General features: G+C 54.5%; 1 protein-coding gene across 1 annotated transcript; it reads left to right on the top strand.

The window, feature by feature from the left end:
• Positions 1 to 35,002: 35,002 nt before the first annotated feature.
• Positions 35,003 to 95,528, top strand: CACNG4 (calcium voltage-gated channel auxiliary subunit gamma 4). The gene is made up of 4 exons (XM_045983924.1): positions 35,003 to 35,246; positions 83,117 to 83,200; positions 88,554 to 88,694; positions 92,596 to 95,528. Exons 1-4 carry the CDS (start codon positions 35,027 to 35,029, stop codon positions 93,132 to 93,134), a joined length of 984 nt encoding a protein of 327 aa, XP_045839880.1. The 5' UTR covers positions 35,003 to 35,026; the 3' UTR covers positions 93,135 to 95,528.
• The last annotated feature ends 8,424 nt before the right edge of the window (positions 95,529 to 103,952 follow it).

Genomic DNA, 103,952 nt, shown 5'->3' with positions numbered 1-103,952 from the left:
AAGATCAGGTCCTGGTGAGAGTTCTCTTCTTGCTTTCCTCATGTGAAGGATGGAGAGAGAGAGAGAGAGACTTCGGTTCTCTTCATCCCCTTGTAAGGACACCAAGCCCATCACCGAGTCTCTACCCCATGACCTCATCCAACTCTAATCAATTCTCCCAGGCCCCAGTTCCCAATGCTATCACACTGGGGGTTAAGGCCTCAGCAGATGAGCGAGGGGGACACAAACATGCGGTTCCTAACATTGCTGTTTATTGAGCAATTACTGTATGCTAAACAGTATTAATTGCTCAATTATTATATGCCAGGATTTTTATAAGCTTAATAGGCATAATTATTACCCCCATTTCACAGAGGAGGCAATTCAGGCTGGCAAGGTTTAGTAATTTGCCCAAAGTTTGCCCAGCCAGTAAGTGGCAGAACTGCCCAAAGTCCATGTAGATGACCCCTCGACCACAGCCCTACCTGGAGGGTTTGACGGGCCTGTATTCCCCCTGCCTTCCTCCAGACCAGCCTCGTCCTCTCTGTCTTGCAGGAAACCCAATGTGTTCTGCACTCACTGGCTACAAAGGAACCAGGCCGGAACGTGTCCTCCCTGGGCATTTCTCTCTATATTCTAGGAGCTGCTGCGAGCCGTTGAGAGCGAGGCAGAGTCTGGTTTCCGGATGGCACAGAGTCTGTGGTCCCGCCGCAACGAGTGGCTGCTTCAGAAGGTGCAGGGCTAGCGAGGGAGACCCAGCAGCAGACCCGGCAGCAGCGGCTCCAAGCACCTTTTCCACCGGGAGAAACCGTAATTTTTTTTTTTTAAATAAACCAAAAACCCAAAGCAAACCAACATTTTTAGAGGCATTCTGTGTTCTGTTCTCAGAGATGTGACGCTCTCTACCTTTCTCAATCCCTCTCTCTCCTCTCCTTTCTTCTCTTTGTGTGTCTCTCTCTGTGTTACTTTGTCTCTGTCTCTCTGTCTCTCTCTCTCTCTCTCTCTCTCTCACACACACACACACACACACACACACACACACACACACACACGCTCTTCCCAGCCTCCTCCACCGCTGGCCTACCCCTTCCTCCGAAGCTTGTTTGTGAAGATCAGCCTAGCGAGTCTGTCTTCTGGAATGCCCAGACCCAGAATCGGTGGCAACATCAAAGAAATGTATTCTTTTCATACGCTTGTCTGCTTGTGTCTAAACCGAAAATCAGGCTGTTCTCCTAAATGAAGAGGCCTTTGCTTTCTCCTCCACTTCCCTATAAAGGGGTGCCACCGGCAGTTTGCTTCTACAGGACCGGGCTGCCCCCCCCACAACAACCCAGCAGATCATTTGTGCGTCCCAGAACAAACCCTACTTTGCTTTCATGTGAATTTGTGCCAGAAGGATTTGGGGGAGCCACGCGGTGTACCCCACTGAGGGAATGCGAGTGAAGCTCATCAGCGGAGTCAGGAGGAGGGCTGAGATTGTGAGAGCCCCATCCCCCTCCCACAAGTGTTCCCTGGGCAGCTACTATGCACGTGGCTGAAATTGTAATCAGGTGAGACATACGCGTCTCTCCCCTGAGAGCAAAGACGCGGTCACAGTGCGTGACACAGAGAAAGCATTTGTCAAATGAAGGAGCCTTCGCTCTTACTACATGTAGATTGCGTAAAGCATTATGATAATCTGCAGCTTCGTTCCTCAGAAACGGAAGGCGCTGGGGGCACCTGGGTGGTGTGGTTGGCCGGTGGAGCGTCTGACTCTTGATTTCGGCTCCGGTCATGATCTCGGGGTCGTGAGATGGAGCCAAGCATCGGGCTCCAAGCTCAGCGTGACGTCTGTTGGAGGTTCTCCCTCTCTCCCTCTGCTCCTCCCACTCGTGCTCTCTCTCTCTCTCAAATAACTAAATAGATCTTAAGAATGAAGAAAGGAAGGAAGATTGAAGTCATTGATTTATTTTTTAAAGATTTTATTTATTTATCTGACAGAGAGACAGCAAAAGAGGGAACAGAAGCAGGGTGTAGAAGAGGGAGAAGCAGGCTCTCCGCCGAGCAGGGAGCCCAACTCAGGGCTCGATCCCAGGACCCTGAGATCATGACCTGAGCTGAAGGCAGATGCTTAAAGACTGAGCCACCCAGGTACCTCAGAGTCATTGATTTTCCTCACCCTTTGGATCTTGTTGTACTTTAAGCAATGGCATACAATGAAAATGACGTGTGATTTCCAAGCTTAAACCTCCCACTCCTTCCACTTTTCTGCTCTTGGCACCCTGAGCTGCCACCATATGAAGGAGTCCAGACTGGCCTTTAAGATGGGGAGTGACAGGTGTCACCCACATGACCTCAGCCCACTGACTTCCAGAATCCACAACACCTGGCCGACGGCAGCTGAGTGTAGACATACATGTAAGCCCAAGCAACATCTGACCCAGAACCAGCCAAGATCAGCTGAGTCTGACCCCGCTTACCTAAGAACTGTTTAGATAAGCCTGGTCCAAAATGCTAACTCACAAAATCAGGACCTAAAGAGATCATTATTACATGTTTGTTTGTTTCTTTAATAGAGTACTTTGGAAATGCGTAACGTTACTGTGAACATTCTAAATTCTCTGTTTCATGCATGTGTGGTTAAACTACTTTCTTAAGAATGGGATCCCACTCTATACCCTGAATCACCTCCTATTTTTACCTTAGTGAACTGTTAACATTCTTTGTTACAGTAAGATGCTATTTTGTGATACTATTTTTTGTTAACTCTATATACTGCATTGCATTGTTATTACCTATTGAATGATCCCCTGTGGATAGACAGTCCTCTTGTTTTTACGTTTTGCTCTCTTAAATAATATTGTGATGAGTATACTCAAAGGAATACCTTGGCATATATTTCTGATGACTTCCTTAGGACCAGTGATTTTAAAATGGAAATGCTGGGTTAAAGAAAAACTCCATTTTCAAGGCTTTGGATCATTATGTCACATTGCTTCACAAAAACGTTTTTCAAACTTTCTAGTCTCAGGGTCCATATTCTTAAAAATTATTAAGGATTCCAAAGAGCTTTTGTTTATGCAGATTATTTCTATCAATATTAACCATTTTAGCAGTTAAAAGAGGTTCTTAAAATATCAATTCATTTGGGGTGTCTGGGTGGCTTAGTCGGTGAAGCGACTGCCTTTGGCTCAAGTCATGATCCCAGGGTCCTGGGATCAAGCCCTGAGTGGGGCTCCCTGCTCGGTGAGGAGTCTGCTTTCCTCTTGGCCCCCACCTCCTCACTTGTGCTCTCTCTCTTTCTCTCTCTCTAATAAATAAATAAAATCTTCAAAAATATATCAATTCACTTAAAATAACAATATACTCATGAAATGTTAACCTAAATAATATATTCAGTGAAAAATTACTATTTTACACAATTAAAAATGTCTATCGAGAAAAGTGGCTTTGTTTTACATTTTTGCAAATCTCATTAATATCTGACTTACTAAAAGATGCTGGATTCTCATGCCCGCTTCTGCGTCAATATGTTGCAATACCACAGATCACAGAGCTTCTGGAAAACTCAATGGTACACCAGTGAGAGAATAAGCATGAGAAAGGAGAACAAATCTAGTAGTATTCTGAAAATAGTTTTAATCTCCTGGACATTCTGAAAGTGTCTCAGAAAGAGACACTAGGGATCTGTGAAACATTACCTTTAAATAAAGGAAAACAATTATCTTTGTCGATGTGTTAAGCAAAAAGCAGGATCTCTTTGTTGCTTAAAAAAGAACAAACACTTTTGATGAGCTACAAATTGCATACTATCAAGTTTACTCATTTGAAGTATATAAATCATCATTGCTGTAAACCACTAAGTTTCAGGGTTGTTTGTTACACAGCCAAACTAACCGATATAAATCATATACAAATATTGACAGTGAAAGGGAAACATTGAATAATATATGAAATAAATAGCTGCCATACACTCAAGACCGCTAAATCAATAAGGGGCGTTATTATCGTTATTCTTACTATTTGTAATAGTCAAATATTTGTCGAATTCCTGTTATGAGTGTTCATTGTTCTCTATCTTGTTCAGCTTGCTCAATAACCAATGCCTGAAGGAGGCTTTATAAGCTCAGTTTCTGTCCCCACAGATTTTAAGAAATTATTGTCTGGTGCTGAGAAATTACCACACTGGTGCTGAGAAGGACCCAAAAGAATTAGATGACACCATCTCTGTCCACAATTGACAAGAGGTAAAAATGTGAAATGTCTGGGGGCACCTGGGTGGCTCAGTGGGTTAAGCCTCTGCCTTTGGCTCAGGTCATGTTCCCGCATCGGGCTTTCTGCTCAGGGGGTCCCTGCTTCCTCCTCTCTCTCTCTCTGCCTGCCTCTCTGCCTACTTGTGATCTCAGTCTGTCAATTAAATAAGTGAAATCTTTAAAAAAAAATGTGAAATGTCTGAAGAACACCATTTGTTCATTCTTTTAAAAAAAGTTTCTATTTATTTGAGGGAAAGAGGCAGAGAGAGAGAGCAAGTGCACAAGAGTGGGGTTGGGGCAGAGGAGGAGGGAGAAGAAGACCCCCCACTAAGCAGGGAGCCTGACCTGGGGCTCCATCCCAGGACCCTGGGATCATAACCTGAGCCAAAGTCAGACGCTTAACTGACTGAGACACCCAGGCGCCCCCATCACTCATTCATTCTTAAGCATTTGTGGCACAAGGCTCTGTGCTAGACTCTGACCAAGGCAAGACTAGGCATGGGTTCTCCCATCCCCAAACCACCTGCTCCCACCTTAACTGTTCTGCCGGGTGGTGGTCTGCAAACATGAGGGCTCGATCTCACAAAAGAGAGAATCCAAGAAAATAAAGATCTGAGAGGTCAGGGTGACTGTAGGCAATTTCACATGGGAGGTAGGAGAGCTGGCCGCAGTTGACTTCTGAGAGGGGAGATGGTATTGTTAGGGAGCACAGGGAAGCAGATGAGAGGAGCATGAATTCTGGAGAGGAGGAGACTAAGGGGCGCCTCTGGGGGTGGCTCAGTCAGTTAAGCATCTGACTCTGGTCTCAGCAGAGATCATGATCTCAGGGTTCGGAGACTGAGCTCCACGCCCCCTTAGCACTCCACCTGGAGTCAGCTTGAGATTCTTTCCCTCTGCTCCCCCCCCCCCCCATGCTCTCTTGCTCTCTCTTTCTTGCTCTCAAAAATAAATAAATAAATAAAATCTTAAAAAAAAAAAAAAAAAAAAGGAGCCGGGGTGTTAATGTTAGGGCAGAGAGAGAGCACGAGCAGGCAGGCAGCTAAGGGGGACCTGATTGGATAACCCGAGATCAAAACATTTCAAGAGACTAGCCCAGAGACAGCCAATGCAAAGGCATACCTGCTGCTACTTCCTTGTTCTGAATGGCAGACATTATTAATCAACCACCTCCTGCCGAGCCTGGATCTCTTCCAGGCTGGTGCTCCAGACAGCCACAACCAAGCAATCAGAGTCTGCATGCATGATGAACCCTATTTGCCATTGCTAGAAGAGTCGTTCTTTCTCCTGAGGACAAAAGAGAAAAATATTCGGCTGGCTGGGAATAAGGCGAATCATACAGTATAAAAGAGAGTCAGCTCTTGGGCCAGATTTCCTGATGTTGCGTCCTGGTTTCTTTCCATACTAGCTGTGGGAACTTGGGCAAGTTATTTGATCTCTCCATTCCTCGGTTTCCGTGTCTGTAACAAATAGGAGCAATAGTGTTGCTAAGAGGATTGAATGGGATGAGACCGTCAAAGCACTAAGATCAGTGGCCAACACATCTCTATTTCATTCTAACGTGCATATTCCTGTTGTGTTTTGTTTTTAATCTTTCTCCATTGTAACAGTCAGCCAGTCTCCCAGTGGATCAAGATGAGAAAACAGACAGTAGACGGGGGGAAAGCATGTGACTGTGATAAGCTCTATGCTTTAGACAAGGCCAGAGCCCATGACTCCAAGCAGTGTCTGGGAAGACAAATCAGCACAAATCACACCCACCGCTGGAAGAACATCCCCAAGGACACACCCAGCAAAGAGAGGGGCATCTTAGCTCTACCCAGGGGTGGCACATGGGTGTGTTCTCTCCTCTAGGATTTTCAGAAGTTCTCGTGATTACTCAAGTCTACTTACTCTTTGATCTGGTTGGTTCAGTTGATGTCCTCACGCTGGGAGAACAACCTGGCAACAAACACAGAGGCAATGGAAAAGCTAGTCTGAAGTCGACAGATGCCGTGATTCCCAGCTCCAGAACGGGAAGTCAGAGAGGACCAAGAAGCAGGAGGGCAAGCTCCTCATTGTATACAGAAGCCTTCCACATCCGTAAGAAAATAGACTGCGAGCCAGTAGAAAACGAGGCAAGAGCTTAACCAGGAAGTTCACTGGAGGAATACTAGGAGCTCTCCAGTAAACGAAACTGTTCTCATAATACGAGAAAAACTATCTTGAGATACATTGATTACCCATGAGATGAGCAAAGAAATAAAAATTTGATTGTACTGTATTGGAGAAAGCAAGAGGAAACAGGGGCTCCCATGTATTGATGATGGGGAGGGAAATAATAGAACCTTGTATAGATCAACTTGGCAATGTCTATCAAAATTACAAACACATTGTCCATTATCAGCAATACCAGAATTGCACTTGTGTGAAGTGACGTGTATACACAATTACGTGGTATTATTTGTGTTGGCTAAACATTAGAAACAACCAATCAACAGGGACTTGATAAATAAATTATGATATATCTACATAATGGAATCATACGCAGCCATAAAAATGAATTAAGCAAGATCTTATATACAGAAAGGGGATCATCTCCAAGATATAAAGATAAGTATCATTTAAGATTTATTTATTTAATAAATATGGGAGGGACAGAGGGAGAGAGAGAAGGAAAAAAAACTCTAAGCAGATTCTGCACTCAGCGTGCAGCCTGACTTGGGGCTCTATCTCATGACTCTGAGATCACGACCAGAACCAAAATCAAGAGTTGGACACTTAACTGACTATGCCACCCAGGTGCCCCGTACGGATAAGTTTTTTTAAAAGCAAGATATACAATATTGTTTAGAGTATGCTGTTACTTTTCCTTAAAAAGGGAAGAGAAAATATATTTGCTTGCTCTTAGAGGCTAGCTCTGAAGGATAATACTCAAGAACCTGCTAACGACCGTCAGTATAGGCATTACTGTCCCGATTTGTAGATAGGGAAACTGAGGCCCAAAGAGTTTAAGTGACATGGCCAGGGTCACACAACTGGTATGCGGCTGAGCTGGGGTTGGAACTCAGGGCTGTCAAATTCCAAAGCCTTTGCCTTTGGCCACCCTGCTCAGCACCATAGCTCTGATACCTGTTTGTGCAAAAAGCGAGGTTTCCAAGAGGAGGGTGTGTGTTCTCTGGTCCTGTGTGAAGTTGAATGCATTTGGCAGAAAAGTAAGTCACATTGGCCCTGGCCCTTGGTGAGATGAGAAGGTCAAAATCACGACCTCAGACATTTTCTCCAAATTGCTGCTTTGAAAGGGTGAGGCCTCTCTCTCCAAGCTTTTGGAAAGGACCAGGAAGGATCAGCTAATGGGGAACAAGACTCGGATAAACAGGTCTGCAAACCAATAACTGTGGAGTGGTTACTCTGTATCTCTACTTTAAATCTGAGAACACTAGCTGCATCCATCCCAGTTCTTAAGGGCAAACGCCAGGACCCCCTTTAGCTGGTCTCGGGGGAAAGAGAAATTGACGAGGACTATTATACAAATCACAAAACTGCAGGTCAGGGAGTCAGACTTGGAAGGTGGTGACCTTAGTGGTGACCTTCGTGGTGACCAGTAGAGACCCTTCTGCCACCAACGTAAGCCCCTCAGCTCACACCAGAAGTGGGCCCCTCTGTGGGCATCACCACCAGGACCTGTACCACGGCTGCCCCTGAGACCTCTGCCTCCAGCACCGAATGGTGAGCTGTGAGCAGTGTCTGTCCCCTAAGACTCTAGCAGGTTTATGATTGAAGAGTCCAGGTCACATGACACCGCCATAGCTGCAAGGGAGCCTGGGAAAGTGAGTTCTGGCTTCTACGTGTGGGTGGCGAGAGGGAACCTCATCATGTGAGCAGCTCTCCAAATGTAGAAAGGGCGGTCTTCAACACGACAAACAGAAGGAATCCTAAAGACCACGCTTAGCCTGACACTTCCCATCAACAGATGAGGTGACGAGACCCAGAAAGGGACAGGGATTGGCCCGTATCACACAGAAACTGATCACAGAGATCATAAATCTTCACCATGGATGACCTCTTGGCTAGTGTCTCTGCTTATTCACCATGTCTTGCTCATCCTTTGAGCAAGTGTTTCGTGGAGCTTATGCCAAGGAGGTCTCTCAAAAGATCAGCTACCCAAGTAGCAGCAATGCTAAGTAAGACCGGGATGCAGGGTCAAATGGGACCTCAGTCCTGCCATCAAGAAGCCTCCATACAGCAGGGAAGGCCCTGGGTATGTGCATCAGCCAGTGCTATGTGCTAAGCAGCCACACACACACCCCCGCCCCTGCGACCTGGCCAGATCCTGTAGTCACTGAACACCCAGCTCCAAGTCCCCACCTCTGTGGAACCTTCCTTCGCCAGCTCAGCCTGAAGCCATCACTCCACGCGAGCCATCCCACCTTCAACTAGCATTGACCAAATGCCAGGCATGCTCGTCACAAGATGTGTCTGGAAGCCACTGAGATGCTTCATGTATTTACAGGGGCTATGGTGGCCCAGAACAGGGATCAGAAAGGGACCTTACCCCTCAGGGTCTGAAAACTTTCCCCAAAGGAGATGCTGCTTGACTTGGCACGGGAGAGATGGAGGAACATTTTCTAGGCAGACAAGACGAAAAAGAGCTTTCGAAGCAGTGAGACCAGCACATAGAAGGTCATGGGCAAAGGGAACAGCCTTTAGTCAACACCAGCCACATGACCCTTAGGTGGACATTGTCCTGGTTGCAGGTGTGTCTTTTGAGACCCTGGAGAGAAAGAGCCCCATCATATACATGCTCTAACCCCAGTCACTCCCCTGCAATCCCAGATTCCTGCTCGTTATCGCCATGGGACATGATTTAAACCTCATAACGCATGGCATTTTCCTTGCCTTTCCTTTTTGTGTAAAACATGTCACCACATTTCCGTAGCCCCAATTGCTCTCTGGTGAAAATAAATAGATAAATAAATAATTTTTCACGAAACTAATTAGCAGAGAGGAAGATGCTAATGTGTTTTGCCAACTGTATCTGTCCCCAGCCCACTCCCTGCCAGCCTGTTTGGAGCCGGTGCTGTCAGACGCGGTAGGTAGCTTCAAGTCCCGGGGGGCATGGGGACTTCACATCACCTGCTGGCCAAGTACACTCTGCTTTCAGGATGAATGAGTCCTTGTGTCGGTGGAAAGGCCTGTGCGGGGACAGACCCAGGTTCTGGAACGAGGTGGATTTCTGCATCCGTTTTCTAGCCCCAGGATTTTCTTAGCCTCAGTGTTCCCATCTGCAAAATGGAGCTATTGAAGACGCCAATCTCTCAGGGTTGTCGTGAGGATGCATCCAGGTGATGCATGGGAAGCCCCAGGGGGCCAGGTACTATGATCTCTACCTTACAGCCAAGGACCCTGAAGCTCACAGAAGTGAAATGACTTTGCCCAAGGTCACGTGATCTGTGAGCAGGACTACATCTCCAGGTCTGCCTGGTCCAATCTCTGTGATGTTACACCATACCATCCGCGTGCTTGGCAGAAACCAGAATGTCCTCTGAAACAGCTCTGGGTCTGGGACCTATGACAGCGAACTGCAGAGGGAAAGCCAACCCTCCTCCCTCTGGGGCTGACTAAAGCACCCTGCCCTGAGCCAGCTTGGAACGCAGTCACCAGATTTTCCATCCAGCACTGGGAAGTGGGGCCCACCTTTGGAATCAGGCACTCTCAGGAAACCGAGGGCGTGGGTGACGCAGGCAGGGAGAGCAGGGTGGGCTGGAACCCGGAGAGCCACCAGCAGAGGGCTGCCTCTCTGCTCTCCCACCCTGGTGTGTTAGTACCCCGCTGGATGGGAGGGTACCAGCATGACAAAGCGAGTTCTTAGAGGTCTCCTTTGAAAATGGGCGCGCATGCTTTCATCACTTCAGTGACGCTAGGGGAGACTGAGGCGGGAAGGCTCAGTCGCCTGTTCAGGCTGATAGCCACAAATGCGCAGCAGCCCTGCACTGAACGCGGACACGTAACTCTAGGAGGCAGGTCCTCAGCCATTCCCACAGTCAGAAGAGGAAACCAAGGCCCAGAGAGGTGAAGGACCTCGCCCAGGGTCACACAGCTGGTAAGCAGCAGAGCCAGGGAAAGCCAGGTCCTTCTCACTGCAAAGCTAGCCTTCCCAAGTATGACCCCTTGGTTACCAGAGAAGCCTGCAGAAGACCCAGTGATTACGTGTCTGGGAAGGCGAGGCTGGCGTGCGTATAAGGTTACTCACTGCAGTGCTTTTTGGAACAGCAAAAATGATGCTCGAGATGTCCACCCCAAAGCTGGTTGAGTCAATCACGGTGCCCGTCAATCACCCGTACCATGGGATTCTTGAATAACTGGGAAACTCTCTGTGTGTTTAAATGGAAGGTTTCTATGGGGCCCCGGTGGCACAGTTGGCTAAGTAGCTGACTCTTCAGCTCAGGTGATGATCTCAGGGTCGTGAGATCAAGTCCCACTCTGGGCTCCGAGCTCAGCAAGGACTCTGCTCAAGTCTCTCTCTCCCTCAGCCTCTGCCCCTCCCTGTGCTCACACTCTCCCTCTCTCTCTCTCTTTCAAATAAATAAATAAATCTTTAAATGGAAGGATTTCTAGGATTTACTATTCAATGGGAAAAAAAAAAAAGCAAAGCGCAGAACAGTGTGTTAACATACTAATTCAGCTGACAGAGAGGGAAAACTGTCGTCGCTGTTCGCCTTGGTTTGTACGCGCCAAAACAAACTCTGGAAGGGAGTGAGGAGCTCAGGTGGCTTCCTGCGGGGCCGAGGAACAGGACTAAGTCGGTAGGTAGGACGGGAAACAGAGAAATTTTCCTTTTTTCACCATTCTGTAGTTTTCTCCCTTTTTCCTTAGATTCTTATTTTGGAAATGATTATAGACTCACAAGGAGTCGCAAAAGCAGTGCTGAGACAGCCCATGCACCCGCCCTCTGATGGTCTCTTTTTTTTCCTTTTATGCTTGATTTTTTTTAATTGTGATGAAATACGCATAACATAAAACTTACCGTCTTAACCATTGTTAAGAGTGCAGTTTAGTGACGTTCAGTCCGTTTCCACCTTCCTCGCCACCTACCACCAGCATTCTGCCCCAGGACCCTTATTTGTGTCTGAAAACTGAAGCTCCGGGGGTGCCTGGGTGGCTCAGTCAGTTGAGCGAGGGACTCTTGATTTCAGCTCAGGTCGTGAGATCGAGCCCCGCACCAGGCTCCGTGCTCATCGCAGGGTCTGCTGGAGATTCTCACTCTCCATCTCCCTCTGCCCCCACCCCTCCAGCTTGTGCTTGCTGTCTCGTTCTCTCTCTCTAAAATAAACAAATGAATAAAATCTTAAAAAAAAAAAGAAAGAAACTCTTTCCCCATGAAACATTAGCTCTTCGTTCCACCACTGTCTGAAACCACTGCTCCGCTTCCTGTCTCTATGAACTTGACGTAAAAGGGAGGTCATGCACTTTGTGCCTTATCTCACTAAGCATCATGTCCTCGGGTTCCATCCCTTCTGTAGCCTGTGTCAGAATCCCCGTCCTTTTCAAAGCCGAGTCATTTTCCTTTGCATACATTTTGTCCCTCCCTCCCCTGATGGACACTTGTGTGGTTTTCACCTTTCAGCTCTTGTGATTAATGCCGCTGTGAACGCGGGCGTACAAATACTTTTCCACCGAGGTCTCTTGAGGCTGGACCGGAGGGCTGATGTGAGGACAGCGCTGAGAGGACACACCAGTCCATCGGGACAGAGGAGGGCGCTGGTGGGGAGGAGGCATGGAGAGGGTTTGGGTTCTTAAGGGAAGGACTTGCCAGCTCTCGGGGACCCTGGGATCCGTTGTGGGGAGGGGTGCTGTGGCTCCTTTGGCTGCTGATCCCCAGTGCAGTTTAGCAGCTACAGCCCTGCGTTAGAAAGGGACACTCATTATCTCATCACCCAACTAACCACGCGAAACCAAGAAAGGAGGGGCCGAGCAGAAGGCCATGTTTTATTAAATCTTCTCCCTCTCCTCTTTGCCACTTACAGATTCTACTTCCTAAATGGTCCCAGGACCAACCTGTCCTGCTCCATCCTCTTGCCAACACGGTAGCCCAAGCCACCTGCAACTCATCTCGGTATGACAATGACCTCCTGATACAGCCTCCCTGCCCCCGCCCCCAGCCCTGCCCATCCCAAGTCCACACGTTACCCTGCATGTGCCTCGTACTCATTTGCTTAAAATTAGACATAAATGGCTCCCATTGTCCTCAGCATAATACTCGAATCCCTCAACCTGATTTATGGGTTAACCACCCCCACCCCCAATTCAGCCAGCCTTCCAGAACCTTCTCGTCCAGCACTTGGACCTCTCAGGTGCCCGATTAACTGTCCTGGCCCTTCTTCCCCTTCAGCTCTGGTTCTGGCTGTTCTGATCTTCCTTCAGCTCATCAGGAGACCTACGCTCTGCCTCGGCCATTCTCTCTCCCCCCGAAACAATTCTGTCCTGCTAAGCCACACCCCGTCTCCCCAGATGTCCGCTGAAATGTCCCCTCCCAAGGAGGCCACCGGACCCTCCCGGCTCTCCGCTGTGTTGCACCATGATGCGCAGGGCTCCGGCCTGTCACTGCGCGTTTCCTGCCTGTCTGCCCTGCTTGGTGCTCACAGTGATCGCTGCCTCGTGCATTAGCACGCATCCTGTCATCTCTCCCTGACTGTCTGTGGGGGGTGTGGGGAGATAACCAGAAAGATGCCATCCTCCAGAGAATAGAGCCTAGTCCCCCTTGGCTCTGCTCCCCCGTCTTGGAAAGCACTGAACCGGCCACGTGCAGACACACAAAAACATTTGGAAAACAAGGCAATGTCCCCGGATGCAGAATCACGGGGCTCGTTCTACACAAGGGGCACACCGAGCCCTGTTAACAGAGGGACAGTCCCTCCCCATGCGAGGCTGGCCCGGCCGTCCCCAGAAAGACTGGCTGGCTGTTGAGGGGCTGCTGCTCGGGTAGAATAGGAAGGAGGCTCAGCGCTCTCTCCGCTGGACTGGGGGCTCTTTCCTCCCCTTCTGGGAACAGCAAAGAGGAGAAGCGGACCTGTCATCAGACCCCTGGGCAGCACCCGGGAGCCCTGGGCAAGCCTCGGGAGGAAACGGGAGGAACAGCTCAGGCTCCAGAACCCAATGGCTGGCCTCGAACCCGGCCCGCCCTGGGGAAGCTGTGTGACCTGGGGGAAATGGCTCAGCTCTCCTGGGCTTTAGCCTCCTGTGTCTAAAAGGGGGATTCTAGCCCTCAAAGGGAGTTGTAGGGTGGCCCAGGATGCTGAGAAAAAGACAGCAGACTCCCAGAAAGCCCTCAGCGCCGCCCGCCCTCTCGCCCGCTCTCCAAATGCGGATTGAGTCTTGGGCCTCAATTTGTTCAGCTGTAGGATAAAAGGTTGGATCAAATGGTCTCTGAGTTGCCCTCCAGCTCCGGAATTAACAAGCCTGTGTGCTTCAGTCGGGTTATTGGGGTTGCACGCTGCCAACTTGCAATTCTGGCTGATCTCAGCAGGAAGGGATGAGGGGACAGAGAGGGCGCGGGGTGCTCCCAGAACTGAGCACCGGGACTGGAACCAGGGAGGGAGCCGAGGGCAGGGCAATTCACAAGGCCTTCTCCAAAAACCAGCCCCAGGAGGGGTTCATGTGCTCGCATCAACCCCTGGAGATCCCCACTCCTTGACCCGCAGAGGGCAGGGCCCCGGATCGGCAGGCCCGCCTGGCTGCCTCCAGGGGTGACCGTGTCCTCAGGGGGAGATGGGGTGCTGCGGCCCACAGGAAAGGGAGCAAAGTCCACAGGGGTGAAACCAGCTGACACCTGTCCCGCCCCAGCCTGGGCGATCTGACAAAGGACTAGAAGCACTGACTTCTGCCCCTACTGAAGGCGATGAACACACCTAGAGAAACCAGGTGCTGCTCCTCCTGGAGCTATGAGATGCTGTCTTTCCCAGCTGTCATGATCCCTGAGCGTGGGTTTCCCTCATCTCCGGAAAGCCTGTCTCCGAGGATCCCACTTGCTCGGGAGTTCCCTGAGGACCGAGGCCAGCACCTGCACAGTTAGCACAGAGATCTTTGGTAGAAGCCAACCGGCCAGGTCATTACCCTGCAGGTGACATTCCCAGACTGGCAAAGGGAGATGACAACACCTTGCCACAAAGAAAAGACGCGTGCGCGAGGAAGAGGTGAGGAAGTCTCCAGATCTACGGGGATGCCGCTGCTGATTTCTGGGTCACGGTGGTCAGCTCCGCCATGTCCTAACTTTGGTGACCGTCAGCTTCCTCCCCTGGAAAATGTAGATAATTATAACACCAGCTTCCTCGGGGCTGCCGTGAGGACTAATGAGTTAATAATTCACTCCACAAATATTTACTGAGCACCTAGTATGTGTTGGTCACTCTTCTGGAGGCTTGAGATACAACCGTGATCAAAATAGACAGACACTTGCCTCCACGGAGCTTCAAATTATTACTAAAGTGTGAATGACTTTCACCGCCTCAAGCAACACCTACAGTTTTCCATGCTTCCTCCCCACAGCCGTGGCACTTGCGGATGCATGTGACCAGAGAGGGTCTTGGAGGACTAAAGGGAGCAGAGCCCCCTGTGGACTTTTCCAGTGCCCTCCACAGGGGCGTTTCCAGTGGGCACGTAGCGTGAATGAGAAACAGACTTCTGTGGCATTAAACCACTGGGACCGGAAGGCGGCTTGTGGCCACAGCATTGTGGAGCCTTGACTGTAGGGTAAAACCAGCCTTCCCTTCTGAGCCTCGTCAGAGACATCCAGAGTCTGATCTCCGTAGCTATGTCTTAGCAGACCCACAGGAAGCGAAAACGTAGGTCATGAAGCAGAGAGTGCAAAGGTGGGAACACTGCCTTGTCTCTTCCCTCCGTCAGTGGACATAGGCTGGACACTTGCCTCAATGGCGGCTCCGGCCCCATCAGCACCAGCTCCAGGACATCCAGTGCACGGCCTGGTATTCCCCCTCCCCAGCCCACCGCCATCACCAGTGGAGGAGCTCCTCTACCCTCTCATCTCTGTATGGCTGGAGGGACATCAAGGAGGGCCCAGGGTCCACCAGGGGACGTTGGAGCCATGGCAGGTGGGAGCCAAGCCTGCAAAAAGAAGCAGCCCCTGGAGACAGAGCGGGAGGTGGAGGAGTGACCCCCCGACTTCTCCCTCCTTCAACCCTCCCATCTCCCCCAGTGCCTCCCGTTGGCAGAATGAGCAGGGAGCCAGGGAAACAGCCACACAGGGCCAGGGAAGGGCAAGGAGTGGGTGTAAGGCAAACCAGCTGCCTCCTTAAGACACTCACTTCCCTGTAGCTCCCTGGGCCAGAGGCTGCCTTTTCTCCACACCTCACTCGCCCAGGGCATGGGGCTATGCTGCCCCTTCCCGTTTTACTTGTCCCTCTTGGTTGGCAACACTGTTGGCTCAATACCCAATCCCTCTCTTCCTTACTTGCCTCCACTCTTGGTGCTAAAAAACTTTAGAACTCACTTTCCCAGCTTCCTTCCAACTACGGATGGTCATTGACTTATAGGTAGAAGTTTCTGGAAAAGACTTTTTTTTTTTTAAATTAAAGGGAATAGAGACATGGTTATGGCCACCTCTTTCTCCTTCTTCTTGCCTTGGATGCCATGAAAATGTCTGGAGCTGAAGCAGCCATTTTGCAGTCATGAGGGGGGCGGCGGAAGGTACTGCACACCGACGGTGGGTGAGCAGGAAGATCCTAGATCTTTAACGACACTACTGAGATGTTCAACCAGCTTGCGACAGCTCACTCCCAGCCTTCTCAGTGTGTGGACCATTAGTGCCTTTACTGCATCAGTCACTGGCCGTCTTCCATCCCTCGCCTGATGAAAGCATTCCTAAAACAGATAGGGGCAACCTCACCATCCAGCTCCTCCACAGGATCCCAGGAGTGAAATTCACTCCCCGATTCCTCACCCTTCATGTCTCAGAAGTCACCGAGTCCTGGAGGTTTCATCTCCTCGGCGTCATCCTGCCCTCTCCTTGCCATGCCCCCTGCCTGTATGGTAAGTCGGATTCCCCCGCTCCCCATCTCCCTCTCCAAAACCAGAAGGATCTTTCTAAAACGCAGGCAGACGCTCTCTGTGGCTTAAAGACATGGACTGCCTCCCCGTTGCCTGCTCCATGAGACTAAACTACTGAACAAGGCAGGCGCAGCCCTCGTGATCTGGCTCCCCAAACCTCAGCCGTTCCCCTCCTCGAGCTTTGGCGAAGAGCTGCCCACAGTCACGTCTGGTGTCACGCCACGAGCCTCCGCATTCCCTCCCCCACCCACCGTGTCCCTGCCCCAGCGCAGGGGCGGCCCTGATCCTGGGTTCACCAGGCCCTCCTCTGTCTCCGCGTTTTTCGATGTTTGTCCCCACCGCTCCATGGCTCTCTCTTCCTCCCTCACCAGAAGCCGATCCTTGACAACAGGGCCACGTGCGTTATTCATCTCCATATCCCCGGTGCCCGACACACGGCAGGGGCTTGATGAATGTGTGCGGAGAGAGAGGGAGCCAGAGAGTGAGTGAATGAGGCCGTGCGCTCAGGAACCTGTGAAGTCAGCCGCGGGGAGGAGAGCACGGCAATGACCTAAGTCTTTGAAACCGGCCTGATAACCTGGCTTCCTGGAACTTCGCCCGGGCCAGGCGCTGGGGAAGAGCACACCCTGCCCGGGTGTAGACAGAGCTGAGTCCTCTCTTCCGGAGTGAATGAATTCTGTCTCCGGGCACCTGCCACCAGGGAAGCGTCTTGAAGCACGATGTCGCCCCAACGTGTTACCATTTGTCCAGGGGCGGGCTCAGGAAAGGTCCCCTTCCTTCTTCCCAGAGAGGGAAGATGGCTCACGTGGCTCTGGGATGGACACGGCCATCTAGGAGGGGAGAAGAAGAGTGACAGACAGGAGGAGCACCCGGGCGTGCTCATGGTGACACAGAGCGTCGTTTGTCCTGCTGGTGAATAAATGATCATCACGCGGATTACACAGGCCTCCTGTTACACAGCGAGTCAGCGCCAAGTCTCCCAAGGCACAGAAGAAGGCATAATCAAGAATTATGGAACCCAGTAAAATGAATATTGGAATCAATTAGCTCCCTTCAGATGAGAGCGGCTCATAGAACATTCATTATCTCAGCCCCGCTGTGTGTGTGTGTGTGTGTCGGGGGGCGGGGGGAGGCTTGGAGAGGGGAGACCTGCTTTCTTACAAGTGGCCATTGTCACCCTCTGAAGAGCCTCCCACGCAGCCCACTGCTTTCTCCCACAGCCCGGCCCCCCTCCCCGGGGGAGGACACAGAAGACAACAGATCAAAGGCGCAGTCATTAACTTGGGGGACAGTCCCTGCCATGCCTGTACCACCTCCGTGCGGGCATTTGGACGGCCGGAGTAAGTCCTTCTCCGCTGCAGCTGTGGCGTCAATGCAATTTTAGGTTTCGTTCAGGAAACAGCAGTTCCTTAGCTGATGTATTAAATCAATTAGATCCGGTGGCCTCAGAGGCCACGGCAACTTCCCCGAGCGCCGGTCGCAGGGCCGTGAATCACACAAGTGTCAGGACGGTATTGCTCAGTCAGTTCCGAGTGACGCATCCTGAAAGCTCAAGACGGGGCATGCAAGGAGAAAAAAGCAAACAGACACTGGCTAGCGCGTCCCGGGGACCAGAAGGGATCGAGGAAGAGTCTGGAACATCTGGAACACCAGCAGCTGCTTTCCCTCTCCGGCTGCCCTCTTAGCTGAGGTCTGTGGCAATCTCTGTCTGAGAAGAACTCCAGTCACCGCCTCTGAAGAAGCCCCAAGCTCACCCGTTCCTCCATCCTCACGGCCTCCAAGCCAGCCCCCTCACACCCCGGGGCCTCCCTTCCCTGGCCCTCTGCCTGGGGCTCTGTGCTCACACCGGCATCATCTCTCTGCAGGGAGGCTTGCCATGCTGCCTGTCCCCTGCTTTTAACTCCTTCAGTGACGTCCCACTGCTTTCAAGAAAAGAGGCAAGCCCAGCTCTTGGTTCATTCCAGCTTCAGCTGCCTCCCCTGCTGATGTCCCCCCAGCGTCCACCCCCCATCCCTGCATCCCCCAGCCTCAGACCTGTGCACCTGGGCCGTGCTTTTCCCCCAGAAGGCTCTTCTCTGCTCTTTCCTTCATTGTGGGAGTCGGTGTAAATGTCCCCTCCTCGGGGGAAGTGCCCCCTGCTTCCCCACTCCTCCAGCCGGCTGGGGAATCCATCAACACCCCCCACCTTGCCCCACCTCAGCACCTACCAGGGACATCTGTCATCCCCTGTTTCCTTGTCTGTTTCCCCTCCTAGTCTGGGAGCTTCCCGAAGGCAGATTCTCCGTCTTTAGCTCAGCACCCAGTATGGCAAATGCTCAATCAGTGTTCATGGCAAGGACGAATGAAGGAATGGGGCTTCTGACAAAGGAAAATCTGGGTTTTCTGGCCCCAGGGCTAGAGGGGACAGGTGAGGAAGGTGTGGGGCTGATGGAGATGGGAGAGACCCAGGGACGGGAGGGACCCAGCATCGGGCCCGGGGCTGGTGTCTTCGTCGGTGTGTTACCGTTCAGTCTAGCACCTGTGTGAGGTTGGGGAAAGCTGGTCTGGGCAAGAGACAGCCCAGCTCTGAAGGCAGATGGGAAACCCCAGCTACACCCCTCCCAGTTAGAGCAGTCCCACCCACTCAGGCTGGTTCCTGGGGACCTTTAGGGACAGTGGGCTAGAGGTTGGGACAGTGGCCAGTGGCACAGAGGGGAGAGAGTGGCCTGATGGGCCAGAGACCTCGTGCGAATTGGGACCATGCCATTAACCCCACGTTCCTGTGAAACTGCTCAGCCCTTTGGACCTCAAGCTTCTCCTGTAAAATGGGAACAGCATGCACCTTATGGGTTCGTCCAACATGGGCCGCGGGACATGGGGGAGCAGGTGGCTTTTAGGTCAAATGGCGTTATCATGATGACCAGGAACCCGGGGACAAGACAAGATCCAGTGAGTAGAGCTGGAGAGGACGGTGGGGACTTGCTTCTAATGACTGGAGCTGAAGCAGGGGTCGCTGAGCTCAGCCACAGGAGGCAGGACTCCAGGGCTCCTCCCTCGAAGCCCACATGCAGCTCCTGAAGCTTGAGCTCAGGACGCTTAGCTGAGTATCTGCACTTGGCCTCCACCTCCCAGAGCCCAGATTCTGGTCCTCCACTGACCTCCCACGAGCCGACAAGCCTGAGCGCAACCTGAGAGCCCAGCCCCTGCCCCCAGGCAGCAAACCTGCGGCTCCTTCCCTCTCCCACCCTGCCCAGGCCTCAGCAGCCCCCCAACCCAGGGGCAGGGCTCCCGAGCACACCGCAGGCTGGGGGATTCTGCCCCGAGGGGCCAGCTGCAGCCCCACGTGGCCAGAGGAGTCCCCGCTTCACAGGGTTAGCCCTTCAGGAGTCTCGGGAAATTAATTCCATGCCTCTTTCCAGTCTGGCTTACGATCCATCACCGCGCTCATTCCTGCTTTCTTAGATCAGAAAATAATGGCAATTATGCCTTAAATAATCCATTTTTACAGTTTATATTTAATTTATGAAGGGACGGCAGGCCCAGGCCTCCGCCTGTGACCACGGCTTTGTTTTCCATTTGCCTTTTTCCCTTGGAGCCCTTGCTGGTTGGGAAGGGGGAAATGTCTGCTTGGGGAAGCAGACCCGGTCCGCAGAGTTCGGACCACTTCTCTGAAGCAGGTCAAGGAATACCGGGGGATCCAGTCTCAGCTGGGATGGGAACGGAGGGGTTTGAGTGGAGCGGAGGGCAGGTCCCTGGCAGAAAGGCCTCGCTCTCTTCCCAAGAGGGAGACCCTTCTCAGGCCACTGATGGGATAAGCTTTGATTTTGATCAGCTTGGTTCTGGTTTTGACATGCTCTGCTGTGTCTGGTCAGGTTGAACAAAACCTTGTCAGCCCCCTCTCAGGACCCTTCAGAGACTCCCTGTAGCTCTCCAGATAAAAGGTCAGGCTGCTTGATTTTGCTCCATAGAGCTTGGCTTAGTTTCACAGTGCTTAGCTTAGTTCACAGTACCTACCCTAGTTCTACCCTACTTAGCTCATAGTGCCTAGCTTAGCTCTACAGTTCTTAGCTTAGCTCACAGTGCTTAGTTCTACAGTACCTAGCTTAGTTCTATAGTACTTGGCTTAATTCTATAGTACTTGACTTAGTTCTATAGTACTTAGCTTAGTTCTACAGTACCTGGCTTAGTTCTACAGTACTTAGCTTAGTTCTACAGTACTTGGCTTACTTCTACAGTACTTAGCTTAGTTCTATAGTACTTGGCTTAGTTCTGTAGTACTTGGCCTAGTTCTATAGTACTTAGCTTAGTTCTGTAGTACCTAGCTTAGTTCTATGCTACTTAGCTTAGTTCTATAGTACTTGGCTTAGTTCTATAGTACTTAGCTTAGTTCTATAGTACCTAGCTTAGTTCTATAGTACTTAACTCAGTTCTACAGTACTTGGCTTAGTTCTACAGTACTTAGCTTAGTTCATGCTGCCTTGCTTAGCTCTGTCATGCCTAGCTTAGCTCACCATGCTGCTTCTCTCAGCAGTGCATTCCAAGCCCCCCCACCCCCACGGGCCATGTCCTCCCTCCATCTTGGACATCGTCTCCAGCCAATCTTCCACTAGTCAATCCTTTGAGTCCATTTTTCAAAAGTTATCCTGGGACACTTTCCCTACCCTCTGCCACCCCCACTGCACTCTACCCCTTACGGTACTGGGCCTCCACTGTTGATTTTCCTGGCTGCCCCCTTCCCTGGACTATAAAACCTCATGGGGTGGCAGCCTTGCCTCCGTGGACCCTGTGCCCCCAGAACCTGGTGCGGGGCCTGGTGCTTCGAGGCAGATCGGTGCCCTAGGGCTACTGTAACAAATTACCACACGCTCTGAGGCCTGAAACAACACGAAATGATTATCCTATCTTTGTGTCATTCAAACGTCCAAAATGGGTCTCCGGGATTAAAGTTAAGGGTCAGCAGGGCAGTGTTCCTTTACAGAGGCTCTATGGGGAAATCCATCTCCTGGCCTTTCCAGCTTCTAGAAGCCACCTGCGTTCTGTGGCTCGGGCCCTTTCCTCCATCCTCAAGGCCAACACGGTTCTCTCATGTGATATCACGCTGAGCTTCTCTTGTGCCTTCTTCTTCCACTTTTAAGCTCGTGATGCTGTTGGGCCCACCCGGATAAGCCAGGATAAGCCCCCATCCTAAAGTCCGCTGATTAGCGACCTTTATTCCACCTTCTCCCGTAATGAAATATCTCCTCAGGTTCCCAGGACCAGGACACTGGCTTCTTTGGGGAGACATTATCCCGCCTCCCAAAGACAGGATCCAAAGACTGAGGGAAAAGGAGTGAGTGCGATGACCTATGAACTTCATAGACTCACCCCTCCCACCTCTGCCAACAGCCTTCCACGTGAACATTCTTTGGGCCTTTTCACCACTAACACACCCCGGACAAGTGCTTCTCTAGACTCACACCCTCAATGGATAATCTGCTCAGAGAAAACCAGCTAAGGCTGGGCTGCCCGTGCACCAGGACCACCACATTTCATAAAAAACGTGCCTGCACCCACCCTACCACACCCCTGCGCTTGACGTCCCGCTGCTGCCCCCCTCCCCCGTAAGTGGGCTGTCATTCCCCCACGAACCCCAAATGCACCATCAAGAGGCACCTCTGAGTGCTCACTCCCTGCTCAGATGCCTTTGGTGAACTCTCCTGGCACAGGTGGGCGGATTCCACGCTGGAAAACCATAGATAGATAAAAATCTGAATTTACAATGAGAGTCTATTGGAAGTTGATTACTCGTGATCGAAGGACCCAGAACAGGGTCTCTTTAAAGAGCATTTTAATACAGGAGCTGGCGTACAACTTTGAGAGGGGCCAAGAGGCATTGTCTGGAGGGGGGTCAGATGCTCTGCTGCCCACGGGAGCCAGCCAGGAAGGCAATGCAGGAGGTGAATGCGGCTGGGGGGAGGGACTCCACTGCCCAGACGGGGGCAAGCGTGCCAGCATCCTTCTAGGCTAGTAACGTGAGACAGGTCACCTTTGCGTCCCACAGTTCTAGCTGGACAGCTCCTTCTCCAAAGCTCAGACCAGAGTTAGCTGACATCCCCCCCTCTCCCCTTCTCTTTCTATGTTTTTCTTCTGGGGGAGAACCAGAAGAAATTGGTTGCTAGGGCAACCAATTTATTTCTGCAAGAGCATTTTAACTTTCATCAGATGTTCCGTTTGACAGGAAGTTTTCCTTCTGGGGGTCTGACTTTGAGCAAGTATGCTCTTTCCTGAGCCTACCCTTCCCTTTCTGCCGCCCTAGGGGTTAATGCACATATTTACTCCACAAGTGGGAAAAAAAAAAAAGCCTGAACTTTAAAAACAAGGCTTTTGGAGGAGAGAGAAAAACAAAGTAATTACATTTCCAAGCCTGCTGTCATGAGATAATAAACTTGTAGGGTCTCAGGAGAAGTTTGCCACGCAAGTGTGGGTTTTTTTTTTAAGCATGTTTTTGTTTTCTTTTTAATTTTTTTAAAGATTTTATTTATTTTAAAAGAGAGAGAGAGAGCAGAGGAAGAGGAACAAGCAGACTCCATGCTGAGCACAGAGCCTGATGCAGGGCTCGATCCCATGACCCTGAGATCATGACCTAAGCCGAAACCAAGAGTCAGGTGCTTAATCGACTGAGCCACCAAGGCGTCCTGAGTGTGGGTCCTTCTTTACCACCTCCTCCCCATATGGCTCAGGGAAGCTATTCATTTATCTTTTCATTCAACAAATATGTACATATTGGGCATTTCTCCATGCCGGGCCCTACATTACAGGGTGGAGGGTCAGAATTGAATAAAACAGAGATGGCCTCCACCCTCTTGGGGTTTGCTGTGTGTGGAAAAGTCAGACACTAAACCTATCAGCCTTCAAATGACCACAGAAGAGCTAAGAAGAAAGGTTCCGACAAAGAAGGAGAGGTTCTCGAGGCACACGGGGCCGTCTGGAAAAGCCTGTCTGTGGATGTGCCATTTCAGGAGAGACAACTTCTCTGTGTATCGCTACGATGTGGAATCCGTTGCCTTTGACCTGGGAGCTCTCACCTGTTCCTCGCCTTTGGGTCCTAGGGCCACCATCACAAACGACCACGAACAGGGTAGTTTAAAACAATACATTTTTTTTTTTCACGTTCTAGAGGACAAAATTCTAACCTCAAGGTGGTGACTGGGTTGGTTCCTTCTGGAAGCTCTGAGGAAGGCTCCATTCCACGCTTCTCCCCTACCTTCTGGTGGCTGCCGGAAATCCTTGGCATTCCTTGACTTTCTGTCTGCGTCTGTCCATTCTCTGCCTGTGTGTCTCCTCCCATTCTCTTATAAGGACACTTGTCCCTGGACTTAGGACCCGCTCTAACTCAGGGTGGCCTCAAGAACCGCCACTTGATCATGTCTGCAAAGAACCTTTTTCCCAAATAAGGTCACGTTCAAGAGTCCGGGTACTAGGACAAGGACATCCCCTTTGGGGGGCCTCCGAAGCAACCCGCTACGTGTACCTACTGAGTAAATGAATGAGCGATTCTGCTTCCCCCTTCATAATCCCTCGTCAAAGAGAATTCGAGCAACCCAAGGCCAGACCCTGGTGAGAAGCCGGTGAGCACGGCCGTGGCCTGCACACGTGCAACGTGCAACTGGGAGGCTCTGCGAGAAGCAGACCCTGTTTCTCAGCCGGCTTACTTCTCGGGGAGGCTTGTGTGCACCATCGGCTTCTCTGAGGGGGCTGGAACTGCGGCCAGAGACAGCATTCCGGGTAGAACTGACTCAGAGTCCGAATGCCACAGAGAATTTGAGTCACCGTGGCACGGTGCAGCCTCCGCGCCCTCCTGCTCCCAGCCTCCTCCTGAAATCAGTTAATATTCAGTTAATATACCTGTGCGTGCAGAGGACGTGGGCCGGGACGGTTCATTCTGTGTGTTAACCGGGTTGGGCTGAAGGATGCCCGGAGGCTGGTCAAAGATGATTTCTGAGCGCGTCTGTGAGGGTGTTTCTGGAAGAGATTCGTGTTTGAGCCAGTGGACTGAGTGGAGATGGCCTTCTCCAGCTCAGGGGAAGCATTCTCCATCCAGGCCTAACCGCACCAGAAAGGCAGAGGAAGGGAGAAATCTCTTTCTCGCTTTCTCTGTTCCAGAGCTGGGACATCCATCTTTTTCTGGCCTTGGACCTCAGAGCTCATGGTTCTCGTGTTTTTGGACTATGAGACTGAATTGGGCTGAATTCGGACTAAGACTGAATTGTGCCACCGGCCTTCCCGTATCTCCAGCCTGCAGACGGTGCGTGGTGGAACATCTTAGCCTCCATAATTTCGGGAATGGATTCCCATAATAAATCTCCTCTTAGAGATCTGTTTCTCTGGAGAATCCTGAAACACATGTCGATGAGAAATGCGGCTCCAAATGCCTCGGTCAAGGTCTCTGTGACCTCGCATCCCAGGCCTGGGGACAGACACCTCGTCACACACACCCAGGTCACAGGTGGCCTCCTCCTTACACTCCAGCCTGGGCTGAAGCCCCCTGCTGTTGCGATGACAACAGCTCCGGAAACTGGGGTGTCCGCTGCTGAAAGGTGGGAGGGTGGCCCGTGCGTCCAGCTCTCAGCGCCCGGCTCTCCACAGGGTGCACAGGCCTTCAGGGGCCTCGAACACATCTGTCTTTCTAAGTTCACCTGAGGTACCCATGCTTAGATTGTCCACTCCAGGCTTTTGTCCTCTAGAGACCCTGCCCTGCTCCGATGGGCCGTCCTCCTCCCTCCGGGTTGAAGAGTCCATTTGCTGGGATCACAAGACGGGCAGGAACCACGCCCCCGAGGCAGGCAAGTGAGCTGGCAGAAGCAGGCAGGAAGGCATGTGTAGCACCCATACATAGGACACCCGTGTTGCTGGGAGCCCCGGTTTCTGATCCCGGGGGCGCACAGGGCTGATGTGGCCAGACCCGGAATCTCAGGGTTGAGGCCAAGATGCTGTCCCTGGGTGGTGAGTTTCTTTGATGATCAAACCTGAGCAGCGCCCCCTTTTACTGGGGAGTCCCGGTCTCAAAATGCCCCATCTCCCCTTAACCAAACACTCCCGAGGGGGTGTGAGTTGGGAGGGGACCCCCACCCTTGGACTCGCGGGCCTGGAGCGTGCCATTCTCTTCCTGCTTGTGGGCACCGGCCTCCAGGGCCTCTTCACTCTCCTCCCAGGGGCCCCCCATAAGCCACTTTAGCCTGTGCTCTCCTTGTAATAAAGTCCCATGGCAGTTGAGTTTAAAGACACAATTATGCATTATGGATAAAGGGCAGCTTGGCATCTGCGCGTGCTCTGTGGCTTCCGTAAGCAGGCCGGACAGGTCTGTCCTCTCCTCTGAGCCATAGGACAAGCCAGGGGGCCCTCAAACTAAGCCCGGGGTTCCTGGGAGCTTTCCCTGGGATCATACTACAAGCTGATGGATGTTAATGACCTGCATCCCGTCTGTTAGCAGCAATCACTAAGATGCTCCCAAACGCGGGGAGTTCGGGGTTCTTTTTTTTTTCTTCTTTTCCTTTTTGCCTTTCTCAAATATTTATGAAGAGATTTTCCATTTATCCTGACACATCTTCTCCACCGTGGGTGTCAGCTGGGAGGGCTCAGACAACAAACTCCAGAAGGTGTTTTCCCTAAAGCAGCATCTGGCTCCGTTGGCAAGTGCAGCGGGCGGCTTGCTGGGAATTGGCCGAGGCAGAGGGAGGAGGAGCTTGGGGCCCAGACAAAGGGAGGAGTGTTTGGGGCTGGGGCATCCTGAGAGACCAGGTATGTCTGCCACTTGACATCCCACAGCCCCAAACCCCCACATGAGCCAGGCACGGGACCCCCATTAGCACCACCGTCCACGTCTCATCCTTCCTGCCCTCTGGTCTGATGCCAAAGCTCCCTGACTTTCCCGGCTAAACCAGAGGGGTGGGGAGGGGGGTGACCAGCTTCCCACAGCAGACTCCGGTTATTAGTGGGATAAGGTGCTGGAGAAGACGGTGCTAGCTTGGCCCCTGTGTCACCAGGCTCTCCCACCCCAGGAGGCCTTCTGTAGAGCCACAGCCCTGGCCGGTGCTCTCTGCTGGGCATTTCCCACCTGCTGGGTGGGAAGGCAGACAAACGCGGACAGCATGACCCACACTAGAGACAGGGCAAGTCAGCATGCTTGCAGGGCTAGAAGTGGTAACGAGAGCTTTGTAGAATCTCCCAGATGTTAACCAGCAGAACAGCTGCTTTCCCCACTCACCCTGGGCACGGCCAGCCCAGACGATACCAGGGGCCCCCAGCCCACCATTCCCTGTCAGTTACCGCAGGGACTGAGTTAGGCTGTGTTTACTGGTGATGAATTTAGTCAAAAGCCAAACTCTTTTCGGGAGAACTTGGGTCCAAAGGTATCATGACTTTGTGTCCTGATTCTTTCCTGGGCGATATGTTAGGAATCACTTGGGAGCTTTAAAAAAATACTGATATTCAAGCCCCATTCCAGAGTGGTCAGAATCTCTAGGAGTGGGATGTATATCCCCAAAGTCCCCCTAGGCCATTGTCAAGGGCATCCGGGGTAGAAAACTATTGAGTTATGGCAAGAACGTGTTCCCTAGAGACAGCCAATCCTAGCTCTTCCGTGGATTAGCCTTGACCGTGAATAAGTTGCTTATCCCCGTAAAGCCTCCGTTTCATCATCTGTAAAATGGGGATAACAACATTTGGGTTGATATAAAGTGCTACTGCATACATGATGTTCCAGTACATGAAGCTGCTGTGAATGCCATCACATCACAAATCCAGCATGTGGGACAAGAGATGGTTGGACTTGGGTGTGCAGAGGAGCCCAGTGGGTCAGGGAAGGGGCACCTGGTTCCCAGATGCTCAGAACCATTACCTGCAGGTAACGGCAGAGCTGCCTCAGGGCCTCCCCCTCTGGGTAGGGGTCGCCAGAGGACAGGTGCCATCCTCCAGGGGACAATACCCTCCACAGACACAGCACCAGCTAAAGAATCCTCCCTGAATTTAAAAGGATCTAAAGCACTTAACATCTTTCCTCTAGGAAGTCAATTCATTTTCCATCCCCTGTTTACCTGGAAATGGTCTGTTATCAGACCCAGCCAAGTGTGGAGCTGGATGTGAGAGTCTAAGCACTCGCTCTGCTCAGTGGTGCTTTGGTCTGGCGGGGAGGAGAAGGCCCTGAGGCCGTGCCAGGGAGCAGGCATTTCCCAGCAGACACGTCAGAGAAGAACTCGGTGATTCTGCAGACCGCTTGAAAAGGACCCCCAGATCTTGGCTGCACCCATCATTCATACGATAAGTATTATTTCTGATTTCGTGTGATGCTCATCTACCAGGGACACCTGCTGATGTCAGACCACCTTGGCTGGGTCAGCTGGGGCCAGACCCGTCACCCGTCCTCTGCAGTTCTTCCGGTGGCTCTCCCAGGGCGGGTGCTGCTGGACCACGTGGTGGCTGGGGAGGACTGAGGAGCTGGTCTTGGCTCTGAATCCTACACCACTGGGCGCCTCAGGGCCTGCTCTCCTCTGGCCACAGAGTTTTGACAGTCGACGGCCATGATTTTAATAATGTCTTTGTTGGGGCGTCTGGTTGGTGCAGTCGGTTAAGCATCCGACTCTTGATTTTGGCTTGATCGTGAGATTGAGCCCCGCATGGCCCAGCCTAGAGCCTGCTTAAGATTCTCCCTCTCCCTATGCCCCTCTCCTGCACTCCCTAATAATAATAATAATAATAATAATAATAATAATGTCTTTGTCACCCAGAAGACCCACATTGATAGGTTCCCAGAAGACAAATTGAACGGACGGAGAGGGGCCCAGTGAAAAAAATTCCGTATTTCTGGACTGGAGAAGATAATGGAGGCTGGTCTATCTTACAAAGGAAACTTGAGTCTCGTAAAGTCAGTGAATATTTGTAGAGGAGGATACTGAGTAACTTAAACTTAACTGTTAGGGGGCATTAATGAGTGAGATAATGAAAGCTACCATTCATTTGTATTTTTTTTAAAGATTTTATTTATTTGACAGACAGAAATCACAAGTAGGCAGAGAGGCAGGCAGAGAGAGAAGAGGAAGCAGGCTCCCTGCTGAGCAGAGAGCCCGATGCGGGGCTTGATCCCAGGACCCTGGGATCATGACCTGAGCTGAAGGCAAAGGCTTTAACCCACTGAGCCACCCAGGTGCCCCTGAAAGCTACCATTTATTAAGTACATGTTAAATCAAAATTATAAGCATGGCTTCTGGAGCCTGACTGCTAAGGTTCACAGCTGGGTACATCCCCTGGCGAGGGATTTACCAGCCCTGTGCCCTGTTTACCTCTTGGACGAGGATTCATAATATGGCTACCTCAAAGAGTTTGGGGGTAAACCAAGTGAGTCCCATACAACACAGTAAAGCATTTAGAATGGAGCCTGGTGCTTGTGGAATGTTCCGGAAACTCCAGCTCTCACTCTTGCGACAGTGTCTTGCCCAGGCTCTTTAATCTGCAAAAAACCCCAGCAGACAGGTGTTTGGGTCCCCACTGTTCTGAAGCCCAGAGAGCTTGAGCCACTAGTCCAAAGCCACACAGCTGCAAGTGACAGAGCACGACTAGAAACCTGGGTCACCCTGAACCCAGTGACCTTTCATTTCCTGTTCACAAGAAAAGGCCCCGGAGAGAAAAGCAGCAAACACCTGGCAGCCCTTCAATAAGGACATGAGTGGGGATAGTCAACGGAGGAGGCAGAGTGCAAATATTACATTGATATCCATGATTCAGAAAGAAATCTCTGGATAAAGCAAACTCCCCCAGTCGGTAGCAAACACAGCTCCACGAGGGCTGAGGGTAGCCAGTCCCATCCCCGCCGCAGGCCACTGAGAGAGCGGGGGAGGCAGGAGATGCAAGGGAAAGGGCCACTCAGGAGCCGAAAGTAGCCAGATGGACCATGAACCCGACCTTGCCCTCCACAGCCGGGCACTTGGCAGCAAAGTTCTGCATGAACCGCTGCCGGTTCTTGCAAGCTCCTGCCTGGGGCTGTTATATTTTAGGAATTAAAAGCTCCGCTCCGGCGAAAGCACAAATGATACCCGTTCGTTGCAGGACAGGGCTGCCGCTGGTCGTCCTCTCCTCCCAGCCCGCGGTTTCAAATGCTTCCACTCCCTGTGCCGCCGATTTCTTCCTTGGAGTGTTCTTCTCAGTCCTTTGAGAGTCGGCTCAGTTTCAGAGGCCGTCTGTGGACAAAGGAACCTCTCGGCCTGTTTGTCCTGTTGAGTGTTTTGAAAAGAATGTTCTCAGAATAACCAGCTAACTATCAGGCGTGCTGTGCCGGAAGCTTTGGCCAAGTCAGGCCATTAATATCAATATGCTCATCAGCGGGGCTGGTTCTGGAACAAATTCTAGTGGGGGAGACCGCCCAGCCGGCAACTGCGTGCAGCCCCTAGTGGGATCTGGTGTGAAAACACACAGGTCTTCAAAAAGCCCACACGGACTTCACTCACAGTTGGTCGCTTTGTTCACTGTGCAACACTGACAGCAGGCCACTGCCTTCCCCTCCCATTGACAGTAAACAGAAAAACCTGGGGTGGTGGGGGGTGGCAGCCAGAGACCCCCAGATCAGGGGTGGCCTTCTGCCTTCCACTCTGGCCAGCATCAGGACAGGCACTGGGAATAGGAACCAGGAAGGAGGAGGAGGAGGAAGGTAGGCTCCTAAGGCTGGTTCCAGCCCCTGACAGCAAGCAGCCCCGCTCAACCTACCTGCCCAAGAAATGGGGAATGTGCTTCAACCTCACTCCCTTGTCCACTCACCGCCCCGCCCCTGAGGTTGCAAGGTGCAGCCCCTCCTCAACCTCTCCACCCTCCTGTGACCTTGATGGTCATTTGAACCTGATTTCATCTGGATGAAGACATGAAAGAAGAGAAGAGGAGGAAGCAGATGTGGGCAGAGGGACTTGGAGGACCCTGAGCTTCGGTACCCTCTGGTAGCTGGCTGACCCTGGCTGGGCTCGGGCAGAACTGGGTTCAAATCCCAGTTCAGTCACTGATTCTGTTTGGCTGCAGGTGCGTCTCCTACAGAATGGGGTAAAGGCGCCCACCTTATGTGCTTGTTGCCATGATGAGCTGGAACGATGCCCACATAGGAAGTAGCACAGAGAGGGCACTCAGGAAACACCGCTTCTCTTCCCTCTGCACTTCCAGGCGCTGGCCTGGCAGTGGAGATGGTGAGCACCCGGCTGCTTCATTGTGGCGGGGCTGAGAAAGAAGGCTGCATATCCGGCCCCAGCCACCTTGAATGGGATATAAGTGATAAGCAAATGAAATGGAACAAACTTGAATACATAAAGCCAAGAAGCATTTTCGGAGCTGCGCTCCTCCTCAAAGGAACCTACTGAAATATGAAGAAAAAGAAAAAAAAGCTATTCTTGCGGTGTGCATAATCTGATGGGGGAGGCTGTCCGTACCAGGATCTGGAGGCATTCTTCTTGGATTCTGAGCAGCTTGGATGGGCTACAGATAAGCCTCCATACTGAGCCAAGCCCCGGAACCTTCTAAGTCTCATCCTCAACCCTGTGCTATAGAAAATCAAAATCACTCTTTCTGTCAATTCACCGGAAATATCTCCCTGGCTCTCCACATACCCCCTCCCCCCACCCCCGCCCCATTAAGTCTTCTAAAATCAGCAGAACCATCTGCTTTGGGCATGGAAATGAGATAGTACAAAAAGTTGCCACCCGAAGGTCATTATTTCTGGAGGACAAAGGGGGAAAGCAAAGCTTTTAATAAGGGCTCTCGGAACCGCGTTCTCTCGCTGGCGGAGGGCCTCTCCCTTCCTTCTCGCCCTGACTACAGATGCCGGGCGGCTTTGACATGCCCGTTACACAGTGTGCACAGTCTAATGCGTACTGCCCTCCCACGGCCACTGCCCCGCCGCCTCACCCCGGAGCTGGGTTGGTCAGAGGATTCGGAGCTCATTCATTTGTCCTCACAGCCAGAGTAAAGTGAAGAATTGTGGTCATTACCCAAATGAGTCGGTGAAAGGGAAAGAAACCTGTTTGTGTGGAAAAAGATGGCTTCAAAGGACTGGTCTAAACACCTCCACCTGCTCAACCATCCACAGAGGTACTAATAAGTGCAGTGAGTCGTCCCCTCCCCCCACTGTGGATCTGACCCGAGCAGCTCCCCAGAGGGAAGATGCCAAGTGTCCAGTGTCTCCAGAACAAGACCAGCTCAGAGCCTCCTCCTGAGCAAGCAAAAGACACATCCCTCCCTCGGATCTGGAAATGTCACATGGGAGAAACTCCGGGGACCTCAGGCAGCCGTTAAATACTGCCATTTAGAGTTCTCTAATCCGGCTGAGCAGAAATTTCCAGATTTAAATTGTGCTCACCCAGGCATGATGAACGGTCTCAGACAGTCTTGAGTTTGCTCCAGCTCCCTTCCCTGGCGGTCAAGTCCTTATTTGACTCCATGGTCTACACACTGGCCATCTCAGGACTAAGCATGGCTGCCGGTTGGGCGTCCACAGATAGAAAGGCAAGCTGCTAAGTCCCATTGGGGTCCCTTTCTCCCACATCCAACACGTCATATGTAACACAGTCAAGCAGCACTCGATAAGGACCAAGAGGCAGTTTGGTGCCCTTGACATATTCTGGTTATCGGGATCTGAGCTGAGACTTTCCAGGTGTGAGATCTTGAGCGAGTTAGTCAACTTCTCTGAGCCTTGGATTCCCCAGGTATTGTAAGGGGGACAACAGTGAGAATAACAGACAATGTAGTAACATATGTCCGCTAGACAGGGTCTGGCTCACTGTCTCAGTAGAAAACGGAATATTTACTACTGATTCCTAAGTTGCTAAGTGTATGCAATGTGCAAGGCTACTTTATTTGATCCTCAAAAGCATCTGAAAGGCGGGGGGGCCGGAGAGGTGTCTTTCTCTTAGGTGGTTCTGGCTCGTCCAAGGTCACCCGCAGTTACTGATGGAGCCAGCCTGAGATGCTGACATCATGGCTCCCGGTCCAGGGCTGTCTCCACTCTCCCACATGCTCCTGGGAATGCTGGTGGGAGCCGGTCCATTCTGATGAGTGAAGATTTCCGTTCTGTTTCTGTGGGATTAACATGAGGATCGCTGGCTTGGAAGAGGACTCCACCACCCATGCGTCACTTCCCAGAGCTAAGAGCAGACGGAGGGAAGCTACTCACTCCTGTTCCACCCCACAGATAAGTAAGATCTGTTTATCTTGGTTCCATTTATTTCTCTCAAAGTCCCCGAGAAAGACTGCAAGCAGGACGGAGTGGAAAGGATGTCCCCAAGGGACCCAGAAGCTGGCTTAGGATGCTGGTTTTCATACCGTATTTCTTGGAACCCTAGGTCCACAGGGGTGTTTTAGGGGCTACTGGGGGGGTAGGTAGGTGGGTACGGGTACTCTGGTCCCCTATTTAACCAGAGCTATGCCAGCCCTGACCTACATGGCCAACTGGTAGGAGAGTTGGTTTATTTATCTGGGGCTTCTGTTTAAGATTTAATTTGAGGCAAAGATTTGCTCCTTAAGAAGGAGAAGAAGAGGGACGCCTGGGTGGCTCAGTTGGTTAAGCGGCTGCCTTTGGCTCAGGTCATGATCCCAGCGTCCTAGGATCGAGTCCCACGGCAGGCTCCTTGCTCAGCAGGGAGCCTGCTTCTCCCTCTGCCTCTGCCTGCCGCTCTGTCTGCCTGTGCTTACTCTCTCTGACAAAAAAAAAAAAAAAAGAAGAAGAAAAGAAGAACAGTAACAACAACAACAAGGAGAAAGCTTGAGATCCACCCTTCTGGGTGCTTCTAGGAACAGAACCTAGAATGTATCCTTGTGGATATTAGGGACATGGGAAGGCAGCCCTGCTCTGAGTCAGAGTAAGCCATCTCACACCAGGTGTGCACCTTCAGGCATACAATGGGCACCTGCTGTGTACAGAACCCCAGATCGGGTGACAGGTGGATGAAAGTCAAATACAGGTGACAGCTCTTGTCCTCTGAGACTCAGGGGACGCACGAACAGATACCCCCAAAGCAGGAGAAGGGGCCACAAATATGAATTAATGCAGCTAGCCTGGTTCTTGGGCTACATTATCTTGGGTTTTATTTATAGGCTCTGTTGCCCCCCAGTCAGACTCTGATTTTCCAGGGGACAAGGAACACCTCTCACTCTGCAAACATTTCTCCACCCCTTACCATATACATCAGATATAAGAAAGGCTCACAGGCTCACGGAAGAGAGACCGCTAATTGCAGCATGAGGTCATTAATTTTCCTCGGGTTGTGGGGGCCAGGGAAGGTGCTAGAAATGGAGGTGACATTTAGGCTGCACGTCACAAGAAGAAGAGCAACTCTTGGCATACTTCTTTCAGTTTCCTGGGGGTCAGGGCAGCAGCCCCAGGGCAGCCATCAAGGGTGCCAAGCACACGAGCTTTGGGGAGGGACGGAATAATGTCACGCTGGACATCCTGGCGCTGGTCTCCGAGGACCTTCTGGACGGAAGAGTTTGGAGCTGGGGTTTTGAAGGAGAAGGAGCTTGCACTGGCTGGGAGAAGAAGGGAGCGTGTCCAGGCTGGGATCATGCCAGCAGCAAAGGCAATTAAGTGAAGCCAGCAGGGCTGGAGGCAGAGACTGGCAATAAAGGGACAGAGGTGAGGGAAAGCCAGTTAAGCTCCAGTGGAGGGAAAGGCAAAAAGAAATAAAGGTATTCAGGAGGGAGCAAGAATAAAGAGGGGAACAGCTCAGGGCTGTGGTGTTTGAATCAGATACAACTAGGGTGTTCCTGGACTCACAGGAATAAAGCACCCAGAAATGTAATAATGGAGGGGAGCCCCCTCTCCGAGCACAACCCCATCACCGCTCTGCCTAACAGGGATGCTATGTTCTTCCCAAATGACCTCTGGCTGACACCCCTCTTCTCCCTCAACCCCAAAGTCTGGGGTCCCCTGGAGGAGCTGGTGGGGGCAGGAGCAGTTAGGTGGGTGAGGGAAGGGGCCAGGGCCTGGCTTGGCCTGTAATAGCTCTCAGCTGTGACCCACATCTGGGGCTTCTGGAAATCTGACCGGAACAGTCCCACTGCCAGATTACACCTACACCATCCATCGCCAGGTAAAGGCACAGATTTGTACACGGGGCAAGGAGGGCCACCCCCGGCACGCGCGCGCGCACACACACACTCCACAAATTAAAGAGTCCCCGGGCCAGCTAAGGGAAGGCTCGATGTCCTGGGTTGAGTGAGCGAGGTGGCCGGCAACGCGGCTCCCCTTCCGTCCTCCTGGGAACCGGTGCCTCGGCTTCCTTCGCTCCAATAATGTGAATGAACCCTGGGAGAGGAGGCGAGAGCGCGTGCGAGCGCGGAGAAGGGAGAGGAGCGGGGGAAGAGAAAATCCGGGCCGGGGGAGAGGGGCCGAGAGGGGAGCGCAAAGCCGGGCGGGGGCCGAGGCGCGAGGGGCGGCGCCGAGAGGAACGGGGCGCGGGCCCGGAGCGCGGCGGCGGCGGGCGGAGGCGCGGAGGGCGCGGGGCGGAGGCGCGGGCCGAGCCGGGAGGGCGGGCCGAGAGGGAGGAGCCCCCGGCCTCAGCCGCCAGCCCGCCCGGCGGCCCGCGCAGCCCTCACTCGCCGCCGCGCCTCGGAGTTTGAGCCCCGGCGGGGCCCGAGCGCAGGCACGCCCGGGGCGCGGGGTCGGAGCGCGCAGCGCGGCGCCGCCCCCCGGCCCTCGGCCCCCCAGCCCCGGCGCCCCCGGAGCGGCGCGCGGAGGGAGGAGGGCGGGCGGGCGCGGCGGGCCGGGCCGGCGGGCGGCGGACTATGAGGCGCCCACCATGGTGCGATGCGACCGCGGGCTGCAGATGCTGCTGACCACGGCCGGAGCCTTCGCCGCCTTCTCGCTCATGGCCATCGCCATCGGCACCGACTACTGGCTCTACTCCAGCGCGCACATCTGCAACGGCACCAACCTGACCATGGACGACGGGCCCGCGCCCCGCCGCGCCCGCGGCGACCTCACCCACTCGGGGCTGTGGCGGGTGTGCTGCATCGAAGGTACGGCCGGCCGCGGCACCCACCCACCTCCCGACACACACACGCACACGCACACCCTGCCCGGGGTGCCGGCCGGGAAGGGGGTGGGCGCGGCACTGGCTCCGCGCGACACACAAAGGAGCCGGAACGAGCGGGCGGGTCCCCTCGCGGCCAGCTGTGCACCAGCTCGGGGTCCCTCAAGCCGATCCCACAAACTCCACGCACACGCACACCCCCTCGCACACAGACACAATGAAACACACGGAAACTCACACGGGCGCGCGTGCAGCCCGAGACCGAAGCGATCCCGAGGGGCCGCGCCGGAGCCCCCGGGGGAGGTGGAGGATGGCGTGGGGGCGGGAGGAGGCTGGAGTTGGGGGGAGCGGACCGGAGAGGAGGGGAGGGAGGAGGGGGAGGGGTTGCTTGGCAACCGGTGTCTGTGCGATTGCTATGGGAACTGGCCATCCTGGGGCGGGGCCGGCCGGGGGCGGGGAGCGCTGGGGCCGCTCCTCGCTAGCTCCAGGCCCCGGGCAGAGGGGTGGGGGTGGGGGCTGTGCTCCGAGCGGCTCTGGGCGACCTGGGTCGCCGGAGTCTGACGCCTCCCAGACCCTGCTCCGCTGCCTACTCCTCCACGGGGTCCCGGCCCGCTGCTCCCTGCTCGGTGGGGAGGGAGGGGTGCGTCACCGAGGCTGCCCCCCCACCCCAGACTAGGGGAGCAAGTCCTTCGTCGCGGTCCCTCGGCAGGGAGGCTGCTGGAGACCTCGGCAGGACGCCAGAGTGCGCAGGGGCGACCAGCAGACCGACAACTGCCTGGGAGGGGCGTGGCCGCCCCGTCGGGGCAAGGGGGGCGGGCGCTGCTCCCTACAGATGCGCGAGGGGGGCGTGAAGTCGGTGTTGCAAGGTTGGAATGCCTCTGGGGGCCGGGATTGGGTGTCCCGGGACCATGGGGACCGCTCCCTCCGCGGGAGGGGCCCGGACCCCTCCAATGGCAAAATGCGCCGACTTCAGCGCCTCCCGCCCGCCCCGCTGCGGAACGGGAACTAACAGGTGGCTGTGAAAAGGCGGTCTGGTCCCAGCCAGGTTGTGAACGGGGCCTGCCGCTTGGTCTTGGCTTTCAGATCGGAAAAGGGATGGGGGAAGTTGGCGGAGCGTGCCTTTCCGATATCCTTGGACAGAGTTTCCTCTTTCTTTTCCTGTAACCTTTTCCCGTGTGTTAACTCCGCCCCTCCGTCATTCGGGGAGTTCTCCCACACACCCAGCCTTCCTTACTGCGCTTAACAGCCCCTGCAAATAGTGCAGCGGGTTTGGAGCTTGGTGGAGGTTGGTAGGAAGCTCTTAAAGAGATGGCCCTTTTTCTGGCCGCATTTGGAGTCATATAAAAAGAGGCTTTGTAAAGCTGGGTCGGCTCGGGGAGGCTGAACTTGCTCCCTTTCCCCTCCTCCTAGACCTGCCCTCCCGGGAATCCTGCCCACCTCTGCCCCCCGCCCCCCACACCCTCTCCCAGACGCGGCTGCCTTGCCCTTTGCAATTTGGAGTTTAATGCCAGGGCTAAGTGGAGTCTTGGAGGAGCGGGCATAGGTACAATCAATCTTTTGGGAAACAAGCTACACAAAGGATCGGTGGGCCCACGATCATACCCTCCGCTTTTCTTTTGAAAAACATCATTTCTGGTGTGCAATTGCTCAGATCACAAACACCTACTCTTCTCATCTGGAGAATGTACCCACGTCACTACCTGCCACAGCACCTGAATTAGACACAGAACTGGGGCCGCAGAGCCCCCAGGTTCTCCCTCACAGACTCTGGGGGGCACAGTAAGTCATACCACTGTCATCACCCGAAGGCACCCGTGGACCCCAGGCCTCCCAGTTTCCCAGTGGGAATCGGAACTAACTCCTCCACAGCGGCGAGCCTGGCCTCTGCAGAGCGGCTCGAAGGCCTCCTTTATTAATTCCTCATCCTAATTAGGATTGATGCTGCACTTAGCATCTTGCCAGCTGCCTCGAGCCGTTTGCACTCGGTGTTCATCAAGAGAGCCCCAAGCCGATCTGGGCAGCGGGCTCCACTGGCGGAGGGAGGGTGGGGAATTGCCATCTGGGGAACTTCACCATAAGAACTGAGCTGCCTCTCTCATTCCCCCCCACCCACCCACCCACCCATGAGCTCAGGGGTTCTGAGGGCCAAACCAGGGCACATCCAAGGGCTGGACCGCCCTCGGACCAACCCAGGGCCAGGAGAGCTGGTTCAGGATTCCTTGTTGTGGCTAGTAACATCCTTCTCTGGACCTGGGTGGAAACTGCCGGCTCACCTCAGGGAAGCACATCGCCTGCCAGCTGTGATGGCTCCACCTGCCAGCGAGGGTCCAGGTGGGGACCCACACAGCACAGCCATCCCATGCCCCTCCCTGGGGGCCTGGGCCCCCCCAGTGTTGGCTTTGTGTGTCAAGTGCATGATTTCCACCTGTTCTCTAGCAAAGTGCCCCCAAAGCTTTACATGGGGCAGGGGAGAAGGGGGAGAAAAGAAAAGATCAAGCCTCTGGGTTGAACCTAGAGAAATATTGGAGCGGGGCCACTAACAAAACACTGGTTGTGACCGAGGGCTTGCTGGCGACAGTGATTCCATTTCCTGGTTGTCTCCCATCAATGATGCTGCCGGACTGGAGAGCCGAGCCCTGTGCGTGCTGAAGGCATCCCTGCAGTTGGACAGGCCCGCCCCCAGCCAGGCAGTGCTGTCTCACCCCAGCCTCCTTCTGCACCCACCCTCCCCCCCAGATCCTCTCTATCGGACAAGCGCTCAGAGCCTGTGCATGTTAGCCCATGGCACGTTCACAACAGCGCCAAGAGGACGCTGTCTGCACCCCGTAGGCAGCCGAGGGTACAGAGGCTCAGAGAGGGTGAGGCACTTGCCCGGAGGCACCCAGGTAGGAGGCTGCTGGGCCAGATTTGAGCCTTTGTCTCACTACAAAGCTCTTCCCACCATGTCATCCTGCCCTTTCCCAAACAGCTTCTGGGTTGCCATTAAAAATAGAACCAAGTACTTGACTACCCAGTGGAGCCTAGCTCTGAGGTTGGGCTGACAGCAGCATGAAGGCATTCAGAAGTGAGAATGTACAAGTGATGCCCAAATTGCATAACATACTCTTTCTCCCCTCCCCTCCCCTCTCCTTTCCTTTCCTCTCCCCTCTTTCCTCCCCTCCCCTTCTCTTCTCTCTTTGTCTATTTCTGCCTCTGTCTCTGTTTCTGTCTCTCTCTTCTTCCACCACGTTCTGGACTAAGCCCATCCCCATCACTATCGGCCTCCTGCTCCCTTCCTTCCCAAGCCCACCTCATTCTTTCTTTGTGTCTTTGGTGACACTCGGCCCAAAGCTGGGGACACGGGAAAGAAGTCTTAAATCTTTGCGGACTTTTCCCTCGTAGGTATCACCAACCAGCATTTGCTCAATCTCTAATGCGTTTTGCAATTAGGCAAGGCATGGAATGTAAGCAAGCATTATGGAGAGTGCATTGTGTGCTGGGAAAGTTCCCACGCCCACTGTTAGTTCTGGAGTGTCCGCGGGGGCCGCTGGAGGTCAGGGTCCGGGAGGGACTCACCTCCCTCACCTGAGCAACGCCTCTCACCCAGTAAACCGAGACTTCATTCACCTTATGGGACACAGAGAAAAAGAAACTATTAGTACTGCACCCTGGGGCGAGGGGAGAGAGAAGACAACCCTCAGGGACTAGCCGGGGACTTCGGCCCGCCCAGGCCCCGCCCAGTTGCTTGGGGGCGGGGCTTACTCCTCCAGGACACTAGGAACCCTTTCCAGGCAGGTGCTGGGAAGCTTTGCCTCACCACGCTCCCAACATAAGACCATTCAGAGACGTTTTGATTCAAATAACGTCCGTTCCACACCCACTCCACTCCCAGGCACTGCGCTGGGAACTTTTCCTGTCTGTGTTTGCTTTCATTTTCTCTTGTGAAAACTCACATGCAGCCTCTCCTGTCAAGCCGGGGTGGGGGGACAGTAGCCAGAGCAGGGCTCCCTCAGCTAGTCACCTCACCCGCCGCCTCTCCTTTGCCCTCTGGTGTTGATAAAGATGGCCATCACTTGGTGAAGACCTCCGTGCCGGACTCCCTAAGCTCGTGTAATTGTCAACCACAGTTCAAGGCAAATATTAATTACCTGCCTTTCATAGATGTGGAAGATGAGGCTTCCGATGCTCAGAGCTCCTGAGTGCTGTAGAATGTAGAATGTCTGAATAGATGAGCCCGCTTTCCACCAGCCAGAGGATGTCCTTTATTTGAACCACACAGATTTGGGAAGGGGCAAGTGAGGGTGTTGTCTTATCCCGTTGGCTTAAGCCACATTTATTTCTTAGAGTTCTGGAGGCTTGAACGTCAAGATCAAGTGCCAGCCGATTTGGCTCTTGGCTTGCAGGTGGCCCCCTTCTCACTGTGTCCTCACAGGGCAGGGTGTGAGCTCTCTGGTCTCTCCTTATAAGGGCATTAATCCCATCATGAGGAACCCCCGCCCCCCACCTCAGACCTCATCTAAACCTAGTCACCACCTGCAAAGCCCCACCGCCAAGTACCCCTGGGGGCTAGAGCGTCAACATATACGAATTTCGTCGACATCTATGAATTTCGGACGGACATCGGCATTCGGTCAGGTAGAAGGCTGTTCTCCCTTCCTGTCCCTGCTTCCTCACGGGGGCTCACTCTCTAGCAACTCAGGAAGGGGCCCTGGCAGTCCCTCCCCATGTCTACCTTCCCTTACTGTCCTGCTTTGTTCTTCTCTGCTTTCTCTCTTCTTGTAAGAAAAAACCAGGTCCTTTGAACGGGACCCGCTGACTTAGTGAGGAGAGGCTGGGGACCCCAGGGGTCTGACTTAAGGACCTCACCACAGAGCCAGCTTTGGAGGAACCCCTCATGTGAGGGGCTTCAGAGAGGCTCAGTGGGAAAGCAGCAGCTCTTTAAAATAAATCTCCTGGGTCAGTCTCTTCAGATGCAGAGACTCGCGATTTGGGGGCTGTAGTCACAGAAATGCAGCTGAGGAAGAGACCTCGGGTCATCAAATCCAGAGTCCCAGAAGGTGAGGGAGGCAAAGGACGGCATAGCCAAACCAGAACTGCGGAAGAGGGTCTGGTGGGCCTGAAGGGAGGGGCTAGCTGGTCTGGAACTTTCCTCCCATTTCTGGCTTTCGGCTATACGAGCCCCAGAGAGCCCCCTGCCCCCAGCCTCCAGGTCCAATCAGGTTCATGGGGCCTCCACACACGGCCGGCAGGGGGATGGGGGGCAGGGCTCCTCTGGCCAGAAGAACCTCTGAGATTACTTTGTTCAGTGACTCTTGACCTTTTTTCTGCTAAGACACACACAGAAAGGCTCTAAGGCACCAATCTGCCGGGACTACTTAATCATACATTCATCCAATCCGTTCACTTATTCTCATTCCACACATGCTCGCTGAGTACCTGCTCTGTGTCAGGCGCGTGAGACTCTCCGTCACACAGCGGACGGGACAGACTCGGTCCCTGCTCTCCCGGAGCCAACATTCTCACGGAGTAGCTGACACTTCCAGGCATCGAGGAGGGTTAGGACGGATGCAGAGCAGGGGTGTGCTGGGAGAGGCTGGGGAGGGTTGCCATCGGTCAAGGGGACAGGGAAGAGCTGTCAGAGGACCGGAGGAAGACCTTCCAGGAATAGGAAAAGGCAGGCTGAGGCTCTGAGGCAGGAAAGGCCAGGCAGGGCTCCAACACTGCGTGGGGGTCCCGGAGAGGCTTCTGGAGGTCAGAATTAAGATCAGTGCTTTGACGGGTTTGGGACTGGGGAGTAAAATGATCTGACTTATGATTTTAGAAGAGTCTCCAGCTGCGCATGGGGGGGTGGAGACTCTGGAAGGCAGGGGAGGCCACCAGGAGACCTGTCTGGTCCTCACTGTTGGAGACCGGAATGGAGTCTTGGGGCTAACTGGTGGCAGCAGAGATGGGAAGAAGTAGAGAGAAGGATGGGCAGGGGGAGGCGAGGAGTCAAGGCTGACTGCCTGGATTGACTCCTGGATCTGGGGCTATGGCAGCTGCGAGACGGCAGGGCCATGGCCGAGTGGGGAACATGGAGGAAGGAGCAGGAACGGGACGGGAAATCAAGCATGTACCCATGGGGGTTCCAGAGTCTGGCACGGCCACCCAACATGCCCTCCACCAGAAGTCATGCTGGGAAGTCCCAAGGAGGGTAACTCAGGAGGACCACGCTAAGTCATCACGGGCCCAAGTGTCTGGATTCATCATCAATCGCCCGTCACCCCGGGACAGGGTTTCTCGATGTCAGGACAGCGACATTTGGGGCTGGGTCCTTCTTGGTGGCAGGGGCTGTCCTGTGGGCTGTAGGCAGTTCAATGGCGTCTCTGGCTTCTCCCCACCAGAAGCCAGGAGATCCCTCTGCTGCCAAGCTCTGATAACCAAAATACTCCCAGACGTTGCCCAGTGTCCCCTGGGCATGGTGGGGTGGGGGGCAGAGTGGGGAGCGAAATCAACCCCCTGTGGAGAACCACTGCTCTAACCACTGCCTTTAGGTGGGGGGCTGGGGCGGACCCGATTCCTGGCAGCTGGTAGGATCCCCACTCTTGTCTCATTCCTTCAAGAAAACATATGTATGGATAGAATGACGCGGCATCTGTTTTAGGTGACTGGTGGCAGAAGGGGTCACTTCCATTCCCTTCTTAAGAGTAATGACTCGCGGGGCGCCTGGGTGGCTCAGTGGGTTAAAGCCTCTGCCTTCGGCTCAGGTCATGGTCTCAGGGTCCTGGGATCGAGCCTCGCATCAGTCTCTCTGCTCAGTAGGGAGTCTGCTTCCCTTCCTCTCTCTCTCTCTTCCTGCCTCCCTGCCTACTTGTGATCTCTGTCAAATAAATTAAAAAAAAAAAATCTTTAAAAAAAAAAGAGTAATGACTCACAGGGGACCCAGCTCACCCCTGTCTGTGACACCCAGCGTGTGTCCACACTAGAGATGGGACCTGCCCATGGGGCCTGAGCCTCACACTCTGCAAGCAAAGGAAACTGAAGGCCGAGGAGGCAAAGTGACTCATCCAAGGTCATACGGCTTGTTGGCAACAGACCCGGAGCAGAAGGGGGTGTGGGGACTGCCTGGTTAGGGCTCGCTGGGCACAGCCTTCCCTCAGGTGGGCATGGGGGTAGAGGCTGGGCACTAGGCAGCCACCAGAGCATGACAGGCAAGCAGCAAGAAACGCAGGGAGATGAAGGGAACTCACTCCCTCCGGGCCTTCCTCTGCCACAGCTCATCAGCTCCATCATAGTTAACCCACAAACACACACTCAGAGCAGCAGCCCCTGGCCTCCCGTAAGGACACGTGAGCACTGGCCAGATCCCTGAAATCGGAATCAGTAAGGGAACACACTGGTTCTAACCCCAGGGCCACGCCCAAGGACCCCCCCCACACACACACCCCGCACAATCCTTCTCTTCACCCCCATGGTGCTCAGGGGGGTATTGATGAGACTATCTCTTCTGAACTGAGAGTCAGGACGTGGTACCAGACGGAGGGACATTCCTTTTCGAACATAACAATTTCTGAAAACCTTTTGAAGCTGTGAAAATGACATCACATGATTTTACTCTATTTAGTTCTTCTTCCTCCAACCAAAAAAGAGAGAAAGGAAGAAAGGGACTAAAAAAAAAAAAAAAAAGAAAAGAAAAGAAGGAAAGAAAAAAAAAGTGGAGGAGACATTGATCAGAAGTAGAAACAAGAGCAGGAAAATAAGGTGATGGTTGAGTCCGATTAGCGCACAAAACGCACGCTGCAAAGCCTGGCCGTGTTGCTGGAGATGGGCCACCGCTTGTCCCTGAGCTTCCCGGGGCTGGGGACAGACAGGAGAGCATGACCAAATGTGGGGTGGCCAGTATGCACATGGTAGAGGAGATCTCTGCTGGAGAGAAGCCTGATTGTCTCTGATACAGAGGCCTGGGAGCAGTGTATTCCCTGTCTCCTTTTATCACATTAAAGTAGACTCTGTTGAAAAGGCAGCATGGTGGTGGTGGGAGGCGGGGAGGTTGGCGAGGCAGGAGGCCAGGTTTTCAGTTCAAATCCCGGCTTTCCCAGGTAGCTGTGCCGCTTGGGGCAGGTTACTTAACCTCTCTGAGTTGTTCACATACCTGGAAAATAAGATAATGAAGCAACAAATGTGAAAGTGCCCAGTGCACAAACACAGAGTAGATACTCCCCAAACGGAATGCTTGTTAGGACAACCCTCCGGGGACCAGGAGTTTCCCAGCAGGTTCCCCAGGTGTAGAAATGCCCCTTTGCATTTCACGCGCTCTGTGATTTCTCTGCAGTGGCAGACCAGGGCTGCGGCCCGGTGACCCTCCAAGAGAAGCTCCAGGGTTTTTGCAAAGCAGACAGTCCTGTCCCTGGAGGACTCTAGGCTCTGCCGGCTCAGAGATGGCAGACTGTGACGCCATACTCAGCCATGCCTGACCTTGGCACATGCCTACCCTCCCACTTTCCTGGAGCCGGGATGGGGCCTGGGAGCCACCCTGTTGGGGTGCTGGGTCAGAAGAGCCCTCTGATTGTTTTGCTCCCCTAAACATCAGGATCTGTCACCTTACTTCTACCCCTCTCCCCGACTTCCAGTCCTGCAAGCCAACCTCCCCTACGAAACCAACCCCAGGCCGCAAAGCTCGAGCTTGAGCTTGTAACCGGAGCTGCCCTCACCCTTCCCCTGCCTCTCCCGCCCCTCCCCCACTTCCGAGGATTGCACACCCGAAGCCAGGTCCTTCCTGCCAACATCCACCCTTCTGTGCCTCCCGCCACACAAAGCCCACAGAGGCAGAGGTCCTCGAAAGTGCTGGTTAGGTGTCCCTCCTCCTCCCTGACCATTGCCCCGTCTCTGAGAGTGTGGAAAGACCACAGCGACTTTTTGACCCAAACCCAGCTCCAGAGCCTGGGAGAAAACCCATTAGCTGAGGCCTGTCATCTTCCCCGGCTCATCTGCCCTCTCTCTCTCCATCACCCGCTGGCCCCAGGGGAGCGCGGGCCCGACTGGATGCTCACGGCAGCTCACTCTCCCAGCCCCCACTAGCCCACAAGGAAGCACCGTACACCCAGCCCTGAAGTCGTACGGACGTGGGTTTTAGTCCGGACTGCCACTCATCAAGGTACCTAACCCCCACCCCCCAAACACCAGTCCCTTCATGGTGGGATAGCCCCTGGAGTCTCTGGGAAGGTTTTGTGAGAAGAGCTCACAGTTACATGCAAAGGGTTTTGTGCAAAATTACCTTCAGGGTGCCTGGCATCTTGTAGATATATTCAAGGCAGAATTACCTTCTCTCTGGTTCCATGTTTCTGGAATCTTGGAAATCTCCCCAGAAGAACAAAGTTGTTCCACGTTTGCAGCGGGTTTGAGCGGGGCCGCAGGTCAGCTCCCTGGCCCCCAGCGTCTGGGACAGGAAGACACTGAGCTCCTCCCGGGATGTCCGGGCCAGTGGAGAACACGGTGCCGTATCATCACCTCTTGAGGCAGAACGGCTCGAGTGGCTTCTGTGAACCATAAAATCAGAACCCAGGGGCTCTCAGTTAGGAGTTGAAATAAGGTCTAGCACCAAGGCAGTGCCCAGAGCGGTGACGGCAGCCACCCGGGCTGAGAGTCCCTGCACCCCATTTCCTGGCACCGAGGCTGTTGCTGTGAACTCCCGTGGGGCGGGATGCTGGGCTGTGGAAACGTTGGAACGGGGGTCAGGAGACTATGGCCTGATCCCAACCCTGCCACTGACCATCTGAACCATCTTCTGCTTGTCGCTCAACCTCCCAGAGCCTCGGTTTGCTTGTTTGGTTAATTGGCAAATGATACCTGTCCTTCCTTCCATCCTTCCCTCCGTTCTCCATACTTCTCCGTCCTTCATCCCTTTCTCTCTCCATCCCTCCTCTCTCCCTCCTCACTCCTTCCCTCTTTCATCCCTCCTTTCTCCCTCTCTCCTTCCCTCTCTCCCTCCATTTCTTCTTCTTTCCTCCCTTCTTTCTCCTCCTTCCCTCTTCCCTGCATCCTCCCTCTGTCCACCCCGCCCCGGGATTATGGGAATATGCGGTGGGAAGGGGCTGGTAAGGCCGTGGCCGCTCCCACGGAGGCACTGCAGAGGGGACAGGACATCAGGCTGCCTTTCTTGGAAACCCCGTGGTCTTGGCCTCTGCACCTACACCTTGGCAAGGAAGCGTATGTGGGCAGTGGCCTTCCATGTCAGAAGTGCTGCTGCTGGCCAATGTGGCCTCTCCCCAGCACAATCGGTCACAACTCCTCTCCTACCCACCCGGTGCTTAGCTCAACCTCCAGCAAACACTGTGAGCCTGCTTTGTGCCCAGCACCGTGCTGGCCACCACCAAGGCCAGACAAGAGCCGCGTTCCTGCGGGAGCCCTCCCTAGCCCTGCCAGCTTTCCCCCCAGAACACACCCGCTGCTTCCCCGCCCCTTCTCCCCACCTGGCTCCCAGCCTCTGTCATCTCTCACCCTGATGCCCCAAGCAGGGTCCTGACCCGTGTCCCTGCTCTCTCTCCTGCCCCCCACCCCAGGCCAGCCCTTCACTCATAGCCAGGAAGTTCTTATAAAAATATAATCAGGGGATGCCTGGGTGGCTCAGTGGGTTAAAGCCTCTGCTTTCAGCTCAGGTCATGATCCCAGGGTCCTGGGATCGAGCCCCACATCAGGTTCTCCGCTCAGCAGGGAGCCTGCTCCCCCCACTCTCTCTCTGCCTGCCTCTCTGCCCACTTGTGATCTCTGTCTGTCAAATAAATAAATAAAATCTTTAAGAAAAAAAATATATATAATCAGACGACATCACTCCCGAGATTGACAGCTTTCAGTGGGACCACAACCCATCTGTGATCAAGTCAGGCCCATTCCCTGATCTACGAAACCCTGCAAAATGTGGCCCCACACACCTCTCTGGTCTCTTCCACCAGGAGTTTCATTTTCCAGAAAAAGCGTCAGGGAAGATGTATCTGAACCAAGCCCATGTGATGGTTAATAGCACGGGGGCTGGACAAAGAGACGTGCATTTGAATCCTGCTCTACCCTGCATTCCCTGCGAGCTTGGGCAAACTCCCCCAGCTGCTCTGAGGTTCAGTTTTCTCATCTGTAAAATGGGATAGAATGATAGACACCCCCCAGGAGTGGAGCCATTCCCCAAGACACAGCACCAAGCAGGAGTGGTCTAGAGGGACTGGAGATAGGAGAGCTGGACTTCGGGTGGGCTGAGCCCATAGGGTGAGGGACCACCCCTCTCTCTAAGGGAGGAGGTAGGGCAGACCCAGAGACACAGATGCGGGAGTCATCTGCCGGATGGGTGAAAACAGTTCCCGCTTGTGACGACGTGTCAGGTCAGGAACGTGAACCCCACGGGACCAATGGCGCTGTGGCGTTTGTCCTTTCTGAACCAAAACTAGATAAAAAGCAACAGGTTTTCTATTGTTGTCGAAGGTATAAGAGGTAATACAGGAGATGTTACTGGGATCCTGAAATGTTGGCATTCACAGTTTGTTTGAGGAAGTGGCAGGGCAGGGGGGAGATCAGACAATTTAAAATCAAAACCATCCTAGAAAAATCCAGACCCCAGTCACAGGCCATGTGCAAAGGTTGCAAAGTGACTGTTGTCACTGCATTCACGGGCTGGGGGCGTGTGCAGTTAGGACCCCTGAGTGTTCAGTGTTCAGCTGTCACCATCTTATAATTCTTAATCATTTTCGAACAAGACGATCTGTATTTCCACTTTGCACTGGACCCCATAAACAGCATAGCCTCTCCCAAGTGTCCTTCTGCTCGGAGAAGAACTTTGGTGAGAAAAATGGGACAGAGAAGCTGATAGTGGAAGGTCCTGAGGTTGTGCAGAAATTGGCAGCCGGGGTGGGGAGCACGGGTGGGAGCTGGGAAGTAGATCTCACTGCCCTTTTTTACCCAAGGGCCAGCCGCCACCTCTACACAAGGACAGGGGCTGCCTCGGAGAGCAGTGTGGCTTAAAATTGCCACTGTGAAGCATTTATGGGGTGCCTGCTGAATGCTTGGCTTCGTGCTGGACTCGATGGGTGCAGAAACTTCTCGGGGAACGTACCCTCTGGTTCCGGGGAACCCACAGGAGACAAGACGGTCGCACATGACAGTGCAGGGCATGGAGAGCTCCAGAGCATGCCTGGCCTGGTTGTCAGGGCTCCCACCTGGGGGCGCCAGCCGGACCTGTCTCCTAGGGTCATCTGAGGATCAAGAGGAAAACACACACAGGGTTCCATACACACCTGCTTTGCGACAGACATGCAAAACACAGGGGTAGTGTAAGCGGCCTCTTGGAGAGAAGTAGGGCATGGCGGGGGAGGTGAGGGAGGACGGCTCAGATCCCTTGCGGAGTGGGGTCTGAGCCCAGGCTCTGCCTTCTGCTAGCTGTGGGGTCACCGGCCAATCGTTTCACGGTGTCTATAGAGCCTCAGTTGCTTTCTCTGCAAAATGGGCTGTAGCAACCCTCCAGTGCAGACTTGCTCCCAGGAGCCAAGATGCACTGTGTCCGTGCTCAGCTCGAGCCAGGAATAAAGGGTCCAGTGCCCAGTAGTTACTGTCCTTTACTAACCCAGAGAATGCCCAGCACGTGGGGGCAGTGGGAAGGGGTCCCACCTGTGAGGATGGGTCTCAGAGGAAGGGAGTCTCTGGCGAGCCCCCAGCCCAAACCACAAGCTAGAGAGAGCGCCCAGATCCCTGAAGGCTCCCAGGGGACATTTCAGGACACCCAGGCTCCCTTCCAGGGACCGGACAGTCTGGCCAAAGCCGTGTCACCAGCTCATCTCTGCCACAGGGTGGGGGGAGGACGGCCCGGCGCTTGCTTCCGGCCCTCGCTCTGAAAAGCCCCGATAACAAGCGCACATTGACGGCCGGGTTCCCCTGGGCGAGCGCGCTCTTCCCGGCTCGCATCTGAGCCCTCGCTCGAGACGTTTTCTCGCTTCAGCAATTTGGCATGTCATACAAAGGGGCTCTGATTTTTCCTGATGTCCAACTCCTCTTGCCTGAAAAATAGCTTTTGTTGTCTTTCTGCCCACGGATTCCTGCGTGGGAGTCAAGGCCAGATGCCTGGTGGGTGAAGAGTCCCGTTTGCTTAGCCGTGTGCGGGGTCTCCCTTCTTTCACCTTGGTGGCCCTTTGTGGCCCGTGGCCCCTGAGGTTCAGTCTTTCCGAGAGCTGTCTTCTGGCTCCTGGCCTGTCTCCCGCCTTCACACTGGTCAGTTCCTCTCCCCACTTGGTGGCTGTGTCCCAAGGGTCCTGGTTGGGGTTGTGACCAACTCCCACCGCCCCACCGTCACCACACCCACCCAGCCAACCACTAGGTCTCCTTCCATGAGCCTCCTACCAAACCAACGTGTTTCATTCTTCCTACCCTCCCCCCATCTATCTCCCCTCCTCCTTCCCTCCCCCCCACCTCCCTCCCTCTCTTGCTTTCTGCCTCATATCCCTATTTCTCCCCCTTTCCCTTTGCAGTGCGCCATATTCAAATCACACAGACCGTCTCCTGCTTCTTGTTCAAGGCAGACTTTTGAAAGTTCTTGAGGTACTTACGAGATAAAAATGTATTATCTTAAGTCGGTGATTATTATTAGATTTATTAAACATGGGAAGAATTCTATTAAGTAGCAAATTGAGTGAGTCAAAAACCCATAGATGTGGAACGTCTAAAGGTCATCTGGTACAAAATAGATGGGAATATGGCTATGACTATTCTATGCAGCCAGAAAAAAAAAAAAGAAAACATTGGAAGGAAATTCACCAAAATGTTAAAATGGTGGTCGTGGGAACTATGCATGATTTCTTTTCTCTCCTTCTATCTTTTTCAGATTTTCTGTTATGTTGGGGAGTTGGGATTTAGAAACCTGTTATTTAAATTTAAAAAGCACCAGGGGGTCGCCTGGGTGGTTTAGTCAGTTAAGTATCTCCTTTTAGCTCAGGTCATAGTCAAGGTGGGGGGGGGGATCCAGGCCCCCATCAGGCTCTCTGCTCAACAGGGAGTCTGCTTCTCCCTTTCCCTCCGTAATCTCTCTCTCTCTTTCTCTCTCTCTCTCTTAAATAAATAAATAAATAAAATCTTTAAAAATAAATAAGTAAATAAAAAGCACCAGGGCCCATCTCCAGTCCTCAGACAGATGAATGGGTGTGTAGGTTCATTCAGTGTTAGTGGTGTTTTTTCTCCTTATTCTTAAATGCCTCCAGGAGCATGCTCCCCGGCATCACGCCCGGTCACCTTTTGTCAGTGTTTTATTACAGGCCACCCCTGACTTATAACCAAATTGATTCCTGGATGAAAGCCTCTGTGAGCTGTCCATGGGTGAATTTTTGTTTTCTGTAAGCACAATTTGCACACTGGGTTTGCATTCCTAGAAATCCATCTCATGCCATCAAAGTACCCAAACTGACCACAAAAGTAAATGAAAAAGAAATAAAACCCCAGATAGATGCTCCTACACACTTTTCTCCCATATGTAAAACTAAGCACTTCGTATAAAAGCTGCATCATGAAATGTTCCTTTGGGGGAATTTTTCTGCCTGAGCCAGACTGGCCCACATTTCTCGAAATAGGAATCCAGTTAAGTTTGAGCAGAATTTTCTTTCCTTTTTTTTTTCCTTCTCTCTTCCAAAAAATCTCCCTGTGGCAAGTTTATGCATGCTTCGTGGCACACACACACACACACACACACACACACACACACAAAACCTCAAATAAAGGGTTGTTGGGTCTCAGATTTTTTCCATTGCCAATTCCATTTGTGTAAATTCTTTGCAAAAAGGCTTTGCATGGCGGATGCTGGAGGAAAGGTAGTTCCCACTGTGACCTGTACCAACCCCACTCTGCTTTTCGGAGCAGTGAGTCAGTTGATTTTTCAAATGCCAGGCGATGCTGGGCTGTCAACGCCCAGGGGTTCCTGAGGCCAGACGCTTGTTAGAGCTGCTTTAGCGGGTAGCGGCGCTCTTAGCGAAGACAGCTGTGTGAGCCGCCCTGCAGAGGCAGACGTGAAGTCCCAGCCCCGCCGCTGTGGCTGCGATGCCCAGCCTTAGACGAGAAGGCTCTTCCTTGAGGCCCGTCAAAGTCGCTGGGGCTCTGATGGTGTGTTTGTTCCCTCTCGTTCAGTCCTTCCTGAAGCCGAAAACAAAGCACTCATCTTCGCCCTTAAAAGCTCTTCATGTTCTCAGAAGCGGTGCTTATGTCCTCCCTTAGTTCTCCCATCTCGGAAGGATCAGGAAGGAAATTTACCTGTCTTTGTTTTGTTTTGTTTGTTCTTAAACCTGGGTGTTTTCTCTAGACCATTTCCGGCTTTCCGTCAACAAGCCTTTGTAAGGTGCCTGCTGGTGCAAAGCGCCCTGGGCTGGGGGTGATGGGCGGAGCAGGAGGAGACCCTCCCCACTTTTCAGAGGCGGGTTGTTGAGTGGCCCACGAGCAGGTAGGTGCCCAGGCCAGCCCCGCCCTGCCTGATGGTGCCCTTGTTCCCCTCCTGCCTCACCTGCTTATCCATCCCCCACACCCCTGCCCACTTCTTTGCGTAGGATCCAGACGACGAATTTTTTTTTTTTTTAAGAGTGAGTATCTAGTGATTGCTCACTGTGTACCAGGTGTGAATATATTATTTCCAGAACTTTCCATACGGTCTCTCATCATTATAACAGCTATGATGTAATGCTACTTAGTTATTGAATGAACTATTGGTTCATCATGTATATTTCAGAGGGAGAGGGAGAGAGAGCCAGCTAACTCTTACATCGTGCTTACTATGTGCCAGGAACTGTCCCAAGCACTTTTTAAGTATGGATTTAGTTGGTCCTCAGCTGCCCTGTGAGTGGGTAGTCACTGCTTCTACTGTAGAGATGGGGAAACTGAGGCATGGAGCTACTAAGTGACTTGCCCGGAGCTCCAGAGCCAACAAGTGACAGCAGACTTCAGACTCCGGCCGTCTGGCTTCACATCGCCTCCTCTTTGTTGCCGAGCTACGACAGCGATAGCTACAACTTCTGGAAATCGCTCACGTGCTGGCACTTGGCTAGCTCCCCTCCTCCTTACGGAACCACAGGGGTAACACTTCCCTTGTGGGAGGCGGAGATGCTAAGGGAAGCTCACCCTCCTGGACACAGGCCAACATGTGCACCCAGGCGTCTGCCTCCGAAACTCACTTCCAGCTCTTTCTACGGCCCCGTGGGAAAAACTACCCTATGCCTGTCAAGAAAGAGAAGCAGCTTCAGTCGCCCTGAGGAGTGGCCGTCGGGCGGCTCTGAGTCCTACACATTTCCAGAACTGTCCATAAGGACAGCAGGAACCTAGGGGCCAAAATGCAGGCTGCTGTGCTCCTGTGCTGCTGGTGGGGAGGAGGGCTGGACGTCAAGAGAGAGCGGAACATGTCCCACAGGTGCAGCTCCGCGGGTTGGCAAGCTGCTGGCTGCAGGCCAGGCTGGCACGGCAGGCTTCTCGGAAGAGGTGGGCACAACGTCGTGACCAGAACAGCACACGATGCTGGGCTCGGAGTCTGACTCATGCAGCCCGGAGAGGAAAGATTCTGCTGTCAGACCGAAGGCGGCTCTTTAGATTGGATGTTCTCGGTAGAGAAGGTAAAAAGCATTCTGCTGGAGATAGCTCCTTGAAGGAGGCATTAACCACACACTTGAAACCCCCGGAACCCACGTTTTGCAGGGGATGCCACCTGCCAGCACATTTTCACACCCAGATTCCAGTGGTTGGCACTCACGTGCTCACTCCCAGCTCACAAAAAGCAGACAGAAGCACAGAGTCTGGTCGTACTCTGTGCTTCCTTTCATATCAAGTTCAAATGCCCGCAGAACTAGTCCATTTCCAAATGCGATGGAAGTCAGCAGCATGGCTCTCCGTTGCAAAGAACTGACCGGAAGGGGGCGAGAGAGGGCCCCAGGCGTGTGTGTGTGACCACGTTCCAGATCCTGACCTGGTTGGTATTTGCATCAATGTAGACATGGAGACATAAGTTCATCGAGCCGCCCTCAGGATTGCTCTCTGTGTATTATCATCCATAAAAATTAAAAACAGACAGGGGCACCTGGGTGGCTTAGTCAGCCGAGCATCTGACTCTTGGCTTAGGCTCAGGTCGTGTGATATCAGGGTCATGGGCTCTGTGCTCAGCGCTGAGTCTGCTTGGGATTCTTTCTTTCCCTCTGCCTCTGACCTTCTCCCATATTCATGCTCATGCTCTCTCTCAAATAAATAAATAAATCTTAAAAAAAAAAAAAACAAATTTAAAAACAGACCAATACAGGTATGGGGTGACAAAGACTCCTGGGTGGCCTGTCACCAGCCCTCACCTGCTGTCTGGGATTTCCTTCAATTCTAGTCAATCCCACAAATGGGATTGTGGCAATGTGGGCCCCTAGCCTGTGCCGAGTTCTAAGGACTCAGTGATTCGGCTCCTCTGTTCTTCCACTCAGCTATGATTTTTGCATCCAGCATTTGGTAAGCCTGCTTGGCCGGCTGGAGGGAGAGGACGTTCCTGTATCAGCAGGTGGCCTGACTGGGAGCTGACGAGATCTCCCACTTGCACATGCCTCCCGATCTGTAGTCTCTCATGGAACTCTGGCCACCCTACGGGGACGTGGACTCTATCGGCCTGGACGGTAGAGCCGGCAAGGCAGAGTCTGACTTGAACTTGCGTTGGGCCCTGTTCTGGTCATGATGCCGTATCCACCTCCTCTGAGCAGAGTCTGAGCCCACCCCGGGGCTGCTCTGGTTACTGGGCAGGCCACGAGCTGAGAGTCCGTCTCGCCCCACACGGGCCTCGTCCTTACGGAGATGCTTACTTGAGCCCAGCACACCTGCTGAGGAAGGGCCCACCCTAGGGGTAGCAGAAGCGTAATGTGTTTTGGGTGGAGGGGGTCTGGCCCCCGGGCCAAGAATGACCTTGTTTTTCTGAAACCATTCTTGGTCTCAGCCAGGCAACTATGACTCTCCGAGACCTGTCGTTAACCCTGCCTGGGGAAGCCAGTACGTCCAGCCCTCATCGCACCCCCTGTGCCCCCAATCCTCACCAGCATCTCTGAATCTCGATTCAAATCCATCAAATACTTACGGAGAATCTAAAATCCAGACCCCAGACTGAGTCCTGGGCACTCAGGTCATTCATTCATTCAGCAAATGTCTACTGAGTGCCTGCTACTGAACCAAGCAGTGTTCTAGATGGTGGGGGAAGTTTCCTTCATAGCGGCGAGGAAAACAGTGATTCACATAATGATTATATGGTCTCAGAGGACAATAAGCAAGAAAAATCAGCAGAGTGGCCGGGGAGGGCCCCGTTGCGGGGAGGTATTTGAGTAGGCCGGAGGAGGTGAGCTTTGGGGAGGTCTTGGGGACAGTTGTGTGGGGCAGAGGGGACAGCAAGCATCACAATCCTGTTTGAGCTTGTCTGAGGCCTGAGTGGCTAGGGCAGGGAGCAGGAGATACCGGTCAGAGAGCGGACTGTGGCCATCAGTAAGGACTTGGCCTTTTACTCTGAGGGAAGAGGTACTGGAGAGCTTGGGGCCAAGGCCTGATAGGCTCTCACCTTGGTTCTAACAAGATACTAATGGCTACCATGTTGAATAACGTGGGGGCTGCGCTTGGCTTGCTCTGACATGAGGAGGCAGGCTCTGCAGGGATCCTTTTCATGGTCTATCCTGACCTCTGTCAGCCAGAGGAAATCAGGGAAGGCTGCCCAGAGGTAGTGACGTTGGCTGTGTCTTGCAGAATGCATAGGAGTCTGCAATCAGGGGGAACTGACCGTACAGAGGCACGTGCCTTCATTCATTCACTCCTCAGCACACATTTTGTTGAGCTACCTGGGTGAAAAAGAGAATCCTGCTCTATTTCTAGAGGAAATCACTGCCCGACAGCCAAATCCTTTGTAATTCCTTATGGATTTGTGATGATAAATGCGCCTTCCAAGAGCTGGAGTCCTGCAGGGTGGGGAGAGGGAGGCCCTCGGAAGCACAAGGTGTGGGCGTAGGGGTCTTTCTAGGCAATAGGTCATCTGAGCCCATTTTGAGAGATGAGTCTTCACACTGTGTTCAGGAGCCTGCGTTTGGCTCTCGTGGCAAGGGCTGCTAGTGAAGGGCTCCACTGGGGGTGGCAGCCAGGTTCTGATTCGTGTCTCGAGAGCTCGCTGAGGCTCTCCTACAGAAGACGGAGCAAGCCTGGAGGCACAGAGACCTGCTAGGAAAGTACTGGAAAAGGCCTGACTGGGGTGAGGGACCCTGGATTAGGATGGTGAGATGGGGCAGAGAGAGAAGGTGGCTATGAGATCCACCTTGGAGACAGACTGGCCGTGGGGATGCAGAGGGGAACCCATCCCGGTAGAAGTGCGTCACCAAGCAAAACAGGACGCTTGGGAGGAGCAGCAGGCTTCGTGAGTGGAGCTGCCGAGGACAGCTCCAGGCCAGAGCCCAGGTGCATGCAGGAAACAGCAGGGACTTTAGGTTGGATCAGACTCTACAAAGCTCTTATGTCTTAGCTCATCTCTTTACTATTTAATTCTTCCCATTTTGCAGATGGGGAGACCAATGAGTTGTAGTGAGTGTCCCAAGCAGCAGGGTATGCAAGTGGCAGAGCTGGTCCTGTGATTCGCCCAGAGGCAGTCTGGCTCTGGATATCACGCTCCTGACCCCCACACTGAGAGGCAACCTTAGGGCGGTCCTGAGCCCCTGGATGCAGGGGAGAGCCGGAAACCTCTCCAGGGTGGTGAGAAGAGCCGCGCAGGCTGGTACCTGTTTCTCAGCAAGACACGGGTAGCTCTGGACCCCAAGATCCTGTAGGTGTGACCCCCGCTCTGTTTCCTGGAAGGCTCACCTGTGGCAGCTGCCCACCCCCAACCCTAGTCATATCTCCCTCCCTGTAGCAAAGAGAACATTGCTTTCTGCTTACTCTCTAGAGACCTCTCGCTATCACCACTCTAGAACTAGGCCCTGGCAGACCCAGCCTAGAGACGAGTCAGGCAACTAACTGCACTATAGGTGAGTCTCAAAAACTCACTAAGCGAAAGAAGCCAGCCGTAAAAGCTAGAGCTGCCATAACGAAGTGCCACGCACTGGCAGGCTTGAACGCCAGAAATTCATTGTCTCACGGTTCTGGGGTCCAGAGTCCAAGATCAAGGTTGGGGCAGAACTGGTTCCTTCTGCCCACATGAGGGGGAATCTGTTCCATGCTTCTCCCCCAGGTTCTGCTGGAGGCCGGTGGTGTTCCTTGGCTCGTACATCTCTGTCTTCATCTTCTCATGGCATTCTCCCCATGCGCGAGTGTCTGTGTGTCTTCCCTTCCTATAAAGACGTCAGTGGTATCAAATCGGGGCCCACCCTTATGGGTGCCCACCTTGATGGCCTTCTTAACTTTATCTGCGGTGGCTCTTTCCAAACAATGTCACATTCTGAGGTGCTGGGGGATTAGAACTTCAACATATGAATTTGAGGAAGTGGGGGGACACTGTTCAACTCTTTACAGCCTCACACTGTATCATTCTGTTTGTACGAAGCATGCAGCATGCTCGTGGAAACAGGAAGCAGATTAAAGGTTGCCAAGGGCTCAGGGGAGAGAATGGGAGCTTAATGGGTATGGGGTTTCCATTTAGGGTGATAGGAACGTTCTAGGGGGCGCCTGGGTGGCTCAGTGGGTTAAAGCCTCTGCCTTCGGCTCAGGTCATGATCTCAGGGTCCTGGGATCAAGCCCCGCATCTCTGCTCAGCAGGCAGCCTGCTTCCCCCTCTCTGTCTGCCTGCCTCTGCCTACTTGTGATCTCTCTCTCTGTCAAATAAGTAAATAAAATTTAATAATAATTAAAATTATAATAATAAAATTAAACAATTTAATATTAAATAAGTATTAATTTAATATTAAATAATAATAAAATAATTATATATAATAATTAAATAATAATAATTAAAAATTTTTAATAAAAATTTTAAAAAATAAAAATATTCTAGGAATAAGAAACAGGTTGAGGAAGACTAGGAAACTTGCCTGAGCCCAGATAGCTACCAAGGGGTTGAAATGAGATTTGCACCAAAGCTTAGTGTTCCTTCAGTTACAACTGGGTTGGAATGGAGGTTTCTCCTTGGGCAAGTTGGTTGTGTTCTCTGAGCCTCTTCTGATTTGTCTGCAAAATGGAATCAACAGGTCCTCCTCCCCTCTCCCCATGCGAGAATTCAGGGAGATAATGCATGAAAGAATCACTGGCACCTTCTATGTGCTTAATAAATGGTCGTTGTCATTACTCTAACAGTCTGGGTCCATCCCTGAAAAACAAATCCTCTCTGTCATTCAGACTGAGGATATTTAGTAAAGGGAGTTGATTTCGCAGGTGAGAGAAGAGCTGAGAAGCTGAACAGGGGAATCATGAATCACCCAGACGTGAGCCACAACAGAAAGTTCCTTCCACCCGGGCATTGAAATGAGAACAAGAAGTGCCTTTGCCAGAGGCCAGTCCCTCCAGCAAGTGCTTGGATCATGCAAGAAGCAGGGACCGCAAAGGGAGGGACCTTCCGGAAGGAACCGGACACCTAAAGGAGATGCAGTAGCCGCCACCAACACTGCCCAAGGAACAGAAGGAGAAATACCCTGACTTCTCCCTTCCTTATACCTTCTCATGTTCCATCAGAGCCTCCTATTGGCCCAGACTGCCCAGAAGCCAGGAGCAAGGGAGCCTGGGAAATGTAGTTTCCTGGGATACAGGGCTACTCTCTGCCGCCCCTGTGGGTGGTGAGGCATGTTGGTCTGTGTGTGCCAGCTCACGTATGACCCCTGCCCGCTGCGCTCCGACATGCTCCTGGGTGTGCACTCAGGGAGAAAGTGGAGTTGCACCCCATGGCTGTGTGTGCCTTGTGGCTACACAGCCCTTTTCTGCACACGGTATGGCTACAGGGTCGCCCGCCATAGAGGACACAGCTGGCTGTGCAAGTCCCCTTGCACCAGCGCCTGAAAGTCTCCGCACCAGCGTCTGCCTGCTGCCTGTCCCTTCCTGTTGCCGTGGTGGAAGACCCACGCGGGATCCCAAGCGTCACGGCTCAGAGTGGCTCGGCCGTTCTGCTCAGCTGGGCCACCGGGCAGATGCACCTGCCTCCCCTGCTGCCCTCAGTGAGAGAGAGGATAGAGGAGACGGCAAGAAAAAGGGCCCCAGAATCTGCAGCACCAGCTTTTCTCTGAAGGAAGGAAGCAGCTTTTACTGTTTTCCTGAGAAATCCAGCCCCATCCTTAGGGATCTCACGGCATCGCCTATTGACTCCACACGAAGCCCCGCCTCCTCCTGGGCGGCCTCCGGCACCTGCCCCTGGGTCTCCTGCCCCTGGGTCACCTCAGTCATTCGCTGGGCTCTAGCACCTTGCCACTCGGACGGCACCTGAGCTCTCCGCTGCTCTCCAGAGGGCCCAGAGGACACAGGACATCGTTGCGGGGCTGCCTCCCTCAGGCCAGAACATTGCAGAAATCCACTGGTAGAGGCTTCCCATTTCTGGTTCCATCCTGGGCAAGGCATGGAAACAGCGGGAGAGTTGGGTAAGAGGAGAGGAGGGCGAGGGTCTTGAGCACTGGGGTGTGATGTGAATTGAATTGCGACCCCCAAAAAGATGTGCTGAAATCCTCACCCTGGTGTCTGTAAAAGGGACCTTATGTAGAAATGGGGTCTTTTCAGATATAATCAAGTCAAGATGACGTCCCACTCTGCGGACGGGGTCCTTGGAAGAAGATGAGAGACACACACAGGGAGACGGTCCTGAGCAGGTGGAGGCCGAAAGGTGGAGGTCGTAGCTACAAGCCAAGGCACACCGAGGACCGCGGAAGCGAAGAGAAAGGCCTGGGACAGATTCTTCCCTTGGTCTTTCAGAGAAGGTAGAGAGCCCTGTTGACACTTCAACTTTGGGCTTCTGGCCTCCAGAACTAGGAGAGCATCAATCTCTTTTGTTTTAAGTCCTCCTCGTTTGCTGTGCTCTGTGACAGAGCCTGGGAAGCGAATCCAGGGAAATTAATTCGGCCTGGCCAATAACCACCGAAGGAGCCAGCCTCCCGAGGGTAACCTGAAATGAAGGAAATGTGACTGTTAGCCACCGCGCCATGAGAGCGTGCTTTTTGTGCTGAGAACGAGTCTGCATCCCCTCTTCGAACCCTCCCACCGGCCCTCTGACGTCGGGACTGTCATTGTCCTCGTTTACAATTGAGGAAACTGATTCGCAGAGAGCTGAAATAATTTTTCCAAGGCAACGTGAATATTTTTATTTCTTTCTGGGTCAATGGCTATTTTCACAAGACTGGACTGAGCTACTGAAGGCTACAGGGACTTGTTAAGATGAGAAACCTATTCGTTTGCAAGGCTTTTCTCGACTGAGTATCACAAGCTTAGCGGCTTGCGACAACACAGACTTATGACCTCACAGTTTCCATGGATCGGGAGTTGGGGACAGCCTGGCCGGATGCCCTGCTCGTGGGGGTGTCCCCAGACTGCGCTCAAGGTGTCAGCCGGGCTGCATTCCTTTCCGGAGACTGGGGTTCTCTTCCAAGCTCACTGGTTGCTGGCTGAATTGGTTTCTGTGCATGACGAGGCCCGGTTCTCTTGCTAGCCATCAGCCTGGGGCTTCTCAGCCGCAAGGGGCGCCCACAGCTCCCTGCCACACGGCCCCATTGGCGGTTCACAACCTGGCCATGTGCTTCCTTCCAGGCCAGGAGGAACGTGTCTCTGACTTCGCCCCCTCCAGCCTGCCACAGTGGGGTCTTATATAATGTGATCTCATCAAATTCGCGGGTTCCTCCCACACTCCAGGGAAGCACGCCGGGTGGGGGTGGGGGTGAGGGGGATTTCAAAATCTGTGTTAGGATTCTGCCTACCAGGTTCAGCGGAACTTGACTCAGAGTCCTGGCTGAGTCCCTGAATTCAGGGTGTGACCTTGGCGAATTCTTTGCGCACCCTTTAAATCCGAGTCTCCTTATTTATCAAGGATGGGCAATCCTACCAGACCCAGGGCGCTGTGTGGGGGATTAGATCTGTTAGACAGACAAGCACGGCAGTTGCTAGGAGCTCAGGAAGCGGCAGCTCCCTCCCCTCCTTTGCAAGCCTGCTTCCCTCCCAGAGGAAGGATGGGATGGATGGCACGCCTGGCCCTGGAGCCCGAAGGTGTGGCTTAGCCTCCCCCCCACCCCCCGCCCCGTCTCAGACAGGGCTCAGCTGTCCCACAGTTGCTACTGCCCCTTCCCCTTCTCCTGAATGGTAAGCATCCCTGCAGCTTTGCCTGGTGAAAGGTAGAGATGAAATACGGTCCCCCAGGCAAGCAAACGAACAAAATGCTTGGGAAATGTCTTCCTCCCCATATAGCATGAGGCACGGTTCCTCTGTGCACAGAAGCCAGATCCCATAGGAAAGGTCTGGGCCCCTCCTGGTGCTGAGCTGAGCAGCGGGGGTGGTGGCGTGAGGGTGGGGGGCCGATGTCTTTCCTCCTGTGAGATTCCTTGTTGGTCCGTTTGGCACCTTCAGCGTGTTCTGTCATGCCCCTCGTAAGAAGGGTTCTCACCCAGGAGCTGCCCCTCCCCCACACAGCCCCCGTGTACTAGCCTTGGGTACGGCCTGTCCCCTCCCAAGCACATGTTGATGGTTCTGGGGCGTGTGAAGAATCTGGAAGGTGTCTTACCAGCCGAGCACCAGAAACCTTGTAAGTTTAAGGCATATAATCTGGCCCTGACATTGAAGAGTACAAAGATCACAGATCTGCAGGCTGGGCTTTCTTGCCACTTCTTGCCAGTGGAATTCCACTGTCTACTCTGCCTTCTCTGCCTCTCCAGACCCACCTCCCACCACGCCGTCTGGGACTCCATGGGGCCGTCCCCAGGGGGAGCCATGGCCCACCCAACTATGTCCATCCTTCAAGAGTCATCTCAGAGGTTGTCTTTCCCATGAAACGTTAACCTCATCCATCCATCCATCCATCTGTCCATCCGTTCACTCAGCCTAGCCTGGAGCCCGATGTAGAGACCTTTGGTCTGGGGGGGGGCTTCTTGGAAAGATAACAGTGGGAGCGAGCTGTGGTGTTTGCATTGCTTTCCCTGAGCAAGATCAGCCTGGGGCCTGGGGCCCCCGGCCTGGGTTAGCCCAAAGATGGACTTAGCCGGATGCTTAAGAAGCGTCAGTTCCCTCCCTTGCACAGGAACTTTTTAGGCCTAATTTCGTGTGTTCTTTTTCTTTGGAAGGGCCTAACTGCACAAGCTCAGGGCCCAACAAAATCTAGATCTGTTCCCGATAAGGCCGTAGATACAAACATTACCCAAGCAGGACATCCCAGGGAGATGGCGGGGAGGGGGGGGTCCCTGCCCATGGGGACAGTGAGAGACCCTTTATGAAAGAAGGTACCGGGTCCCCAAATGTAAAAGCACTCCTCTGGGGGGAGCCCATTTTCCTCCAGCAGATCTCCCTAAATCAAGCAGTCTGGGGGCAGAGACCGTGGGCTTCTGGCCCTGAAACAGAGCCAGTCTCCAGGGTTAGAACTGGGGATCCCCACTGGCTAAAACCAGCCTGTTGCTCCTAGAACCTCACTCTCCCCAGGCCAGGTACGCGTCCCCCCAGGAAGGATCGTGAGTTATGTTTCCTTTCCTTACTCTACTCTCTAGCTCCCCGGGCAGCTGGAAAACACATTCACCAGTCTGACCTTTCAGCGTCCAGCCGGCAGTCCCGATCCATGTCAGCAAACACAGGGCCCTCCAAACCCGGCTGCCCGTGAGTTCCCCAAAGGGAATCCCAGACAGAACACCCACCCCGGCAATAGACATCGCCCCCACCCCTAGGCTCCGATTGGCTGTAAGGGACCTCATGGCTGTCCCTGAGGTGCTCTGCAGGCTGCCCTCCCCGCCTCACTCACGCGGAGGCCGGCTGGGCCCGAGGCTCGCAGCGGGGCCTGCGAGCACCATGTCGGGGTTCGACATTTGCTGAGAGGTTCTCGCTCATTTATTAATGAGCGTTGGCAGCAACCCTTTGAATTAGGGCTCGGTTGGAGCCGGGGGCTCTGAGAGGCTGGCAGGCAAAGCTGCTGGCTTCCAGGGGTTTGGCATCTGCCACGGTGACACCCCAAAGGGCTTGTCTGCTCGAAGTCAAGCATATGCGTTTGGGGACAGAAGGCAGCTTCTCACCCCTGCTGCAGCAGGTCTGGGCGCCCGGGACAGGTGCACACCTGTCCGTCTACCTTCTCCTCCATCGCCGTCCCACCCACGTGCCTGTCCACTCATGCATGGGATGACACATCCCGTCATTTGGCGACAGTATTGTCTCGAGCGTGGGCAGACACACGTGGAGAAGACACATCAAGCCCAGGGCCAAGGACCTCCCGTGCTTTACCTAATCCTCCCGTCGGAGGCAGGTCCTGCAGTTCCGGCTGCTCGAAGCCCGAAAATGAGGCACAGAGGGTTTAAGAAACTCACCAAATAGGAACAGCTCCTATGGACTCAGGTGACTCCCAGATTGGTCCTCAAGTGTCCCAGTCCTGGTGACAACTCAGCTGGGAGTCTCGTAAGAATTGTCCACTTTGGAACCAGAGAGCAGTGTTCAAAGCTTGGCCTCTCGGCTGCTTCTTGGAGTCTCAGTTTCATTCTCTGTAAAATGGGGACAGGCGGTAAATCTAAAGGCTGTGTGGCTGGGTGCCCACACAAAGTCACTCTCCGCTGCCCCCCACCTCCTTCTTCCTTCCACCTTCCACCTTCAAAGTCAGCCCTCCGCTGACCCCCCACCAGGCTGACTGGTGGGCAGGTCATGAGCGAAAGAGTGGCAGGTCCAGGATGGGAGTAGGGGTGAGGAATGGGGGAGCCACGGCTTTGGCATGAGGAGGGTGGGAGCCATTTGCTGCCTGGATCACCCAGAAATCCATGGCCTTGGGAGCAGAGGTGGAGAGAACCACCTTGCAACGTGCAGGAGACCTCTTTAACAAATTTCCCCTGGGCCAGTTTCAAATCAGGTTTATTCTGGTATCTCGAAGTATAAAGCCTCTAACTCAGAGCCATTAGATGTAACATATTCAGCCCTCCACGGGCACGGTGCTGGCTCCCAGCCACCGTGGCGCCGCTGACCCGGGTCACCGCACCTCTGCGAGCCTCATTCCCCTGGCTGTGACTCAAAGTGCTGGAGACCGGCGTCCTGAGCTTCCGTCCGCAAGCAGGGAGGGGTTCGGCCGGGGAACTGAAGGCTGTGCTGTTCCTATGTCTGGATCCGGATTTCAGGATTTCAATCGGGAGGGAAAATGGTTTACTGAATAATGAAAACTTTACCGTCACTCGGCAGCGGCTTCTCGGGCACCCGAGGAAGTGTAGGCTTCTGAGCTCTGGCTGAGAAAGGTGGGGGGCAGGTGTCGCCAGGGCAGACAGATGGCTGGCTCAGGCTCTCCCAGGCGTCGACCCTGCCAGGGACTCAGTCAGGAGCCCATACCTCCCAATTGCCGGTGTCTTCTCTGGATGGGCCAACCTGTCTCCTGAGACATCAAGACGAGGAGTTTACGGCAACATATGGTGTGTTGAAAATGGGATCCAGGGCACCTGGGTGGCTCAGTGGGTTAAGCCTCTGCCTCCAGCTCAGGTCATGATCCCAGGGTCCTGGGATCGAGCCCCATATCGGGCTCTCTGCTCAGCGGGGAGCCTGCTTCGCTTTCTCTCTCTGCTTGTCTCTCTGCCTACTAGTGATCTCCCTCTCTCTCTCTCTCTCTCTCTGTTAAATAAATAAATAAAATCTTTTTTTAAAAAATGGGATCCAGACAGGCTTTGAGGTTTCTCCTTTTTCCCTTTTGTCCCTCCCTATTTACAAGATGGCAGTTTTTACTCTGGTTTTAGAGTTGGTTAAAATGGAGATTGGGTGACAGCCGGTCACCCTGGGTCCCCGGCCGGGCCGCCCAAGGATTCGCCTCTAGATCCGTCGTATTTATCATATTACAATCAGCCCATGCTTTCAGGATTTGTTGACTTAGGAGGGTTGATGACAAGCAGTGCGTCCGCTGGCATCTTGTGAACAGAAGCTGTGTTGACCTGCCAAGGCCTTTGGGCTTTGCGAGTGGAAATTCTGTGCCTTTTCTGGAAATTTTCACCCACTAGTGGGCAAGACGGTTGGGAGCGCAGAGCACCTTTCCCATGTGGACATGGAACCAGGGGCCCGGGGGGGAAGAGTGACCCACTCCCCATGTCCCCGGTCCCATAGAACCTCCCTTTGGAGAAAGTTCATTGCAATCCAACTGATCGAGCAGACTGGAATAGGAGCTCAGGTTTCAAAGACAAGTGCAGAACCCGGTCGTCTGGCTCAGGGAGGAGACAGGACGTAAATACAAGACAGGAAGGTGCAGGGATGGGGGTGTGCGCCGAGCATTATGTGGCCCCAAAACAGAAGGTGGAGGCAGGTCGAGGAAGCCTTCTTGGAAGGGGGAGCACCTGCCCTGAAGACTTTTGGAAGTCTTCCTAAGGAGGGAAGCTCCAGACGAGAGGGAAAGCCAGAACCAGAAGACGGCTCAGAAGAGCACACCTCAAGGGAGGGATGCCGCGCGCTGCTCAATGTTCCTGGAGGACGGGCCCAGGCAGGAGACTCGCAGTCAACAGGAACCAGCCCGTGATGGCTGGCATGCCCAAACTTTGTCCCGCAGGAGGTAGAAAGTCACCGATGGTGCTGTGGCCAGCCCCGTGTCCCCCACCACTGCAGCAGGTGATTCTGAGGCAGTGACAAGAACACCAGTTAGGAGAAAGGCCACCCAGGCGAGGGTGGGGGGTGTGGATGGAGGGGAGTGACGGGCCTGGGGTATCCCGAAGGGGTCACGTCGCAAGATCGGCTGGTGGATGGGAGATAGGCAGGGAGACGAAGAGGGAGGAGACGGGGCGCCTTCAGTGAAGACCCCCCAGAGGGTAAGGACAAAACCACAGCGGGAGGAGGCGGAGGGTAACCAGGCGAGTGAGGAGAGTGTAAGTGTGAGCCATGCCATCCAGGTGGGGGTGCCCCCCAAGGGGGAATCACTGGGTCTGGAGTCGGAGCAGCTGTGGACTGGGGAGTTCAAGGTTGCCGGGGTGTGCAGACAGGACTTGCAGGCAGACAGGAAGTGGACAGCCCTGGCAGGCGGGGGCGGGAGGAACCTGGAGAGAGTGAGGACCATCGGAGGGAAATGAGGAGTGCCCCCCCAGGCAGGCAGCTCCTTTGCAGTAGCAGGGATCGGCCCCCCTAGTGCCACTGCCTGCCTCAGGCTCCATTTCCAAATCCGTTTCATCTGCGGGCGCTCCGCACGTCCTCCTCCCTCACCCAGGCTCTGCCTTCCCATCTGAGCCCTTTGGCACACATTTCCCAGGAGACATGGCCATCTTCTTGGTAGGTCCACTTGCGTCCCCGGCCCGGGACATACAGAAGCTGGTGAGAGGGAGGTGCTCCTGAGATGGTCCAGGTAGCTCACGGAACACATCTGGCAGATGGGTTAGGACCCTCCCCCCCGCCCCAGCCCTTGTACTGCCAGCAAGTTCCTATGTATCCACTGACGTATTACATAGCGTCCGAGCTGGTAGTAGAGCTGGGTGTTTAAGCGCCCAGGCTCTGAAGGATGCTTGCCTGGGTTCTAATTCCAGCTCTGCCCTTAAAGTTTGGGCAGCCCCAGGCAAGTCACTTAGCTCCTCAAGGCCTCAGTTTTCCCATCTGGGAAATGGGGTTGATGATAAACGCAGAACCCACAAGAGCGGGTTATAGGAAGACTCAGTGAGTTAAAACATAAATCGCTTAGGACGGGGCGACCCTCGGCACGTGTCAGCTGCTCCTGCTGGTGGTCCTTGTAGCAATGGTGGTAGCCAGTGTGGGAGTGCCTGCTCCTGCCCCAAGCGGCTCCCTTCTGCAGACTTTGGTTCTGCGTCCCTCGCTCATCTCTGCGGACTGGCAAGAAACCAGGGCACCAGCACACGATCAGGATAGAGGAGGCTGCAAATTCAGGCTGCCCGGCTGGGTGGGCTCCGGACAGCAGGCTTTGTTTAGATGAGTTAGGGAGAGGACTGGCCCCTCCACCCCGACTGACTTACACTGCACCTGGGAAGGGATGGGGTCCCAGATGTAGGAGCCCATGGAGAGGATATGAAATCGGTGATGTGCAGACACTGATTGCCTTCCTAATCAGGTGACGAATGTGGCTCCTGGGTACGCGCTTCTTGCGGACCCCGCCTGGCCTCCTCCCGGGCTCCCTGCATGCAGAACCCTGTTGCATGTGGGGCCTCTCCTCTCCCGCTTTGTGCCTTCCGCCAGCATTTCTCTTGCTTAATGGTGAGAAGCTGGGATATGGCTTCCCATTAACTTTTATCCTCCCCATAAACGGTCTGCTTGAGTCACAATGACAGTTGTTCTGCTCCCTTCCTGAGGGTTTCTCCGTCGTAGCCAGCGACACTAGCTCACAGCCAGCTTGGAGCTGCCATGTCCCAGCCCACCAATGCTCTGCTCGTGGGCCCTGCTGTGCCTTGGAGGGAGGGAAGCTGGCTTTTATATATTCTCCCCCCATGCAAGCGAAAGCCCCAGGCCTTAGCTCCCAATCTCCTGGAGGAAGCCGAGGCCTGTTGAGCTGAGCCCAGGAGTACAGGGCTTGGAGGCAGGAGGGCCAAGGGTGTAGGACGGCTGCTCTAGAGGGGCGTGAGCATGGCTTCTGGGGCCAGACAAGTGAAGGCGAGGGGCAGGTCTCCCAGGCCCTGAGTCCGGGCATAGCTGGAAGGAAGTCTGTGAAACAGCCCCGGGAAGGCCACTTGGAAGGCCACTATGGACGAAAAGGACAGGGGCAGAGATGAGCCTTGGGGAACCCTTCCTCTCTGCCCCAAGTTGGCGGGTGACTTTGAGGGAGGCTTCTGTCCCTGAGCCTGGATTCCAGTTGGCCTCCGTGCCTCCACTCTGCCCCCCACCCTGAAGACAGACAGACCTCCCTATAAAGCCATCTGATCACATCCAAGAGCCCACGGGTCCCTGGAGCCCCGAGGCCCTGCCAGCTCCTCCCCACAGCCCTCCACCTCCAGCCACATGCATGCAGGGGCCTCCTCGTACCTCCGCGGACGGGCCTCGGCGGTGCAGTGTCCCCGGTCTGTGGCGTCTGCCCTGTCTTCCTCCTTCGGGGCTCAGCAGCCGTGTCAGTTGCACGGGCCGCGTCCCTGACTCTGTTGCCCCAGCTCCCTTGGTACCCACTCCAAGTTGAGAGAGGCCGCCTGCCTGCCCGCCGCAGCCCAGGACCCAGGCCAGTGCCTGGCATACGGCAGGTGGTGGGGATGCGGGTGATGACCTGAATCGAGGAGGCCCGGGTGGCGGTGAACACCGGGCTGTGGGGCCCTGGGAGGGAACTGACATGGAACTGACATGCTCTGTCTGACTCCAAAGAGGAGTGGAAAGTCCAGGGGCCAAAAATAGAGAAGCCCTTTCTGGAGAGCTGCCAGGCAGGACCATCGAGTGCTCTGTGGGTTGGGGACAAAGGGACAAGTCACCAGGGGTGGCTGGTCAGCCCAGGCGCCCTGAGTCCGATCTAAGCCCATGATTTGGGGGCTCCTCACCAAGTCACCCGGAAGCACCATGGTCCCAGCAGGTGAGGGAGAATTTTAACCTGGCTCTCTGGACCTCAGGTGCTGACAGTAGTGAGAGGGATCTTTTTTTTTTTTTCTTTTTTAAATTTATATATTTATTTATTTGAGAAAGAGAGAGAGCAAGCATGCACAAGACTTGGGGGAGGGGCAGGCGGAGAGGGAGAGACTCTTCAGCAGACTCCACGCCCAGCATGGAGCCCACTGCCCCACATGACCCTGACATCATGCCCTGAGCCTTAATTAAGAGTTGGACGCCAGACGGAGGGAGCCACTCAGGTGCCCCAAGAAGAGGGATCTTAAAAGCTGGGTTTACATCTGGCTTCCGGCTGCCCAAGGGGAGCTGTTCCCTCCAGCACCCAGGGTGCTCTGAGATGGAGTCTGGGCCCCACAGACCAGCCCATCCGCACCAACAGACAATGCCGGTGACCTGGCAGGTGTGCGCCCTCCAAGACGCCGGTTCTCCCTGCCTCCCATCTTTCCTCTCTCTCCCTTGTCCTGTTCTCAAATAGAAGAAGGAGGCAGGGAGGCACAGCGGTGAGAGTCTGGTGCCAGGGTCGGACAGGAACAGAATCCTGGCCTGGCTGCTGGGGGCTCGATTACCTCTGGCAGTTACTTGCCCTCCCAGAGTCTTGGTTTCCTCATCTGTAAAATGGGTTCTCAGGCACTTTTCTACTTCCGAGGTTACTTCAAGGCTTTCCTGAGGAAATAGGAAGAGCTTAGCACAGGGCTTTGCAGGAGGTCTGTGCTCCACCGAAGCCAGCCCTGATTAGTCCCTGGGCAATGAGGCTAAGGGAAAGCGAAGTCATAAGAGTCGGGAAGGTTTCGCTCGCTTGAAAGTGGCCATATCACAGCTATATGAAGACAAGGAAAAATCTGTGTCAGTCCCGATAGGGAACAAACCTGGGTTGCTCCCTTCTCCAAGTAGGACCAGCTGTCTCTCTGATACTAGAACGGAGTGGATTGTAAGAACAGCTTACATGTCTTAAACACTCACAGTGCCCCGGGCACCGTGACATCTAAGATGGCATTAACTTGTTCAATTCCCCAAACAGCCCCCTGAAGAGTTTCCCACGTATGGTCCCATTTCACAGATGATAAAGAGTGAGGCACAGAGAAGTTAATGGGGACCCACAATCACACCGCTGTGTGACAGAGCTGGGACAAAAACCCAAGCAGCATAATTTCGTAACCTCCCAGCTCTGTGGTATCTGGCCACGAGATGATCAAGATCAGTGGGCATCATCTTGACTCAGAGGCCCTGAAGGGGGTACTGCATCGAGAAAAATTTAGACTGTGATCAGGGAGGAAAGTACTGTGATCGATTAGCAATGTCTGCCGTGGCCTTGAGACGGGACGCCGTGGCCTTGAGACGGGACGACGTCTCATCACTGACATCCTAGCAGGAGACCCTCACTGGGCTCTGTGCTCAGTGGGGAGTCTGCTTGGGATCTCTTCCTCTGCCCCTCCCCCAACTAGTGTGTGTGTCTGAGTGCATGAGCTCTCCCTCTCTCTTAAATAAATCTTTAAATAAATAAATAACTCAAATAAATAATTCTTGGTATAGGGGCTCCTCTGGACCTCGCACAGCCTGCCCCCACCCGTCGCCAGTAGCACTGAGTTCCCCCAGGTTCTGACAATTAAGACGGTCTCCAGGCAGTGTCTCCTGGGAGGTAAAGTCGCCCCCGGTTGATACCCCTTAACTGGAGCAGGCAATGGAGGATGGGTGAGAAGAGCACTGAACTCAGAGTCAGGAGACCTGAGTTCTAGGCTTGCCTGGCGCCAACCAGCCCATCACCATGGAAATGGCCCATCACCTCCCAGGCTTCCGGTTCTTAATGTGTAACATGAATGGGATGAAGAGGATGGTCCCAAGACTCCCTTCTTGAAGTTTATGATTCCACAGTATGATTCTCCTTCCCTGGCCCAGGCCCTTCAATTAAAACTCTCGGGTTATTGGAGCATAACTTTCCAGAGCTCTGCAGAGGCAAACCAGCAGAGAAGCCTGGAATCTGCCGAGAGCTGTTTCACCCTCTCGGAGCTCTGGATTTGCTCCTCATTAAAAGAAAGAAAGAGAGAGAGAGAGAGAAAGAACAAAAACCTGAACCTCGATACTGAGATTTCATCCAAGCAGCGGTTCCCAAGCAGATACAAGTAGAAAAAAATCGCAATCACTGAACCCCCATTTCCCTGCGTTAGGAGAAAAAAGGAGCTATTGGTTGGGGACGCCTCCCCGGCTCTGTTCAATTATGAATCTCGGCAGGAAGCCTGGAAATTCCCGGCCCACCCAGGAGCGAAGTGTTGGAGGAGGCGTGAGGCTGGCGATGGGAGCTCTTGTAGGACTCACCAAGGGACGTGAGGGATTTGGGACCGCGCGGAGGCCAGACTCCCATCTCCTGCCCGAGGGCCGGGGTGCGTGGGCAGGAGCGGGGCCAGGAGGATGGGGCCTGGGGCCGGCGGCAGCAAGAGCCATCTCTAAGGTCCTCACAGCAGGCTTATGGGGGAGGAGACTTGGTCCAAGGACCTGGCTTATGGGCCGCCAGCAGGTAGGAAGGCCTTTTTTATTGGGATGGAGGAGAAGCCACCATTTATGGGGAAACTTCTCCATGCTGGCCTCAAGGGGTGTCATTACCTTATTCCTCACGGAATAAGGAGGCACATGGGTATCCCCTCTTTATAGATGAGGAAGCAGAGACATACATAATTGTATAATTATAATGGTGCATAATTAACAGACTGGCCTGATGAGGGCTTTTCCCAGGGGACTTCTCAAGAGGCGAAGTTCCCAGGACACACAGCTTCCACCCACAGCATGGGGACAGACGTTCAGTGTTCCTGTCTGCAGACACAACTCCCTCCTCTGCCCCAGGCTCTCTGGTCGCCCCGGAGCCTATGCTCATCTTTGTATCTTGTCAAAGCATCGCACACGTGTCCTGAGAAAATGACGTAGGAGCGGGGCTTCGGAGCCCGCCCAGACTGGGTGGGAATCTCTTTCCCCTGGCGCACAGAAACCAGCTTCTTCTGGCTGGATCCAAAAAGAGGACTTTTTCGGATGTGGAGGGTCCCAGGGATTGAGGAAGTTTGGCAGCAGAAGTTTGGCAGAACACCCCGTTCATGACCTCCCCGGTGTCCCTTGGCCCCTAGGTCCCCTCTGCTCCTGACCCAAAATCCAAACTCCCAAGAGAGCTTCTGGCTGGTCCAGCTGTGTGTCCAGGATTCCCAGCTGGGGCAGGGCCGTCCAAAGTGGCCACCGGGGAGAAGTCCGTGTGAGGGACCCATTCCCAGATAAAGGGGCTTCACACGGGTACACTCCAGAAGAACCTCAGAACCTCGGATGGGCTTCTTGAAGAAGATCCCAGGCACGTGGCCTCTCCCCATCTTCCGCTCCTCTGGGCAAGCCCACGAGCCTTAGAATGCGGGTCCTGGAAACCTGCCTCAGTTTACCAGAGCAACTTCACTCCCAGGTTCATAGAGACAGAGTTTGAGGGCAGAAATAGAGTTCTCTCTGGGAATCCCACTATCTGGGGGGACGGAGCTTGAATCAGAACCCCAGCTGACACTGAGCCGGAGTCTAGCTCCCTTCGAAACAGGTGCCGTCTTCCTTCTGTGGCTGATGACAAGAGTGACCTCTCACAGATGCTCTGCTAGGGCTCTCCCAGTCAAGAGAGACACCCTTTTGCACCTACCCAGTAGCTCACCTGCACTGCTAGAGGGAGGAGGCGTCTTGGAGCTAGAGCCCCACGCCGCCAGTCACCACCTGGTTATGCAGACAAGACCAGAGGGAGGAGGCCTGAGGTCCAAGTCGCTGTGGAATCCATTCTTGTCTGTTAGCACCCATCACTCCTCAACGTGGCTCCCTCCTTGGGACTGACGGTGGGCGGGGGTGAGCCAGGCTGAGTCCCGGGTCTCCCGCTGGCCTCCCCGCCTCGCGCTCCTGTCAGCGGCCGCACTGAGCGGCCATGGTCGTCTGGCAGCTGCAGGAAGCTCTGACTCTGGGCCAGGGTGTCAATGCGTCCCCTCCTCACAAGGTGCTTCCGTGAGGGGGAGGGATGAAGGGAACTTGTTAATCCTAGGGGAGCGGAGCCTGCCATCTCCTGGGCAGCTGTGTTCCTCCGGGATGAAAACAAGACCCCCAAGGGACCCCCCAGGCAGGGCCACAGACCTAACAGGTCAACCGACACCCAGCTGGGCTGGGAATAGAATCGCAGCCATGCGGAGCCTTGGGGGACGAGGGCTCCCTGCATTAGTCATGAGGAGACCGTTCCATTCCGGTCGCAGGAAAGCTCACAGCGGCACCTCGGAGCCGATGGCATGAGATCCAGTCCCCTTGCAGGGTGACGCAGGCATGCCCATGACAGCAGCCCCACAGACCTTCCTCAGCCTCTGTTCCTCCTCACAGGCATGCTTTCTTCCAAAACGCGCTCCGTGGAGCGGTCCCAGACACCCCATCCAGCCCTTCTCTCTCGTTCTTGGAAACTCCACGAATCCCGTACTTCCCTCAAGGCGCGTGTCACTGGCTCACTTGTTTTAAGGTGATGGGGATATGTTCGTGTCCCCAACTGGGCTGCAAGTTCCTGCCAGCAGGACCAATGTCTGTGGGTTCCCACAGGGCCTGGCATCTACCAATGGATACTGAATTAAAGAAAGGACAAGCGTGGGGTGTCTGGGTGGCTCAGTCAGTTAAGCGTCTGACTCTTGGTCTCGGCTCAGGTCACGATCTCAGGGTTGTAAGATCGAGCCCCGCATCAGGCTTCACACTCAGCATGGAGTCTGCTTGGGATTCTCTCTCCCTCTCCCTCTGCCTCCCCCCTCCTCTATAAAATAAATAAATGAATCTTTAAAAAAGGAAGGAAGGGGGCACCTGAGTAGCTCAGTGGGTTAAGCCTCTGCTTCCGGCTCAGGTAGTAATCTCAGGGTCCTGGGATTGAGCCTTGCATCGGGCTCTCTGCTCAGCAGGGAGCCTGCTTCCCCCCACCTGCTGCTCTACCCACTTGTGATCTCTCTCTCTCTGCGTCAGGTGAATAAATAAAATCTTTTTAAAAAATAAAAAAATAGAAAAAGAAGGAAGGAAGGGTAAAGGTCAAAGGGATGAACCGTGTCTCTATCAAAAGAAAGACCCCCACAAATTCTCGAGGCACTTCAGTGACTAACCTAGGGCTACGCAGAGAAGGGAAGAGCACATATGAAACATGTCCCAGCCACTGGCGGCCGGTGTCATGACGCCCAAGGAGGCCGCACAGGCTCTGAGTCCCCACGGCCATGGAGAGGACATGGAGGGCTCTGGTCTGGTCTGAAGGCATTTCCAAGAAACTATATATTCGCCCTCACAACATCCTCAGGATTTATACTCTTCTCAAAGTGCTCCGACCAACATGGGGCTCACTGGGCCTCCCTTTGGCTCTGAAAGATCATAAAAATATTTCTCCATTTTCCAGACGAGGAGAAGCTTTCCTGACTTCCGCTCGGCAACCCAGGTCAGGTCCTCCATGAAGTGCTCTCTGAAACTCCGGCCTCCTCCTTCAGACCTCTCCCCTCAGCCATAATTGACTCTGTAACTGGAGAGCTCCGGAATGGCAGAGGCCACATCCGCCTTGTTCTCCTCTTGTATCATTATTACTAGAACAGAGACATACTAAAACTTGTAATGTCTTCAACTTCCTAGAAGTGGATTTATGGCTCATGGAACAGTTCAAAATGGATAGCCCTTTAGTGGGCAGCTTTCCTCATAGTTGGATCCAGGGACTCTGGTCCTTTCTGTCACGTGGTTCCCTGTGCCATGGAGATGGAGCGGCGCACCCATTTCTCCGGAGCTTTGTCCAGAAAGAGCACACATCACCTCCACTCACACTCCATTCACCACCTCGGTCACTCTGCCTCATCTAACAGCAAACATGGCGGCCCTGCCTTTCAGTAAGGAAAGGACTCCAGTGGTTAGCGCCATCTGTGAGCTTTCCAGTTACCATTTCTCTACAGCAGCCCAGAGAGTGGTTCCCCAACCGCCCGCCTCGCTGCTACTGGAGAGAAACCAGCCCGTAGGAGGACACCGGAGCGTGCCAAGCGGGAAATCACAGTTACCGGGAAGGTTCTCTGGAGACAGGCGTAGAGGGGGAGGAATCATGAGGGGAACTCTGAGAGGGCATTACGGGAGCAGGAGCTGGAGAGGTGGGAGCAGTGTGGAGACTTTGGGGTCCAGGCCTGGATGCCTGGCCATGTGTCCCTCACCCTGTGTTATGAGCCCTCCTCCTCAGACTCTCATGTTGAAGTCCTAACCCCAGTACCTCAGAATGTGACCTTTTTTGGAGGTTGGGTCTTTACAGAGATAATCAAGTTAAAATAAGGTGCTTAGGGCAGGCCTCAAATTGCAGGACTGCTGTCCTCGTGCAAAGGGGATATGTGGAGACGGACACACACAAACAGGGAGAACAGTGTGAGGCTGAAGGCGGAAATCAAGGCAAGGCCTCAGACGCTGCAGGAAGCCAAGATTTCGGGCAAAGGGCCACCACTAGGGGAGTGGATAACCCTCAGAGCCCTCGGAGGAACCAGCCCTGCTCTCCCCTATCTTGGCCTCTGGCCTCCAGCAGTGAGAAACCGAGAAATTCTGTTGGCCTGACCACACAGTGTGGGATACTTCGTGACAGCAACCCCGGAAAGGAATACAGGCTGCCTGTCTGTGCTGAAACCATCCTGGCCAGGTCCCTTCCAGCCTGGCCTCCAGTCCCTCATCTGCAAACACGTCGAAGGACAGGACACAGGGTCTCCCCACACGAAGGGCCCCGCTCACATAGCCCTGTGCTGCCTTTTTTCTCCCTACACCCCTCATGACCCTCACCCCACACACCTCCCATGAGGAGCGGCCGTGGCCCGCCGAGGCCTTCCAACCTCAAGTCACTGAAGACTGTTCAGTAAAGCCCCATCTCCCCGCTTAGCACGTGAGACCCCCACGCCCGGCCCAGTCTCTTCAACCCCCTCTGCTACTCTCCTCCCATGCCGCACCCCGTGGTTCCAGAACACAAGGCTGGCCGACCTGTGCACTTTCGCCCCCTTGACCTGTGCCCTTTGCTTGTGCTGCCCACCACAGCGCCTCCCATGTACGCATGGGCGTCCCTCCGAATTCCTAGCCTCAGCCAAGCTCTGCCCTCAAGCTCTCCGTCTCCCATTACCACTGTCCTGACCGGTCTGGGGCCCTGGATGGCCCTGCCTCCAGCTCGAGCACCCCACCTTCTGGCGAAAATCTCATCCAGCCACTCCCACCAGCCACTGCCCCTTTGCCCAAGAGTCCAGGAAAACAAGTTTTCCCGCCACTAACGAGTATCAGGGACCCATATGTCTGCGTCACGCTCCAACCAATCAGAACTCGTTGTAGCTCTGAGACTGCCCTGTGTTCTTCTGCCTCCAAAGTGAGGGAGGTAAAGGCTTGGCTGCTGAAGCCGGGTGGCCTGGTTCGAATCCCGGCCAGGACTTAGTAGCAAATGGGATTTGTAGTCCTATCTAGCTCAGAGGCCTAGTAGGAAGGTGAAGTGAGCTAATAAGTGACAGGTGCTCCCCAGAGAACCTGGCACATAGTAGGTGCTAAGTAAATCCTTGCTTCTCTTCTTGCCACAAGGATAATAGTCATCCCCACCTCCCCGCCCCCCATTAGCCTGGCCAAAGCCTGGCTGCCTCTTCGTTCTCTACTTCCTCTGCAAGGCCTGGGTCCTTTCTAGAAAGGGCTACATCCTCCTGGAAATGTACAGCCCTCCAGTCCTCTGAGCTGTTCCCACCCTTCCCGCAGGAAGTCAGGGTTAGGATTGGGGACCAGCTGATGGATACACAGCTCTGGAAAGACCCTGCAGGGAAGCCGTCCTCACGGGCCATCGGCGCGGGGACCGGGAGACACAGGCTCCCTCTGAGCTCCTCCCACGTGTCCCAGCCCGAGGTGGGACCACCACTTGGCCCTTGGACCAGGGCCAGGACCGGCATGTGATGGCCCAACTCGCAGTGCACAGTCCAGCGACCCGTCCTTAATCTGGACTCGTTAGGAGACAGCATCCCAGATTACTGTCTATGGAGAAGAGTAAGTGTTGTTCAACTAGTTTCCAACATAAGCTGATTTAGACGGGTCTGCTGGGATGTGCTGGCCCACAGGTGGGACTCACTGTCACCTCCTTGTCAGCAGCTGGGCCTCCCCTCTGGGCTTTTCCAGTCTTCAGATTGGCCGGGCATGGCGAGGAGGGCTGGGGCTGGGGCTGATCTACAGTTATAGGTCCGAGCAGCTTCTGCAGAGGCATCGGTTCCCAGATGTGGGCCCATCCCTGAGCCCCACCCCCACCCCAGACCTCAGCTTTGAGCTCAGCCAGAACTTCAGGATGAGAACCTACCATCTAAGACACCTCTGATGCCTTCCCCTGCCTCCCGGCCCCCGCCCCCCGCCCCCCAGGATGATACTCACAGTGGTTTCTCCGAGTGTCTCGTGTTGTGGGTGCCCCCAGCCGAGAGCTCCCTCCGTGAGGGCGTGAACGGGGTCTCACTCCGACCCGAAGCTCCAGCACCTGAGCCACGCTTGGCACACGAGAGTGAAAATCCTATTGGGGGTTGCCTGAGGCAGGAAACCCAGCTCAGCACCTCCTTCCACTGGGCCCTTTGTGCTCTGTGCTCACACTCATCCTGTCCTCGAGCCAAAGGGGCCCTGCCATGTCAGGCCGCCTTCTCTGAGCCTCCAGCCATCCCCACGCACCCACAGCTGCCTTTTCTAAGGCTTGGACATGACTTTGCCTCTGGCTTCCGTGTCAGGAGACCGTTTCCTGGAGGCTAACCCGGCGTTCTTGGCGGCTATATGGTTGCATGTCTGGACCCGTCCTGGGGAGGAGGACCAGCAGCCCACGCTGCATGAGAGACCCCCCCCCCACGTTTGCTGAGGGGTCTCGAGAATTTGGCGCCAGGGAGGAACACGCGATGAGACGTCAGGAAGATGGATTCCAGGCGCCACCGCTCTACCGCGCGCACTCCGGGCATCCCCTGAGCCTCTGCTTATTTTAAAGCAAAGCAGACTTTTAGGATCAAAGCAGACTTTCCAGCTAAGGGAGAACTCCCAGGCTTTCCTAATTGGACCTCTGCAGTGCCGCCTGGGAAGCAGACCTTCCAGTGTCTCTCAGCTCCTTTCTTCCACCTTCAAGAGAGCATTATTGCAGAGATGAAATGAGCCGGTGCATGGCACGTGCTCAGCACATCACCTTTTTCACCATAGCTTGAGCCCGGGGCTTGGATGCAGGGGGTGAATCTTGGGAGGTGGTCCTAGGGGGTGGGCACGGTGATGGGGAGGGCGGGGGCGCTGGCGAGAGCAAAACCCAGATTAGAGGGAAAGCCAGTGCCAGGGGCGTCCCTGAGTTGACCATCACTTGACTCGGTCCTCTTGGCACCTGCCCCCAGAAGCAGGCAGCATGGACCCCCAGGAGGGGGGGATGGGCATTTTACCCACCAGCTCCCCCCATCCTCCGAGGTGGGGAGAGGGAAGGATTGTCATCCTCCCTCCATGTCAGTCTTCCAGCTCCATGCGTGGGCGTGAAGTCCAGCTCTCCCCACCCCACCCCACCCCCACAACCTATCTAGTGCCCTGGACGAAAAGCCAGAAATGACGGGTGCGGCCGAGTCGAGGTGTCAGCAGGTGACCCGTGCGTGGAGCTGGCTGCTGCATGGACGAGGGGCTGGAGTGAGAAGCCGGCAGAGAAGTATTGGGGGGGCAGTTAACAGGTGTCTGTACCCAGTGGGTGTGGTGGCTGCCGCCAGTATTTGTGAGGCTCGAGGAAGTCATACCTATGGAAATGCTTGGCACAGGGTGCAGGAGTACGGAACGATCCCCTTCGGTGGCTTTTCCTCTCGGACTCCCCTGTGACAACAGAGCTCCGAAGTGGCCCGTTGCGGAGCTTGTGTCAGACGCTGGCCTTCCGGAAAAGATGTGTCCAGTGACCGTCTCCTCCCGCTTTGCACTGAAAATCCTACATCCCCATAATCAACCCCGCCACGTCGTGGGGGCTGTACCCCCTGGTTGCCTGGTAGGGGGGGCATCACCGGGATGATCAGCCCAGCACGGGGTGGGGGGCGCGGGGGACGCTCCCCCAGGAGAGGCTCCAAAGCCTCCCACACGGTCCCACCCCTGCGGTCCACACCGAACTCAGGAGCGGTCACATCTGATCGGATCTGTGGTCATTCCGGAAGGACCCTCCCGTCATCACTGAGAATCAAAGATTCTGTTTCTTTTCTTTTCTTTCAGGAACCCCTACCGGTTCATGTTTTGGCACTGTAGGAAATTCAGAAAAAAAAAAATGTAAAGAAGAAAACTTTAATTCACTCATAACCCTATCGCCCAGAGATAAAACACTGCACCTTTCAAGGATATTTCTTTCCAAATGTTTCCTATGCCTTTAGAAATCGCTTTAACAAAAGTGGTCTAGATGTCTGTAGATGAATGACTGTGTTAACCTGTGCACACAATTTTATCTTTTCTTTTTTTTTAAGATTTTTTTAAAAGATTTTATTTATTTATTTAACGAGAGAGAGAGATTGTAAGCAGGGGGAGCAGCAGGCAGAGGGAGACGCAGACTCCCCGCTGAGCAGGGAGCTTGAACTCATATTTTTTCTACACAAAACAGTTCTAGAATCTTTGAGCAGGAGAGGCTCCCTCCGGCCCAGTTCCTGAGTTTTGTAGATGAAGAAATAACTCGTCTGGGGCCATGTGACAAACAAAGCGGTTTCCTGACCCCAGGAAGGAGAGGACCCCAGGAATGTCTCAGAGGCTCCTGCAATGTGGCCTGGCCAGGATGTCATCATTAACCACCCGATCACTTAATAGATAACTTGGCAAATAACCTGTTCATAGAGAGAGAGCACATGTGAAGTGGATTGGAAATAGCCTTCTCTTACCTCTTGTATCAGCCGTTCATTTTCTCCCTATGGGATGCATTGGCCAACCCTAACAAAATTAACCTTGACAGGAATAAATGTGAAGGCCCTAGGAATAAACACCCCATTCAACAAAAACAAGTTGGGGGAGGTGTTCCAGTTCTTGAGAAAAACTTCTGAGAGCCCGAGTTGACACCAGGTCCCATTAACAGAAGCACAGAGTCCAAAGGAGAGGAGGGGACAGCTCTGGTGCGCTCTGAAACATTGGGTTTGGTGGTGGGAGCCGAGAGTTGGAAGCTGCCCCAAAGAAGGGAGCTAGGCTGGAGATGTCTCTTGGAACCATCAATAAAGAAATGACTGAAGGAACTGAAGATGTCTGACCTAGAGGTGGCATTCATTTAAGGGAAATACCCAAATCCTTGACTCTAGGTGAAGGGAGCAGTCTCTTTCACTCTCCATACACCAATGACAAGTGGCGCCTTCCTCTCCACAGCCCTCCTTCTTTAGACTAGGTTTGGGGATAACGTTGACGGGGATGGGGGTCAGGTATCCTGCCTGTTAATAAGGTCTGCTAGGGGAAGGGTCTGGTCTCAGATGTTGGCAGGTGGTGGGTCATTGCTTGTCCTCAGCTTTGGGCCTCACCTGCAAATCCTGGGCAGCTGGAAAAGTAGCTTTGACTTCCGTCCTGTCAGACACATTCAGTGATTCAAAGGTGCGTGCACAGCAAAGAGATTCTTTCATTCCTAGAGCTTGTGAGTAGCACCAATGGAGGGAGGCAGGAATTTCAGGAAGTTCAAAGTTAAAGCTGTTTAAAAATGGAATGCCTTGGGGAGGTGATGAGGTCCCCATGGCCGGCAGGTACCAAAATGCGAGAGAATCAGGAGAGGATCTGGGACCCCGATGGGGACTGGCCAAGTTGCTTTGGAAGCCTGGGCCTGAGAGACCACAGGAGTTTCACTGCAGAACAGTTAACAAGGAGGTGCCCAGTGAACTTGACTTCTTAGTTTGCCCACGGGCTCCCACAGCTGACTGAGGAGCAGGAGGATGGAACACAACTTTGGGCAGGTCGACTTCACCTTTCTGTAGGGCTGCGATCCCCCCTGGGGAGTGAAGGAAGCACGCTGCATTTTCTCCCACACAGCACAACACGTGTATGAGCTTCCTAGGGCCACCGTGACAAATTGTCATGAACTGGGTGACTGCGAACAACAGAAATGTCTTGTCTCCCAGTGGTGCAGGCCGGAAGTCTAAAAGCAAGGTGTCGGCAGGGCCGTGGCCCCTCTGGGATGTTGGTAGGGTCTTTCCTTGCCTCCCCCTAGCTTTTGGTGGTGGCGGGTAATCCTTGGCACCCCTCGGTGTGTAGACATGTCACTCCAGGATCTGTCTCTGTCTCCCCATGACCTTCTCCCTTGTGTGTATCTCTTTCCACAGTCCCCCCCTTCTTTTTAATAAGGACACTGGTCCCCGAATTCAGGGCCCACCCGAATTCAGCGTGACCTCATCTTAACTTGCTTAGGTCTTTAAGACCGTCTTTCTTTTTTTTTAAAGATTTTACTTATTTATTTGACAGACAGAGATCACAAGCAGGCAGAGAGGCAGGCAGAGAGAGAAGAGGAAGCAGGCCCCCTGCTGAGCAGAGAACCCGATGCGGGGCTCGATCCCACAACCCTGAGATCATGACCTGAGCCGAAGGCAGAGGCTTTAACCCACTGAGCCACCCAGGCGTTCTATTTCTAAACAGAGTCACATTCACAGGTACCAGGGGTTAGGACTTTAATCCATCTTTCAGGGGGACATCGCTCAACCCCCAACAATGCCCATCCCTTCTGTCTGTGGATAAGGGCTCAAAGTGGAAGGAGGGAAGGAAGGAAGAAAGGAAAGGGAAAGGAGTCAACGCACAATGCACGTGTGGATTCAACGTCCCTCGGAGCGTAATCGGACGTGGTGGGATTCCTAGTGTGTGCACATGGCCCCAAGAAAGGGATTCTGTGAGCCATCTGAAATGACAAACCATGACTGTGGGTGGCTATGCGACTACGAAAAGGAACGGCTTTTAAAAACCGTCGATTCATTGGACAGTGTGAGTTCTATGTGCAGATTCTACCAAATATTAACTCTCTCTCCTAAATGGAGAGTTGAGGGCAGCAAGACGTCCTACAGGAGCATGTGGAGCAAAGATATCCGTACGCAAGCCAAGAGGTCAAAACCCCAGTGTTGTTTTCAGGTTGAATGTATAAATATATTTCTTTCCTCATTTCTACCAAGGGCATATTTTCCTTTCACGCCATCAGTGCCGGAGTGAGCTTCCCGGCCTAGACGCAGGGGTTTCTGGCTAGGATTTCCAGCCACTGTTGGATTCGTACCAACTTGTTATTTTTTATGAAAAACAGACAAAAGTTTTTTCTAGAAGTTAAATCTATAGGTACTGGCCTGGAAGGATGTTTGTACGTATTGTTAAATGAGAAATGCAGGTTATACATTGAAGCATAAAGCATAATTCCATTCAAAAAATAGGCATCTTTGGGGCACCTGGGCGGCTCAGTGGGTTAAGCCTCTGCCTTCGTCTCAGGTCATGATCTCAGGGTCCTGGGATCAAGCCCCGCATCAGGCTCTCTGCTCAGCAGGGAGCCTGCTTCCCCCTCTCTGCTGCTTCTCTGCCTACTTGTGATCTCTCTGTCAAATAAGCAAATAAAATCTTCAAAAAAAAAAATAGGCATCTTCGAAATCACTTTTAGGAGTCCCTAATAAAACTAACCTATCATGTGACTCAGCAGTCGTACTCCTGGGCATTTATCCCAGAGAAATGAAAACTTAGGCTCACCCAAGAACTCCCCTATTAACGTTCGCGGCAACATTATTAGAAATAGCAGGACGTCACAGCTGTAATCGCTTTGAACAGTCAGATGTCCCAAACCTTGTTACCTCCATACGGTGGCAAGCGCTGGCCAGTAAAAAGAAAGTGTTTATACACGTAACAACCAACAATGTGGATGAACCGTAAGAGAACAATGCTGGGAGAAAAGAGCCAAAGAACATTCTTGAAATGACAATTCTGTGCAAATGAACAGCTTGGCAGGTGCCGTGGGTCAGGGAGATGCCGGGAAGGCAGGAGGAAGGTGGGTGTGGCTCCCAGAGGCGGCAGGAAGGATCCTGCAGGTGCTGGAAACGTCCTCTCTCTCTCTCTCTCTCTCTCTCCCCATGTCAGCATCCTGGTTGTGAGACTACGATTTTGCAAGATGTGACCGTTGAGGGAGACTGGGCCGAGGGTACATGTATTATCACCTCTTACAACTGCCCGCAAATCTACCGTTATCTCCAAGCAAAAAGTTCAATTAAAAAAAAAATGGGGGGATCCTCACGTAGGTGGACACGTGCCGGTGCGCACACAGAGGAGCACGTGGGGAGACACACATGTTTGGCCTCTAGAAAACGAGTCTGAAGAGACATTATTTACTTTTTCGTTGTCAACCTCTGACTATATGACTTGTTTCCAGCAAGCACATGTGATTTGGTGATTTGGTTGAGGCTCATAAAATGACCTAAAAAAGGTGAGTGGGGAGAGGGAAGAAAGGTAGAGGACTCGGCCCGCTTCGCCCATCTGGAAAACACTCTGTGTTTCCACAAACACCCCGGCTCTGGGCTGTGGGAGCCTGGCCTGAGGGGAAGGTATGGCTGGTCCCCTCTGGCCTCTGTGGGACCCGTTGATGCCTACCCTCGGGCTCTCTCCTCTCACTCACGACCTCTCGTGCTTCTCCACCAAACCAGGTGCTCAGGGAGAAGTCAGAACCCACGGAGTAAAGGGTGGGAGGTTTCTGGGTCCAGCACCAGTGAGCCTTTCCCGAGCCATCGCCGGGACCCAGGAACATCTGAGTGCCATTCAAGTGTTGCCCTTCGTGATTCTTCTGACATCCCTAGGACACAAAGCGTGTAGTTGTTCCCATTCTACAGATGAGGACGTGGGGCTGTTCTTGCTTGGCCCGGCACAGTGGACACTGTCGAAGCCTATCCCACTCAGGGCATGACCTCTGAGACCCACAGTCTGTCCTCCTACCGCTCCCTGACCAAATCCAGCCTGCCTACCAATGGGTCCTCAAGGGCCCTGGGCCTTCAGGAAGCGGGGGTCCTCCCCCAGCTCCCCGGCTTTCTGGAGGCAGCAGCTAAGGCAGAGGGGACAGTGTGGGGAGGCTGCCGGCGAGCCGGCTAATTGGAGGACAAGTGGAAGGGCAGCGTGCCCCGAGCTCGTCAGGGGCGACTCTTGATGGGAAGCACCGACAGACGGATGCTGGTCTGGCGCACGCCCTGCTTCTGACTCTGCCTCCGACTGAGAGGTCAGGCTGGGCTGCGCCAGGCCAGCGGGATGCTTGGCAGGAGCTGCAAAACAAGAACTGGCCCCGGGTGGAAAGAGCCCCAGCCCCAGCCAAGCGGTGCTGTCAAGACGAACTCCTTGCAGGGAGACCGAGTTGGGCATGAGGGACTGGGTTGGCAGGGCAGGGCCTGACACCCTGGGGGCCCCCCGCTCTCTGCCTGTGTCCACTTCTGTGCTGGGCGTTCCCAGGCTACAGGGGAGCAGGAGCCAGGAAAGCAGGGCAGAAGCTTCTGGAAGGAAAGGCCTGGCCTCTCCTCCTGCAGCTGCAAAATTACCCTGGGTGTCCTGTCTCCCTCTCTGCGGAGGCTACCTCTCAGAGCTGGAAAGGGAAAGCAGGCAGGAGGTGGTCTCGGCCTTTCTGGAATGTTCTCCGGCTCCATATTGTCTTCCCTTCATCACACTGGGTGAGGGGATCGGAATCACATGGCTCACTGCAGATTCGGAGTGTACGTTAGGAGGGCTTTATGAGTGTTTAGGAGAGAGGAAAGACACAGACATCTCAGGGCAAGATTTCATCCCGACTCACCGGACCCCAACCTAGACCCAGACCCAGACCTTGCCCCACTACGGCCCCCAGCCCCTCCCCCTACAGGGGTCCTACTGAGTCCAGCCACCGAACTTCCCACGACTCCCCGGGCTCGGACCCCAGCCCTCCCTTTTCTTGGCTTCCTCCTCCACCCAGAAGGTCCCCTCTCATGGTTCCCAGGGACAAATTCTTTGTCATTTTTCAAGATGGCTCTGCAGTCCCCTCGGACGGGACGGACAGGGGGATCTGGGGGATCGAACGTCCTGCTTGCCCTGCGCAGCTCAGCTCTCATCCCCGCATAGTTATTGATGGTGGGCCTTTCACACTTGCAGGTGCCCAGACGTGGACTATGACGAAGAGGGTCCCGTCCCGGGCGCTCGTCAATCTGCGTGTCCTTCTCTGTGTGTGTGCTTGCTCCCACACAGACCAGGGAGGCCAGAGCGGGCCTCTCTCCTCTCTCCGTGCCCCGGGGCCTGCCCAGAGCCTGGCACACACGCCGTACACGAGGCTGGAGGGAGCGGCTGCGTGAACCTATGCCCCATGCAACATTTACCATGATCTTTCCCTCTTGCTCTCCCCAGGGATCTATAAAGGCCACTGCTTCCGGATCAATCACTTCCCAGAGGACAATGACTATGACCACGACAGCTCCGAATATCTCCTTCGTAAGTGTCAAGAATCTTTCGCGTCCTTGGTGTGTAGGGGAGAGGGGGATGCTGCGGGAGGAAAGCCTGGGCCCGTGCATGTAAAGGAGGTACGTCCTCTGGAGGCTCTTTCTCTCCCTTTCCGACTTAGAATTGTTAGTCCAGAGGATGGGCTTTGGTCCAAAACTGCCGTGACATGCTGAGTCTCCCAGTGGGCTTCCTTGGTGGGGGTAGGCCCATGTCTGGGGAGACTGAGGCTGGTAATGGTGTGGGCGTCCCCCTCCCCAGGGCTGCTGGTCATGACTAGTTTCAGAGTCACTGATGGCTGGGGCAATCAGTGCCTTGCCCAGGGCAAGGAGGTTAGACCTAGGCTTGCCCAGGCCAAGCATCCCGGGGCGGGGGGTGGCATGACACCCTAAATACATCGCCCTGCCAGCCTTGGGCCTGCCCACCCCCACCCCACACACCCAGCATTCTATTCTGGAAAATTCAGAGGAAGCGGCCCCCTCGGGCTGCCTGGGGGAGAAGGCAAGGAGGGGTGGCAGAGCCGGCTCCGATGGGTGGGCCGTCCGCGCGCTCGGCGCCAGCTGGGGGAGCCGCCGCCCATGCCCAGGCGCTGTGGCTGGGTTGGTCCCCCGACGGGAAGTCACAGCATATATTGGACAAGGACAAACCCCGTTCCACACACACCCTAAAGCTGGGCCTGTGAAGGAGGAAGGATGGGGCCGCAGCCAGGGAAGGGTCTGGAAATGGAAGAACTGCCGGCTTTGAAGCCACTTTCCCTTTCGCATTAGCTAAGACACACACAGAGCTGCTCACAGCATCCCCCTCGGGGGCCGGGGCCCGGCTTCATTTATGGAGAATCGATACCGGCGTCCTCCGAGAGAGCACAGTCGACTCTGCACCTGCTTATGGATCGTTTTGGGGTTTTGTTTTTGGTTTTTCCTAAGAGAAAGGATTTGGGTTCTGAGTCATCCTGTGAAACAGTACAGCGTGCGGTTCCCATGGGGTCTGGGGAAGTGTTGGGCGGCTCTGGCCGGGCCCAGAACCTGAAAAAATTAGGGGCTAGATCTGCCTCCCAACCTCCCTCTGCCACCTTCTCTTCTTCCTCCTGCCGGTCCTTTCTTTCTGCTTTCGGGGGGACAACACGGAAGCAAGCAAATGATATTCCGCAGGGCCGCCGCAAATGGCCGTGCGGCTTACGCACTGCTCAAGGAATGCCACGTACATAGACTGTGGCATAAATACCACCCTTCGAGTTGTACAGTGCGTGGCCTGCACAGCCATCCGGGGTGACCCCTGGTGCTCAGCCCGGCGGGGATGGCTCAACTGGAAATCAAGCCTGACTCAGAACCTGCCATTCTCTGTCCTACCCAGGGCACTCAGGCGGTTCTTAAGGCTCCGAGAGCAGATTTGCCCCCACTGGGGGTGTGAGGAGCGAGGCCTGGAGAAACAAAGCATCCCCTCTCCCATTTCTGCTTGAGCTTACTTGAGGTTATGGCCATTGGCGCTGGCTTTACTTCCCTGCCGCTGTCTCCTTTTCCTGCTGGAGCCCTGCAATCTCTCTGGATTGTTCTATCGACCCAGAGGTCAGACAATGTAGCTGCTTGAGGTCCCAGCAGGAAGCAGACTGGTTTGCTCAGATGAGCTGGAGGAAGGGTAGCTGGTGAGGGACAGTTTACAAAGGGGTGGGCGGGGTTCAAGGAAACTTGGGGGGATGGTGAGACTACCAGCACGAGCAGCTAGGGGAGCCCTTCCCGTCCTGGGCCGAGCAGGTGAGGAAAGCAGGTATAGGAGCTGGGAAGGGGGACACTGTGAGGACAGGGCTGCCCTGCAGGAGCTGTGGCTTTTAGGAAGGCAGGCAGCCCTCAGAAAGGAAGCTAGGGAAGGAACACTCCCCTGCACTCTCTTCCCAAAGCCAGAGAGGCAAGGGAGCCCTAGGATCCCATGCATGGCTTGTGCCTCCCAGGGCCCAGGGCAGGATGCAAAAGGTTGGAACAGGATGGGGAGGGGCAGATCAGGAACGTGCTGCCCACTCTCCTGTCCAGCTTCAGGCTCCTGCTGTCCTCAGACTCTGCCGGGGTTCCTGAGGTTGGGGGTCGTGAGGACTAGGAGGGGCCTAGCAGTGATTTCCCCAGATTGATGGTGATGGAACGCCAGCGAAAGCTCATTTGGGAAGGAAATGCGTTCCTCAGGTGTTCATGGTGTGGGGAGCAGCGGGTTCATTAACAAGCCCAGAGATGCCCAAGGACAAGAAGAAGTGACGGCTTTGGGCCGGCCCCTCTGGCTGCTGCTGGAACTGGGGCAGAGGGCAGACCTAAGGTGTTTTTCCTCCTCGTTGGAAACAGGGGCTGCAGAAACGAGGAACTAGACTTGAAACGAGGTTCAGAGTGCAGGTACCTGGGAGCTTCAGCCAGAGGAAGGAGGCAACACCTGGGGACAGGCCGAGGTTATGGTCACTGTGCCCATCCCCCTGATATCCAATATTTGGTTCTCTGGTCCGCAGACTATTGTGATCCCAAAAACATTTAGACGCACAGGAGAGAGAGAGAGACAAAGGTCATGAGAGCTCATTTAGTCACCCATCTAACAAAAAGTGATCACGGGCCTACGTGCCAGGCACTGTATTAGGCACGTGGGGTGCCGCAGTGAACACAGCAGAGCTCTGCCATCCTGGTGCTGACATTCCAGTGGAGAACAGGTGGGTCAGAGAAGGTCAGAGGAGGTCACAGAAGGTACCATGGTGTCTGCCTGTGGGAGAGCCTGTTGGGGTGCAGCTTAGCTGTCCGGGCGCGGGCTGTCAGCCCCAGCAGGTCCGAGGCTGTGCTCCTCACACCGTGTCTTCAACAGTTCAAGAACAAGGTCAACCTTCGGGCTATGCACTCTGAGGTCCTCCAGAGAAACCGGGCTCGTGCATTGAGTTGCATAACTGTCAGAGGGCTTCCTCCCAGCCTTGGGGCTCTGGCGGTGCCCCCGCTGGCTGGTAGACCCACAGGCAGGTGTGGAGAGGGTCACCACCCCACACCGTCTGCCATGTGTCTTCCACCGGCTCCACTAGACCGGCCCTAGAGATTCCCATCCGCCCTGCCCTGTGCCTGGTGCCTTTCCTCCAGGCTCCGCGTTTTCCCAGCAGGCGGCTGATTTCTGTACTAAACCAATGTCAGGGCTTAAGAGCGGGTGTCAGGGCTGTGGGGAGGCCATGGTGTGCCTGCAGGGGAGTTAGAAGGAGATCTGTCTCTAGACAGACACAGGTTCTCACCAGGGCTAGATTTGGCTGTGAGGCATGGGCTGGACCACTTGTCCCTCAGCTCTGTGCAAGACCCAACTCGTACCACCGTCCACAGCGACCCCAGCTGGTGTCCGCACAGTCGGAACTCGGGGATGAGCCTGTGTGGCAAAGGATAGGTACACACATGACTTACCTGGGCAGGATGGATGGCTCGGAGCCAAGTCCGACCTCAGGGACCTTGGAGGAACCGGGCTTTCTCCTCTTCAGCCTCCAACCTGTCAGCAGAACAAGGACGTCTGGGGGAGCCGAAATCAGATTTTTCTGGTCAGCACGTCTCAGAGGCATGTTTCCCAAGCCCACGGGAAACCTCCTCCCAGAGCCTGTGGCTGTGAGAAGGCAGAGGAAGGAGGAGGAGGAGGTCCTGGAGAGAAGAGCTTTATTTAATGCCCCCAACAAAGCCCCCTCTGTGAAGCAGGGCACACACTGGTGGGCTTACAAGGAAAGGGACAAATGCTGCCTTCAGAGGCTGAGAGGCCAAAAACTCCCTCAGCTGGCTCAGGAGTTGGCGCCTGCCAGGGCTCCAGGGCCCACTGTCCCCTGCTGGGGCCACCAAGTGTTCCTGAAGCCAGGATTTCTCCTGGGCTGGGAGACCAGCACGTGCATCAGGCAGGCTGAGCTCAGGGCTCCTCCTGTCCTTCCTCCTAGCCAGACACTAAGGAAGAGGGACCCAGGTCCCCAGAGCGCTTCCGAAGTAGAGGGAGTGCATGCTTTGCCTAGGGCCACCAGGATAAAGTGCCATGAGCTGGGTGGCCTCAAAGAACAGGAATTTACGCTCTTGAAGTGGTGTGGAGGCTGAAGTCTTCCAAGGGGGGTGGTGGCCCGGCTGCGCTCCCTCCAGGGGCCCTGGGGGAGAAGCTGTCCTTGCCTCTCCAGCATCTGCGGCTCCCAGCTGTCCTCCACCTGGGGCCGCTTTACCCCTTTCTCTGTCTCTGTCTTCACACGGCTTCTCTCCGAGGCGCCCTGTCTTCTGCTTGTCTCTCTCCCTCCTCTTACAAGGGTACTTGTCCTTGGATTTGGGACCCCCCTCATCTAGGATGGTGTCATCTTGAGATCCCTAATTTAATCACGGCCTCGAAGAGCTTGTATCCAAATAAAAGTCACATTTGTAGGTTCCCATGGGTGGGACGTGGTCATATCTGGGGGCGGGAAGGATTCAACCCCCACAGATAGGTATTACTACTCTCCCCGGGGTTATAAAGGAGGGGATTGCCATTGTCAGAGGTCCACGGCCCTGGCCATCCCCCTCATCGGGGGCGGAGCAAATGTGCAGACCGAGCTCCGCTGGATGGCAGGGTCCGCTCATGTCCCACTCCGTGTAGCTACCTCGTTCTCTGTGACCTCAGGAGGTCCCATGCTTCCGCATGTCACCTGGGGTTGAGGACAGTGATGAAGAGGCTAGAGAGAAAAGCTCCCCTAGGAAGGGTGTGCTACAGCCAGGCCCTGGGCTAAGCCCCTTATTCGTACAAAACCAACTGTAGGATGTAGGTACCACTGTGAGCTGCTTTCTGGGGGAGCTCAGTTTTAGGTGAAGTGATTTGACCCAGGCCACACAGCCAGCATGTCGCAGAGCAGACCAGGCCCGTCTGATGCCAAAGCCTGTGTTCTCACCTACCCATCAGAGCGGCCTCTTGTGGACACCACTTCCCAGCCTTCCAGAGGCTTCTTAGAGATGGTGCCCGTGAAAGGCTCCGTGGACTGTGAGATCTCATCTGAACGGAAGGCAGACCAGCCTTTTCATGACTGTCATTGCAGCTCCCAGATGTCACTGAGGGGCTCTCCTGCCTGCGGGCTGGCAGAAGTGTGACCCACACCCAGGGAGAGCCTAAGTGAGCCACGGGCAGACACGACTCCAGGCCACCTGGCATCTTGCCGGGAGTAACCAACAAGCCTGGGCCTTCCCTTGAGTCTGGCCCAGCGGCACCCACCTGGTCAGGTCCCAACCCACTGTGGTCTCCAGGGCCTGATGGGAACCTTCAAGGTCAGGGGAAGGGCCCCAGGCTTTAGGGCTCCTGGCCGGTGCCCATGGCGACACCCAGGACAGCAGCCCCTCTCACTGCCCTCCACTCTGTCTCCTGCCCAACCCAGGCATCGTGCGTGCCTCCAGCGTCTTCCCCATCCTCAGTACCATCTTGCTCCTGCTCGGCGGGCTCTGCATTGGCGCTGGAAGGTTCTACAGCCACAAGAACAACATCGTCCTCAGCGCGGGCATCCTCTTTGTGGCTGCGGGTGAGTCGCCAGCTCTGTCCCCCTGCACCGGGTCTGCGTCCTGGTGCATGCGTGGGCTTGGGGGCGGGGGGCAGGTGTAAAGTTATTTCTTGAAATTGATTTCAGGCGTCCAGGTGAGAGGGGGCTGGAGCGGAGAGTGGGCAGCAACTGCTCAAGGGGCACGGGGTCTCCGCTTGGCGTGATGAACAATGTTCTGGACCTAGAGAGCGGTGGTGGTCTCACGACATTCCAGAGGCATTCTAAGCCATGGATGTGTGCACTTGAAAGGGTTAATTTATGTTCTGTGAATTTCACCTCGACCAGAAAGATTAATAAGCCCAAGTGTGCAAAGTGCCCCAGAGGGCAGGGCTGGAGCCTCAGAAGACTGTGATGGGGAAGCCCAGCTGAGTTGGTGGGGGGGACCAGGGGGACACCAAGAGGGACTCAACGGAAGCCAGGACCTGAAGGAGCTGACCAGGTGAGGACAGCGTGATGGGGGTACGTTACTGGCAAGGGTGCACCTCGGAGCCAACCTCCGTGACCCAGTGAAAACCCAAAGAGTCATGGGTAACGGTCACACTCCCCCAGCCTACCTGGTCCCAAATGACTTCACACCGTCCCTCCTCTTGATGGAGACACCACAACTCATGTCTTACCACACAGACCTGGCAGAAGTCTGGACCGGAAGTGGGAGCTCATACACAGTCCAGGACCAAACCCTGGGTTTTCTGGCCCGAGTCTCCGGGGGAGTCTCGGGAGGGCTCCTGCCGGGGCCGAATCTGGCTGGTGGCGTCCTGAAGGCTCCGGGCAGCACCTGTGGGATTCAGATAAACTTGCAACTAGGGTCCCTGTCAGGAGACACAGGACCTGCCTAATGTCTTGGGCCTTCTAGTACATAAGTTTGAGATGTGTTACAAAGCTCAGTGATTTTTTTTTTAATAAAGATTTTATTTATTCATTTATTTGAGAGAGAGAGAGAGAGAATAAGAGAGAGCAGGAGGAATGGGGGACAGAGGGAGACGCAGGCTCCCCACTGAGCAGGAAACCCGACACGGGGCTCGATCCCAGGACTCTCGGATCATGACCTGATCCAAAGGCAGGTGCTTACCTGAACCGCCCAGTAGCCCTGAATTCAGTGATTCTTTCCTAAATGGTTATCATAGCTCCCTGCTAGGCCGTAACGGAGTTCTTGCTTTCAAAGCAACTTGGCCTGGGCTCTGCATCTTGAAACAGCCCAGGAGTCCCACGAGGGGGACAGTGAGAATCCTAGCAATGGCGGTGGTCGCTGGTGTTCTTTGGTGGTCGAGTTTCTTTCGCTGAGGATGGGGGGTGGGGGGTGGCTGCGGGGGACGGGTGTGGAAGGGCCTCTTAGTGCCTGACCTCATCTTGTCCTCTCCTTGTGGTTTCTCTGAGAGAAGGAAGGTGACTTCTGGCCAAAGCAGTCCAGCACTGGCTTAAAGTTTTTCAGCTTCTTATGCTCCTGCCTCGACATCCCTTCCACTTCTGTGTCTTTCCAAGGCAATTGATACTATGTGTGTGTGTGTCTCTGTGTGTGTGTCAAGGGTGCAGGGTGTGCGTGTGTGTTGGCAAGGAGAGCCCAAGTGTAGAGCCTCCTTCTTGGCCCGGCCCCCGTGCTTTTCCTTCTGGTCCCCTCCAGGGGCAGAGGTGGGAGGACAGGGGTACACCGCATTCTCTCTCCTCTTTTGAGTCCCCGACTTTTTGAAGGTACGAACCGTTCAAGAAACCCTTGCCATAAGGTTTGAGTCCTGTCCCCTTTCCTTTCCCCAAGGACGGGAAAGAAGACTTGCACCAACCTCCACTACCACATGTTAGGGCCATGGTACCCAGTGCCCAGGGAGCACAACCGCAGCATCTCAGATTCTGAGGAGGCCGTCAGGTGGCCCAGGGGGCTCCCCGGAGGTCATCTGGTGGTAGAAACACAGGCTGTGCCCAGCGCTGTCAGCCTCCCGTGTCAGGTGCCCTCTGCAGCTGCCCATCTCCCCAGGAGGAACCATACACAGCCATACCCAATGCTCCAGGTCACTGGAGTCCGGGGACACGCCACTAAAAACATGGGTCCAGAGAGGAGAGGAAGCAGGGACAAGAGCAGTCCCGGCAGGCGAGCAAGGCGGCGTTCACTCATTCCCATTTTTTCCCTGGTTTCTGGAAGCTCTGATCATGGGCCAAGGCCATGGCAGGCCAGGGGTCATGCATGGGGCCCCCAGCTCGAGGCCTCTCCAGCCCCAGCAGTGAGGTCATTTCGGCCCAGAAGCCATTTGAGGCGGGAAATGGTCAGAGCCTGGGGAGAGGTATGGTCCAGAGGCCGGGAGGGCCGGGAGCGCACCGTCCACGCTGGGATCTCTGCGGGAGGCTGAAGGGCAAAGGGCACGGCGGTGCGTAGGCCAGACGACACGTCACTGCCCAGTGAAAGACAGCGGGTGATGAGAAAAGCCGGCTCACCGTGTGCCGCCTGCTGTGGTCCTCCCATCTGCCCTGGGAGGCGCGTACCACGGGGACCCCCGTCTGGCACGTGAGAACACAGAGACACAGGAAGCTGAGTTATTTGCCCAACATTCCATGGCTGGTGGTTGGTAGAACCGGGTTCAAACCCAGGCAGTCTGGCTCTATCGAAACTCACTTCTGGTAAGATCAAGTCAAACAGCCAACAGGGGGGCTCAGTGGGGGTCTGCTTCTCCCTCTCCCGTTTCCCCTGCTCCTACTCTCTCTCTCAAATAAGTAAAGAGTGAGTAGTAACGTACCGGAGGGTTTCCTGGTTGTGACAAATGTACACGGTAACATCAGCCGTTCACGGGGGAAACCCGGTGAGGAGGTAGAAAGGGGCTCTCTGTATTCTCTTCACAACTTTTCACTACGTCTAATGTCCCCAGAGTTTATTTTTAAGCGTTGAAATGCACATATCCGATGAGGCAGAGGTTTAACATCAAGGAATTCATCCCACGGTCGTAGTCATGCATGTGTGGGATGGTGTGGACACAAGGATGTCTGTGACAACTCTGTCACCGCAGAGGGCTGGGAGCTCCCTGGACATCCATGGCAGAGCCCCGGTTACATGTCTGTGCAGCGGCTGCCACAGGCTCTCAGAAAGACAGACGGCGCTCTCTGTCTTGACGTGGAACCGTCTGCCAGGTGCACTGTTCCAGAAAAAGGCAAAGGGACAAAGTATTGTGCAAAGAAAAAATAGGTGTGTGTGTGTGTGTGTGTGTAAGGGAGAGAGGGAGGGAGGGAGAGGGGGAGGGAGGAAGAGAAACTGGACATAACAATGATAGAATAGGAACAGGGACCCCTGGGTGGCTCAGTCATTAAGCATCTGCCTTCAGCTCAGGTCATGGTCTTCAGAGTCCTGGGATCGAGCCCCGCATCGGGCTCCCTGCTCAGTGGGGAGTCTGCTTCTCCCTCTCCCCCTGCTCATACGTTCTCTCTCAAATAAATAAAAATCTTAAAAAAAGAACAAACAAGTAGTAGCCACCTTCAGGAGGGGACCTGGGCCACTTAGTGCCTCCGTTTTTTTCGCACACCTCACCTGAACTCTGGCTTTACTACCTCTTCAAAACAAACTACTTAGGGGCGCCTGGGTGGCTCAGTAGGTTAAAGCCTCTGCCTTCGGCTCAGGTCATGATCTCAGGGTCATCAGGCTCTCTGCTCCGCATCAGGCTCTCTGCTCAGCGGCGATCCTGCTTCCTCCTCTGCCTGCCTCCCTGCCTACTTGTGATTTCTGTCTGTCAAATAAATAAATAAAATCTTAAAAAAAAAAAAAAAAACTACTTAGAAGAAAAGTTCACGACCGGAACAAAGCAACGCCTGTCCGAGGAAGGGTGGCCACCAGCCCCCCTCCTCTGCTGGTCCAGCTGCGGGCCTAACCTCTGCCTCCCTCCCTCCCACCCCTCTTCTGCTTCTTTTTCAGGCCTCAGCAACATCATAGGCATCATCGTCTACATTTCCAGCAACACCGGCGACCCGAGCGACAAGCGCGACGAAGACAAAAAAAACCATTACAACTACGGTTGGTCTTTTTACTTTGGAGCCCTGTCCTTCATTGTGGCCGAGACCGTGGGAGTCCTGGCTGTAAACATTTACATTGAGAAAAATAAGGAGTTGAGGTTTAAGACCAGACGGGAGTTCCTCAAGGCTCCCTCCTCGTCTCCGTACGCCCGGATGCCGAGCTACAGGTACCGGCGACGACGCTCAAGGTCCAGCTCCAGGTCCACCGAGGCCTCTCCCTCCAGGGCGGCGTCCCCGGTGGGCCTGAAGATCACCGGGGCCATCCCCATGGGAGAGCTGTCCATGTACACGCTGTCCAGGGAGCCCCTCAAGGTGACCACGGCCGCCAGCTACAGCCCCGACCAGGAGGCCAGCTTCCTGCAGGTGCACGACTTCTTCCAGCAGGACCTGAAGGAAGGCTTGCACGTCAGCATGCTGAACCGGCGGACGACCCCTGTGTGAGCTGCCCCCTCCTCTCAGCGCCGGCCTGTCCCCAGAACCGCTGTGTGGATCCCACACGAGGGCACCTGCCCCTTAAGACGGACCAACGATGGACGGAAACCAAACCCACCCCTCCCTGGTCTCCAGCAAGTGTCACGGGCTGGTTTGGCGCCAAGCCACCTGGGAGATGGGAAGTGGAGATGGGAGTGACTTTGTCCCCAGAGAGCGTGTCTGAATCCCCGGGATTCTGAAATCTCCTGAGGCTGCACGGCCTGGAGCGACCCCCCGGGGAAGACAAAATCGAGCCATTATCTCCTCTCAGAAACAAATTTTGCCAGAAGAATGGGCTTTTAGGGTCCCCCCCCCCCGGCCTGCCTGGGTGCTGGGCCACTGGGAGGGCCTCACCGGGCACATGGGGACCTTTGGACACTGGTCTGCTGCTTTCTGATCTGAGGTTTCTGGGTCCATGAGCGGGAAACAAGGAAGCCAGAGCTTGCCCCCTTCTTGTTTGTCTATCGAGCGCCCTTTCTCTTTCTCTCTCTCTCTTTCTCTCTGGCAGTGGCCAGTTATTGAAATAACAGTAATCCTGAGGAGAAAGCCCTGTGGCCAACTGGTGCTTTGGCCTTTGTGCTGTCCTGGGGCCAGCTTCCCTCAACCTGAGGAGACCAAGGCCTGTGGAAGAATCCGCAGAGGGGGAGGCCTTTGCTGGCCGGGGCGGTGAGGTAAAAGCTGGAGCCTGTTGCTGGCATTCCTATCCACTTGTAGAAGTTTCTGGTACTTGAGGGTTTGGAAGATTCCACGGGTCTGAGGTAAGGTGGCCATAGGTTGCTCCCCACTGACCTGAGGAGCTGCTCTGTCCCTCCTCGGGGAGAGGGAGGGGGAGAACCCCGCCCCCAGCCCCAAACACACACTGGTATTTGGCAACAGGAGTCTGAAATTCTGAGCAAGAAAGGAGACCCAAGGGTAAATAGTGACCAAAAAAATCAGATCAAACGTCCATTTCCTAAGCACTCATTAATTACGACTGATTGCCAGTGAAGGCCAGGAAAGCAAGTGACATTCATTTCTTCATCTTAAAAAAGCCTAGGATTGTGATTCTTTCTGCCACTCCCTTGAAGGGCTCAGCCGAGAACATTTGGATGGAAAGGCCGTACCGTGCTGTCCTCCCTCCTCGTGAGAGGGACGTCCCAGCCCCAGGGGGCCGGGGAGGCGACTCCATGTTTGACATTCTTTCCATCCGCGACCATCCCTTCCCCTCCTGAAGCAAGCAGAGAACGTGGAAGCGTGTGTGGGTTGAGAAGCCAAGCTTTCTGGAACAGGGAGCTCGCCCTCTTTTATATCAAACACGTGCTTTCTAAAGACAAATCCTTTCTTACTTTTTGAGACTTGGTAATCCCACCTCGAGCGGTCGTCTGTGGTCCCAGTAGCTGTCATCCTTAGAAGTGACAAGCAAATTCTTACCTCAGCCGCCTGCTCAGCGACAACCCCCTCCCCCAACCCCACCCCTTGGGTGGACTCAGCCCCTTAGGAGCTCAGATCTGGGTCATGGTCACCGCCATCGTCCTTCACCCCCCCCCCGCCCCCCAGAGAGGACATGTCCCCGAGGACCCCTCCCCTGACCGCCCCAGAGTGTGGGCCCATGGAGGCGCCGTGTGCTGGGGACCCTTTTGTGCTTGCTCGAAACCCCTTCCTCCTGTTGAGGTTGGCTTTGTGTGGTGGTTTGTCCAAGCATGTGCAGCCGTGAATAATGGCGTGTCAGGGCTCGTGGCCCGCCCTGCTGGGGCCAACCCCGTCCCCGTCCCACCCCCACCCCGACTGCCCTTGGCAGCCTGCCCCCGCCCCCCCATCTGGGACACCATATCACCAGACTAGAAGGAAGGGGGCAAAATCTGGGAGCCCATCCCCCAGCGAAGTCCCCAGGCTCTTCTGTCCCTTCCCAAAGCCGGGCAGCCGTGCTCTTTCTCCTCCTCCACACCCGCTGCCCTGGGGGTTGCTACCATTTCACGGAGAAAGCTGTGTTCCAATGAATCCTACCTCTTGCCCAGTCCCAGGCAGAGACCGTGGGGCCCGCTCTAGGGACCAGGAAAGCGTAGAAAAGAGGCAACAAAGGAGGACAGAAGAGCAGGGAGCGGGACCACCTCAGTGCCCCTGGTCTTCATAGGTTTGCTCCCCACCACGCCCCCCGGGCTCCCGGCCCCTCGGCCCTGGTCCACCCCTCCTGCTCACCGCCTCTCAGCCGAGGTTGCCCAGGGCCATGTGCGGAGCCGGCTCTCTGCCACCTGCCGGTCTGAGACCTTGCGTCCAGGGCCGGACGCAGTGGCCCGTGCCCGCCCCCTCCCGCCCCGCGGCCCTCTCCAACCAGCCCCTGTGTGTTTCGCCAGTTAAGCACCTGTGAATCCTGTACCTACTACTGGTTTGGGGTTGTTAGTTCTGTCCTTTTTTTAATTAAATAAAAACATTTTTAAAATGTTCTCTTCTTGCTGTGGGGGTGGGGGGAAGGGTAGACAGAGCTCCCCTCAAGTCTTGGTGGGCACTTCGGGCAAACAGCGTCTCCCTGAGTCTGGGGGACACGGTGGGGCCTCCCGGAGACGGGGAAGGAGGGCGGATTCTGTGCTGCTCAAGGTGGGTTTCTCCGGCTTTAACCTGGTTTCACAGTGCTGGGTGGTGCTGTCCAGGCGCCTTTTCACGGCTGGGCTGGAAGGTGGACGGGCCGCCCTGGGGCGGCGGTGGGGGCATCCAGGCAGCCGAGCAAGTCTGGCCTGTCTTCAGGACTCTGCAGGGCGGCAGCCAGACGGATGGGAACCATAGTCTCGGGGGCCCTATGCTGCCCGGCTGGGTTTCTAAGGCATCTAGCCTCCTTTGCCCTCCACATTCTGAAATGATTAAGAAATAAAGGAGGGCCTAGTACCAAAATGACTGGTGAAGCCAGACAGGGGGTCACACAGGACCGGGCCGCCTAATCTCGGGCCCAGCAGCTGGCCACCACCACCCCCAGCCACTGAGGAGGACTGAGGTCAGGGTCAGAGAGAGGGACGGTGTGACCCCTCTGATCAGGGCAACGATGACATACTGTCACAGGTTCCGTCTGGTCACAGCAGACACCCGCTGTAACCCAGCACCTTCGCCCTCGCAGACCGGCACTGGCGGGTCGTCAGCCCTTCCCTCTCGGGAGCCGTGACGGGGGGATGATTGGGGTCCCCACCCCAGTTCTACTCGAGCGGCAGCCCACAGGGCTTTCAACATCCAAGTACACCTTCTCCTGTCTTCCAGGATCCAGACTGCGGGTTTTCCTCCTAGAGCCCCAGGCTTTGCTGCTCCTCCTGGAACCCAGAAGCACTAAACTTCGAGCCTCAAGAAGACCTTTCTCCCCCTGGTGCCAGCAAAGGGAGGGCGAGGGTGCCCCGTCCCCACTCCGATGGCTGCAGAAACCACTCCCAGCAGGTCTGATCTTTCAAACCTGGCTTTCTGACCCTCCATCCTCCTGTCTGACCTAGGCACGTGGGGAGACGGAGGTCCCGGACAAGCCACCCGGTCCCAGGGCATTCACCCTCCCAGCCCCGCCGACTGAGCCCCTGCCAAGCAAGCTTCAGGCTGATGACCCTGCCAGGCTGAGCCAATGCTGCCCAGCACGAGCCCCGCGAGCCAAAATGTCCCTGCCTCCTATTTATTCTTAGCCCTCAGGAAACCCTGGCTCAGCACGAGCTTTGCAGCCATTCTGGTGGAACTCCGCGGCGGTCTCTGGATGTGATGCCTCCAACATGGGGGCTCACATGGTCACGGCTTTCTGCCAACTCAAAACTCGGCCCCCCTAACTTGCAGCATTCAAGAACCGACCCAACAGCGGCCCCCATTCTTCCCTCCACTTGCATCACTGAGAGCAGACCACCAGCATAACCGGAACTCCCTCGGCCCCCCACCGTAGAATGGCTTAATGCAACAGAAGTTTCCTTCTCACTCATGGCCAGTCCCACCCGGGGGAGGGGGCCTTCAGAGGTAAAGCCCATCCTGTGGAGGCTCATTCATCTTCGACCTAGGCTTCCGACGTCACCCTGACATCAACATCAAGCAGCCCGAAAGAGAAGACAGAGGGCAGGGGATCTTGGGAATAGGGGAGACTTGGGGGGACGTTTAATGGACCAGGAAGCTGTGACTTTCCCTTCTGCTCATGTGCCGTTGGCCAGAATTCAATAACACAGTCACGTCTCTAAGAGCCAGGGAACATGGGAAATGTAGTCCAGCCCGGGGGAGAGAGGAAACCGGTGAGGGGAACAGCTGGCCAGTCCCAGCTCCCCGGTCTCTGTCCTTCAGTTCCTCCCTCTTTTGCCTCCCCCACCACAAGTCGTTGGGGGAAATGCCCCCTTGACACTGACTTTGGGACTGCATCCACCCTGTGTGGCCTGAGCCCTCCTTCAGCACCAGCGGGGCGCCTGGCCTCTTCCCTGCCCCGGATGCCCCATCTGTAAAATGGGCCCAGGCTCCCTTCTCCCGGAGTTTGGAGGAATAGGCCTGAGTTTGCACCTTGACCCAGACAAAAACCACAGAAACCTGGACATCATGCCCAGCAGGAGGGATCGGTACTGTAGGAATCCTCTCATTTGATGTATTCATCCTAGGAGAGGTAATAAGCCCGAAGACGGAGGGAGGGAATCAAAGAAGAAAAAGAGGAAGGAAAAATCCTTTTTGAAGTTGTTCACAACACTCATGAAAGGGAAAGGCCACGAGCCCAGTGGTTCTCAATCAGGGGTGATTTTGGTCTCCAAGGGACACTTGCCAGTGTCTAGAAACACATTCCCGGCTGTCACAACTTGGAAGAAGGTGTGGTCCTGGTATCTAGTGCGTGGAGGCTAGGGATGGCACTCAACATACCACACACCTTCAGCCCACCCACCAGAAACGACCTGGTCCAAAACGTGTCAATGCCCAAAACCGTGCACAGGCCTGGTTCCACAGTGAGGGAGACAAAGGCGCCGGCGGGCGAGGTCCCTGGGGCTAGGTCGCGCATGTGCCTTAACGCTGTGGACATATTAGGAAAACTCACTCATTTATTTCTAGGGTTCCTTTCCCTGCGACACTTTCTGAGTTTGCCTTTTTCCTCTTCGCTTCTGAGCCAGCAGTTTGGGGGAACAGTCAGGTTGTGGCAGAAGGAAACTGGGAAACGGCCACCTGTTCGGGATGGGGTGAGGGTGCTTGGGTTTCAGGCAGAAAAGGCTGACGGAATCCAACCAAACAGGCCACCAGAGCCCAAGCCTAGCCCAGCTCGAGGCTGGGAGGGAAAAGCTGCCAAGCCCTTCCCGGCCGGCGTCTACCCGGCAGCTGCAGGGACCGGGCCCGGAGCCAGAAAGACCGACTCACCAGCAGGCAGCCCCTGGGCAAGGCCCCCAACATCTCAGAGCCCCATTCTCTCCTCCTGGGTCAGATGAGGAGGGAGCCCTTCCCTCCCAGGGTTATTGGGAGAATGAATAAAACTTCAGCAAATGGGAAAACGGACAGAAATACCCCAGCTCAGCAAGGAGTATTAAGAGCGAGTTTCAGGACCATTTATTGACCGACAATACACAAGGAGTTTCTCCAGGTGGACTGATCTAGAACAGCCCTTGAAGGTGGGGCTCTGGGAACCAGGCCCGTAGGGTGCTGTGCCCACTGCACCTTGGTTTGGGAGACATCTGTCATCTACCCGATCCAACCCCCGGACAGCAGGTTCTTGCCACAGCTGCTTCTCCGGCAGAAGCCCATTCATTTCCCACCTCTGTGGTCTCCAGGCCAAGAAGTGGTCTCCAGACCACCACTGGCACGGCTGCCACAGGGCTCCTGCCCTGTTTGCAGCTTCCGCAGGCCCCCAAACCTTACCGGAGCCTTCCCAGTTCCTCACGGGCCATGTCGGCTGCAAGAGCCCAGGCCTGACCACTTTTGGGTGCCCCCAGGCTGCACGCACGAGAAGGTCCGGGGTCCTAGCATGAGGCTGGCACAGAGGTGAGGCCTGGGGCACAGGATGGGGAGGGTATAGCTGGGGGAGGAGTGGCTTCCCCGCAGGGAGCTCAGAGCCAGCACATGACTTCAGCTCCCTGCACTGGTTCCTAATATAGCACCCCGGCTGCACGGCCCTGGACATGAGGGGTGGGGTAAGGGGCTGAGTGTAGGAGAGGTGCTCGGGGACGCAGAATCCAAAGGGGGAGATGGAGCCCAATAACACCTGATAAGGATATTTTTAAAATTGCGGCTTCCAACAAAATCACCAGCACAACCTCAGGAACAGAAGTCTGCCATGGCAGAGGGTTAAAAGTGCTTCTCCCTGTGCTTACAACGCAGGACGGGGACCTTGGAAGGACCTCCTTCCTGACCTTTGTCCCCTGATAAGTTGTCTCAGAGACACACGAACCCCTGTGGGATCTCCAGGAACCACAAATTAAACTGCAAAGAGCTAGGTCCTTTTTAAAACAAATAACTATGCTTTCCGAATCCTAAGAGCATTCCTTTTTAGCTTTAAAAATCTGAAACATACGGTGCACCCCAAGGCATGTCGGGGTGAGGCTTAATACGGTGCCTCTGTTCACTGTTTCTCATCATGGGAATCTTCCCAGGTCTTTTTGTTTTTTTTAATACTTGTTTGTTTATTTTGGAAAGAGAGAGAGTACATGGGTGCCGGTGAGGGGAGGGGCAGAGGAAGAGAGAGAATCTCAAGCAGACGCCCCACTGGACACAGAACCCAACCGAGGCTCCATGCAGGGCTCTATCCATCCCACAACCCTGAGATCACGACCTGCGTCAAAACCAAGAGTCAGATGCTTAACCCACTGAGCCACCCAGGTGTCCCTCCCCATGTCTTCAAATATTCCTCGAAACCTCAGTCTCTAACGGCTGCATCAAACAGAGATGTTGTCATTTATCGGACTCGTGTCCTACTGCTGGGCACGGCTTATTTGCTCCCTAGACCTTAGAGGGCGTCTGAATGGGGCTAAAGTGCTGGGATCCTCAAGGGTGCATTTGGCTAAGATCTGGCGACTTTTCACGACAAACATCTGCCTCAGCTTTGCCCTAGATGAAGAGGAAAAGGTCAGACTCCTGTGCACCCCGAAAGACACACAGGATCTCGTCTCTATGCACACCTGGATGTCTGGGCTCCCCTCCCCAGCTTTATACCAAGTTCCTCTTGAAAGGCTGGGGCTGCTTCATTCCACCAGACCTCGCATGAAGTCATCCTCAGCCAGGCTGGATGCAATTCCTTCCTCTCTCGGAGCAGATCGGTTAGCAGGGCCGTGTAACAAATTACCCCAGAACTGAGGGGCGTTAAACAACCATGAAATATGGTCATGGATTCTTAACTCTGCTCGACAGAGAGAGCATCGGGATGGTTCATCTCTGCTCCACTGTGTCTGGGGCCTTTTCTGGAAGACTCGATGGCCGGGGGCTGGAATCATCTGGAAGCTTATTTGCTCACATGTCTGGCACTTGACGCTGGCTATTGGCAAAGGTTTTAGCTGCAGTTTTCAGCCTGAATGTCTGCACGCGGCTTCTCTGTGTGGCCTGAGGTCCCTCACAGCACAGTGGCTGGGTCCGAGGGCCGGTGTCCCCAGACAAGAGAGAAAGCTGGAAGTCTCAGAAGTCACTTCCACTGCTCTTTAAGGGTGAAGACAGTCAAAGGCTTACTTGAGCTGAAGGAGAGAAGAAACAGTCCATGCTTTTGACAAGGTGCTGGAAAAACACGTGGGCACAGAGATAATTCCGTGGCCATTTTTTCAGAAAATGAAATCTCCCCTCCCCCCACCCCCATCTCTTGGGTACCCTGCTTAGCTCCAGGCTCCTTTCCATCCTCTGTCTCCACCATGCCCTCTGGAACTCCCCGCAGCTCCACCTCCTGGGACACATGAAATGATCCTCTCTCCTAAGCACATGCTTCCCCCAAGTCCCCTCTGCCCCCCACCCCGTCCTTCTGGTGAAAGCTGTCGCTTCTCCTGCTGGGGTTCCCTGCCCAGGTTCCCAACATGATTTTCTTGGCTGCTCAGCCCCATACTTGGTCCCGAGAGATGTGGCATCGCAAAGGGAGAAAGGGAATCCAAGGGACCTTAGGGTCCAGAGGGAGATGGGGCCCACACACCTGACACAGGTATTTTTTTTTTAAAGGTATTGTTTATTTATTTGACAGAGAGAGAGATCACAAGTAGGCAGAGAGGCAGGCAGAGAGAGAGGGGAAAGCAGGCTCCCTGCAGAGCAGAGAGCCTGATGTGGGACTCGATCCCAGGACCTGAGCCGAAGGCAGAGGCCCAACCCACTGAGCCACCCAGACGCCCCTGACACAGATATTTTTAAACTTGCAGCTTCTAACAAAACCGCTGGTACAAGCTCAGGAGCAGAAGTCTGTGGTCAGAGAAGGTTATGAACTCATGTCCTTGGGCTTGCAACAGCAAGAGAGGGGAGTGTGGGGGATACTGATGCCTCTAGACCATGACTCCTCCACCTTCCCGGGGAAAAAAGCCTTCTCTGAGGGCCTGGGGCAGGCCACCCGAGCCCCTTCTCCTCACTGTCATCTCTCAAACGCCTTCGTGGCCACTCCTTCACATTCTCCAGAAGGGTCTTCTCTTCACTGCATGTCCGGTCACCATCAGCATCCGTGGGCCACCCCAACTCCCTGCTCTCACAGTTCTCCTTCCTCTGTGCCTCCGAAGACCTTTGTCTCCAACCTGGATCTTGGCAGCATCCCTGACCATCCCCCCGCCCCGCGTAATCTTCTGGGACAGCGTCCTCCTCTCTGACCACAGCTGCCAGTGCTCCATGCCTTCCCTCCCTCACCACCACTCTACCTGTTCCCCAAGCCTCCAAGAGCCTTGACTGCTCCATAGTCTCCCAATGCATCAGCCTTCCTGGTGGCAGGGCCATCAAGAGTTACCATTCAAACTCACCCTTGCCCATGCCCTCTGTTCCCTTGGTCCCTTTTCCTTCTAGCTTTTCCCCCGTGAAGACCCCAAGCCTCCTAATTTCACCTCCCATCTTCTCCTGCACCCGAGCGGCAAGGTGATGCCAGAGAAAGTGAAGCAAATTGTAAAGCAACGCGTGTGTGGGGAGAGAGCGACCTCCAAGGCCTCCAAGGATGTCCAAGTCCCAAGTCCTAATTCCTGGAACCTACAAATGTGGCACTTTACGTGGCAGATGTGATTAAAGTAAGGGTCTTGAGATGGGGAGCTGTTCCAGGATTAGCTGGGTGGGCCCGGTGTCATCACAAGGGTCCATCTAAGGGCAAGAGGGAGTTAGCGTCTCTGAGGAGACGTGACGACAGAATAGAGGTCAGCATGGCACCCTCCTGGGCCTCAAAGTTGGAAGAACTCCTGGTCCCCTGGGCTCATAGCATGGAATTGGGAGCAGCAAGCCTGATGCAACAGAGGGTCTGGATGGAACAGGGCAGGGAGGCAGATGAAGTGGTGTAAAGAGGTTGGACCAATCGGGTGGCGCCGTGCTTTTTTACAGTATCTTAAGACCAAACGCCCAAGGCCATGGTGCAGCCTAATTAAGGCTGAGCTCAAAATTAGATCAGTACGTTGCCAGGGAAGACTTACGCGGCCCCCTCCCAGGTGTGCCCTGGCCCCAACTCCAAATGAGGCCCACCTCTGGGAGATCTTTCCTTCCTTCCCCTAGTTACGTCTGGTCCTTCTTGGGAAAAGAGCAGTCGTTTGGGACAAATGAAAACTGGTTCATCTGGACGAGTAAAATATAGACAACCCCCATTTCGCTGAGTGTGGCATGTCTAAAGATTGTAGAAAACGCTGGATCTCATGAGGCTGCTTCCTTTTGAACTTGACCGCAGGGGTAACGATGATGCCCTCCCGGGGTGTCCCTCTGCATCTTGAGGCAAATTAGCCATTAGTCCAAGCTGTCTGGGTCTGCCCCAGGTGCCACTGCTAAGGTCTCTATGGCCTCAAACAACATAGAAATGTCCTCTGGATTGTCTGGTGGGGTAAATTATTTGAGTTTCTGTCCCCTTCTTTCAGTTCATCTGTCCATCCAGCCATCCATCAGTCATTCAACAAACATACATGAAGATCCACCCTGGGCTCAAATCTGGGGGTGTTCTCTGAGGGCACCCAGAATGAGTATGTGATATAGCCCCATTGTCTCTACCCTCCAGAAGCTTATTGCCCATCAGAGAAAGCTGATCCACCTGTGGTCTGTAAGTAATAGTAAGATCACCAGCCATCCACGACGGCCTACTCTGTTAGCGCAGATAACAAAATACCATAGACTGACTTAAACAACAGAAATGAACCTTCTCCTGACTCTGGAAGGCTGGAAGTCTTAGATCCGGGTGCCAGCCCGCTTGGGTTCTGGTGAGAGCCCTCCTCCTGGGTTTCACCGCCCTGAGTCCTCCTGTCGCAGAGAGAAAAGGAGGACTTTAAGGACTTTCCTTTAAGGACACTAATCCCATCATGGGGCCCCATTCCCAGGCTCTCATCTCATCTAACCACCACCCAAAGGGCACCACCTCCAGATAGCCTCACGTCAGGGTATGGGTTTCAACATCTGAATTGAGGGGGGACATGATTCTGCCCACAGCACCTAGCACAGGCTAGGCTGGTAAAGAGCATTATCCCTGATGCTCGCCAGCTCCCCAGCCAGCCGTCACTGCCCTCAGTCAAGATGCAGGAGGGCAGCTTAGGGAGGCTGAAGAGCCCAGCACGGCAGAGCAGGCTCTGATCCATGGCTGACCACTCCACCCCACCCCCCCAGGCTGGTTCCCCAGAACACCGTCCTCCCTCCATGCCCTGGGAAGGGGAGGGCACCTGCAGCAGGTGCGGTGGTCCCCCAGCCCCGCCTCCCAGCAAACGCCAGCAACCACCAGCCCAGCAAGGTTCT

Source organism: Meles meles, chromosome 18, assembly GCF_922984935.1.
Source record: "Meles meles chromosome 18, mMelMel3.1 paternal haplotype, whole genome shotgun sequence".
Taxonomy (NCBI): Eukaryota; Metazoa; Chordata; class Mammalia; order Carnivora; family Mustelidae; genus Meles; species Meles meles.
The sequence above is the reverse complement of the archived record's forward strand: the minus strand, read 5'-3'. Positions and strand labels throughout refer to the sequence as shown.

Coding starts and splice junctions, on each gene's coding strand:
- CACNG4 (XM_045983924.1), top strand. CDS start 35,027: ATGGTGCGATGCGACCGCGGGCTGCAGATGCTGCTGACCACGGCCGGA. Junction 83,201..88,553: donor CAGCTCCGAATATCTCCTTC/GTAAGTGTCAAG, acceptor TGCCCAACCCAG/GCATCGTGCGTGCCTCCAGC. Junction 88,695..92,595: donor CATCCTCTTTGTGGCTGCGG/GTGAGTCGCCAG, acceptor CTTCTTTTTCAG/GCCTCAGCAACATCATAGGC.